The following is a 144,179-nucleotide window of genomic DNA, read 5'->3' on the forward strand; positions in this document are numbered from 1 at the left end:
TGCAATTAGACATTTATTGGCATATACGAGCTGCTCTTGAGGAATTTCTCTGCTCATGGCATTGGAAATCTAGGACAATAAAAGGAGATTGCAGGGCACAATTTCAGGCGCTTTTCTTTTCTTCCCCTGTTTTGGTCATTTGGAATGAGATTAATAGAATCCTTTGTCATAATATTTACTCATCAGTCTGTCTAATGTCATTGCTTGTCCTTGGTGGTATAGGATCTGCAGATGCCTTTCTAGTACATGATTAGATTTGTGTTTTTTCCCTTCCCTTTTCCTTGTACTATGTTTCCTCGAACCTTTTAACTTATATCAAATATCATTATATCCATTTCAAATGACCAATTCGTGTCCTACTGTCAGAGAGAAGAAAAAGGAAAGGCCAAGTCATCTTAACTGAATTTCTCCATAAGTTCTCATCAGTCTTTTATCCCTTTTGAGTCCCATTATTTTCCTTAAGGGGTCATTGGTTGTGCAACAGTAAAAGCTGAGATAAGTGTGAGGACATGTGTATGCACTTAAGAGCAACCATTTGTGCAAAATAATATTATTGTCTGGTCTGTCTCCAATCTTCCCTTGTTATCATCCCATGCAGGGGACCGTCACTGCATAATGGCATTCATCCCAGACTTTTATTTTTCTCTCTGCTACTATCTGACAGTTACTGTTAGAGTGCCCTATCACATTCCATATTTAAAAAATTGCTTTTTTGCATTTTTTGTTTTTTGGGATATTTAGGCTTCCATTGATGAAATTTCTGGAAATGGCATTTGCAAATCTAGGAGAAAGAGGAGGCCATGGGGTATGATTAATGGATTTCTTTCATTTCTTCTTTTCTTGGAATGTGATAGTTGGAAGGAAGTTGGTATGTTTAATTGGCACTGTGTCTTGTGCCACTCTTTGGTAAAGGGTCTCTGTATATGTTTCTCATTGAACATGACTAGATTTTGTTTTTGTTCACCAACCCTACCACCATCTGTAATCTTCTTTGTCGTGTTTGATTAGCCTCTCTCATAATAGATATTGTCCAGTTCTTTAATTAATATTTAATTTGTTTATAAGAAAAGGTGTTCAGGAGGGGCAATTGTTTCGTAAAATGGTAAAAGCTCAAGTTGTCAAATGTGAGAATGTGGGGTTTGAGTTTAAGAGGCAGCCATTTTGTATAAATAACCCTAAGGGCAGATCTCTACACTGTCTACCCCCCCCAGCAATCTGCACTGGCAGTTCTGGGATTGGGGTTTTATTAGAAAAAGTTGCTGAAATATTTCCCAACACACAAGATTTTTAGTACTGCCTCATGGTCTAGCATTGCCAGACTATATTGAGACAAGCAAGTTCCACCTGGACTTCAAATTTGAAACGAAAATTTTGAAAGTAAAATTATATTTGTACCGGGTTATGTGGAAATGATGAATGGAAAAAGTGTGGAAATAGTTTATGTTTTCAAGGGACAAGGAATATCTTGCATTGTTGTATTTCCCCTCAATTTACTGCTTTCTGTTTATTATCAATTTTAACTATGTGACTGTGCCTTTGCATACTCATGGGGATAAGGTTTTCACATATTCAGTTATATTAGCTTTTGATTCAAGCAGCAATTGTATAAAATATGTGTATGTTTGGCTCACTGGCACATTGTCTAATCACTGTCATAATCCATGTTATATGGACTCAGGCATATACGTGTGTGTCTTGAAGCATTTGACTTATCAAATCCCTGAATCCAAATTATTCATTTTTTTCATATTCTTATCGGTTAAATGGTACTTCTATGTAAAATAATGTGTTCAATGTTGCCACTTCAGTCATTGTGAAGCAAAATGCAACAAAAGGGATATATAAATGTGGTTATTAGGTGCATATCCGAGCAAAAATATCTTACTCATATTGCATATCCATATAGAACATGACTTCACGCATTTAGGGAAGTCGGGTCTTAATGTTGCATTGTATAATCATGCACATAGACAATTGTGGACCTCTATTTATTAAAAAATGCATGCTTCTCATGTTTGAAAGTATTTCAAATTTTTGACCAGGTAATTCCTGGATATAGCTGGATTTAATGCAGGTGATGCTGTCATTGAATTCCAGTGGAAGCCTGTTGGGAGCGTTGCTGAGGTATTTGAACACTTCCATATTTAAATTTTGATATCGCCTGAAGTGCTGGACTTCTCTGGTTGACTTGAGGCAATGCATTAGGTTTTGATATAGGGATGGTCCATGGAATTCTAAGGTGATAAAAACATCATTTGATGACTCTGTAATCCTCATGTAAAAACATTCTTAAGGATTGATCAGATCTGCATGGTCTGTCAAGCAAACCTGATTCCAGCCCTTGTCCACTCTATGGTAGAATATTGGATGAATGCAAGACCTTAATCAGAAGCAGTAGTATCCGTGGTATCCATAAATTAAGCTGTTAGGGAGAGCGATTAGTACAAATCTAACCTTTGACATTATACATAACTTGAACCTGCGTCCTTACGATTGGTTGTCTGAACATTCATCCCTGCACCATGCAATGACCCCCTAAATATAATGAGTGGATAGAACTACATAATTAAATTAGAGTTTTGAGTCTGGGAAACCTACATTACCTTCAGTTGTGCTCATCCCTTCATTATTAGCTGACTATGTCTTACGCGATCTTAAAATTTAATTCATTTGTGACAGATCATTGAACTAATGGAGGACCAAGTTGGTAAGTAATAAAGAAGAATTCTTCGGGTGGTTGATCAGAATTTGTCGTAGCCTTTTTCCTTCCTTGCCTAAAGAACTATACTAAGTTTCAGCAGCATATGAATCGACGTACAGTCTGTATTTATCGTCATTAATGTCATGAAAAGATGTCTTCTATTATTGCCAGATCAATGCAAATACTTAAAAGATGGATTTCGTATGGTTAACAAAGATTGATGTTGCTAGGCGAATTTAAGAGGAATATGAGATGGAACAATTGACTTCCATTCTTTTATGCGACTCCCAAAGGGATCTCTTACTGTATTTTAGCTGAAATGTTATCCTGGAGATGAAAAATTCTCCGATCAATCGGAATATTTCTCCATGTTGCAAGGATCGGCAGGATTATTACAAATGCAGCAGCGGTCTTACCGCTGATGTTGCAAAGTTGTACATATATAGGGATCTTTCATATTAGTTGACATGCTCTGGTCCATAGTCGTGCACAAATTGGGTACTTACCTATTGGATTTAGATGTGCAAATGTGGTTTCTCGAGTGCTAAGGACTTCAATTTCTTTGAACGTTGCATGGAACTTGTGTGAATAAGGAAGGACTGCATGACCAAAGCTGCAACAGCTTTCAATCCTATTTGGTGTTGCAGTGTAGTCCCAAGAGACTGTAATCTGTCATGACCTGCCCTGCTATATAGATATTGTCCGCTTTCTACATGAGGGTCAGGTCAGTCCATTGACGACACTGGACCCAAAAAGGGGCTATTGTGACATCCCCCATTGCCTAAGCAAGAGAAGTTGCAAGAGAAGTTGTTGGCGTTAAGATGTGTGGTTGTTGACGCTTTTTAAAAACTATGAGTACAGAGAGTGTCCAAAGTGGACAATATTTACGTAGCGGAATGACCAGTGACAGTATCTAGGACCCATAAGAGCAAGGGTTGTACAGTTTGTTGTTTCTAATGTTTTACTCTCAGTATTTTGTAAAAACATTTGTGTTGTGTGTTTAGGGCTTCTTGATCTTGAGTTTTTTGCTTGTAATATATTCCTCTGATTGCCGTGGCTTGTTAGTTATGGATAAAAACCAAGATTAAAGACATGATCGGTTGAATTAAAACTTAAAACCATTATTAATACAATTTGCTTTTAATTTTCTTAGAACGTTTTTACATTTTTCATTACTGGCATATCATTCTTTAATTATCTACAACAACAACAACAATTAAGTATTTTTGAAGGCTCAATTAAGTATTTTTGCCCAACTCTTTAGGGTGGATTATGTTTTCATTTTGTTTTATTTAACTCTTTCTTTAATATATCTAAACAAGAAAATTTGTTACACTAATTTTATTTTAAATCAAATTAGACAAATATTTTTGTTAAAAAAAAAAAAGAGTGAAAAATAGATGTTACAACAAACAATCTATCTTTTTGTCCATATGTCTTCTTGTTGGATGGAGGAACAAAATATATATATATATATTTTTTGGGTCCTAGCAAAGCAAGGCACTCAATCCTTTACTTTTCACTTTGAAATAAAAATATATATATTACTAAACTACAACTCCATAGGCTTGGCGGTGCTTAGAATCAGAGATTCAACCATCAAAATTCTAACTAAAATTTAACATTCAATTTAACTTTATCCTCACTATAACTAGATTTGACCAAAGTTGTTTATTTCAAGGTAATATGATTTTTGTTTTAATTAATAATATATGTGTAATTTTTTGTGATCAGAAAATATAATATGAACACATATTAGATTTAACCCTTTTTAATACATAGTATACTAATAATTACATTCTTAAGTCATGTCACATTAGAATTGAAATTGGTATTTTTTTTTTTTTTCGACACTTTGTATTGGATAACAGTTGTTCAAGCCTTTTTATTTTCAATTCTTGGAGTAGCACCATTATGATAAAATAAGAAAACAATCTTTTTTACTAAAAAACTTATGGATCAGGCATACTGTTTTTGTATAATTAGTTCATATAATGACGGGTGTGTCTAGCTCATTCTCAATCGTACCATTAATGATATATTAATTACGTGGTGAAGTTGAAACACAAATTTCATGCTCAAACACAGCTTTAAAAAGAGTTTTTTTTTTTTAGTAATAAATTTTCCCCCATTAAAAAGGTACCAATGTCAAAGGCAAGTCAATTTAAGTCACAAGTTGGAAGTTTCAGCAGCATTTGGACACGCGAGAGAGCACTCATGAGTCATGAGACAATTACTAGTAACCACTTCTCTCTTTCCCGCTATTAACCCGGTGTTTGATTCTCGAGAAAATATCGTATGAAAACGAAAGAAAAGTACCGTCGTCAGATTCAAAAAGTTTTGCATTCTTTTTGTTTAGTTGCGATTTCTCAGAATCCAAACACAACGTTAAAAGTCTCAATTCGATTATCATCCTTTTTACATTTTGTTCAATTTGTGAGATTCGATTCTGTGTTTCTTTTGCAGCAAAAGGTTCGAATCTCCAGCACGAATCGTCTCATTCGGATCGTTGCTTTCTCCGCTGCCGCGTCGTGTGTTCTTTACTCGCACCGTCACACAGATTCTAGTGAGTACCGAGTATTCTCAAGATTCTCAACTTTCGGAAAATAAACTGTTTAGTTGCCGAGAAAATTGTGGAAAAGGAAAAAGGAAAATCTATTTTTAAATTTATACGTTCTGTACTGTTTAGCTCTTCAGCAGTAGGTCAAATAACCACACGGAACTTATAATTTGTAGTTCTTTTCAATTTATTAGTTAAGATTTTGTCGCTGCAATGGCCAATTGTGAAAGAGATAATTCGTTCTCCTTCAACACTCACCTCCAATCTTTCGCCATATGGTTCGACATTTCACTGATCTTTCGTTTGAATTATCATTTATGTGGTTATATTGTTTCATATATATATAGATGCATATACATATGCGTGTTATATATACAAATATATATATAAGAGTGTGTGTGTGTGTGTGTAAATGTATAATATTAATTTGCTGTTTTCCTTCAATACACTGTGAAACTGTAGGAAATGTTCAGTTCTTTCTTTCTAGAATTGGCTCTGTTCCCTCGGGAGATGTAAATAAGGATGCTTCGGGGAAGTTTGATAATGGTTTGAGATCTATAGCTATGGTTATTCCTGCGGTTGTCCGTATTTCTGCTCCCAGCACTAGCAGTATGTTTCAAATCTGTGTTATTGCATTTCTGTATATATGTGTGTGTATGTATATGTTGTTTGTGAAATTGGCCAGGTGGATTGTATGTGAGTCTGTTTTTTGTAGGGAATGTGGAGACTTCAGGCTCTGGAACCATAATTGATCCTGATGGTACAATTTTAACGAGTGCTCATGTTTTGGGCAAGACAGTTACATCGGAAGGGAAGGTTAGTGATTGACCTGTTTTAATATCAAGCATTTTCTTAGTATTTTTGGACGTATAAGAGCTTATTACTTTATTAGTGATGAAAGCAGCGTGCATCACTTGTCCATAATTTAGGCAAGTGAGAATTGGGTACTCTTGTTGCCATTCAGTCTTGATTTTAGTTTATGTTTCACAGTAACCGATATGTAATTTGACACTGTTGAAGAACTTATGGTTTGACAATGAGAGTTTCTGAGTTCTTGACTTGAAAGTTTTATTATTTAAGTAATTCAAACTTTCAGTTTGTGGAACAATAATCATTCTGTTTGATAGGATAGGAATGTCATGAATTGTATAAAATGAGACAAATGATTTGGTAAATGTTTTAATGTTATATCTATTGCCTATAAACTCAAAATGGATAGTGAAAGGTTAGGAATCCATGGTTGCTATCTTTGACTTTGTGTGTACTCCCTGGTATGTGTGGTTTGTGTTATGCATTGTGCAATGAGCAAAATTGGTGTGTGGAGATGTACATGATTTGCAACATTGTAATGTATAGTCCATCCCTTGATTACTTGTACCTGAAAATGGTTGACCTTTGTAGGTTGACGTGACTTTGCTAGATGGCCAGACATTTGTTGGTACTGTGGTAAAAGCTGATGTACATTCTGATATTGCTATTGTGAAGATCAGTTCTACACTTCCACTTCCATCAGCAAAACTTGGTTCTTCAAGTAAGCTACGTCCAGGGGATTGGGTGGCAGCTTTGGGCTATCCCCTTTCCCAAAAGTCTATTTCAGCTGGTATTGTCAGGTATACAAAATTAACTGAATTGGTATTAGATTTTTCTGCTTCTTAATTTTGTATATTGAGTTTTAAAAGATTGTCTTGATTTAATTACCAATATTTTAATATGGTTTAAATTATATATCTTTGTTATTAATTGCTTTATAACCATTATTGGATTTGTGTTTGGCATTTATGTATTGCAATTTAGTATGCTTCTTAATCATGGCAGAAATATATTAGAGCATGCTCTATACTTGAGATGAATTGAGGAGAACAGTTAATTAACTATGTTTTTAACTCTATTTTTCTCCCTTTAACTAGTTGTGTTGACCATAAAAGCAATGTAATGGGTCTTGGAGGAATGCTGAGAGACTATGTTCAAACAGATTGCGCAATCATTCCGGTACCATAACATCTTCCTCGGTTTCTCTCCCTCCCTCTCTCTCTCTCTCTCCACATCCTTTTTGTTTGTATTTTGATAGTTTTTGTGATATAGGGAAATTATGGTGGACTCCTTGTTGACCTTGATGGAAAAATCGTAGGTGTTAACACTGTCAAATTATCTAGTGCTGCTGGTTTGAGTTTTGCCGTACCAAGTGACTTGGTTTTCAAGGTTATGACGCATTTTAAAGAAAATGGGTATGTCTTACCATTTATATGCATCTATTTTTAAAATTTTGGATTACATGCTTCGGTATAATCTTGTTTGGAATTGCGTAGTTTGTTTATTCTCTCTCTCTCAAACACAAGTTAATAAAAAGTCGAAATTGCTAAAATATTATGTACATACATATACATATATATTTAAGTTCAGATAGAACTCAGAGATCAATATAGTTGGTTCTTGATTTTAGCTACCATTCTTTCAATGGTTTGCATACAGTTTGAGTTTTTCAACTTTACATTCAATGACTGTACAATGTGCGTTTCAGAAATTAGTGTGTGGCATTAGTTGATTCTAGAGATCAAATTGATCCAGCTGAACTTGAATTTGGTATTATAATGCTATTTATTATTATTATTATTATTATTTACTCCCCGGGTTGCTTGGGGTGAGGGGGAAGGAAACTGGAAGTGCAGTGAATAATTTCCTGTTCAACTGATTAGGTCTTAAGACTTTTCCAATTCTCCATACTAAATCAATGACTCGGTGTTTCCTTACCTTGATATTTCATTTTTAAAACTAAACCACTCCCACAAGAAAAAGATGGGGGTGGGGGATGATGAATCCTTGCACCAGGGATGTTAACTCACATTCAATTGATATTTTTTACATAAATGAAAATTCATTTCTTAATATGGTTGCATCTTTACTAGTTTCTTTTATAGAACTTGTTGTAAGTTCTGATTTTGTACAGGATAGTTGTTCGGCCATGGCTGGGAATGAATATGATTGATCTTAATGAGACGATTATTTCCCAACTTAAAGATAGAGATCCCATGTTTCCTAATATTAACAAAGGTGTTCTTGTATTGATGGTATGTTTTCTATTGATTTCTGTTGTAATTAGTTATTGTTTTTTCTTGGGAGCTAATTACCTTGTTGTATATAAGGAAATAAAGAAATTTATTTTATTGCGATTGTCGGCCTTCAGTTTGCTGTGGTTCAAGTTCTTGAATGTTATTTGTTTGCATGAACTCTGTGCAGCCTATGTCAAACTTAGCCATCTCTACTATACAAGGTTAATTTATTGTTAAAGCTAGGGGGTGGTGGATTTTCACGTTATCCATGATCCTGCCAAAACCCACTATTGAAGGTTATGAACTTATGATCCGTCACTAAATTGGTTGGGTTTGGGTTGGCCTCTTGCAACCCATCCATAACTAGATTGATTCAAGCTTGCCTTAGACACAGCGAGTCATCGTACTTGCATTTTCTAGAAAATAATTTTAATTTTTTCATATTTGTGTTCTGCCAACTATGCATTTTGACATTAATGCATTACCCTAAGTAGTTTTATAGTTTTCTTTGCTTAGTGTTTGCATCTTGCAACCTGTTTAATAAACAGGTCAGATTTGGCTTGAAGTTTTGATGTAATATTGTATGCTCAACCTGACCCTAATCCAAACCCTTTTCACCCCTTAGAACATGGGTTGCCTGCATTTTCCCACAACCTCAATCCTCCATATATATATATATATATTTGCATTTTCTTTAACTTTCTAATCTATACCAGTTTAGTCAGTACTCTCCATTTCAATTGACCAATTTATCTTAAACCTGCCAAAGAAGGACCACATCTTAACTGAATCTTTCTCATATCAATTCACAAATTGGTGCTGCTTTTTACTTCTTCTTCTTTTAAATTTATTTCTCTCGGTCTTTTGATTTTTATTCTGCTACTAATCCAGCCAACTCATTTCTGTTAGAAATTGCTTTTGCAACTAGACATTTATTGGCATATTCAGGCTTTTCCTGAGGAGTTTCTATGCTCATGGCATTGCAAATCTAGGACAATAGAAGGATATTGCAGGGCACGGTTTCTGGCCCTTTTCTTTTCTTCCCCTGTTTTGGTCATTTGGAATGAGATTAATAGAATCCTTTGTCATAATTTTTACTCAACAGGCTGTCTAATGTCACTGCTTGTCCTTGGTGGTATAGGATCTGTAGATGCCTTTCTAGTACTCCCTCCGCCCCATATTAATAGTCCATTATCTCATTTTTTGCTGTCCCATTTTAGTTGTCACATTTCAAAAATCAATACACTACTTTTTATTACATTCCTAATTTACCCCTAAAAGAAAGTGGACCCCATTTTCCATACTACTACTTTTGAAACTCAAAAATAAGTGGACCCCATTAAAAATCAATACTCTACTTTTTAGGGAAGGGCAAACTTGGAAATGCTTTTTTTGCCAACCCAATAAAATATAATAAAAGTTGTTGCGTTAAAAAGTGTGAAATGGGAAATTGGACTATTATTAAGGGACAAAGGTAGTATATCATTAGATTTGTTTTCCTTTCCTTCCCTTGTCGTTCTACTATGTTTTCTTGAATCTTTTAAGTTTTAACGTATATCAAATATCATTATATCCATTTCAAATGACCAAATCGTGTCCCACTGGCAGAAAGAAGAAAAAGGAGAGGCCAAGTCATCTTAACTGAATTTTCCTCGTACATTCTCATCAGTCTGTTTTGCCTTTTGACACCAGTTATTTTCTTCAAGGGGTCATCTCTTGGTGCAACTGTAAAAGCTGAGACAAGTGCAAGGACATGAACTCGCACTTGAGAGCAACCATTTGTGCAAAATAATGTTATAGTCTGGCCTGTTTCCAGTCTTCCCTTCTTATCGCCCCATGTAGAGGGACCATCATTGCATAATGGCATTAATCCCAGAGTCTTTCATTTTTCTTTCTGCTACATATCTGACAGTCATTGTTAGAGTGCCCTATCACATTCCATATTTAAAAAAATTGTTTTCTTGCAATTGTTTGTTTCTTGGTATATTTAGGCTTCCTTAGCTGAAATTTCTGGAAATGGTATTTGCAAATCTTGGAGAAAGAGGAGGCCATGGGGTATGATTAATGGATTTCTTTTCTTGGAATGAAATAGAAGGAATATTTTTATTCATATTCCGTGTTGGTATGTTTAATCGGCACACTGTCTTGTGCCGCTCTTTGGTAAAGGTTCTCTGTATATGTTTCTCATTAACATGACTAGATTTTGTTTTTGTTCACCCACTCCACCACAATATCTCTCATAATAGATATTGTCCAGTTCTTTAATTAATATTTAATTAGTTTATAAGAAAAGGTGTTCCGAAGGGGCAATTGTTTGGTAAAATGGTAAAAGATCAAGCTGTCAAATGTGAGAATGCGTGGTTTGAGTTTAAGGGAAGCCATTTTGTATAAATAACGCTAAGGTCAGATCTCTACACTGTCTAACCCCCCAGCAACCTGCACTGACAGTTTGGGTTGGGCTCTTATTAGAAAAAGTTGCTGAGATATTTCCCAACACAAAAGATTTTTAGTCCTGCAAATGATGGTCTAGTATTGCCGGGCTCTATAATGAGACAAGCAAGTTCCACCTGAAAATTTTGAAACGAAAATTTCGAGTGGCAAATGATGAAGGGAAGTATGTGGAAGAGTTTTATGTTTTTTCAAGGGACGAGAAATATCCTGCATTGTTATATTTCCCCTCAATTTGCTGCTTTCTATTTATTGCCAATTTTAACTCTTTAAGTGTGCCTTTGCATTCTCATGGGAATAAGGTTTTCAAATATTCAGTTATATTAGCTTTTGCTTCAAGCAGCAATTGTATAAAAATATGTGTATGATTGTCTCACTGATACATTGTCTAATCATTGTCGCAATTCATGTTACATGGACTCAGTCATGTGTGTGTCTGTAAGTGTTGGACTTGTCAAATCCCTGAAACCAAAGTATTCATATTTTTCATTTTCTTTTCAGTTTATAGGGTAAAAATGGTACTTTTATGTAACATAAAGTGTTCAAAGTTGCCACTTAAGTCATTTTGAAGCAAAATGCAACAAAAGCAATATATAAATATGGTTATTAGGAGCATATCCAAGCTAAAATGTCAGACTCATATTGCATATCCATGTTGAACGTGACTTCACGCATCTAGAGAAGGCCATGTAACATTGTTCTTAATGATACATTGTGTAATCATGCATAGATACAAATGTGGATCTCTATTTATGAAAAGAAAGTGCATGCTTCTCATGTTTGAAAGTGTTTCAAATTTTTGACCAGGTAACTCCTGGGTCACCTGCTGATAAAGCTGGACTTCATCCGGGTGATGTTGTCACCGAGGCCTGTTGGGAGCGTCGCTGAGGTATTTGAACACTTCCATTTTTTTTTTTTAAATTTTGATATCGCCTGAAGTGCTGGACTATCCTGGTTGGTTTGAGGCAATGAATTAGGTTTTGATATATGAATCTTGCGGTTCATGGAATTCTAAGGTGATAAAAGCATCATGTGATGCCTAACTCGGGAATTCTCATGTAAAAACAATTTTAAGAGTTTATCAGATCTGCATGGTCCGTCAAACAACCTGATTCCGGCATCCACTCTATTGCAGAATAACTGATAAATACTAGACCTTAAGCTGAAGTATCCATGGAATAGAAAATTGATGATAAAGTGGTTGGATGAGGAAACAACTGTTACCTAACCTTTGGCATTATGCGCAACTTGAACCTGCATTCTTACGATTTGTTTTCTGAACATTCATCATTGCACCATGCAATGACCTCCATCATTAGTTGACTATGTCTTACGTGATTATGTACGATAATCTTTAAATTTAATGCGTTTCTGACAGATCACAGAAATATTTGAAGACCAAGTTGGGATGCCCTTAATGGTAGTTGTGGAAAGAGCGAAAGATACTTCAGTGCTTTTGATTGTGGTACCAGTGGAAGAGAACCCTGAGTTGTGATGACGCTGCTTCTTTACCTGTTACTTCTGCCTTTACGTTTATCGCCACATAGAAACCACAAATAACTGTGAATGAAGGGGAAAATGTAGATGTTAGCTGGTTATTGTTGTTCTTTTTCGTTACATTCTTTTCCCTTTGTTCGGGAATCCCACTCTCCAAAAACATAAATGAAAAAAATTGGTAAGAAATGGTAAGAAATAGAGAAGAATTCTTCGGGTGGTTGATCAGAATTTGTGTTTCCTTCCTTGCCTACAGAACTATACAAAGTTTCAGCAGCATGTGAATCGACATATAGGCTGCCTGTATGTCGTGAATGTCATGAAACAGAGATGTCTTCTTTCATTGCCAAATCGATGCAAGTAATTAACAAATGGATTCCGTATGGTTAACAAAGATTGACGTTGCTGGCAAAATTTGGACGAATATGAGATGGGACAATTGAGTAACTTCCACAGGTGATCTCTTACTGTAATTTAGTTGAAAAGTTATCTGGAGATTGAAAAGTTCTCCAAGCAATTGGAACTTTTCTCTAGTTTGCAAGATTTGACAGGATTATTACAAAATTGGTACTTACCTATTGAATTTATATGTGCAAATGTGGTTTCTTGAGTGCTAAGGACTTCATTTTTTTATTTTTTTTAACTCTGCATGGAACTTGTGAATAAGGAAGGACTGCATGACCAAAGCTGCAAAAGCTTTCAATCCTATTTGGTGCTGCAGTGTAGTCCCAACAGACTAATGCAGGTTAGGTATTTGTTACGGTCCATCCCGTTACGTACAGCTTTTTACATGAGGGTCAGTCTAGCAAGTCTAGCGAAGACGCTGGGTCTCAAGGGGGGATGATTGTGACGTCCCATACTTACGTTTGAAAGAGAAGTTGTTGGGACTTGCATGTGTGGATGTCTTCTAATTGTATTCTAATTGTATAAACGCGTTTCATCCATTGGGTTAATACAATTTTTAGGCACTAATCTAATCATTTGACATTTTTGGGCTATGACTTACTAATGGCTAGCCCATCTGAAACATAAGTTTCTTCGATGATTTTTACATTTTCCATTAACAATGTGACAAAAAAAAAAAAAAAAAGGGAAAAAGGTCAAATAAGAAGGTGAGCTGAAAAACTGAACATAAAGATATATTCATCTATCCATGTGCTTTTAAGTTCTTAAATCATTTTTACATATTATCTTTTCGCTTAAATAATAAAATATTGTCTTTTTTCTTCCCTATCCAACTGTCTTCATTTTGGTAAGTTTTTTCACCATTTTTCTCAAATGATATAAATTATGGCATTCATTTATTTAATTATCTAAACACGAAAATATGTTACATTATTCTTTCCCTTGTACTTAGATTAGACAAACATTTTTCCTTATATGTAAATTGGATGTTGCCACAACTCACAAGCTCTATGTTTTTGTCCAAATTGTGCATAACTATCAAGTCATGTTATTGGATAGAGCGACAAGGATTTGAACCATTAAAATTCTCCATAAAAATTAACACCCAAGTCAACCTTATCTTCACTAATGCCAAATTTGATCCAAGTTGTTTTAAGTGAAGCGTAATATGATCACATCGTAAATTTAATTGTTTTCTGATATATTATATGTTAATAATTACATTTTAAAGGAATGTCACATTAAAATTAAAATTGAAAAAAGTTTGAAAAATAAAAAATGAATTTTCAGTTCTAAAATTTACAAAGATTATTGTAACAGGGTCATTTATCCCACAAAGGATCTGGATAGGAAAGTGATTGGGTATAAATGGGTATGCAGTACTACCCAACAGTTTAAGTTTTTTTAGTAAATGGGCAAGTACCCACCGTTACAGTTGGTTTCAGAGTCAAACCCACTCCTTGATCTGGTGTCACGTCAAGCGCCCGGCCCGAAAAGCGTTCGGGTGAGCCACTTGAATTAAGCAGGATAGCCCACGCTCCAACGAAGGCATTGCAAGTTTGGCCCGTTATTACTAGTCTAGATAAGAAAAGTTTTTATTTTTTATTTTTTTATTTATAACAAAAGTTCTAGTAATTAATTTTCACGTGTCTATATATCTATATATATATATATATATATATATATATATGTCAATGGCAAGTCAATTTAAGTCTCAAGTTGGAAGTTGGTTTCAACAGCTGCAATTTGGACGCGCTAGAGATCAGTCATGAGACAATTACTGGTAACCACTTCTCTCTTTCCCGCTATTAACGCTTCTTTGATTCTCGAGAAAAAATCGCATGAAAATGAAAGAAAAGTCTAGATTTCCGTTCTGAGATTCCAAAAGTTCTACATTCTTTTCATTTAGTTCCGATTTCTCAGAATCCAAAAATAATGTAAAGAGTCTCAATTCGATTATCGTCGTCTATTTCACATCTGGATCAATTTGTAAGATTCGATTCTTTGTTTCTTTCACAGCAAAAGGTTCGAAGCTCCAGCACGAATCGTCTTCTTCGGATCGTTGCTCTCTCCACTGCCGGGTCGAGTATTCTGTACTCGAACCGTGACACAGATTCTGTGAGTACTGAACATTCTCAAGAATCTCAACTTTCTTCAAAGAAACTGTTTGGTTGCCTAGAAAATTGTAGAAAAGGGAAAAGGAGATCTAAACTTATTTTTTTACGTTATGCGGGTCGAGTATTCTGTACTCGAACCGTGACACAGATTCTGTGAGTACTGAACATTCTCAAGAATCTCAACTTTCTTCAAAGAAACTGTTTGGTTGCCTAGAAAATTGTAGAAAAGGGAAAAGGAGATCTAAACTTATTTTTTTACGTTATGCACTGTTTAGCTTTTCAACTATTGGTCAAAAAATGGCACAATTCACATCTAATCACACAAAAGCTTATGATGTGTAGTTCTCTTCAATTTCTTAATTAGGATTTTGTGGATGATTTGAATTGCAGAAACAACTCTCTCAGTTTCAGTTCCTGCACCATTACGTGATTCGTTTTTGCTGCAATGGCCAATTGTGAAAGAGCTGATTCGTTCTCCTTCTACACTCACCTCCAATCTTTCGCCTTATGGTTCGATATTTCACTGATCTTTCTTTTGAATTATCATTTATGTCGTTATATTGTTTCCTTAGCTTTTATATATACTAGTATACACTCACACACACACACATATATATACGTGTGTATTTGTGTATGAATTTATATATTAACTTGCTGTTTTCCTTCAATACACTGTGAAATTGTAGGAAATGCTCAGTTATTTCTTTCTAGAATTGGCTCTGTTCCCTCGGAAGATGTAAATAAGGATGCTTCTGGGAAGTTGGGTGATGGTTCGAGATCTATTGCAACTGCTGTTGCTATGGTTATTCCCGCACTTGTCAATATAACTGTTCCCTGCAGCAGTATGTTTCAAAACTGTGATATTGAATTTCTCGCTATATGTGTGTGTATGCATATGTTGTTTGGGAAATTGGCCAAGGTGGATTGTCTGTGAGTTTGTTTTCTGTAGGGAATATGGAGAATATAGGCTCGGGAACCATAATTGATCCCGATGGTACTATTTTAACTTTTGCTCATGTTGTGGTAGATTTTCAAGGCGAGACAGTTACGTTGAAAGGGGAGGTTAGTAATTGACCCCGTTTTAATATCAATATTTTTCTTAGTATTTTCGGACATATAAGAGATTGAGTCATGAAAGCAGTGTGCATAAACTTGTCCATACTTTAGGAAGTGAGAATTGTGTACTCTTGTTGCCATTTTCTCACTATTTAGTTCATGTTTCACAGTATCTGATATGTAATTTGACACTGGTGAAGAACAAATGGTTTCACAAACAGAGTTTTGGAATTTTTGACTTGAAAGTTTTTATTATTCTAGTATAATTCAAACTTTCGATTTGTGGAACAATAAACATGCTGTTTGATGGAATAGGAATGTCATGAATTGTATAAAATGAGAAAAATGATAGAATATATGTTTTAATATTATATCTATGGCCTATAAACTCTAAATGGATAGTGACAGGTTAGGAATCTATGGTTGTTATTGTTGACTATGTATGTGCTCCCTGGTATGTGTGGTTTGTGTTGTTCAATGAACAAAACTGGTGTGGGGAGATGTTTGCAACAGTACAATGTATAGTCCATCCCTTGATTAGTTATATCCTAAAATGGTTGACCATTGTAGGTTGACGTGACTTTGCAAGATGGCCAGACATTTGTTGGTACTGTGGTAAATGCTGATCTACATTCTGATATTGCTATTGTGAAGATCAATTCTATACTACCACTTCCATCAGCGAAACTTGGTTCTTCAAGTAAGCTATGTCCAGGGGAATGGGTGGTAGCTTTGGGCTGTCCCCTTTCCCTTCAAAACTCTATTACAGCTGGTGTTGTCAGGTATACAAAATTAACTGAATGATATGGATTTTTCTGCTTGTTAAAATTGTATATTGAGAATTTAAAGAGTTTGTCTTAATATAACTACAAATATGTAATATAGCTTAAATAATAAATCTTTTTTATTAAATGCTTTATAACCATTATTGGATTTGTGTTTGGGATTTATATATATTGCATTGTAGCGTGTTTCTTTGAGCATGTTCTATACTTGAGATGAATTGAGGAGAATAGTTAACTATGTTTTTAACCCTATTTTCTCCGTTTTAAACTAGTTGTGTTGACTGTAATAGCAATGTAATGGGTCTTGGAGGAATGCCGAGAGAGTATGTCCAAACTGATTGTGCGATCAATCATGTACCATAACTTCTTCCTCGCCTTCTCTCTCTCTCTCTCTTTCTCTCTCTCTCTCCCCCCATATTTCTCCACATCTTTTTTGTTAGTATCTTGATAGCTTTTGTGTTATAGGGACACTCTGGTGGACCCCTTGTTGACGTTGATGGAGAAATCATAGGTGTTAACGTTCTCAAATTAGCTACTGCTGGTTTGAGTTTTGCTGTGCCAAGTGACTCAGTTTTCAAAGTTTTGGAGCACTTTAAGAAAAATGGGTATGTTTTACCATTTATATGCATCTAATTTTTAAAATTTTGGATTACTTACTTGTATATAACCTTGTTTTGAATTGCATACTTTGTTTACTCCCTCTCTCTCTTCCCCCCCATCTCTCTCTCTCTCAAACATAAGTTAATAAAATGTTGAAACTGCTAAAAGATTATGTACAAACACACACATGTATATATTGTATGTTTAGATAGAACTCAGAGATCAATATACTTGGATTCTGATTTTAGCTATCATTCTTTCAATGTGATGCACACAGTTTGAGTTTTTCGACTTTACATTCAATGATTGTATAATATGCGTTTTAGAACTAAATGTGTTGCATAAATTGATTCTAGAGATCATATTGGTCCAGCTGCACTTGAATTTGCTATTATAATTCTTTTTTCTTATTTTTTTTTCCTGTCTGGGATGCTTGGGGTTAGGGGGGAGGAAACTGGTAGTGTAGTGAATGATTTCCTGTTGCAATGATTAGGCCTGCAAAAGTGGAACTTTTCCAGTTCTCCATACTACATTAATGACTCGATGGTATTTCCTTACCTCAATATTTTCATTTTTAAAACTAAACCACCCTGACAAGAAAAAGGAAGGGGGTGGGTATGATGAATCCTTGCAAAAGGGATGTTAACTCGCGTTCAATTGATCTTTGAGCTGTTTGTTCTTCTTCAGGTGTTATGAAATAAAGTTCTTTACGTACATGAAAATTCATTTCTTAATATGGTTGTATCTTTACTAGTTTCTTTTATGGCACTTGTTGTAAGTTCTAATTTTGTACAGGAGAGATTTTCGGCCATGGCTGGGAATGAAAATGCTTGATCTTAATAACACGATTGTTTCCCAGCTTAAAGATGGAGATCCCATGTTTCCTAATGTTAACAAGGGTGTTCTTGTGTACATGGTATGTTTTCTCATTGATTTTTGTTGTATTTAGTCATTGAATTTCTTGGGAGCTAATTACCTTGTTATATATGAGGAAATCAAAGAAATATATTTCCTTGCTTTTGTCGGCCTTCGGGTTTGTTGTGATGCAATTTCTTGAATATCCCCATTTGATCACATGAACTCTGTGAAACCTACTATACAAGGTTTATTTATCGTCAAGGCTAGGGGTTGGCGAATTTTTGCTCAATCATCCCTAAATTGGTTGTGTTTGGGTTAGCCTCTTTCAACCTGTCCATAATTTAATCGACTCAAGCTTACTTTGGACACAGCGAGTCATCCTACTTGCATTTTCTAGAAAATAGATTTAATTTTGTTATATTTGAGTTCTGCCAACTTTGCTTTTTGACATCAGTGCATTACCCGACTGGTTATAGTTTTCTTTTGCCTAGTATTTGTATCTTGCAACCTGTTTATTAAACAGGTTAGATTTGTACTGAAGTTTAGATGTAATTGTATATGCTCAATCCAACCCTACCCAAACCATTTTCACTCCCTTTAAAACATAGGTTGCCTGAGTTTCCCCACAACCTCAACCCACCTCCTTTTCCCTCTTTATAGCGTGTTTTCTTTAACCTTTTAATCTATACCGGTTTCATTAATCTCTATTTCAATTGGCCAATTTATATTCCACATGCCAAAAAGGGACTACATTTTAATTGAATCTCTCTCACATCTTTTCACAAATAGGTGCTGCCTTCTACTTTCTATGAATGTATTCTTCTCAGTATTTTGTCTTCTATTCTGCTACTTCTCCAGCCAACTCATCTCTGTTACATTACCCTATCACATTTTTGCATGGGGAAATTGCGTTTGCAATTGGACATTCCTCTGTTCATGGCATTGCAAATGCCTTTCTAGTACATGATTAGATTTGTATTCTTTACCTCCCCTGGTCCTTGTACTAAGTTTTCTTGAATCTTTTATATCCATTCCAAATGACCGATTTGTGTCCCACAATCAAAGAGAAGAAAAATAAAGGCCAAGTCATCTTAACTGAATTTCTCTCATATGTTCTCATCAGTCTGTTTTGTCTTTTGACTCCCTTTATTTTCTTTAAGGGGTCGTTGCTTGGTGCAACAGTAAAAGCTAGGACATGGATTTGCACTTGAGAGCAGCCATATGTGCAAAATAATATATTGTGTTGACTGTCTCCTTCACATCTAATCACCCCATGCAGTGGGAGCATCACTGCAACGCCATATCTCATATCATATTTGGAAACTGCTTTTTGCAATGGTTTGTTTCTTGGGATATTTAGGCTTCCATTGATGAATTTTTCTGGAAATAGCATTGCAAATATAGGAGAAAGAGGAGGCCGTGGAATATGATTAAATGATTTTTTTTTTCTTGGAATGAGAGGATTGGAAGGAATCTTTTTATTCAAAGTTGTTGGTATGTTTAATCAGCAAACTGTCTTGTGCCACTCCTCGGTAAAGGATCTCTTTATATGTTTCTCATTAAGATGACTAGATTTTGCTTTTGTTCACCCACCCCACCACCATCTATGATCTTCTTTGTCGTGATTGATTAGCCTCTCTCATAATAGATATTGTCCAGTTCTTTAATTAATATTTAATTTGTTTATAAGAAAAGGTGTTAAGAAGGGGCAGTTATTTGGTAAAATGGTAAAAGCTCAAGCTGTCAAATGTGAGAATGCGGGTTTGACTTTAAGGGTAGTCACTTTGTATAAATAGGCGGGTCTCTATACTGTCTACCCCTAGCAACCTGCATTGAGAGTTCTGGGATTGGCTTTTATCAGAAAAAGTTTCTGAGATATTTCACAACATAAGATTTTTAGTACTGCCTGATGGTCTATGTTGTCGAATTCTATATTGAGAGTTGAGACAAGCGAGTTCCGCCTGAAATTCAAATTTGAAACAAAAATTATATTTGTTCTGGGTTATGTGGCAAATGATGAATGAAATTATGTAGAAAGAGTGTGTGTTTTGAAGGGACGAGGAATATCTTGCATTGTTATTTTTCCCCTCAATTTGCTGCTTTCTATTTATTATCAATTTTAACTCTGTAAGTGTGCCTTCGCATCCTCGTGGGAATAAGGTTTTCACATATTCATTTATATTAGCTTTTGATTCAAGCAACAATTGTATAAAATATTCATATGATCGTCCCAACGACACATTCTCTAATCATTGTCTCAATCCATGTTACATGGACTCGGGCATGTGCATTGGGTGCGTGTGTGTTGGATTTGTCAAATCCCTGAACCCAAAGTATTCATATTTTATTTTTCTTCTTGGTTTATAGCGTAAAATTGTAATTCTGTGTATCATAAAGTGTTCGACATTGCCACTTCAGTCATTTGAATAAAAAATGCAACGAAAGGAATACATAAATAAGCTTATTAGGTGCATATCCAAGCAAAAATGTCAGATTTTTATTGCATATCCATCTTGAACGTGACTTCACTCCACGCATTTAGAGAAGGCCATGTGACATGGGTCTTAATGATGCATTGTGTAATCATGCACGGACACAAATGTGGACCTCTTTTTATTAAAAGAAAATGCATGGTTCTCATCTTTGAAAGTGTTACAATTTTTTGACCAGGTAACTCCCAGGTCACCTGCTGATATAGCGGATTTCTTCCGGGTGATGTTATCATTGAATTCCATGGGAAGCCAGTTGGGAGCTTCGGTGAGGTATTTGAACACTTCCATTTTTTTAATTTTGATGTCGCCTTTAAGTGCTGGACTAAAAATTAGGTTTGAGGCAATAAATTAGGTTTTGATATATGGATCATGTGGTTCATGGAACTCTATGGTGATGAAAGCATCATTTGATGCCTAATTCTGGAATCCTCACGTAAAAACATTCTTAAAAGTTAATCAGATATGCTTGGTCCGTCAAGCAACCTGATCCCTGCATCCACTCTATTGCAGAATATCGGATGAATGCTGGACCTTAAGTAGAAGAATCAATGGTATAGAAAATAGACTTGATATAGTGGCTTGACGAGGAAAAGACCATTACCTAGTATGGTATCCATATTAGGAGGAGCGATTGCTACAAATCTAACCTTTGACATTATGCACAACTCGAACCTGCATCATTACGATTGGTTGTCTGAGCATTCATCACTGCACCATGCAATGAGCCCCTATATATAACGGACGGATAGAACTACAATATTAAATTAGAGGTTTGATTGTGCAAAACCCACATAACCCTTCAGTTCTGCTCATCCATCCATTAGTACATTAGTAGCTGGCTTTGTTTTACGTCATTTTTTTAATGCATTTGTGACAGATCATTGAACTAATGGAAGGCCAAGTTGGGATGCCGTTAAATGTAGTTGTGAAAAGAGAGAATGTTCTGCTCATCCATCCATTAGTACATTAGTAGCTGGCTTTGTTTTACGTCATTTTTTTAATGCATTTGTGACAGATCATTGAACTAATGGAAGGCCAAGTTGGGATGCCGTTAAATGTAGTTGTGAAAAGAGAGAATGATACTTCATTTTTGTTGACTGTGGTACCAGAGGATGCAAACCCGGAGTTCTGAAGGCAGTGCTGCTTTTTTTGTTAGTTTTGCCACATAGAAACCACAAATAGCTTCAAAAAGAAGGGACAAAATGTAGATGATTGCAGATGCTGTTGTTGTTGTTGTTGTTCGTTACATTCTTTTCCCTTTGTTCGGGAATCCCACCTTCCAAAAACATGAATGAAAAAAATAGTTAAAAAATAAAGAAGAATTCTTCGGGTTGTTGATTAGAATTTGTCTTGGCCTTTTCCTTCCTTGCCTACAGAACTATGCAAAGTTTGAGCAGCGTGTGAATCGACATACAGGCTGCCTTCATGTGATTAATGTCACAAACAGAATTCTTCTTTCATTGCCAACTGGATGCAAGTAATTAAACAAATGGATTCGTATGGTTAGGAAAGATTGATGTTGCTAGGCAAATTTACAAGAAATATGAGATTGAACAATTGATATCCGTTCTTTTATGGAACTCCCACAGGTGATCTCTTACTGTATTTTAGCTGAAAAGTTGTCTGAACTCTTCTCTAGCATGCAAGGATTGACAGGAGTATTTCAAATGCAGCAGCAGTTTGTCCCTCGTTGAAAAAAGCAAAATATCCAAATTAAATGGGAAAACACCACATCAAGTGGCAGACACAGGATTCTCAACTATTAAACTTTTTTCAGATAATTCATAACAAAAGGGCACAAACTGGTATGTGTAGATACCAAAAACATAACTCAAAAAAAAAAAAATTTAATTAAATAAATAAAAACCTGAAGCTACCAAAAATTGGATAATACAGCTGGTACCAATACTGGTCAACAAAGAGAGGTGGAAAAAAAGCTTCTCTAAGCCAAGCAATCTCCACTACTACATCTCTTTGTTTCTAAAAGATTGCTTCAGATTAGCTGCCTCCATACAGATGGTCATATAAAGTAATAAACATTATACAGTGTGCACAAGAACAAGGTGTTGAAGATGGAAGTGCATAGAACCATTGTTGTTATTTGGACAAATAAACAGGTAGTAAGTAATATACATAAACAGCCCAACGCAGTTACTGCAAGCCTATTATCATCATCATCATCATCATCATCATCATCATTCTTGCCTTATTCCCATATGAATGGGGCCGGCCAACGCGTATCACATTTACATTTGCATTTATATTTACAACCCCTATTAAGTCCCCTAATAAATAACTAAGAAATATATAATACCATAAAGTAAATAACCATTCCACTAAAAAAATATATTCTCACTACTTTGCCTTCAAAAAGTTTCTTCCGGCTTTAGAAAATTGTAATATTCCAGCTGAGTCATCTCTCCACCAGCCTCCGGATCAAACTCGCATCTGTAGAAGCTGCATTTACAATTAAATTGATGGTCATCATTCAGTTACAAATTTTTGCATAGAACTCAAATAGCAATGGATTTGGACAGTTATGAAGCATGCACTTATAATCCCAGTAATCACCATAAGGGGACGCATAAAAAAATTTCATGTTAAATGGGAACGCACAAAAAAATTAAAATAAAATAAAATTCTCCCCCACCCACAACCACCCCCCCCCCCCCCCCCCCCCCCCCCCCCGGGTTAAAAAAAAAACCCCAAAAAAGGAGGATTGGGACGACAAACTATTATATGAAAACATACTAAAAGATTCAAAACACTAATAATTAACTAAATCAGAAAACGGGTCCCATAATAAACAATATTCTGACTCAAATCCAATAGATTCAGAACCTCTGTCTATTAAAGTGTGCAAATTACAACTTTTGATACACCATTAAATATAAGATTTTGATCACACACACTTTATCTATAACATGTTCGAATTATTTTTTAACATAGATGCCATTATATGGAAAGCGAAGAATAAATTCAGTGATAAAACACTCCATGACTTTTTTTAAAAAAAAAACACTCAAATGTATTATATATGATGTCACTTACATATTTAATACATATCTGAATTATCAATAATACAATATATTATGTCACTTACATATTTACTTATTTTCTCAAATTAAATCCAACTATCCTATCAGAGACCCAATTGTCACACTGGACCAAGGTTATGTTGATAATTAGGACGTGACTTAATTTTCTCAGATCATATTGGATTGTCATAATAGATCCAATTGTTACATTGTATCTATGTTATGTGAAACCGTCATATAAGGATAGCGATTTAATGTTTTTGCATCAAAGCAGATCCAGACCATCCCTAATATGATCTATTTTCAATTTGTTTACACCCCTAAGCATGTGCCAGATTTCCCATCAAAGCTAGACAAGAACCTCATCAGTCAAGAAATTCCAATTAACTCATTTCGAATACTTGCATGTTTGAATATTAATGCAATTACAACAGCAACAATAGCAGAATGTACAGCTTTAAGACAACTGACAGTATCATGACAAAAGGACGTATAAACTCTCCATATTGAAAAATAAGTAATGACTAAGCATCAAGATGCAATAATCAGAATGGCTATGAGAATAGGGAAGCAGAAAACTTTACATGCAAGACATAAAATCAGAAATCAAATTGTTTCCACAGAATGATGAGATGATAAATATTCAACATAAAGGTGATGCCAACTTGTACTAAAGACCTATGAAGTATGGACACAAATACTTAATACATGACAAGATATATGGATAAAACAAGATAAAGACTGACAAGATAAACTCTTAAAAAACAGGACATAAATACGGCAAGGAGCCAACAATATTTATGTTTTGTATCTATTTTGTGTATATATGTAAGAAAATAAAAATATATATATGTATCTATGTAAGAATTCAAAGTAAAAATTACATCATGCTATATGCTTTTCCTAATGACTACCACATATTATACTAGAAAAGCTACATTTTGATACACGTGTCCGAAATAAAAAAAATTTACATGTTTTTTGTATCTGCGAGTATCATACATGTGTTCGAAATAAAAAACTTATTATTATTTCAATTTATGGAATTTTTCGAAAGCGTCAAAATAGTATCTGCAAGGATCATTTTTCAGTATATGATACCAATACAAAATACAATGCCTCTCAGTAAACAAGTTGCCTAACCCACATGGAGGTATAGAGTATAGACCTTGTTGGGGGAGGCTTTGCTAGAGAAATATAACTTAGCATAGCACTACATGTATACTGGATTGAAGAGCCTGCGATACCTCAACTCATATATGCTGGTTAATTGTCAGGCCCAAAAAGTTGTTAGTTAGTTTGCCAATAAAGAAAGCGTTCTTTTAATACTTTTTTTTTCCTTCCCTTTTTCAGGTAAGCAAATTTCTTCTAATACAAGCCAGGGAATTAAATTTTTATTTTTTTTTACAATTACAAGCCAGGGAATATATGAAGTTGATATGGTATATATTACCTCCCATCCATTCCGAGAATCACGACTGTGTTCTTTTGGTGACCAAAGGCAACAATGTACTGAGAACCTTCATGCAAGCGAAACTGAGCCACAGACCACTCTGAGCTGAAATATTTCGGCAGCACACCTGCAAGATAAGAACCCCATTGACCTCAGTTAACCATAGATATCTTTATGCAGAGTCCATATTGCCATCCTAACTGATCTCGTAATATCTATACCACTACACCATTACATCGGGTTACAGACGTCACCCTCATTAACACACACTTAGGGAGTCTCCTACATGATTAAGGAGCAGCTTGTCAACATTAAACCTTGGTAGTGTTGAAGGCGTTGAAAACTGAGAAATTGTTTATCAACTGTTCATGGTATTTATACAAGTGGATTGAGTAGGATGCGGAGCCCATCCTAGTTAAGATGGATGAGTTGAGTGACTGAAAAGATAGGGTCACTAAAGTAAGTGTGAGAAAAATTAGGTGTGACACCCATTGGTGAGAAAATTAGAGAGAGTAGACTTAAATGGTTTGGACACTTACATCGGAGACTTAGAGATGCGCCGGTCAAAACAGGACGAAGAGGGCGACCTAAAATAACATGGAATGGGGTTATTAAAATTGATTTTAAAAAGTTATATATAATAGGTGAAATGACATGTAATAAAAAAGATTGTAGAGAGAGAATTCATGTGGCCAACCCCATTCATATGGGATTAAGGCAAGGATGATGATGATGAAGAATTGACTAGGATGTGGAGCCCACTCTATGATGAGCAGGAAAAAAATTGACACATTGGTCAAAGCCATCTTTGGCCAGCCTAATTTATGTTTCTTGAGAAGCCAATTAATACTACATTGGAAACAAGTCTATTTAAAGATTTAAAGAAATTGTAAAGGCATATTACCTTTAATGAAGGAGAGAGAAGACACAGCTTGTGGAGTAGAGACATTTGGTTCAGGTGTACTGCGCTGTCTTTCAATTCCTAGCGATCCAGAATCAACCTTTAAGCTGAAGACATGGACAGTTCCCTTATCACTTGAAACAGCTAGCCACTGGGCAGTAGGAGAGAATGCAAGGCTGTAAATCTCTGCTCTATCTGCACCTCTCCTTACCTTCATTTGATATGCAAAAAAATTAACAAAAGGTGGCATGAATTGTTAATAATTAAATGTCAATAAAAATGATAGGACCAATTCATACAACACATAGACCTCCTCAGCATTCCATGCATATGAGTAATTAACCATTAGTATAAAAAATAAGTACTTGTTCTTCTGAAACAGATCCAGAAGCATACTCAGAAAACAGAGACACAAAATCAGTCACAAATTCAAAACAGAGACAGAAACTAGGCAAGAGGTCATTTCCTTTGGCCCCTCTTATTGCTGTCCTCAGTCCTAATCACATAGCCTGAAAAAGCAGGCATACGAATACGGGTACAACATGATACGGATACGGCAAGGATACATCAAAAAATAATAATATAGTATATTATTATTGTTATAATTATACATAATAACTTTTGCTCATTTTATTCACATTATCATGAATGAAATCCCTAATTTGGAGCTTAGAACTAGATGAGTGCTGTTTTTGTCTTCTAAAACTTTGTATTATTTTATTAATTAACCCATAATCAGTGTTGTTAAAGGTGCGCCAGGCTCATACAAGTGCAAATGTTGTGCCTGTTGTGTGCAGGTGCCTTTGACAACATTTGTGGCTTTAATATGGAATATAAATATGCTTCGCTTCCTCGCCTTGCACCCAGGCTCCAAAGGACCTCTAGCACCATGGGCCTTTGATTGGGCACACTAGGGCGTTAGAGGTCTTTTGGAGCGCAAGGCCCGAGTGAGGCAAGAGTGAAGCGAGGCGCATGAGGACCTTTGGAGCCTATACTATCAAAGCATATTCATATTCCATATAAAAAGGCAAATGTTGTCAAAGGCACACCTGGGCACCCAACAAGTGCGAGGCGCACCGTTAACAGCACCTTTAACAGCACTGCTCGAACCTCGGTCTGTTTACTTCTTCTTTTTTCCCTATAAAAAGTATATTTAACTTTAATTCTCATGCCTGATCGTTAAAATATACACTATAACTTCAAAACACTCAACCAAGGTTTAAATGTTAAGTATTTCAGTTCTGAGAATTTAATATCACCCACCCAATGCACAAGTTCTGAGTTCATACAGCTAAAGGTACCTGAAAGAATCCATACACGTCACAATTCACAACATATAAAATATGTATATGCAAATGCTTGCCTACGTTTTTCAACATCATACCTCCTGAAGCAGTGAACCATCCAATGTATTGAATATCCGAACCAGGGTCCCCTTACTACTCGCTGTAGCTAGCAACCGCCCATCCTGTGTAAGCGCGAAGCACGCAATCCTCGAATCATGAGCCATTATAAACTTGGTCCGCTTCAATGCATAATGCTCAACCCTAACCTGCCCCTTCTGCAACCCTGGGCACACCAACACCATCGATCCCGAAACGTGCGACACCTCACAGAGACCCTTAGGGTTTGATATTGTCTCGATTTGATGCAACAATTTCAAGTCCGCAAAATTATACACAAAGATCTTCTGCACCAAAATCACCACAATTCGGTCCCGTCTGAGCCTCACCGCTTTGACCTCAGAACGGAACGACAGCTCGCCGATGCACCGGCTCTGATGGTCGTCCCAAATCATGACCTTGTTCAACGGGTACTGCGGTTCCGGCCCTCCACCGACCAGCGAGAGAATGTTGCACCGGAACAGCATCTGCACGACGCCGATACCGCCTCCATTGTCGAATTCTCGCCGGAAAATCTCGCGAAATGGGTCGCAATTGTATATGCGGAAGCCGCGATCGGTTCCGGCGGCGAAGCAGCCGGAGTCCTGGTTGAAGGAGAGGTAGAGGAGAGACGGGGCTGGAGGGGAAGGTAGGGATAAATCAGGGTTAGGGTTTTCGGTAAAGGGTGGGACTTCGGCGGAGTTATCGGGGAGAGATTGGCGTTCGTCGTCAGAGTTGAGATCGCCGTATATGGTGGAAGGCGCGTCGCCGAGATCGGAAAAAGATGGATTCTCTTCAAGGGTTTGGTAGTATTGGTCGGAGCAGTCGGAGGAAGAGGAGGGAGGAGCAGGAGAGTTCTGTGCCATGTTGGGTGAGTTTGAAGGATTATTGGCGAGTAAGCAATTAGGGTTAGGGTCAGGGTCAGAATTAGGGCTTGAAATTGAAGGGAGAGACCAGGGAGGAGAAGGGGAAGAGAGGGTTGTGGTGGTGGTTGTCATGGGAGGAAGGAGGATGGAGGATGGAGGATGGAGGATGAATTTTATCGGAGGTGACCGACGGAGAATCTATTATTCATTTTGAGAGAGAGAGAGAGACGATGAAGATAAGTTTATGTACGGAATTTGCGTACTCTCAATGGGAATGAAGGAAATATCCTCGCTCTAGGATTATTGGTTAGAAGTAGAGTTAATATACAAGTCTGCAAGAAACTTAATATAATTATGGTTCTGTAATAAATAAAGAATAGGCACCATCTTTGATTAGAATTTCCATAATTTTGGAAAGAGAAAATATCACTTACCTCATTCGAAATCAGTCCTTATTACAATGGATACCCCTAGCGTTTCAAATTTTAAGATAATAGATGCATCATGTACTACAAAAGAAATAAGATATTAATATTATCTTAAAAAATGTCTAAACAAAATGTTTCTTCATTATTTTTCAAATTTCATAAATGAATAGAATAAGAAAGAAGTGATTACATCATGCACTACAAAAATAACTCCAGAAAAAAACATAAAATTCGAAAGGCAAATAAGCAACAAGTGAAAGAGAAATTTCAAATTTCAAATTTCAAATAGAACAAAGGGAAGAGCTTCATATTTTATGAGAGTAAAAGATACGATGCTGCTACAAAATACAAAGAAAAGAGTAACCAAGATCACTGAGCAAATTTGAACATCTTAAAGCCTGTTTTAGTAATCTGACAATTGATACTAAATTTGATAAGAAGTTGATTGATGAGGATGTGTACATCCAAAGTTTGGTTCAAAATTTGATAAGTTTGAGACAACTAATAAATAAATAAATTTTATTGGTCATTTTTTAAGATGATAAATGCATGATGTACAACAAAGAGAATAAGATATTAATATTGTCTTTAAAAAAATGTCCGAAAACAAAATGATTTCTCATGATTTTTCAAATCTCATAAATAAACAAAATAAGGAAGAAGTGGTTACATCATGCACTACAAAAAAAAAAAAACTACATAAAATTCGAACATAACAAAGTGAAGTGCTCCTACCATTAATAAGAAGTTGTTACACCATGCATTATAAAAATAGTTCCAAAAAAAAAGCACATGCAATTCGAAAAGCAAATAAGGAACAAATGAAATAGAAGCTTGTAATTTCAAACAAAACAAAGCAAAGAGCTCTGCAAAATTTTCAGACATTTTTTATGATAATATTAATATTTTATTCTCATTGTTGTAAAAGAAATTTCCTTTCAAAAAGAAAAAAAAAAATACAACAAAGGAAATAAAAAAAATTTACAACAAAGAGAATAAAATATTAATATTATCATAAAAAATGTCTGAAAACAAAATGTTTTCTCATGATTTTTCAAATCTCATAAATGAAGAGTAGAAGTATGAAGTGGTTACACCATGCACCATGCACTTCAAAAATAACTCCAGAAAAAACACATAGATTTTGAAAGGCAAATAAGCAACAAGCGAAAAGGCAAGCATAAAACTTCAAACATAACAAAATGAAGAGCCATTAATGAGAGTGAAAAAAACACAATGCTACTACAAAATTCAAAGGAAAGTGTAAATATAATCACGGACAAAAAATTTAAAGACAGTGAAGCCTATTTTAGTAATCTAACGGTCTGTATATTTATGGAAGAAGCACTATCAATGTATATAACTTTTACATATATTCTCCATCTTTTTATAATATTCTAATACAATAGCCAACAAAGACAAACACAAAACATTCTTATTGTGAATCACAATATTCACAAAATATTACCAGCAAAAAAATCATTTCCCAAATACGAATCAAAACTGGTTAATTTATATCACATCCAAACAAATCATTGACACTCCGTTTAACGTATCCAATCATAAAATTGATCAAGAGTGAGGGATGAACGAAATTTAGAAATCAAAGTCGGCAAATCATCAAATCAAGCATCACATGAAGCCAATCCAACGTATTAGTTCTTCCAAAACTATAAACTACCTCCTGAATTATTAATTTGTTGTAATTTAGAACAAACTCATTATAAAAAATTATTTTACTCAAAAATCATCAAACCCACCTCCCAATTTCAGCCAAAAATTGTTCTTCTTAGGCTTCTCCAACAACTATGTATATAATTTAGGGTAAAGTATAAAAAAAATATATCTTGAACTATTGTCCTTTTGTAAATAACTCCCTTAAACTACAAACTACCTTCCTAAACTATTACTTTGTTACAATTAAGGATAAACCCAACACAAATATTATTTTACACTATCTCATTAAATTTTTCATTTCTTATTAAATGGAGTTGTAACTACCATTTTTTAAATGATTAACTTATTATTAAAATTTTATTATTTTTATAATAAAACTTATTATACACCGTTTAATTTTTTAATTGTAAAACTACCTTTTTTCATACAATATATTCATGAAAAATTAAAAATTACTTAAATATAAATACCTTCTTTTTCATGCAATATATTCTTGAAAAAATAAGAAATTAATTAAATTGTTTTTTAAAAAATTATACTTAAGATTTTTATTTAAGAAATTAATTTCAAAGATTATAGGTAAATTTATGCAAATTTATGTCATCAAAGTATGAATTTTTTTTTTCATAATTTACTTTAATAAGAAAAATAGATAATTGTAGTGTAATTCAATAAGGAAGGGTATCATTGTCATTTAATAAAAACTAGATAGGACATAGTAGTATTTTGTAATAAAATGTAATGGTTGAGGGAGTATTGTGCATAAAATATATTTTAAGAAATTATTGATAAATTGGGACATTGTTGGAGGATTTTTTTTTTTTTTTTTTCACTTTATCTATATTGATAAAATATATGTATTTACGTTTGTCTCTATTTTTGTCTGTTTGGTGATGATTGAAGAAGTACAAAGATGTGAAGCTATATATTATTACATATATATAAAAGGGTAAAGACGAAATTGGAAAAAGAGCAAGAAGGTTCTAAGTGGGTTCTGCGTGCTTTCTTACAAGAAATAAGAGGGTCACATTTCGTAGAAGCAAGAAACCGTGTAAGACAGCAACACACAAAGCATATACATTAACGAGGGTTGCTTGTATATTCATTCAACCACCAAATGATTTATCTAATGTATTTTCTCAAAATAAATAAATAAATAAATAAAACAAAACAACACTTCGACAAGTGAATCCACGTACTCACCAAAAATTATAATTTTAAAACTCCCGAACATAACATAAAATATATTACCTAATTACATACACTTAAATTTATATGACGGAACTTAACCAAAATTAGTTTGATAATGAATTCTTTTTTTTCTTATATCACTAAATTTATATTTTAAATTATTAAATTTATTTGTATTTAAATTAAAATAATATAATAGCCATTGAGTTTTTACTTTCACAAAGTACAACCAACTAATTTTACAAATTACGCGGATTAACGGTTAGTCCATATCAAATCCGAGATTTTAGTATTCAACTCATGCCAAGCTCAATCTCGAATAACCCATTACATCACAACCCGACCATATTTCAATCTCGAAAAACCCATTACATCACAATCCTGCTATATCACACGAATTTCATAACTATTTTTTTTAATAACTCATTAATAAATAAACATTACAAAAAGTAAAATGTTAAAGTTTGTAACTAGATACCAGTGTAATGAAAGAAAACCACTTATATTATGGCACTGGTAGAGTTTTTTCTTCTTTTTCTGTTGAGATTTTGGGGTACTAAAATTTGTGAGACTTAATAATATTCATTTATATTAGAATTTTGAAACAAAAAAAAATCTTATATTCTTTGTTATTTTATTTCCTTAACTAAAATTAAATTATTTATATATTTTTTTTACTTTTAAGTTTTTAAAATAAGGAAAATTAAGTTAATACCCATGATACTATAATCCATGAACAACGTATAACATTAAAAAATATATATAAAACAATTATTATTATTTTTTTTAATTTCTCGATTTAATATACATTTGTCTAAATCCACCCAAAATAAACTTCAAAGTTTAAATGCAATCCCACTTGTTGGAATTTATATGCCCTGACATAGCAAATTTCCGTTTGGATTAAAGTGATATATATTCCTAAAGTATCTAAAATATTTATGTTTTATACAATTGGTGAATTCAGTATATTATGTTTCGATTTATTATGAAATTGATAATATCCATTTGATTACAAGAGATATTTATATATATGTATGTGATGGCGATTAATACATAAATATATAAATAATAATCATAAATGGTTCATAGTCGGTAATTATGGATGGACTCATAATTAATTAAGACTTGAACTGGATTCGCGTTAGGTTGAGATATATTGCGAGAGTCGTCGTATACAACTGCTCCCTATCACTATCATGGCATTTAACTCTTAAGTATGAGAGAAGTATAGACTCTTTTATTAGTTAATAATTATTTTGATTTGTTCGGCGGATACTTCGGGATCCTTATACCGACACTTTGGGTAGTTATGTAATTAATAGTTAGAGGTTATATTCTCAATATTTGCATCAATGCTACTTCTATTTATTTTGTATTGATTATGGTTGATCACAAATTAAATTCGAAGGCTTTCGTATGTTTTTAGACAAAATGATTTATTATATATTTATTTATTTAAATTATTATTTTTGTCAAATAAATGTTTTATTGTGATCGAGGCAGAAATAATCAAAAGTACCAAAATAAATATATTAATTAAGTAGTCGAATTGATGGCTTTATTTATCCGATAACTAATTATGCATAGAGGGGTCAAAGTGCAACATTGACTTAGAGGTTATTTATTATTTAATTGGAGTTCAATTAATTTCTTTTAGTAGAGTAAAAACTAATTAATAAATTAATTTAATTGGGTTCATGAACAGGGTCGATTATTAATTCATTGTAACCAAGAAAATAATAAGCCCAATAAGATTCTCACTCATAGACCAACTTGATATTGGAATCCTATTAGATTTGAGATATGTGAATTAGAGATGGTGAATGATTTATTATTTCCTTTTCTTATTTTTATGTTGCCTATATAGGTTCGTGTATATTTTAGGGTAGACTTTTGGAAGAAAAGAAAAAGGAATATATTTTTTTTCTTTCTCTAGATTTTAGAGTTTGCTTTCTCATCTAATAGAGGCTCCCACAAGCCTATTTTTTCAAGGTCATTCATGGAGGCTTATGAGTGATTCCTAAAGGCAAGACCATTACCAAGAAGATGGAGATTCAAGGAAAAGACATCTAGCAAAGGGATCTACAATAAGTGAGAACATTCACTTTAGAAAAGAGATCTAAGGTTTACTTAAACCTTGATGTGAGTATTCAATGCCTAAATTGAATGATACGTCATGTTTTATTTTTTTGCATAAAACTTATCTCTATGTGATGAATCAAGATCTATGTATGAAAATCCCTCAGAAAGTTTTTAAAACTTGCACGTTTCCCAACAATGATATTAGAGTATGGTTTGATTCATTACTAGCTCTAGAGATCATGTTTTATCAAAATAGTCATTCATGGATCCAAATTTATATAGGCATAAGTATATATTAATATATGATGATGATATATATATATATTTGTGATTGAATGATGATGATATATGTATGGCCATGGATGAAGCTTATAGGTTAATTGAATGTAATTTTATCTTTGGATGAATGTAATTAAGGCTTTGATTTAGCCATTTAAAAGTTTAATGATGTAATTTAATTTTTTTCATTGTATTTCAAATTGTAAAATTTATTTAAAACCATGTAATTTTCATCAAAGGATGCTATGAAGCTTCAAGAAGGTCCAAGAGGGTTAAATTAGGGTTCAGGAATTTTCTTGAATTTAAAAAAAAAAAATGGAATTTTTCTGGAATTTTTAGGGCCTAAATTTAATTTTTCTGGGATTTTTTATTATTTCCAGCGGTTTTCCAGCAACTTTCCGGCGACCGGAGCGGCACCGGTAGCAACGGCGTCGCCGAAAGTGAAACAGCCCATACAGTGCTTTGCGGTTGTAATACCCCGATAATTTTAAAAGATTTATTAATTAGGATTAATTATTTTATTTTATTTTTCAATGATTTATTTTATTTTATTGAGTGCTAGATTAATTATCTTATTTTAATTAAGTTATATTTCGTGATTATGTATGTTGATTGATTGTTTGTGTGGTTGATTATTGATTGAATTATTGGTGTGTTGATTTTATTGGTATTATATGACTTAGTTGTAAATTCTTGTTTGTTTATGTGCTTCATGTAATTAGTTATTTTAATTTCTGTATTTAATTAATTATCTTATTTATTTAAATTAATTGGATTGGGCTTAAGGAAAGTTGGACCAAAAGATGTGGTCTTGGGCTTGTATGAAACCTTATTGGGTTAATTAATGAAGGTCCGTGGTTATTTAATTATTTAAATGATCACTTTTGTATTAATTATATTTATATATATATATATATATATATATATATATATATTTCAATGATTTATTTTATTTTATTGAGTGCTAGATTAATTATCTTATTTTAATTAAGTTATATTTCGTGATTATGTATGTTGATTGATTGTTTGTGTGGTTGATTATTGATTGAATTATTGGTGTATTGATTTTATTGGTATTATATGACTTAGTTGTAAATTCTTGTTTGTTTATGTGCTTCATGTAATTAGTTATTTTAATTTCTGTATTTAATTAATTATCTCATTTATTTAAATTAATTGGATTGGGCTTAAGGAAAGTTGGACCAAAAGATGTGGTCTTGGGCTTGTATGAAACCTTATTGGGTTAATTAATGAAGGTCCGTGGTTATTTAATTATTTAAATGATCACTTTTGTATCAATTATATTTATATATATATATATATATATATATATAATTATATATAAATATAATTAATTAATAATTGTTATGGAAAGATATATATATAGATATATATTTATTGATATTTATAAGTATATATGATTTAATTAACTAATGAGTTAATTATGGAAGGAATATATATTTATATATATATATATATATGTTTATAGATATAAATTATTTAAAGATTATTATTTTAATTCATAATACTAGTTGGAATAGGATTTGGAATTTAAGGTGTATAAAAATACACATAAGGCTTTAGGGTTAAAGGTTTTACACGTTAGAAAAATAAAACAGACAGAGAGAGAGGAAGAAGAAGGGCTGACAAGGAGGAGGTCGGATCTGAAAAGGAGGACGTCGGAATTGGAAGAGATAATTAAAGCTTAAAGCGTCGGTTTCGTTTCGAAACCTTCAGGCGAGTTTTCTCTAACTTTCCTCTTAGAACTCATAAGGATTTCACCTTGAGTATTAAGGCTTTAATTAAATTTATTTGTTTAAAAATTATGGTTAGATCGGAATAATTAAAAAGTATAAACTATTATATTTGATTTTTAGATTATTGGATTTTAATTGATATATATAGGTGTTATGTATATTTTAAAATCAATCTATAGGTGGATTTGTGACCCAAGAGAGTTAATTATGGTTTCTTTATTTTCTAGAATTGTTCTGTAATTTTCTGGAATTTTTCTGATATTTTTAGAAATTTATTAGGATTTATTTTCCTATTATTTGTTAGGAAAATAATTATATATATATATATATATATACTAGGTAACTGGCGCATGTGGAGCGGCGGCACAATAAAGAATTGATCCAGTGCGGCGCGGTGTAGGATAATAGGGTGTATACGCCAATTAGGGCGATTTGATTAATTAAACTTATGTGAATTGATATGGTGCATCGCGGCGCATAAAACTTTGGTGCGCATGTGAATCTGGACCATGGATTAAGTTTGGTCAACAGAAGATTGATCTGGTGTGGGTGCATACATGTGAGCTCAAGTGAGCTAATCTGGTGTGGGTGCGTTTGTGTGAGCTCAAGTGAGCTAATTAAGTGTGGGCGCGCTCACAGTAGTGTTTGAGCTCAGCCAATTATTTTGCCTGTTTGTGACATAAAATTAAAACGGTCATAACTTAGTCATTTTAAATCGAAACTGGGTCATTCTTGAGCTCAAATTCAAGGATTTTTCGTCTTCTTTTCAATGGTACCAATTTCATTATCAGATTCCCATCCTACTAGGAGATATTTATGTTTTAGTGAGAAAGTGTCGGAAAACTATTTAAACCAATATGGAGTATTTAAAGGAAACTATTTCTGACATATTTAGTTGCACTAATTTGTGTAAATATAATAAATTAATAATTTGTTATGGAAGGAAGTGTATATATATATATATATATATATATATATATATATATAATTATTTATATATGGGTATACATAATTTAATTTGTCTATGAGTTGTATGGAAGGATGAATATATATATATATATATGTATGTATGCATGTATATTGATTTTAAATAATCAAGGATTATTAAATAAGGTGTTAAACACATATATACATTAAATAACATATGTGTAGGTATATATATATATAAATCATTTAAGATGATTAATATTATCATTCTTATTTGGCATATCTTAATAGGCTGGTTGTTAAATTAATGATATGCGTATAATATGCATGTGATGGCTATGTATGATTTAGCGTATTGTTAATTTTAAAGTTAATTCATGGTTAAAGTGTGGGCATGGATGAATTGTCAAATGATTAAATATATTACCTAAATATTTGTATGAATAGAATACATATATGGAAAGTATGGATGAATTGCTAATTAAATGTATGAATAAATATACCTGTGGAGGCATGGTTGAATTGCCAATGTATAAATATACATACACGGAGGCATGGTTGAATTGCCAATGTATAAATAAATATACTTATGGAGGCATGATTGAATTGCCAATATATAAATAAAAATATTTACAATGGCATGGTTGATTTGCCAAAGCATAATTACGTTGTTATGTGTTAGATGATTAAAATATCATCTATGGTTGTTGTATGTATGGATTGGATTAGGGTTAGATATTCTTAAATGAGAATAGTTTAGTACTTACTGGTTAGTGTATTATTTTACATTAATAAAATAATATTGGGGAAGACGTGGATGATTTGTCAAAACTTGGATTTTGGATATGTGATTTAAACAATTTAAATCATTATCGGGTTGGGATTAAATAGAGTATTTCTTTTATTATAATTTGTTGTTTAAATGATTAGACAACTGGCTAGGATGGGATTAAGGTCAAAGGAGTTTTTATAAAATGAAATGGTAGATTGGTCTAGGTATGAATATTATTTTAATAATTATTTAATAGGTATGGAAATTTAATAAACCTATTAATGGATGTGATTAGTATAGTATATATAATTATATATAGACATGTATATCGTGCTTTATTAAAGTTAAAACTTTATTAGGTTTGGTTTTGATCAGAGATGATCTGCTTATTGGTTTTCAGAGGCCTGGTAGAGTGAACTTGCTCGTAGGGTTTAACCCACGATTTATTTTTCAGGTTATTAGAGGTTCCAGTCTCGAGGTTGAGGATCCGCAGCTGGGAGACTGTCATTCGTCTATTCATCTTGTGTACTTTTAAATAGTATTGGATTATTGGATAATGTTTTAAGGGGTCCTTGAGTTATGGGATTTCCGAATTGTAATTGTTGGAGAATCATTAAGTAATATTTATTTATTAGTTTTCTTCAGCGGTTTATTTATTCTTTATTATTCATCTTTGTATTCTGTGCTTGTTAAATACTTAAATTGTTTTGATATCCCTTGATTTTGTGCGCGGACTTGATCAATTCGTGTTCCAAAATTAGGGGGTATCACAGCGGTGCACCAGAATTAGGTGCAACCACATGCACAGTTGAGGATGCCAAAGACGGCTCGGGCCAGATCCAACTCGCATAACAAAGTTTGGGCCCGATAATTGACATGGGCCCAAACTTGACATCCACAAAGCAGACCGGGTGTAGTGGATTGACTAAAAAAGGCCTTCAAAGAGGATTCAGGCACATAACCATTTAACCTTGAGGATAGGCCGAGTGGCGGAAGTTACTTAAGAGTGCTCTAGAATGATGCAAATGGGCTATAAATAGAAAAGAGAAAGGAGGAATGAGGGATCGAAAATTTTGAAGTGTAATGAAATTCTGTCAACTTAGAAAGAGAAAATTCATGCATCTTCAATGGCGCCGTCTGTGGGAATCGATGAGAATTCATTGATGATTCACTCAGATTGATTTGATCTAGTGGTATAGCGCTTCAAGACGAAGCCTGATCATTGAAGGCAGAATTAAGATCGGTGAAATTGTGACCGGAAAAATTGGCGTTCGATCTACGCAGTTCTGATTTGTGCTTGTTTTTGAGAGTTGTGCGGTCAAGAGTCACTAAAATTGCTGAATTTGGCAAGTTCGACGCCGGAGCAATTCAGATCTGGTTAATCACGATCAGAATTCAGTTGCACTAGAATCCAGATCTAGAGCATCAGCATTGGCAAAACTCAGATCTGATCAGAAATTTGCGGTTGATGACTTTGTTACAATCCGGAATGATGATCGGAGAAGAGAGTTCGAATCCAGTGGAGAATAACCAGCAGATGAAGCTTGATGAACTGATGAACATGATCGAGGCATTGAGAAAAGAAAATGCAGAGTTGAGAGCTGGAATGGAACGTCGAGAGGTTCCGGTTGCGCTGCGACCGCTTCCGGTAGGTGAAAGAGGCGTGTGACTTGATGACGCGCATCAAGGTGAGCAAGAAGGAGATAACCACGTCAATCTCCACCGCGAGGAGGTTAGGATGGAGAATTTACCGCCAAACGCTCGCCGAGCTGAGGATCGAGAAGCATCTGTACATCTCGATCCTCATCGTGAGCATATCAGGCGAGATGAAAATACAACTTTTAATCCGCATCAGGAAAGGCATAATCGCGAACAGGATATGGAGTTTGATTGTCACAAGGTTAATTCGTCGTGGTTCACTGAGGAAAGGTCGTTCGATCCACCTTATCGGCCTTCAATGGCCACGTATGATTATAGGGGTTCGGAAAGAAGATCTACAGACCAAAGAGTTGTCACAAAGTTTGAAAGAGAGAATGAAGCCCTCCGTTCGGCAGCACGGACGGTTGATTTGCTGTTTACTGATGAGATCCTAAATACTTCGAGCCAGAGGAACTTTTCCATGCCTGTTTTCATTTTGTTCGATGGAACGACCGATCCAATTGATCATGTCTATCACATTCAGTTGAAAATGGCACTGAACACAGAGAATGATCCTTTGATGTGCAAATGTTTTCCTACGAGCTTAGCTGGACCGGCGCTCAATTGGTTTAAGGACCTGCCGAGGGGCTCAGTGGACAGCTTCCGTAGCTTGTGTGATCGGTTCATATGCCAATACTATGGGAATAAGCGCCCGGCAAAAAATATCTCCAGCTTGTTCACCATGAAACAGCATAACGATGAGCGTCTCCAAGCTTTTCTTACCAGGTTTAACCTAACCAAGAGCATGGTGATCGAGTGCCATCCTTCCACAGCAGTTCAGGCGTTCAAGTTAGCTATGACCTAAGCGACACCGTTCCATACCAGTCTAGTGGTAAACACGCCGAAGACAATGGACAAGCTGAATGAGAGAGCTGATCGTTTCGTACGCCTAGAAGAGGAAGAAGCAGCTAATGCTAGGAAGACCTCTATCATCTCTATGGAAGAGAAGTCCAAAGCGAAAATACAGCAGAAGCAAGTTCCTACGCAACGTCAGACCTCTTGGAAGACAGAGAAGAGGCCGGGGGAGGATGACCTGATTACTCCACTTAAAGTTACACTGGCAAGGCTATACCAAGAGAACAAAGATAAGTTTCGCCCTCCCTTGCCAATTAAACAACCTCTTGAGCAGCGGGATCAATCCAAACATTATGCTTTTCATAGTGATTTTGGTCATCAAACTAATAAATGTAGGAACTTAATGAGACAATTGGAGATGCTGATCGCTAGAGGAGAGTTTGCAGGGTATGTTCAAGGGCCGGCGCAAGAGCAAAATCGTCCAGCTGAGCAGGTCAAGAGAAACCAAAAACCAAACCACCATAACGCTTAGCCCATACGAATTATCAACGCAATCTATGGCCGACCCAAGCACACCGTAGATTCCGAGGAATTGCTCCGAACACACCTCCGCCAAACGCAAATGAAAAGGTGAGTAGGCAGTGTCAACACCCTGCACCAACAGAGCTCGGCCGTGCAGATACGGTTCGATAGGACAGACCTGATGTAAGTTCAAATTCCGCATGAGGATCCCTTGGTTGTCAATTTGATAGTGGCAGAATGCTTGGTACGAAGAGTGCTTGTCGATCCGGGTAGCAGTGCGAATATCATGCTTAGAGTCACTTTCGATCGGCTTAAAATTAAGCCAGAGGAGCTCAAGTCTACTGGAAATCTGTTGTTGGGGTTTGATGGCAAACGAGTCGAACCAATTGGCACAGTGGAATTGGTGGTCCAAGCAGCTGAGAGGGACTTAGTCGAAAGTTTTGTGGTTGTGGAGATCTATCCCTCCTATAATTTGTTGATGGGGAGAGGATGGATCCATAGGGTACAGGGAGTCCCCTCAACCCTACACCAAGTGATGAGGTACCTAAGCCTACATGGGAGTAAGGTGATTGATATCCATGGGGATCAGGTTGCAGCAAAGGAATGCTATTCAATGACTCTGAAGGCCGCAGGAAAGGGAAAGGCTCCCATCCGATCTGTTGATGCGCAATAGCAATTACAGAAACCTCCCCTCGGCATGAGCAGGGAGGAGGAACCCACGATGCTGACCGAAGAGCCTCTGGATGAAGTTTAAATTGATCATTTGAGGCCATACCGAACCACAAAAGTAGATCGCGACTTTCAGATGAGGAAAAATGCCAGTTAATTGATTTCCTTTCTCAAAATGCAGATGTGTTCGCTTGGAGCCATTCGGACATACCAGGGATCGACCCTTCTGTCTCTTGTCACTCCCTTAATGTCGATCCGAACGTCAGGCCTGTGAGGCAGAAGCAGAGGAGGTTCGCCCCAGAACGCAACTAGATCATTGCTGAGGAGGTAAACCGATTGTTGGAAGTTGGGTTCATTCGAGAAGTACAATACCCGAGCTGGTTGTCAAATATGGTTGTAGTACAGACGAAGAATGAAAAATGGAGAGTTTAAATTGACTTCATCAATCTGAATAAGGCCTGCCCAAAGGATAGCTTTCCACTTCCGAAGATTGATCAAATGGTGGACGCTACAACAGGGTATGAGCGGTTAACTTTTCTTGATGCTTATTCAGGCTATAATCAAATTCCTATGGACCCGAATGATGAAGAAAAGACTTCTTTTATCACCGAACGATGGATCTATTGTTACAAGGTCATGCCGTTCGGATTGAAAAATGCTGGAGCTACGTACCAAAGGTTGGTTTAGCAAAATTTTTAAGGATCAAATGGGCAAAACAGTAGAGGCTTACATCGACAATATGGTGATAAAGAGCAAGCAGAAAGGACATCATTTGAAACATTTGCAAGAAGTGTTCAACGTGTTAAGAAGGTATGGAATGAAATTAAATCCGACAAAGTGCTCGTTCGGCGTAGGATCAGGGCAGTTCCTTGGCCACGTGGTCAATAACAGAAGGATTGAGGTCAGCCCAACCCAAGCAGAAGCTCTGCTTAAAAATACAGAACCGTGCACTATTAAGGAAGTTCAGGTTCTTCCCGGGCGCATAGCGGCATTGAGTCGATTTGTTTCCAAGTTATCTGATTGGTGTAAACCATTCTTTGATATAATCAAAAGTCACGGAAAGCAGTGCTGGGGGAATGAACAGAGGTAGGTACTGACCAACCTGAAAGAATATATATGGAACCCACCAGTCTTGAATGCCCCAGAGCCAGGTGAAAAACTTTTCTTATACCTCGGAGTGTCTAGCGTTCCAACCAGCGGTGTTCTGATCTGGTGTGCTGAGGGTAAACAGTTCCCAGTCTTTTATGTAAGCAAAACATTGGCTGAGCCAGAGAGAATATATTCAATGGCCGAACGAGTGATCTTGTCCTTGGTGAACGCAAAAAGGAAGCTCAGGCACTACTTTGAATCCCATCCAATAGTCGTTCTGACCACATTTCCCATAAGGGTGATCCTGCATTAGCCCGATCTGTCCGAACGAATGACAAAGTGGGCAATAGAGTTAAGCTCTTTTGATATCACGTATGAACCCCGAATGGTCATCAAAGGGCAAGCGGTGACTGATTTCTTACTGGAGTGTGATGTGGAAGAGCCAGATGCATGCTTGGAAGAATCCTCATGGAAGCTCTTCGTTAATGGCTCCTCAAATCAAATGGGGGTACGAATCGGGGTCAAACTGCAAACACCAGAGGGCACTGTGCTGAGCCAAACAATTAAGCTTGAGTTTAGGGCAACCAACAATGAAGTAGAGTATGAAGCGCTATTGGCTGGTTTAAGGCTGGCCAAGGAACTAAAAGTCAAAAACTTGGTCGCCTTCAGTGACTCGCAGCTGATCATTCGACAAGTGACTGGGGAGTATGGTACCAAAGATGAAACTATGGAAGCGTACCGTTCAGCCGTTATACACGAGGCCAGCAATTTCGATCGGATCAAGTTCACTCAAGTGCCACGGGAGCACAATAAAGATGCCGACCATTTGGCCTACAGTGCATCGAGCTCGGGTGAGACATTGGCAAGGGTGATTCCAGTTGGTGTGCTATGCCAGCCATCTATCTCGGAGGAGTCGTCAAGCTTGGACCCATGGCAGGTGAACGTCATACCATATGAGCCAAGCTAGATAGATCCAATTATGGCATATATCCGAGATGGTGTTTTGCCCGAACGAAGGGATAAAGCAACGAGGATCAGATCGAATGCTGCGAAATATGCCGTGGTACACGATCAGTTGTACAGGAGGTCTTATTTAGGACCTTATCTAAAATGTGTAACCCCTGCAGAAGCTCAGCAAATATTGCGGACCATTCATGAAGGTGTGTGTGGCAATCATTCAGGGGGGAGATCCCTAGCACACAAAGCAATGACACAAGGGTACTTTTGGCCGAACATGTCACAGGACGCGGAGGAATTTTCGAGAAAATGCGATAAGTGCCAACGATACGGACCCCTGATCCACCAACCACCAGAGGACTCGCACGTAATGGCCAAGCCATGGCCTTTCGCGCAATGGGGGATGGATGTGGTTGGCCCATTACCTACCGCCAGGTCACAAAATAAGTAAGTTCTGCTTATAACAGATTACTTCACCAAATGGGTAGAGGCAGAACCATACCCTAGTGTCACTCAGACTCACGTGAGACGTTTCATTTGGAGTAATATCATTTGTTAGTTTGGTGTACCGAGGTCGATCGTCATGGACAATAAGACTAATCTCGATAGCAAGCAGGTGAGAGAGTTACTAGAAGAATATGGAATCAATCAGAAGTTAGCAGCGGTCAACCATCCACAGGCGAATGGTCAGGCTAAGATCACAAGTAGAACGATCTTTGCTTGCATAAAAAAGAAGCTTGAAGATGAGAAAGGGAAGTGGTTGGATGAATTCCCGAACGTTCTGTAGGCATACAGAACGACACCGAGGCGACCGACCCAGGAGAGCTCGTTCGCTATGGCATATGGTACCGAGGCAGTAATACCGGTGGAGCATCAAGTTCCCACTGTTTGAAGCCTAGCATGGAATCAGGAGCAAAATGATCATATGCTGAGGTTTAACCTCAATTTGTTTGAGGAAAAGAGGAATGCTGCGGCAGTAAGGCTTGCGTCATATCAGCAAACACTTATGAATAACCATAACAGGAAGGTGAGGCATAGGGATTTTGTACTTGGTGATTTAGCTCTAAAAAGAAAAGTTTGAATTATCAAGAAAATGATGTCACCTTGGGAAGGACCGTATAGAATTGCGGAAGTTATAGGAAAGGGGGCATATGTGTTGGAAACTATGGCTGGAAAGCTGGTAAACAAGCCTTGGAAAGCCACATCTTTGAAAAGGTATTATCAATAAAAACAAATTTTTGTTTGAAACAATATTTACTTTTGAGTGTATAATTGCAAATTGACAAAACCTCGGGAAATTGGTAGAAGCATTACCTTCATGAACAGCCAAGTGGCAAGTGGCATTCTAGCCGAGCGCCAGGCACTTATGCAAGGTAAGTGGCAGCTGGCACTACGAGCCGAACGCCAAACACTTGCCAAAAAACAAGAAGCCAAGTGGCAAGTGGCATTCAAGCCGAGCGCCAGGCACTTATGCAAGGTAAGTGGCAGCTGGCACTACGAGCCGAACGCCAAACACTTGCCAAAAAATAAGAAGTCAAGTGGCAAATGGCATTCTAGCCGAGCGCCAGGCACTTATGCAAGGTAAGTGGCAGCTGGTACTATAAGCCGAACGCCAAATACTTGTAAAAAAACAAGAAGCCAAGTGGCAAGTGGCATTCAAGCCGAGCGCCAGGCACTTATGCAAGGTAAGTGGCAGCTGGCACTACGAGCCAAACGCCAAACACTTGCCAAAAAACAAGAAGCCAAGTGGCAAGTGGCATTCAAGCCGAGCGCCAGGCACTTATGTAAGGTAAGAGGCAGCTGGCATTACGAGCCGAACGCCAAGCACTTGACAAAAAACAAGAAGCCAAGTGGCAAGTGGCATTCTAGCCGAGCGCCAGACACTTATGCAAGGTAAGTGGCAGCTGGCACTACGAGCCGAACGCCAAACACTTGCCAAAATATAAGAAGCCAAGTGGCAAGTGGCATTCAAGTCGAGCGCCAGGCACTTGCCAAAAAACAAGAAGCCAAGTGGCAAGTGGTATTCCAGCCGAGCGCCAGGCACTTATGCAAGGTAAGTGGCAGCTGGCACTACGAGCCGGACGCCAAATATTTGCCAATTAGTAATAGACAAATGATGCAAAATAAAGTGGCAATTCATTCATATAAACAGTTATTGACAAGCGATACAAAGTTTGAAATCATGAGTAATAGAAATTATCATTTCCATTTATATAAGGAGCTATGAGAGTTACAAAGAAGATGATATAAAGAAAATATAAGTACAATCAAGCTATGCTCATCTCCTCATTAACCCGCTCAGCCTCATCAACCCGCTCAGCTTCAGCAATCCCCTCAGGGTTGCTGGCATTCCTTTCCTCATCAGTGGCTGCAGTATCACTGTGAAGGAGGGAATCTAGCTGGATCACTGTTTCATTCTGCAGGGTTTCGCCCTCGGCAATGGTTGCAGATGGAACCACGATAGATAGAGGATTCTGCAGGGTTCTGCCCTCGGCAACGGTTGCAGATGGAACCACGACAGACAGAGGAGGAGCGTCCAAAGGTAGAGAATGAGGGGCAGGTATGACCCCGGAAGATGCAATCTCCTAGCATTCATCAAAGATATGCTCGGCAGGAGAGGAGTCTGGGTCAGTATAGATTCCTGGTGGATCAATCTTGAGTTCATTGTCAATGTCATCTGGAGTGGAACCAGTCTGACCCTCAGCAGGAAGACGATCATTATAACCCTTTTTGAACCCCTTCAGCATATCTGAGGGCTTCGATTCTGGAGAAGCGACCATGCAGAGCTGTCACCCCCGCTATAAACCTTGCCAATAACGCCAAGCAAGACATTGCGCTCATCTAGAGCCCTCTTCTCAAAGGCCATACGCTCTATTTGTTCGTCATGAAGCAAGCGCTGAAGGTTGTCCCTTTCAGTCTTAAGCGACTCACATTCGGTCTGCCAGATATTCTTCTTAAGCTGAAGGGCATTCTTTTCATCCTGAAGGGAGTCTATTTCCTTCTTCAGACTATCCCTCTCATTCTCAACCTTGTTCAGTTGCACCATGAGTTCAGCATTTTTGGTGCTAATGATCTGGTTCTCTTTGTGACCTATTTCAACGTCTTTGGCGAACTTTCGTGCCTTAACATTGGCAGCTTCAACATGCTTTTGCATGGCCATCATGCCAAACAGAGTCTACAAAACAATACATGAATACTAATTAAGCAGAACGTGTGTTCAGAGAAATTATAAAATGAAGATACTTTTGAGATAACTAAGACCTGGGTAGGAAATTACTTCCATAGCAGCCAAAGGAAAATGGCTGAACACTTCTTTCTCAGAAAAAGCTTTGGCAACCTCAATATCTTTGGGGGACCACATGTTCTTGTAATAAGCCATGGTGGTAAAGCCATCTTTGAACATGGTGTCGCTCGGTTTAACAACCGATCCATCCGTTCGGACGAATCGAGGAGTCTATGGAGCCTCACCAGAGACAAAAGCAGCGGCCGTGCCAGATCCAGAAGGAGCGACCGGTCTAATCTGGGGGGGTATGGGCACGTTCGGTCCTGAAGTCGGAACCCTCCTCGTCAAGGGAAGGTCATCAGGATTGCCCTCACTGTCAGGTTGGGGCCTTTTTCCTCGCTCTTTGTCTTGAGCGGGTGCAGTGGGGGCAGAGGGGCCCCGAGTCCGAGGAGCGGTGCTCGGATTGACAGAAGGAACGTTGATGATTGGGTTAGTATTCATTGCATTTAGAGTAATGCTGGAGGTAGTAGCAGAGGACATTGCTAAGGCTGGAGAAGAATAAGCTGCAGGAGTCGTCACAGCTCTAGGAGGAGCCTTCTTCCTACTGAAGGAAGGGATCTGGAGTTGACTCATTGTGGAACCGAGGACTGAAATGTCACTAAGGTTTTCAGATGTGAAAAGCTCCGAACAAGAGGGGACGTTGCTCAGCACGTGTTCCGTCAGGTATGTGATCATATCCTTGCAAATGCTGTAATTGAGTTCATTATCCAAAGTGATACCCAGAGAATTGCAAAGAAAAGAACAAAAACGGGGAATGCAAATTTCACAAGGTTAGTCAGCCTTATGAGTCTTGAACTTCTTATAAGAAGAGACAGAACATTCGGGATAGGATATTCATTGGCTGCTGGAGCAAACCAAGCTCCCCGAACCCCAACAATGCCTCTTTTCCACCCTTTTTCAGATTTAAGTTTGTCTGTACAGATGGACATCTTCTCAAACGGATAGAAATGGTAGTAAGCCTCATCCAACCTGATCTTCCTAACTTTGTAACAAAGGAGAAGATCAATTAAATCAAGATCCAAACCTCTGTCACGATTCAGAAGCAACACAACGGATAGAACCTTTAAAAAGTTGGGGTTAACTTGGAGAGGAGAAATTTTCAACCTATTAAATACATAACAAAAGAAAGGATGCAGAAGGAATCTAATAATGTTTAAATGATGGAGGCAAAATAAGGTTTCACTGGGAAGAAGGCCTTCACCAGTTCTGATATTTACATTTACTAGTGTGAAACCCCTCGGATCCGAGACACGGGTTGATCAGGCCCAGGCCCAAACCCGAGGGAATATCAAACAATTAAAGTATTTTAAAACGAACACAGATGACAAAAAGAACAACAAAGATATAATAAAACTAAAAGAAATAACAATAATAAAATCCTCCATGTGTAACTGAAAAGTGAAACTTCAATCCTCCAAAACTTCAAAGTTACAACTTGGGAATCCACTGATGGACCCCTAACTAAAAGTTCAACTGAAACTGAAAACTGAAAATAAATAATACTAGAAACATCGAGGGAAGTCCTACGTAGTCAGATGGATATGAGACTGTCCTCGACAAGCACGATCAAGTTCTAAGGCTGGAACCGTCCTGTACCTGAAAAGAATAATGAAGGAGTGGGTCAGACCCACGAGCAAGTTCTAATCTAACTGCAATCCATACAGTGACCCGATACACAGATACACCGTAGACACCTCACAATATCTATCTAGTCCATACGTATAAATATATCCACACTAAGGGACATTCACTAGTCTATAATAGGGGTCTCAACCTGAATAGAAGGCAACATGCGAATACGCACCCAAGGGTGGGCATGAATACCTAGACCTAACAGGGTACACCTCGACCTATTATAACCAGCTACGCATCCCCTGCATATACGCACCCTAACCAACGAGTCTGAGACTCAAGCTCAACTCCTAGTACCATAAACATATATATAAAGTCTGTCCAAATCCAGGGTAAGCAGTTCAACTATTTATTAAACTGACCTACAATAAACCAACTAGTTAGTCACTCAACTTATTCAGTGGATATGACTTAACTACCATCCGTTAATCCAGGAAGTCATCCAACTTGGTTACAGCTGATCTGACTTAGCCACAATTAGGATTCGATATCTTTCAATCCATTCCATTAATCCATTAGGTTAGGTTTATGCGTTTTGAGCTAAACCGTCCCTAGTATGTCACCGTCCCATACCGGTACATACAATCCTCCATATCCATGTAAATTACAACATATATAACAGTTCAATAATTTACAGTCCAAAAACCACCATCCAATACTTGCAGAAGGAATCTTAACAATCTAGCAAATAAAATCCAGTAATAATCCATGTAATTGCATCGGAGAATAAACTATTCTAACAATTAACATCCAACACATGCATAGTTCAAATTTAATAAAAACAATGACCCTATCATGTATTTAAAATTAGTTCTATAATAATATTATAGTCCAATAAATCGCTAGATTAAACTAAGCGATTTAGTTCCCTCCATCCGGTAACAGAATACTAAGTCATATACTTATACTGTGTTGTAGCCTTTAGCACAGAGCCCCCACTATGCCACAAGTCCAATATATTACTTTAAAAGACTTCATCGTGCGTCAAAAATAAATTTAGAATCATTTTATAGCACCCTAAACCATCAGATTAAAATTAATCAACAAATCTCCTTCCAGCCGTTAACTGTACGCAAAGTTGTCAAATAGCGTACTGTTAATTCCATTTAAACTAAAGGGTAAATTTATACAATTCAAGACCTTAGTTACAAGTTAAAATTATTATTTAACACCCAACTAGAATTTTAAAACCGATTAATAACCCAGATTGCCCAAACAGTGAACATAGTACATAGAAAAACTTTAAAAAAAAATAAAATAAACCAAAAAGAACAAGGGAGCCTGCTCCAAAATTTGGAGCAGGCTCTTTTCCAGCCTAGAGCCGGCTCTAGGACTTCCTAGAGCCGACTCCACTTTGTTGTGGGAGCCGGCTCCCACTTCCATGGAGCCGGCTCTCACCTCCTGTGTGAGCCTTCGTCCCCGGTGCGTATTTCAGCTCTTGTGCTCCTTCTCCGGCTTATTCCTAACCCTCTGTTAGTTTTTAAAACCAAACTTAGGACTCGTAATTTAGTCTAGAAGCTTTCCCCAATATTGTTTACAATAGTTTTGAAAGCAATTACAGAGTTTAATCAGGCCATTTAAACTAGCGTTGTTGAAGAACGGCACTGAAACTAAATTGCAAGATCAGTTTTATCCCAACCCCTCTGTTCTTTCTCCAATCTAAATTTGAAGTCTTAACTTACGTCTAGTATCCAGTCAGACCTTGGTTGATTTCGGTAAGATTCAAAATAAAAATTAGAACAGTGGGACGTTATGCCAAAACAAAGTCAAGAAAACATACGCGCTATAATTGTTTTGTAAATAAATTTCACAGATAAAACGATCAAGTAGAACATATAAACATGCATGGTTCAGTTTAAGGCCAATTAATCTCCTAGAGATGTCCAGGTGCACAGAACACAAATCAAAGGGAAGGAGGAAGATAAGAACTTGCCTGTGATTTCAATTATGAAATCCCTGTGTCGTCTCTAAGTTTTCCTGCAATTCTGAACGCCGCCAAGCTTCCTATAACTCTGTCTCTAATCCTTACTCAATCTCCTTGGTCCTCTCTGTACAAATCCTCTTAAGCCTCACTCTGTTTTCCCACAACTGCTCTCTGTTTCTCTCTCTCTGTATCTCACGGTCTCTGTTGTTTTTACAGAAATTCCGGTTAATTATTCTCAAACCCTAAACCACCGTGACACACATACTTATAGGCTTAGTGATTAAACCCCAATCCATGTAACCTTAAGCCAAAGCCCATCTCGGCCCATAAACCGACCTAAGATAAATACCTACGTCGGCCACCTATGTAATTGCAACCCTAAATTTAACTGTAACTTAAAACAGAATTAAATGAAAAAAACAATTACATAATTAAATCCACTTAACTAATTAATTTCAATTAAAAACCCAATTAAATAATTAAAAACACTTAATTCAATTTAAAACACATGACACATAGGTAAACAACAATTAAATCAAATAATCACATAAACAATTTAAGTCAAAGTTCAAATAACCAATTAAATAAAAATGCGATAAAGATAATAAAATAAAGTTTTAAATATGTTAAAAAAAAATGCTGAGACTATCCTTTTTAAAATTAGGGGTATTACAACTAGGCACTCCCTGACATGAATATTACTGGGAAAATGGAGTTTCATGCGAAGACCAGCTAGATCGATAGGCATGGTGAAAGAGATTATGAGCCGTGGCAAAGAATGTAGAGATTTTAGGAGAAGAGGGGCAACAAGACTAACCTCAAAGGATATTGCAAGGAAACTGAAGATGAAGAATCTTTCACAAGATTCGCCGGAAAAGATGCGATCTGACCAGAAAAGATGCAGTTCGCCTTGAGAAAGTGGACTGAATTGATTGACAGCAGGATGTAAGAGATGCGAAAAGAAAAGTTTTGATCGTGAAAGAAGGGTATTTAAAGGGAAAGTGACATAAGGAAGCTGAAGAGATTCGAATTTCAAAAGGGACATTAATTCCGAGGCCGACCGCTCGGTGCCCCACGCAATCGTCTTGAGCCGTCAAATCATCATAAGCTGTCAAGTCATCATTGAGTCTCTAAATAATCACACCCTAATCAATGAGGGAGTGATTATGGGGGCAGTTGAGGATACCAAAGACGGCTCGGGCCAGATCCAACTCGCATAACAAAGTTTGGGCCCGATAATTGACATGGGCCCAAACTTGACATCCACAAAGCAGATCGGGTGTAGTGGATTGACTAAAAAAGGCCTTCAAAGAGGATTCAGGCCTATAACCATTTAACCTTGAGGATAGGCCCAGTGGCGGAAGTTACTTAAGAGTGCTCTGGAATGATACAAATGGGCTATAAATAGAAAGGGGAAAGGAGGAATGAGGGATCGAAATTTTTGAAGTGTAATGAAATTCTGTCAACTTAGAGAGAGAAAATTCATGCATCTTCAACAGTCATTGGATCACAAGATCAGGAAGGAAGGGATCAGGTGCGGCAGAGAGTATGGTGCACTTAGAGCGCACCCATTCACCAGGCGCGTAAGGACCACGCGCCAAAAGCAGGTCAGCGCCACATAGCGCGTGGAACGCGCTGGCAGTTCTCACACGCGAGTGCTCGAGCGTGGGAGTGCGTGACACGCACTTCAACATCCTCCCAGTGCCTACAGACGCGTGGGAGTGCGTGCAGGCGTGTGGGAGCGCATGACACGCGCTGGAGACTTCCTGAGACGCATTCAGGCGCGTGTAGGACCATTCGGGCGCATCCTGAGCGTCGTTTTGCTTCTCCAGGTCCACACTAGTCTCCTGTGGATGTTTGCAAGCCGATGGAGGACCTTCGTGCAATTATTAGAGTAATTAAATATTAAAAGCTAAATCTATTGGCCATTTAATTTGTTTTATCTGTCATTTACTTGTGTATGTTATGTATGGAATAATTAATTGCTAATTATTATTGTTCATGCATTAGATCCATGATTTTTATCTAAATGACTTGATTTATATTAATTACATTATGAAAATTAATTTGATTTGATTACTAATTAATTAGAGGGCACTTATTGGGAAAGGAAAAATTATTTTTGAAAATTATTTTTAAAGTGTGCCTCAAATTAAATATTAGTGAATCATTTAAAAGTCAAATATTTTCTAAATTTAATTGGATTAAAATTAAGGCGTTTTGCATGTATTAAATCATGAATTAAAAACCCTAATTATGAATGATTCAAAATTGAGTGAGAGCGGGAATTTTTATTCATTACCCCATAGCCTTTGTTTTTATAACCATTATAATTAGATCTTCAAAAATAAGGCCCCACGCATGATTTGAAGAGTCTTAATATTATAAGAATGGTTGTCCCATGAAAATAAAAATATTAAATGTTCATTATAATTAGATCTTTAAAAATAAGGCCTTACGCATGATTTAAAGAGTCTAAATTATAATAACAAGATATTTAATATTTTATTTTTCATTAGAGCATTAATAACGTTATACACTCAATCTAAAATCAATAGTATTAGCTCCCCAACGGAGTGGTCTACACTAGGTGATTTTAGAGAGGCTAAACACAATCGGGAATCATTTCATATGATAAATAAGGCATTGTCATAAGATATATGAAAATGATGGGATTTGTCCGCTAATAGTAATAATGAACTTCGCCAACCGAATAAGTTATTGGCCTATTGGTTATCCGATTTTTCATGCAGCGGTTAAGGGACCCACATATTATTATTTTAATGGAAGTGCTCACCTAATAGCAAAATGAATCCCAACAATAGTAATAATGAACTCCTCCATCAGGATAAGTTATTGACGTATTGATTGTGTGATTTATTATGCTACGGAGTTAAGGGACCCACAATAATTAAAAGGGAAGGTTCACCAATAGTGATAATGAAATCTTATTCTATTGAGATTTATTATACTATGTGGCTGACGAACTCATTTTAATTTTAAGTATGCATGATAGTATTAATACTTCACCTTGCATATTGTATGAATGTATTTATATTCAGATTAATTATGTCTAATCCATTTAATCTGCTTGCTAACATATTCAATGTAATTGGACCTTATTTATATTGACTGGAAAAGGAACTTAGATATTTTATTCACAACGTAAGGGTACAAAATATATTTAATACTCCTATACCTAATTTCTTTACTTTAAGATACCCAATGAGATGTTTTAGTGAGATTAGATAGAGTGTATGCCTAAGTACTATGTCCGACTTGAATACCATCAATATAGCCTAAGGAACTCCAGTATGAGATCGAATTTTGGAAAATGATTGGTTATTATTTAAAAATTAAACTGGAGGTCAATATGGCTGACTTGGGTGGTAAGTTTCAAGTTGACATGATTATTGCCTTGTTACCAAATTGGTTTGACTCTTTTAGAGTGAACTAAATAAGGAGCTAGTTTGAGTTCACGTTCACTGATATTCTTATTGGTAACATATGAAGGGATAATCAAAAGTATGGATGTTCCTATCAATCTAACCTAGTCTATACCATCTTCTTCTAGGCCCAAGTAGAAGGGCAAACGAAAGGAGAATGATGATAATAGGACTAGGCTAGCACAAAACATAGGTATCCAAAAGGTTAAAGGGAATAAGGCAATATATGTTGAGGGCGAAGAAAACTGTTTCTTTTGCCGCTAACTAAGACACTAAAAGACGAACTGTCTAAGCAATGACGTGATATAGAAAAATGTATATTTAATCATTAAGCCATGTTATGTGGTTGTATCTATTAATTCCTGATAGATAGATTCTGGAGCCACTAAATATGTTTGCAATTTGTTGCAAGGATTTCAGGAATCCAGAAGCCTCGATGATATGGATATATATTTGTCTTTTAACCTGATATCAAGGTTGTAGCTAAGTCAGTGGGAGTATTACATCTGAAATAAAAGAGTATGAGGATATTAGTATTAGAAAACTATCTTTATGCATAGATGTTAGACGCAATCTCATTCTTGTGACTGGTTTTATAAAATTGATTAGATGTGTGACTGCTTCTGGTGCATTGAAAGATGGTTAATATACTATAACCACAAGCTCTTAATATTTGCAAGATGTAGAAACTAATGTTGTATCTTCTAGATTGAATGTTAAGAGAAAATTTGTTATTCCTGACTTATTGTATTTTTAGTGTCTATTTATAGGTTATAATCAATCAAAATGAGATTCAAAGAATGTTTATAACCTAGTGAGGCAGGGGAGCCTAAACCAAACTTGTGAATCCTGTTTTGAATGATAAATAACCTTAAGAGCTTTATCAACCAAATGAAATAGACATAAAGAACAATTGGAGTCGGTACATATTGACACGTGTGGTCTTATGAACATCCAAGCAAGATTACTCACGTTTTAGATACATTTACCCGATGCGACATAAGTCTTAAACTTTTGGTATATTCCGAGAGTGTCAAGACTGATGTGGAGCACAGATTAGGTAAACTTATCAAAACACCTCGATCTGATCGTGGATTTGAGTATTTTTTGGGATAGTGTGAAGACTATATGGTTAAATAAGGGTGTTGTGTACAGGTTTTCCGCAATTGACGCTCAATGAATTGAGGTGTCAAAAAGGAATAACAGAATTCTGCTTAACATGGCTAGATCTATAATAAGTTATGCTACATTACCTCTTTCATTTAAGAGTTTAGCGTTAATGATATCGATGCGCATTATGAACTGCATTCCATCTTAGTTTGTCTCAAGGATACTGTTTGAGCTGTATTTTTTACTAAATCTTAGTTTGAATCACATGCACATATGGGGTAGTTTTGCACATGTGCGCTTGATATGGACAAGTAAGTTAGAAGCATATCATAGGCATGCTTGATTTGATGGTTACTCTAAAGGCACTAAGATAGATTATTTTATGATCTCAATGATAAAAGTTGATTGTTTACACTCACTATTTATCTATAGGAGGATCATATTATGAATCACATACCTAGTAGCATAATGTTAGAGAATATGGTTTGAGTACCAGATGTACCACATGTGAACACACTTATTATAGAGATTGAGAATAATATATGAATTCCCTATTGATGCGTCAGCATCATCTAGTTCATAGATTCCTGCATCGGTACATTATTGTAGTGGGAGGATTATCATCCAATTTAACAGAATCATGTTTTTAGGTGAGACCTTTACGGACATCCCTGTTAAAAATGAGTTGGACCCGGTAAGTTACACGGAAGCGTGAACCGATATGGATATAGATCATTTTGGCAAGTTGCTATGAAATCAGAGTTGGAATCTATGTATTCTAATAAAATCTGGGATCTTGTAGAACTTTCTAGTAGGGTGATACCTATGGAAGGCAAGTTAATCTATAAGAGATACCAGAAGATTTCTTAGTGGATGAACCATGTGTAAATAAGGTAATGTCATTATTTTTCTAATTCTATATTGATGACATCTTACTCATTTAGAATGACGTGGAAGTTTAGTCATCAGTAAATAGGTAGTTGCTCAATTATTTTGAAATGAAGGATCTTCAAGATGTAAGTTATATTCTTAGGATTAAGCTTTTGCAAGATCAGGTTAAAAGGAAAATAGGCTTATCTTAATAATCCTACATTAATAAAGTTTTTACCAGATTTGGTATGCAAAAACTCAACGAATACGTTCTTGCATTATTAACATGGATTGCTCTCTCTAATAAGTAGTTTTTCCAAGACTAACAGAGGAGATTGAGCAAATGAGACTGGAACAATATGCTTCTACATATGGAAATCTCATATATGCCATGGTCTATACCAAACAGGACATCCGCTACATTATAGGGATAGTCAGTGGATATCTGTCCAATCCCGGACTTGATAACTGGTCTGTTATGAAAAATATCATAAAGTACCTTAGGAGAACCAATAATCTCATACTCATTTATGGATTTGATGTTGTGGTTCCAGTCAGGTATGATAGTTCTGATTTTAAATCAGTTATATAAGGTCCATGACTTAGTGTATGTTCATTTAATGAAAGGGAAATCAGTTAGTAGATTGTTAATCAAATTTCAACTGCTGACTTAAACCTGAAGGTGGAGTACATTGCAGCCTTAAAGGCAGCAAAGGAAGCCTTTTGGTTTGATCTCGCTGATTTAGAGGTTGTGGAGCATACTAGCCTGCTTATCGAGCTATATTGCGATAATAGTGTAAAAGTAGTCCAAACCAATGACCCAAGGTTCCATAGAGAAATAAGGTACACTGAGAGGAAAGTATCATGTCCTACATGATATTGTCCAGCAAGAAAATGTACTCGTGGCTATATAACATTGCGTTGGAACACAACTTTGTTGATCCATTAACAAAGGTGTTATGATCAATAGTTTTGATCGTCACATGGATAACATTGGAGTTAGATGCAATCCGAATTGGCTATGAGGGCAAGTGGGAGCTGTTGGGATTTATATGCCCTGACATAGCAAATTCCCGTTTGGATTAAAGTGACATATGTTCCTGACGTATCTGAAATATTTATACTTTATACAATTGGTGAATTCAATGTATTATGTTTCGATTCACTATGGAATTGATAGTATCCATTTGATTACAAGAGATATTTATATATATCTATGTGATGGCGATCAATATATGAATATATAAATAGTAATCATAAATGGTTCATAGTCAGTAATTATGGATGGACTCATAATTAATTAAGACTTGAACTGGATCCGCGTTAGGTTGAGATATATTGCGAAAGCCGTCGTATGCAATTGCTCCCTATCACTGTCATGGCATTTGACTCTTAAGCATGAGAAAAGTATAAACTTTTTTATTAGTTAATAATTACTTTGATTTGTTCGGCGAATACTTCGGGATCCTTAGACCGACACTTTGGGTAATTATGTAATTAATAGTTAGAGGGTTATATTCCCAATATTTGCATCAATGCTACTTATATTTATTTTGTATTGATTATGGTTGATCACAAATTAAATTCGAAGACCTTCATATGTTTTTAAACAAAATGATTTAGTATATATTTATTTATTTAAATTGTTATTTTTGTCAAACAAATGTTTATTGTGATCGAGTCAGAAATAATCAAAGGTACCAAAATAAATATATTAATTAAGTAGTCAGATTAATGACTTTATTTATCCGATAACTAATTATGGATAGAGAGGTCAAAGTGCAACATTGACTTAGAGGTTCTTTATTATTTAATTGGAGTTCAATTAATTTCTTTTAGTGGAATAAAAATTAATTAATGAATTAATTTAATTGGGTCCATGAACCGGGCCGATTATTAATTCATTGTAGCCAAGAAAATAATAAGCCCAATAGGATTCTCACTCATAAACCAACTTGATATTTGAATCCTATTAGATTTGAGATATGTGAATTAGAGATGGAGAATGATTTATTGTTTCCTTTTCTTATTTTTATGTTGCCTATATATACATGGATTCATGTATATTTTAAGGCAGACTTTTGGAAGAAAAGAAAAAGGAATATATTTTTTTTCTTTCTCTAGATTTTAGGGTTTGTTTTCTCATCTAATGGATGCTCCCACAAGCCTATTTTTTCAAGATCATTCATGGAGGCTTATGAGTGATTCCTAAAGGTAAGACCATTATCAAGAAGATAGAGATCCAAGGAGAAAGCATCTAGCAAAGAGATCTACAATAAGTGAGAACATTCATTTTAGATGAGAGATCTAAGGTTTACTCAAACCTTGATGTGAGTATTCAATCCCTAAATTGAATGATACATCATGTTTTATTTTTTTTTTGCATAAAACTTGTCTCTATGTGATGAATCAAGATCTATGTATGAAAATCCCTCAGAAAGTTGCACGTTTCCCAACACCACTAACTCCCACCCGTAATTATACCTGCCATTTTTTCTACGCAAATTGTTGTCTTTGATAAAAATATATATATAACATTTAATCGAATATATTACAATGATTCAATTTCTAAAAGTCTCCATCAAAATAACTATATATTTACCTACTCTCTACTATTACGTACTCTATACTATTCTAAAACTTTTTCAGTTTTTTTTTGACAAATAAACACGATATCATTCAACAGGAGGAATAATACAGTCAAAGCGAAGAGCGACTAACAACCACGAAGGCCAGACGCTCCACTCAAAGTCGGAACATTCAGCTACTAAAGTTTTTTTGCTCAACAAATGAGCTACAACATTACTTTGGCGAGGCACCCAAGCCAAGGAAGAACCATTACAGACACAAAGAAGAGAACGGACATCATTAAAAAGAACACTCAGAGCCTCCTCATTGGCGCGAAAACGCATAACAGGCTGACAGTCCCCCTCCACAATAACATTATGATAACCCCAAAGGCGGAGAAGAGATAAGCTTTCCCGAAGAGTTAATCCTTCTGCTATAGATGGGCTCCCAACATTGGAAAAGAAGAGAGATGAAACTTTCAGAGGTTACCCAAAATGGTTGCGCAAAATCAACCCACCACCACAAGATTGTCTGGTTGAGTCAAAAGCGGCATCGAAGTTCAATTTAAGGAAACCCTCAACAGAAGCACACCATCGAGTAGAGGGAGGAATAACAGGAGGACAAGGAAAAGAGAGCAGCCGAGATTGTCTAGAAACCTCTTGAAATTCTTGGAAATCCAATAAAGCCTTGTTAGCTACCTCCAAAGGAGACCATTTCTTTTGATTGAACACTAGGTCATTGCGACTCTTCCAGATAGCCCAACACGTAAACGCAGCAAGATTAAGACAATCTTTTGGATACTCGGACTTAGACCAAGATTCAGTCATCTCAAACCACCGTTTAGGCCAAAAAGAAGGAGCTGTACCATGAAAATCCATCCGTAAGGGACTATGAATCCACACCATACTAGCAAAAGAGCATGAACAAAGGAGATGGTCGACTGATTCCACACAAGATTCACAAAAAGGACAGGAGGACAACACAGAGATCCCTCGAACTGACAGGAGAAAATTCACAGGTAACCGATCATGAAGACTCTGCTAAAGAAACAAAATAAGTTTTCGAGGGACCTGTAACGACCAGACCTTACTCCACATACAGCATCACGCGCCGTCAAAACTACTTCCTTCAACTGTATCCTCACATGGCAGCCGAGAAAGAATGAAGAGAGCCACCTTGTGCGCGCTTTTGACAGAAAATAAACCATCAGAAGACGCCCCCCAAATCTTGTGATCAACAGCGCCCATTGAACTAATAGGAATCTTCAAAATTAAATCACAATCTCTCTTATTAAACCATTGATGAACCAACCTTGTATCCCATGAATGAGTGGGATGGATAATGAGCTGTTCAACCAAGCAAAATGGAGCACCCATAGGAGGAGAAGAAACAGAAAAATGTAAGGGGTCAGGCAACCATTTATCGAACCAACAATTGATCTTCACCCCATCCCCAACCCGTCACTTCAAGCCCTTTTTAATAACGTCCCGATCCGAGAAAATGCCGCGCCATGCCCGTGAAGCTTTGGACTTGCGCATCCACAAAAGCACAATTTTTGAAATATTCCTGTTTGAAAGAACGGTAAAGGATGGAATCGTCCCCAATTTTCATACGCCAAGCCACTTTAGCAAATAAAGCTAAATTAAAAGCTTCGAGATTTTTGAAACCTAAGCCACCTACGGCTTTCGGGAGACAGAGACGCTCCCAGCTGATCCATTTAATTTTATTGGATTTCTCCTCCCCTCTCCACCAAAAATTGAGAAGTTGGCTTGTCAAAGCTATGCAATTCTTTTTAGGAAGCTTCAAGCATTGCATTGCATAACTTGGAAACGCGGACAAAACAACTTTCAGCATCACCTCTCTACCTGCTTTGGAAAGTAACTTGCCTTTGAGCAACTTGACTTTAGAAGAAACCTTTTTCGAAATAAAATTGAGGGAAGCAATCTTGGATTGCCAACTTTCCAATTAACTAGAATCCTCAATATTTATACAAAAGTGCATACCTCTTATTTTTTCTAGTGTTTTATAAGGCTAAAATCATAAAATAATAATAATAATAGATAAATAAATAAATAAATAACCTGTTGCTTAAAAAATTATCAATTAACCCCTCAATTAAAGAAACTATCATTTCACCTTTTAATATTTTAAAAAGTCTATCATATCACCCTTTTTTTTTAATTTTTCGTCTAAAGTCTAAAGCTAACGAGAACAATAATATTTCACTTGATCTGACCAAACTGCCCTTTTAATCACCTAATGACTAAAATGCCCTGCCTCAGTCTAAAAAATCTATCTTCTTCAACAACGGGATCGTTCAAACTCCTTCAGCATGACCAATATGAGCTCCAAACTGGCGATGATATAAAACCCACTTCGACGAAGCCCAAATAAGCTCCACGAACGTGCGCGAACTTTCATCAGTGACCGAACCGAGAAACTCACACCCAGCGACGACACTTCAAATGAGCTCAACCCAGTAGCTTCCACTGATAGCGGCGAGTTCCTTTTTGTCCGGTGCATTCCTTTTCGGCGAGCTTCACAAACCCAACTAGCAAAGACTCTTAGCAGCTAAACTGGCGAGAAAGTTAGAAAAAACAAAGACCCAACAGATTGGTTCGGTCCGGCGACACCTCAAGCCCTCCTTGGCGAAACCCAATTCAGCCCGGCGACATCTCAAGCGACCTTGAACCAACTACAACAACTAATATCCGGTGAGCTTCTAAACAACGACCAAAACGAACGGATTCCCAAATGCATGCACTATCTATAGTGAACAGACATAAAGTTGCAGACGTCCATCGGTCCATGCAAACTCCATGAACGCGGACGATATGTACTGAGCATCCAGCTACAACTAAACTTAACGCGAGCTCCAAGCTGCTACAAAACCCACCTTGACGTTCTCCATCAGCGACCAAAACTGAAAGCTCCGTTAGCAAGAAGACCGGCGAGACCCAGCTTGGAGAGGCTAACCCATTTCGGTCATCATCCAGTGACCTACACTTTCATGCATGCGCATCCGGTGAGCCTTGATACACCTGATATAAAGCTTCTTCAAGAGACCCAACTCTGACGAGCTTCAATCGAGTCCGGCCAAACAGTTCCGTCGGGCCTTTTATATATATTTCCTGTGACAACTCAAAGCATTAGCAACAATTTATTCAACCACTCCATCCTTTCATACATGAGCCGGCTTTTCACTAGTGGTCTATTGTTTTTTTTTTTTTTTTTTTTTTAGTTAAAGGGTAAGCTTAGTGGTCTATTGTTTCACTCACTTTCTCTATCTAAAACTATTTCTTTTTCTCTCTCTATAACACTCAATATATGTGTATGTACAGTCAGTTTGGAATGGAATTGAGAAGGAGTAGAGAGAGAAAGTCTAGTTGAAAAAAGAAAAAAAAGGTTAAAGTCAACCAATAGGCTACTGACACGTGTGTGAGTGTAGAGACATAGAGGGCATAATTGTCATTTAAAATCAACAATTTTAGTTTAATAAAATATTAATATACTATCAATTGCATTATTCTCATTTCACAATAATTTTATGATTCTGTCACAAAAATGGGACAATGTGATAGTTTTTGTTTAGTGCAGGGGGTTTTTAATAGTTGGAACTGGGGCAACGTAATAGTTTTTGTTTAGTTCAGGGAGGTTTTTAATAAATGAGGGGGTTATATATCGTTTTTGTAAACAACACAGGGATTTATGATTTTAACCTTACTTTATATTATTGAAATAACAATATATTAGGCATAAGAAAAACAAAAATAATATGTGTCAAAGTTTAATGGTGAAATTTAAAAAATAAATAAATAAAATTAAAAAAACATGTGTGTGTGTCTTTGCATTTTTCCATTTCATTTTTCATGCCGAAGTATTTTACTAACTATACTTCAAGCACAAACCAACCTGTGATTAAGCATTGATGATTATAAAAACTTAATAATTCAATCAAATCAATAACTTGAAATTAAAATTGCAAATTTTCTCAAATTCCATTTTCAAATCAAACAGTTGGTGCTCCCAAACATATTACTCACTTAGATTCAAAAATTACATTCAAAATTACTTGATCTAACCTATCTTGAGGCTAATTTAAATTTTAAAATATTAAAGTTACTCCATCTTGAGGTTAACTTAAATTTTAAAATATTAAAGTCACTCGTCTTTTTAGTTAAAATAATATAATAATCACCGAGAGCACAAAAAGGACAGTGACCAGATGTTGGTGAGTTGGTGTAGTTTTTTAGTTTTCACTTCATTTCTATCGCAAGAAACAAACAACTAACTCTACTTTTCTTTTCTTTTGTAAATGAATTTTAACATTCCTACGTGTTCAAAAGGGTGAAAATCATCGGATATTCTAAAAATTGACAAATGGCAACTACAACAAATATTTTATATCATGTTTGGCCAAACCAAATCGGTACCTTATATTTGAAATTGAAAAAAATTTAGTATAAATTTTGAATTAAATTTCTTTCAATTCTAAATCTAAAATTTGGTTAAAGAATATAACCCCAACAGCCCATCAAAAATTAAGACTCCGCAAACAAAAATTAACCATAGGTTATCCAATCGATGGTGGCGGTGTAGTGATATATTGAAATTTCTTACTATTAAAATCCATTGCATGAGAAGAAGATGCATCAGGAAAAATACCATTGTTCTTCTTATTAGCAACCACCCATATCAGTGGACATGAATTTTACACGAGGCGTCCCCCTACTACCACCATTACTAGCTGGGACCGTGGCCGTCTCATCACCAGTAGATTTCTTCAGACATGACTTCAGCCGGACCGCTGGCTGTTGTCGAGGCTGATGTGCAGGTGCTGCCTGATCGACTGCATTCTCCTTTGACTGCAGGTCCTCCACAGAAAAGTCTTCTGTTCAGACTTTGCCAGACTCCGACTCAGGTGCTGGATCTTCCCTAAGGTGACATGTTCACATTGCCAAATAAGGAATTATTTCCGCTAAGATGTTTGTATGCTGCCTGCGTATCAAGTTTGCGCAGGAACACAACACGGCACGTTGAGGACTAGTAGAAAATACGAGTTCCTGAATGATCTAACGGCCCAAAACAAGCAAACCTGGCCTTCAGCTCAGAACCAGATGGAAGGTTGGCATGGGGAGGGAACTTCATCACCAGCGTTGTGGGGTTTGCTGCATTGCTGGAGGCACCATTTTCTTAGCAGAATCTGCTTTGACTGGTTTTGTTGGTGTTGGAGCAACTCTCTCTTTTCCAGTACCCTGTGGGGCTTCCTCAGTCTTTTGAGCTCCCTCCTCTGCACCTAATGTTTTTAAACGAACTCTTTGCAGCCATTCCTTCAAGACGATCGGATGGGCTTCGTTTAAACCCACCTTTTGTCAGATCATCAGGCTTGTCAAGAGGTTTTGATGGTTTCAGAGATGGAAGATTGCTAATATTCTTACCATGAGAATCATCAGAAACCCCATTACTAGCTGGGAACTTAACAGCATTAGCTTCATTTGACTGAGTCACAGGAGCTGACAAAGGGGACTGAGCTTTTCTCATAAAAGAGGGTCCGAAATCTCAGAGAATTCACTGTATAAACGCATAATTGTTCTTCTCCACAGCATGGAAGGGGTTGAGAGCAAGAGATTGCAAACCACACAGTAATTGCAGAAGCTCGAGTTCAGAATTGACTGCCCTTGCCATTGGCACCATCCTAGCAGAATCAGGCGACATCGAACTACTGGCCTGATCTCTTGTGAAAGTCCACCTGAGAGTTCTCTATATGAGCCCAACCAACTTGGAGTGATTTTCCTGCTACTTTCCCAACCAGGGTGCCACTTTTTTCAATAGCTACACGTTTCTGCATATTATCAGCGCTCATTTCGGTGTACAACTCTTACTTTCTCTTCTCCCTCCTCTCAACTTCGCCTGATTTTCCTGCTATTTTCCCCACCACTGCCCCACTTTTTTCAGTAGCTGCATGCTTCTGCATAAGATCAGAAGCTCATTTGGGTGTCCAACTCTTTCTTTCTCTTCTTCTTCTTCTTCTTCTTCTTCTTCTTCTTCACCCCTGGGGCAGATTTCTCAGAACTCAATTCCCTAGTAGTATATTTAAGAGCTTTGCCCTTCTTCACCCCCTTGTGACCATCATGAACTTGTTTCTGTCCATACAATTCTTTGGCTGTGGTTGGTAGACTTGGAGATTGCTGATAGCCTTCGTCCAATTTAATATTCTCCGAGTTCTCAGGATCATCTTTAAAGTTGATCGTCCTCTCAACTTCAGGCTCAAAAGTGCGAGACAAATTATCTACCATGCCAGGGAATACAACTTTCCCAGTAATATTAGAAGCACCCACACTTGCAGGACCAGTTGTCAATCCCTTGCGTTCTACCATTTTTACCCTAGTGCCTTTCCCCTTATCAAGAGAAGACTTTGGGTCGAAGAGATAACTGCTGTAGGCTGGAGTATCATTCTCACCAATGGGAAAACTAACAGCATTACTAGCGGAGGACTCCACCTTACTTGCATTTACCTGAGAACCAGTCATGCTAAATTTAACAGCAGAAGATCTTTCCTCTAAAGTTTTAGCGCCTTTGCCAGTTACATCCGTATGCAAAGCTGAAGCACCATCCCTACTGATTGTCCGAGTCTGTTTATGTTTACCTGGAATCTTGGACTTTCTAGAGACCAATGGAACACTCTTTTTGCAACACACAATTTCCAGCTGCTGGAGACCCCTCTGCAATAATGGGCTGGACATAATTCTCAGTAGCAAGTGCTGAAGACCCCTCTCCATTAGTGGGGTGGAAAGAGGAACTTGCTAGCCCAAGGTTGATTTGGTGTGTTTCCAACTCATCTCGTTCATCCCTTCGTTTAAAAAGATAATTGTCTTTCTTTCCTTGGTCCTTGGATTTATTTGGTTTTGCGGATATCCCCACCTTACCTAAAAGCTTCTGCAATCACTTGTAGGCCACTAAGAGGAGCTGGCACATGACCCACTCCACCACATGATATGATATTGTCCGCTTTGACCCTGAGCCCACACTGTTTCGCTATTGGGTTTTACCCCAAAAGGCTTCATACCAATTGAAGATAACACCACCCACATATAAGCACTTCACATTTCCCTTACCTAGGCGATGTGGGATTGTGCACATGTAGCTCATCCAGTGTGATAACCTGCCAGTGCCTCGCACCCTCCCACAAGGTCGCCACAATCACCCCCCTTGGGGCCCAATGTCCCCGTTGGCCATAATTCCGGCTAGGTCAGGCTCTGATACCATTTATAACGACCTACCCCACCACATGGTATAATATTATCCATTTTCCACACGGTTTTGCTCTTGGGCTTTATCTCAAAAAGTCTCGTCCCAATTGGAGATAACACAGCCACATATTACTTCACCTTTCCCTTACCCAGGCGATGTGGGATTGTGCACCTGTAGCTCGCCCAGTGTGGTAGTCTGCCAGTACCTCGCACCAGTCCACTCACACACAAGGTCAGGCTACCACACTGGGCAACCTTGTGGGCTGGTGCGAGGCACTGGCAGGCTACCACACTGGGCGAGTTACAGGTACACAATCCCACATCGCCTGGGTAAGGGAAAGGTGAAGTGCTTATATGTGGTGGTGTTATCTCTAATTGGTACGAGGCCTTTTAGGGTAAAGCTCAAGAGCAAATCCGTGTGGGCTTGGGCCCAAAACGGACAATATCATACCATGTGGTGGAATGGGTAGTTACAAATTGTATCAGAGCTTAACCCAGCCGAAAGTGTGGCCAACGAGGACGTTGACCCCCAAATGGGTGGCGACCTTGTGGGCAAGTGCGAGACACTGGCAGTTACACTAAATAAATCAAGCATAAAATTGGTAATAAAGTAAATAACCAGTTACATCCGAATGCAAAGCAAATAACCATAAAGTAAATAACCATTCCACTAAATAAATATATTCTCACTGCTTTGCCTTCAAAAAGTTTCTTCAGACTTCAGAAAATTGTAATATTCCAGCTGAGTCATCTCTCCACCAACTTCTGGATCAAACTCGCATCTGTAGAAGCTGCATTTACAATTAAATTGATGGTAATCATTCAGTTAAATATTTTTTCATAGAACTCAAATAGCAATGGATTTGGACAGTTAGGAAGCATGTACTTATAATCCCAGTAATCACCATATGGGACATCCCATTTCATGCTAAATGGGAACACATAAAAAAAATCTTGAAAAAAAAAAAAAAAAAAATCCCCCCCTTCTCTCCCTAAAAAGGAGGATTGGCAGGAGAAGGTACAAAGCTTTTACAAACTATTATGCGAAGTATGAAAACATACAAAAAGTTTCCAAACACTAACAATTAACTAAATCAGAAAACGGGTCCATAATTAACAATATATTGACTCAAATCTAATAGATTCAGAACCTCTGTGTATTTAACTATGCAAATTACAACTTTTGATACACCATTAAATATAAGATTTTGACCACACAGACTTGATCTATAACATGTTCGAATTATTTAACATAGATGCCATTATATGGAAAGCAAAGAATAAATTCAGCGATAAAACACTACATGACTTTTTAAAAAAACACACTCAAATGTATTATATATGATGTCACTTACATATTTAATACGTATCTGAATTCATCAATAATACAATATATTATGTCACTTGCATATTTATTTATTTTCTCAAATTAAATCCAATTATCCTATCAGACCCAATTGTCGCACTGGACCAAGGTTATGTTGATAATTAGGACATCACTTAATTTTCTCAAATCATATTGGATTGTCATAATAGATCCAATTGTTACATTGTATCAATGTTATGTCAAACAGTCATATTAGGATAGTGATTTAATGTTTTTGCATCAAAGCAGATCCAGATAGGAGTGGCAATATTTGACACGACGCACTAACACGACACGAGATAAGAAGGTTTGGGTTTGGGCTAATCGTGTTCGTGTCGTAATCATATTGACACGGATTAACCCATTAACTAAACATATTGTGTTCGTGTTGACCCTGCTAACACAATTATGACACGATTAACCCGATTAACTAAACATGTAAGATAAACGTGTCGTATTCGTGTAAAAAATGACTTATTTAGCTAAACGTGTAGAAAGACTTAAACGTGTCTTTTCGTGTCATTTTGTGTCGTGTCAAGTCTTGACCCATTTATTAAACGAGTTACGCGTGTCGTGTCATGTTACACGTATTATATTCGTGTCATGTTCGTGTCAAGGGGTCTTGACACGATTAATAATCGTGTCATGTTCGTGTCGACTCTAATTGTGTTCGTGTCATAATCGTGTTAACATGAACACGACCCGTTAACACGAATTGTCACCCCTAGATCCAGACCATCCCTAATATGATCTATATCCAATTTGTTTACACCACTAAGCATGTGCGAGATTTCCCATCAAAGCTAGACAAGAACCTCATCAGTCAAGAAATTCCAATTAACTCATTTTGAATACTTGCATGTTTAAATATTGATGCAATTACAACAGCAACAATAGCAGAATGTACAGCTTTAAGACAACTGACAGTATCATGACAGAATGAGGTATAAACGCTCCATATTGAAAAATAAGTAATGACTACGCATCAAGATGCAATAATCGGAATGGCTATGAGAATAGGGAAGCAGAAAACTTTACGTGCAAGATATAAAATCAGAAATCAAATTGTTTCCACAGAATGAGATGATAAATAATCAACATGAAGGTGATGCCAACTTGTACTAAAGACCTAAGAAGTATGGACACAAATACTTAATACATGACAAGATATACAGATATATAAAGACACGACAAGATAAACTCTTTAAAAACAGGACATAAATATGGCAAGGAGCCAACAATATTTATGTCTCTATCTATTTTGTGTATATATGTAAGAAAATAAAAAAATATATATATGTATCTATGTAAGAATTCAAAGTAAAAATTACATCATGCTATATGCTTTTTCCTAATGACTATACCACATATTATACTAGAAAAGCTACATTTTGATACACATGTTCGAAATAAAAAATTATACAAGTATATAGTATCTGCGAGTATCATACATGCATTCAAATTAAAAAACAAAACAAATTATTATTATTTCAATTTATGGAATTTTTCAAAAGCGTCAAAATAGTATCTGCAAGAATCATTTTTCAGTATATGATACCAATACAAAAGCCAATGCCTCTCAGTAAACAAGTTGCCTAACCCACATGGAGGTATAGTGTGTAGACCTTGTTGAGGGAGGCTTTGCTGGAGAAATATAACTTAGCATAACACTACATGTATACTGGCTTGAAGAGCCTGTGATACCTCAACACATATAGGCTGGTTCCCAAAAAGTTGTTAGTTAGTTTACAATTAAAGAAAGCTTTCTTTTAATACTTTTTTGTTTTTCCTTCCCTTTTTCAGGTAAGCAACTTTCTTCTAATACAAGCCAGGGAACATTTTTTTTTTTTTTTTACAAGTACAAGCCAGGGAATACATGAAGTTGATATGGTATGTATTACCTCCCATCCATGCCAAGAATAACGACTGTGTTCTTTTGGTGACCAAAGGCAACAATGTACTGAGAACCTTCATGCAAGCGAAACTGAGCCACTGACCACTCTGAGCTGAAATATTTTGGCAGCACACCTGCAAGAAAAGAACCCCATTGACCTGAGTTTACCATAGATATCTTTATGCAGAATCCTTCTTGCCATCCTAACTGATCTTGTAATAGCTATACTACTACACCATTACATCGGGTTTCAGATGGCACCCTCATTAACACACACTTAGGGAGTCTCCTACATGATTAAGGGGCAGCTTGTCAACATTAAACCTTGGTAGTGCTTAAGGCGTTGAAAACTGAGAAGTTGTTTATCAACTGTTCATGGTATTTATACAAGTGAATTGAGTAGGATGCAGAACCCATCCTAGTTAAGATGGATGAGATGAGTGACTGAAAAGATAGGGTCACTAAAGAAAGTGTGAGAGAAAAATTAGGTGTGACACCCATTGGTGAGAAAATTAGAGAGAGTAGACTTAAATGGTTTGGACACTTGCATCAGAGTCCTAGAGATGCGGGACAAAGAGGGCGACCTAAAATAACATGGAATGAGGTTATTAAAAATGACTTTAAAAAGAGTCCCAAAAAGAATGAGGGGACATGTGGGCCGTGTATTGTCCCTTGAAAAGTTACTAACTTGTCCTTATAAGTTTTGAATATCCAAATTTAAAATTTTAAACTCCAAGGACATATATGGAAAGATGTAAAATATATTATTTGAAAAAGGGAAGTGGACCATTATTTTGGGACAACCCAAAAAGGAAAGATGGACATTCTTTTTGGGACAAGGGCCTATATAATAGGTGAAATGACATGTAATAAAAAAAGATTGCAGATAAAGAATTCATGTGGCCAACCCCATTCATATGAGATTAAGGCAAGGATGATGATGATGATGAATTGCCTAGGAAGTGGAGCCCACTCTATGATGAGCAGGAAAAAAATTGACATCTTGGTCAGAGCCATCTTTGACCAGCCTAATTTATGTTTCTTGAGAAGCTAATAATACTAAGTTGGAAACAAGTCTATCCTAAGATTTACCGAAATTGTAAAGGCATGTTACCTTTAATGAAGGAGAGAGAAGACACAGCTTGTGGAGTAGAGACATTTGGTTCAGGTGTACCGCGCTGTCGTTCAATTCCTAGAGATCCAGAATCAACCTTTAAGCTGAAGACATGAACAGTTCCCTTATCACTTGAAACAGCTAGCCACCGGGCAGTTGGAGAGAATGCAAGGCTGTAAATCTCTGCTCTATCTGCACCTCTCCTTACCTTCATTTGTTATGCAAAAAGATTAACAAAAGGTGGCATGGAATTGTTAATAATTAAATGTCGATAAAAATGATAGGACCAAATTCATACAACACATAGAACTCCTCAGCATTCAATGCATATGAGTAATTAACCATTAGTATAAAAAAATAAGTACTTGTTCTTCTGAAATAGATCCAGAAATAGATCCAGAAGCACATTCAGAAAACAGAGACACAAAATCAGTCACAAATTCAAAACAAAGGCAGAAACTAGGCAGGAGGTGGTTTTAACCCCCCTTTGGCCCCTCTTATTGCTGTCCTCCTTCCTAATCATATAGCCTAAAAAAGCACAAATACGTATTCAACATGATATGGATACGGCAAGGATTCGTCAAAAAATAATAATATAGTGTATTATTATTGTTATAATTATACATAATAACTTTTGCTCATTTTATTCACATTATCATGAATGAAATACCTAATTTGGAGCTTAGAACTAGATGAGTGTTGTGTTTGTCTTCTAAAACTTTGTATTATTTTATTAATTAACCCATAATCAGTGTTTTTAAAGGTGAGCCTAGGCTCCAGGCTCATACAGGTGCAAGTGTTGCGCCTGTTGTGTGAAGGAGCCCCTTTGACAACATTTGTGCCATATTACCTTGGACCTTTGATTGGGCGCACTAAGGACGCCCGAGTGAGGCGAGAGTGAAGGCAAGTGAGGACCTTTGGAGCCTATGCAATCAATGCATATTCATATTCCATATAAAAAGGGTAAATGTTGTCAAAGGTGCGCGACATATTCCATATAAAAAGGGCAAATGGCAAGGCCCACCTTTAACAACACTGCCCAAACCTCGGTCTTTTTGGAAAAAAAAGTATATTTAACTTTAATTCTCATCCCTGATCATTAAAATATACACTATAACTTCAAAACACTTTGGCCAAACTGCTTGGCAGTTGCACAACTTTAACATTAAATGATGCTCAACCAAGGTTTAAACGTTAAGCATTTCAGTTCTTATAATTTAATATCACCCAATGCAAAAATTCTGAGTTCATAAAGCTAAAGGTACCTGAAAGAATCTATACACATCACAATTCACAACATATAAAATATGTATATGCAAATGCTTGCCTACGTTTTTCAACATCATACCTCCTGAAGCAGTGAACCATCCAATGTATTGAAAATCCGAACCAGGGTCCCCTTACTACTCGCTGTAGCCAGCAACCGCCCGTCCAGCGTAAGCGCAAAGCATGCAATTCTCGAATCATGAGCCATTATAAACTTGGTCTGCTTCAATGCATGATACTCAACCCTAACCTGCCCCTTCCGCAACCCTGGGCACACCAATACCATAGATCCCGAAACGTGCGACACCTCACAAAGACCCTTATGGTTTGATATTGTCTCTATTCGATGCAACAATTTCATGTCGTCAAAATTATACACAAAGATCTTCTGCACCAAAATCACCACAATTCGGTCCCGTCTGAGCCTCACCGCTTTGACCTCAGACCGGAACGACAGCTCGCCGATGCACCGGCTCTGATGGTCGTGCCAAATCATGACCTTGTTCAACGGGTACTGCGGTTCCGGCCCTCCACCGACCAGCGAGAAAATGGTGTGCCGGAACAGCATCTGCACAAACCCAATACCGCCTCCATTGTCGAATTCTCGCCGGAAAATCTCACGAAACGGGTCGCAATTGTATATGCGGAAGCCGCGATCGGTGCCGGCGGCGAACCAGCCGGAGTCCTGGTTGAAGGAGAGGTAGAGGAGAGAGGGAGCTGGAGTGGAAGATAGGGATAAATTGGGGTTAGGGTTTTCGGTAACGGGTGGGACTTCGGAGGAGTTATCGGGGAGAGATTGTCGTTGCGCGTCGCCGAGATCGGAAAAAGATTGATTCTCTTCTAGGGTTTGGTAGTATTGATTGGAGCAGTCGGAGGAAGAGGAGGGAGGAGCAGGAGAGTTCTGCGCCATGTGGAGTGAATCTGAAGGATTATTGGCGAGTAAGCAATTAGGGCTAGGGATGGAGAATGAATTTTATCGGAAGTGACTGACGGAGAACCTATTATTCATTGAGAGAGAGACGATGAAGATAAGTTTAAGTAGGGAATTTTGTGTACTCGCAATGGGAAAGAATGAAATATTCTCGCCCTAGGATTATTGGTTAGAAGTAGACTTAACATACAAGTCTGAAAGAAACTTAATACGGAGTGTAATTATAGTACGGTAATAAATAAAGAATAGACCATCATTGATTAGAATTTCCATAATTAGAATTTCCATAATTAAGGAAATATATAAATAAATTATATATATATATATTTACAAGGTAAGAAGTATTTACCTATGAAGGCTATGAGGTTCCAAATTTTCAAAAATTCAGATATATCAATGAGACCTGAAAGTTGACCCGGCTCCAAGATATGGAAGCGAAAACAAAGGTCTATGGGGATGTTTGGTATCCCTGAGAATTGTGACTTTTCATGAAATGACGGAACCAAAAGAAAACAAATGCGGAAGTGAAAAGGTGAAAATAGACCGAGGATGCCCCCAAGGGCAAAATGATCATTTTACATTAAAACAGAGTCTCAAAAGATGTACGTCACACAAACATGACTTCCCATGAAGCGAACTTAAAAGAAAATCAAATATGTAAGCGACGTTTTAAAAACGGACAAGTTTAGCCCTAAGAGTAAAATAGTAATTTCGAGAAAGTTATGGTACATCATTGGATAGATAGCAAAAAAAATTAACGAAGGTAGACTCAAGAATCATTTGATTCGGAATCCAAACGGAAGACACAGCCAAAAATAAAAATGGGTGTCGCCCCGGCCAAGAGCACAAGGGCCAAACCCTATGCACGCTTAATATCATTATTAGTCAAATCTCAACATAATTCATAAATTCAAATAATTTTTGTTCCGTTTGAAATCAATTTTCTCATAAATATTCATCCTTATAGAATTCAAATATTTGAATTTAATAACATGAATTCAATTTCTGCTAAATTTCGCTAATACCTCTTAAAGCTCTTTATTTTTTTTTCTTTCATGATTTCTTTGACCCAGCTTTCGGTAACCTCTTATAATCCTAAATTTTGTATTAATAATTTAATTATATTAAAATTATTGTATTAGTAAACTCCTAATAAATTTTGCTCTGTTTGGAATGATAAGATTCTATGAAAATTGGATTTGGAAAGACATTTTAGATGTTTGGAATGGGTAGAATTTTAAAAGGGATGGGATTTCATTAGATTTGATGGGAAATTTTATAGCTTTTATAAATCCGGAAAAAATGTAAGGATTTGAGGAGATTTGGTAACTACCTGCAACTTTGATTTGATTAAATTTTAGGTTAATTTTACTGACAGTCCTTCAGATTTAACCAAATATCAACCTGAATTAACTTTCGAAAATTACTATCACTTATGTTACAAAAATTTGCTCCATATTTCACTCACACCCCGTTAACTCTAGACCTACCAATAAATCTTTAACCTAAATACATAAACTAAAAGACTAAATTGTCCCTAAATATTTTACAAATTTACAATTTTATATATATATACACACACACACATGAGTATATATATATATATATATATATTTACTCGTATATATTTGAGGCTTTACTCCCAGTTTCAGCGGCAACAATAATCTCCAGCACCAGATCTCCGTCGCACACCATTAACCCATCAACGGCGCCCCGATATGTTGAGAACAAGTGCTGTGATTTGTTGTTATTATGGATTGTTGTGTTTGGAGGTGGAATAAATTGTAGTTAGGGAAGAGGTGAAAAGAAAACAGAAAGAAATTGATATCTCATTCTCTTTCTAATTGTTCCATAAAAAATTAAGGTTTGTGAATTCAATCGATGAATGGAGCAAATTAAGGTTTGAACAAATTTGGGTTTGGTTAATAAACTTTGTGGTCGGAAAACTCAAAATTGGCGACGTCGTGTTCTTCATCAGGTGAAGCAATCCAACCGCTTGGTTCAGTTTGAAATTTCTTGAAATTTTCATCAATAAATTGAATACAGGATTATTTATATATATATATATATGATTCTATTCTCTCTCTACTTTCTCACTATTTCTTTGTCACTAATTAGTTGATACCTTCAACAAACATGGAAACTTCTTGCATAGCCTTCCAAGTTTTCTCAAATTTTCATTTTCTTTCCAAATCCTGAAAAGAAAAAGAAACCAAAAGAACTGTTTATGAAAAAAATAGTAATAATTAAAAAAAAATAAAACATTGATGATTAAGAGCAACAACCAGTGAAATAGGTGGTGGGGATGAAAGAAGAGGTATATTAGCAAAAAGGTCAATTCATGTGCGGTGGTGGGAGGAAGTGTGTGAGTGACCCATGAGGGGGATGGGGGTAATTTCGTTCTTATATAATTATGATATTTTAAATTTAAAGGTATTAGAAAATGAGGATACATTTGGGGTGTGAGTGATATGATTTTTCAAACGATATTTCAAGATGATATTTGGCCAAACCTAAGGAATGTCAGTGAAATTAACTCTTAATTTTTTAACTTACCAAAGTTGCCCTCCCTTTTTACATATCTAATACCTAGCTCTATCTTATTTATTGGTCTTTTTGTATCTCACCTATTTAAAAACTACCTTCAACTGATCATTCACCTATTTAAAAACTGTTATTTAGTTCATGTGAATTTCCATTTATTCCAAACATAAAAATGGAATTTCATTTTAATTAAAATCCTTTTTTCTTCTATCCAATTTCAATCCAATAATTAATAGAAAGAGTTTGTGAAATGAGAGAACTCTGTTGATAACATTATTCTATTATTAACATTTATTTATTGAAATAATGAAGGAGAACACTATAACAATGACAATTCTTCAAATTTAAAGGTACATAATTGTTAGGTAAGTGAAATAAAGGAGAGATATAAAAAAAAGGGTTTGAGTGAGACAAGATTCGCATTCAACTTTACTATATTTGAACTCCCATTTAAAGGTTTTGACACTTTCTAATCTTTGACTTTATACATGAATAGTTATTTTCTTTCAAATTACTCCCTCTATCGCACTATTTGTCGATGTTCCTTTTTTTTCTTTTGTCGAATTGGCAACAACTATATTGGAACGGTGGTACTACAAAAAAATGTAGACAATATATACATACATATATATATATATACACACCCAACAATGAAATTTGTGTACTATGATATTTTATTTGAAAGGTGGACAATATATATATATATATATATATATATATATATATATATATATGTATGAGTATATGTGGCCAAATTACATATATTTGAACTCCTTTGCTTTACGGAACAATTATAAAAAATAAAAATAAAAATCATTGAAAAATATTACTATATAAATATACACACGCATTGACTAACAAATACCTTAACCCCGTCCTAAGAGGGGACTGTCCATGAAGCCATGTTTGATACGCGTTGTATTTTTTACATTTTATTTTATATCGAAACAAAACAAGTGTTTTGTTATAGAATAGTACTTGGGTTAAAATTGAAAACAAGTGAATTTCAAAAACAGAAACAACATGTTTAACAACATCTCTCGTTTTAAAAAATTTTAAAATAAAATATGTTTGGGAGAGTTCGACTAAAATTGTTATAATAAAAACAGTAAACATATTTGATATACATTGTTTTTTTTATTTATTTTTGAAAACTTTAAATATATTAATAAATTTTTATTTATATATAATAGTACATGTTTTTATATGGATTGAAAATTACAGATTTGATTTCAAAAGTCCCTTCATCCATCCGTGAATCGCAAATCTGGCTGTCTGAATTTTACACCTTCGAATCATGTGATTGGTTGGTTATTCATAGAAAATAATACTCCTTCCGTCAAAAAGTATTCTTTTTTGGGAATCTTAATTTTTTTAGAGTTTTGTTTTTAATGGTTTTTTTTTTTTTAAGTGGAAAGGAATGAATTTTTAAATATATCCTTTTAGGGTTCGTTTGGTTAGCCGAAAATTAATGATGAAAAGTGAAAGGAAAAGAAAGTGAAGTAAAAGAAAAGAAAATTATGTTTCTATCATTCATTTGGTTAGTATGATTTTTTTGTAAAAAATTTGTGGGAAAATGTTGTTTCATAAGTTTGATTAGCAAGAAAGTGAAAAGAAAATGATTTATATACCAAAATTACCCCCATGAATTCAATACTAAGTAAAATACATCATACAACAAGGATAATAAAAAAATATAAATAATTGTTTTATGAATAAAAATATATGTAAGTATGTATATATATAGTCCTAATTTAAAAAGTCAGAAAATTGTAACTTAATTAGGAGTCTTAATTTAAAGAGTTAAAAAGTTGTAATATAAGTAGAAGTCCTAATTTATCAAAAAGAAGTCACTTTGAGTCTAAAAAGAAGGAAGAGAAATAACTACCGAGGGTATAATTGGAAACGAATATATGATGATACAACTTTCACGCGAAACTAAAATTTTCGCTTGTTTTATAGAGGAAACATTTTAAGGAAAATCAACCAGTTATAGGAATATTACTTTCCTGAAAATGTTTCCTTTCACGCTAACCAAACTACTAAATAATTTGACGCTAACCAAACTAACCCTTAAGGTAAAGTCGATCCACATAAGATCTAATTTCAAACTTTAAATGTGTTTATCACTACAAGGCAAATAGGGTAAATTAAAAATACTAGAAGAGTAATGTACTCTCTCCGATTAAATTGGCCTACTCCTAGTTCAAATTTTACGTGTAATTGTTATGTAATTACTTAAATCGTTCATATTTTATTTGCACCCTAAAGATACCAAAAAGCTAAATAGGTTTTGACGACCTCTCTCTATTTCTCTTATTTCTCCATTCCTCTTATCTTTTGACTCACGGTTCTTTCTTTTCCACTTTGCAAAATTAAAAGAAAAACAAAACATTGAGAAGGGGTCAAGTGCTAAAAACACCCCTCTAGTTTTAAAAATGTGCAAATAACACTCCTGTTGTTCAAACGCCACTCCTCTAATTTTAAAAAGTTACAAATAAGGGTTTTTTGTCAAAAGAGTAGGTAAAAATACGAAAATACCCTCAATATTCTTTATTCAATAATAATAATAATAGTTGAAAAAATTAAAATTACCCAAATAGACATTGACCAAAACTACGTCGTTTTGAGTAACAAAGCACAACACACGCAAAACTATGTCGTTTGGGCTATTGATACACTAAATACCGTAAATAGGGTTAGGATTATACAACCCAACCTTCTCTTCCCTCCTCCGATCTCTATGCAACGAACAACCACCATGGCAGGTCTAACCCTAACAAACCCACCACCGATCCTCCACCACCACCACCGATCTGCCCTTAATTCCCTTACCCACCGTTGCTGCCATAACCACTAAAAAAGCCACGGCCTCTCCCACCAAACCCACCGTTGCTGCCATAACCACCAAAAAAGCCGTCACCTTGAACTGTCTGACCTGGTCGCAGCGTCAAGGTCGTTGTCGAAGACAGAGATGAGACCCATCCCTGTAATTTTTGGATCCTTTATCGATACCATGTCGACGCCGGCGCTGGTTCTAACGGAACTTCACCTTCGGTGCTAGTTCTAACAGAGACAACTTTGCAAAACTCTCTTTTTCTCTCTCTAGTAATTTTTTATTTATTTTTAGCCGTCCACATAGAGAGCTGTTCCTATTGTGATCTTCGGCGTTTGAATCGGTTCGTTACTTCAATCATTTTCGTCGAAACATTTGAAATTGTTTTTGGATAGTTGTTATCAAGTACAGTTGAATGTCCGAAAATTCACATATTTGGGCAAAATCTCTAATTTATTTGTTTGGTTATGTTTCTACAGAGTGAAAAGGATTCCATTAACTTCGATATTGGATTTTACTGTGTTCGCCGGCGATCAATTTACCGTTATTACAGGCGATTTGTTCTGGGTCTTCATCTGAGGATATCAAAGATAGACTGAACCAGACTCGACCCGCAGGTGGAGCACCAGGTTGAGTAGTAGATCCGAGCCCAAGCAAAAAGGGTAGCATAATGAGCCCAACACCCACGAAAGAAGGATCTGACCGAACAGTTGAACTCAGCCCATAATGTAATACTGTGAGTTAGGCCCAACGTCTGAGACTTACATGATGAAGTCAGGCCCAAAAGGAAGAAAGCCCAAGAATGAGAGCCCTATGTAATAAGTTAGTTAGAGCATTTGTAATGGTCTATAAATAGACAGTACGAGTAGAGAGAAGAGAGGTTTTTTGGGGGAGTTTTCATTCTGTTGAAGTGTAAGAATTCTAGAGAGAGAAAGGTAATTGAATTTCTTGCATCTTCAATTGGCGCTGTCTGTGGGAAACACGAAGACAATCAATTCGAGCTTGCTCAATATCATGTTGATTCAAGCAAATTCGTGAACAAAAAGTTTGATTTTTGGAAGTTGAATCCAGATCGGTGAGATTGTAGTTTGTTCAGAAAAAAATTCTTGAGTATTGTTGATTTTGAGGCATTTGCTTCAAAATTACGCAACTGTGATTTGTTCAATTGTAGTTAGATCTGGTGAGTTCAACGCTAGAAAAGCTCAGATCTAGCAAACGGTGACCACGATTCGGTGAAGTTAAGTCCAGATCTGACAGAATTCGCATCGGTGACGCTCAAATCTGATTAGGAATTCGTGATTCATGCCTTTGCTTCGCTCCTGAATCATGATAGGGGGTGAGAACTCCAATACGGTAGAGAATGTCCAGCAGATGAAACTTAATGAGTTGATAAGCATGATCGAAGCTCTCAGGAAAGAGAATGCAGATTTAAGGACTGAAATGCAGCGTCAAGAAGTTTCGGTGATTCCGCGACCGCTCCCGGCAGGAGAAGAAGTTGCATGTACCGATGCGGCACAACATGGCGAAGAGGTAGGGAACAATCAGACTGATCTTCACCGCGATGAGGTCCGGCTAAACGATTTGTCGCCAAATCCTTATCGTGTTAATAATCACGAATGATCAACTCACGTGGATCCACGGCGTGAGCAGATCAAGCGAAACGAAGCCATAACTTTCGATCCACGTCAAGAAACGACCAGCCGAAGAGAAGCAATGGAGTTTGATCATCACAAAGCTATACCACCGTGGCACAAAGAACTTATTGAGGACAGGTCATTCGATCCGACTTATCAGCCTTCCATGGAGATGTTCGACTATCGCAGCTCAGAGAGGAGATCTGTAGATCAGAGAGCGATCGTGAGGTTCCAGAGGGAAAATGAAGCCCTCCATTTAGCAGCTCGAACGGTTGATTCACCGTTAGCCGATGAAATTCTGAATGCCCCAAGTCCGAGGAAATTTTCCATGCCCGTTTTCATTCTGTTCGACGGAACGACTAATCCGATTGATCATGTGTATCACATACAGTTGAAAATGGCTCTGAACACTGAGAATGATTCCTTGATGTGCAAGTGCTTCCCTACAAGTCTAGCTGGACCAGCGCTCAATTGGTTCAAGAACCTGCCGAGAGGCTCAGTGGATAGTTTCCGAAGCTTGTGTGATCGGTTCATAAGCCAATATTATGGAAATAAGCGTCCAGCAAAGGACATTCGAGCTTATTCACAATGAAGCAACATGAGGATGAGCATCTCCAAGCTTTCCTAACCAGGTTTAACATAACTAAGAGTATGGTGATTGAATGTCATCGCGGTTCAAGCGTTTATACTGGCCATGACTCGTGGCACTCCATTCCACACAAGCTTAGTCGTGAATACGCCGAAGACTATGGATGAACTTAACGAAAGAGCTAATGGATTTGTGCGCTTGGAAGAAGAAGAGGCAGCTAACTCTCGGAAGACATCCGTCATATCCACAGAGGAGAAAACCAAAGTAAAGATCAGACAAAAGCAGGTTCAGCCACAGTGTCAGACCTCGTGGAAATCTGAGAAGAGGCCCAGGGAGGAAGAGCTGGTTACTCCGTTGAAAGTCACCTTAGCAAGGCTATACTAAGAAAATAAAGATAAGTTCCGATCTCCTTTACCGATCAGACAACCCCTCGAACAGAGGGATCAGTCTAAGCATTAGACATTTCATTCTGACTTTGGCCATCAGACTAATGAATGCAGGAACTTAAGGAGACAGGTAGAGATGCTGATAGCCAGAGGGGAGTTCACAAGTTATATTCAAGTCCCAGCGGTGGAACAGAACCGACCAATGGAGCACGTGAAGAGGAATCAGAAGTCGAACTCTCACAATACGCAACCAGTTCGAATAATCAATGCAATTCACAGTCGGCTTGAGCCTACTAAGGAGTCAGATGAACTGCTTCGAACACGCCTTCGCCAGGCACGGATGAAGAGGAGGATAGGTAGTGTCAACAATCTGCACTAACAGAACGCATCAACACAAATAAAGTTTGACAGAACAGATCTATTGCGTGTCCAGATCCCTCATAAGGACCCGTTGGTCGTCAGTTTGACAGTAGCCGAATGTTTGGTACGCAGAGTTCTGATTCATCCTGGGAGTAGTGCGAACGTCATGCCAAAAGACACATTTAATCGGCTCGAGATCAAGCCGGACCGGCTCAAGCCCACTGGAAATCCCTTGCTAGGGTTTGATGGAAAACGAGTAGAGCCCATCGGTACGGTGGAGGTAGTAGTACACGCTACAGAGAGAGTTCTGATGGAGACCTTTGTAGTTGTCGAGATTCATCCCTTTTACAACCTTCTGATGGGCAGAGGTTAGATCCACAAAGTTCAAGGTGTTCCATCCACTCTGCATCAAATAATGAGATACCTGGGGCCAGATGGAACCAAGGTGATTGACATTCATGGGGACCAGGTTGCAGCTAAGGAATGTTATTCAGTAACGCTGAAGTATGCTAGAAAAGAAAAAGTTCCCATTTGTTCGGCAAGCTCGAGATAACAATTACAGGAGCCTCCCACCAAGCAGAGTGGGGAGGAGGAGCCAGTGGACTTGACCGAAGAACCCCTGGTTGATGTGCAGATCGATCGGTTCCGACCGGAACGAACAACCAGAGTGGGGGAACGACTCGCCGTGGAGGAGAAACAGGAGTTAGTTAATTTATTGTCTCAAAACACCGATGTATTTGCATGGAGCCACCTAGACATGCCTGGAATCGATCCTTCTGTATCCTGTCACTCCTTAAACGTTAATCCCAATGCAAGACCTGTAAAGCAGAAGCAGAGACGGTTTGCTCCAGAGCGCAACCGGATCATAGCCGAGGAGGTTGACAGGCTGCTTGATGCGGGATTTATAAGAAAAGTGTATTATCCTGACTGGTTGTCAAACGTTGTTGTGGTGTAGAAGAAGAATGGGAAATGGCCAGTGTTCATTGATTTCACCAATCTGAACAAAGCCTGTCTGAAGGATAGCTTTCCGCTGCCGAAAATTGATTAAATGGTGGATGCTACTACTGGGTATGAGCGTTTAACCTTTTTAGATGCTTATTCAGGTTATAATCAGATCCCCATGGATTCTGCTAATGAAGAGAAAACTTCTTTCGTTACCGAACGCGGGACCTATTGCTACAAAGTCATGCCATTCGGACTGAAGAATGCCGGAGCAACTTACCAAAGACTTATTAACAAAATTTTCAAGGGCCAAATAGGGAAGACCGTGGAAGCTTACATTGATGACATGGTGGTAAAAAGTAAGAAGAAATTTGACCATCTGAAACATCTACGAGACGTATTTGATGTGTTGCGACAATATGGAATGAAGCTCAATCCAACCAAGTGCTCATTCGGCGTGAGTTCTGGCCAATTCCTAGGACACGTGGTTAATCTTAGAGGCATAGAGGCAAGCCCTGCCCAAGCAGGAGCTCTGACTAAGAATGTTGAGCCGACGACAGTCAAAGAAGTGCAAACACTTACGGGATGAATCGCTGCATTGAGCCGGTTCATTTCCAAATTGTCAGATCACTGCAAACCATTTTTTGACACAATACGAAGCCATGGAAGACAAGTTTGGGGGGATGAACAGTGCCTAGCATTAACTGCTCTGAAAAAATATATGCAGAACCTTCCGGTCCTGTCAGCTCCAGAACCAGGCGAAAAGCTATTTTTATACCTCGGGGTATCCAGCATCGCGACAAGTGGCGTTTTGATCCGTTGTGCAGAGGGGAAGCAATATTCAGTGTTCTATGTTAGCAAAACGATGACTGAGGCCGAACGACGTTATTCAAAGGCGGAACGGGTGATACTCTCGCTAGTGCATGCAAAAAAAAAAGCTCAGGCATTATTTTGAATCCCATCCTATCATCGTTCTAACCACTTTCCCTATCAGAATAATCCTGCACAAACCAGACCTCTCAGGAAGGATGACGAAGTGGGCCATAGAGTTAAGCTCATTTGATATAATATATGAACCCAGAACGGCAGTCAAAGGGCAAGCGGTGGCAGATTTTTTACTAGAATGTGATTCAGAAGACATGGAGGAAGACCTTCGTGGTTGCTTGTGGAAATTCTTTGTCGATGGATCCTCAAATCAGATGAAGGCAGGCATTGGGATCAAACTGCAGACACCGGAAGGTACGTCCTTAAGTCAAGCGTTCCAGCTTGAATTCAAAGCCACCAACAATGAAGCAGAGTATGAAGCACTGCTGGCAGGACTTAAGCTTGCCAATGAGCTGAAGGTCAGGAATTTGATTGTCTTTAATGACTCGTAGTTAATTGTTCGGTAGGTGAATGGCGAGTATGAAACCAAAGATGAAACGATGGAAGCATATCATTCTGCTGTTATGCAGGAAGCCAAAAACTTTGAAAAAATTGAATTCATCCAAATACCGAGAGAGCATAACGAGGATGCCGATCGGCTAGCATGTAGTGCCTCGGGTTCTGGAGAAACATTGGCAAGAGTGATTCCAGTAGGAATATTAAACCAGCCGTCCATTTTTGAAGAACCTTCGGGCTCAGATCCTTAGTAAGTGAATGTTATTCCATATGAGCCAAGTTGGATTGATTCGATCATAACTTACATCCGGGATGGTATTCTGCCTGAGCAAAGAGATGAGGCTAGGAAAATCAAATCGAATGCTGCAAAGTACGTCATAGTGCATAACCAGTTATACAGAAGATCTTTTTCCGGGCTGTACTTAAAATGTGTCACCCCCACAGAGGCTCGGCAGATACTGCGAGCTATTCATAAAAGTGTATGTGGAAACCATTCAGGAGGAAGGTCTTTAACGCACAAAGCAATGACGCAAGGGTACTTCTGGCCGAACATGTCGCGAGATGCGGAAGAATTATCCAGAAGGTGCGACAGGTGCCAAAAGTTCGGACCATTGATCCACCAACCACCTGAAAACTTACACGTAATGACCACACCATGGCCTTTCGCACAATGGGGGATGGATGTGGTTGGTCCTCTACCAACTGCAAGAGCTCAGAACAAGTATGTGCTGCTGGCTACAGATTACTTTACTAAGTGGGTGGAAGCAGAGCCGTACCTGAGCGTAACTCAAACTCATGTGAGATGGTTCATTTGGAGTAATATTATTTGCCGTTTTGGTGTTCCAAGGTCAATCGTCATGGATAATGGGACCAACCTTGACAGCAAGCAAGTAAGAGAGTTGTTGGAGGAATATGGAATTAATCAAAAGCTGGCGGCAGTTAGTCACCCCCAGGCCAATGGACAAGCAAAAATCATGAATAGAACAATCTTTGCTTGCATCAAGAAGAAGCTTGAAGAGAAAAAAGGAAAATGGTTAGATGAACTGCTGAACGCCTTATGGGCTTATAGAACGACCCCAAGGCGACCGACCGGAGAAAGCCCATTCGCTATGGCGTATGGTTCCGAGGCAGTTATACCAGTCAAACACTTGGTTCCGACTGTTCGAAGCTTGGCATGGAGCCGAGAGCATAACCACAGTATGTTGAGATTTAACCTCGATATGTTGGAGGAAAAGAGAGATGCAGCGGCAGTAAGGCTCGCATCCTACCAGCAGACGCTTATGAATAGCCATAACAAAAAGGTAAAGCACAGAGACTTTACACCAGGTTATCTGGTTCTAAAGAAGAAGGTAGGAATGGTTAAGAAAATGGTGGCACCTTGGGAAGGCCCATATAGAATTGCAGAAGTCATAGGAAAGGGGGCATATACCTTAGAGACCATGGCCGAAAGGCTGGTTAACAAGCCTTGGAATGCTACATCTCTGAAGAGGTATTATCAATAAAAAGTTGAGTTTCAATTTTGAATTCTGTTCATTTTCAATTGAATACAGGCGAGTGTACAAGTTTCTGAGATTTATAAAAGTAATATTCCTCTTCAAGAGATTGATTAAGTAAGAATAGCGAACTAAGTGGCAGCTAGCACTATGAGCCGAACGCCAAGCACTTGCTAAAAATAAAAAGCCAAGTGGCAAGTGGTATTCTAACCGAGCGCCAGGCACTTAAGCAAAGTAAGTGGCAGTTGTCACTATGAGCTGAACGCCAAACACTTGCTAAAAAATAAAAAACTAAGTGGCAAGTGGCATTCTAGCCGAGCGCCAGGCACTTAAGCAAAGTAAGTGGCAGCTGGCACTATGAGCCGAACGCCAAGTACTTGCTAAAAAATAAAAAGCCAAGTGGCAAGTGGCATTCTAGCCGAGCGCCAGGCACTTAAGCAAAGTAAGTGGCAGGTGGCACTATGAGCCAAACGCCAAGCACTTGCTAAAAAATAAAAAGCCAAGTGGCAAGTGGCATTCTAACCGAGCGCCAGGCACTTAAGCAAAATAAGTTGCAGCTGGCACTATGAGCCGAACGCCAAACATTTGCTAAAGATAAATGTGAAGCTGGTTGTTACCACCCATGCACAGATAAAGTCAATGTTTTTGTCATCTCATTCATGATATGTTTTGAGGTTACAAAAGATGAAATATGCAGATGACATAACCACAAAGAAGCAAGAAATAAAAGTATCAGAATAGTCCTAGCTAGCTGCCTCTGTTCTGTCAGCCTCCTGATTGTATTGACTCGTCTCTTCACTTTCATTAGTCGTCCCATCTTCATGAGGAGGGGAGTCGAGATGAATGACTGAGTCATTCTGTTGAGGCCCAACTTCAGTAGCGGTTGAGGAAGGGACCATAGCAGTCAGAGGAAGAGCATCCAGAGGCTGAGCAACAGAGGGAGCTGGAGTGACCCTGGAGGAAGCAATCTCCTGACACTCATCAAAAATGTGTTCAACAGGAGTGGAGTCTGGATCAACATAAACTCCTGGAGGATCAATTTCTAGATCCTTATCAACTTCATCCAGAGTGGAACCGGTCTGGCCTTCGGCAGGAACACGGTCAGAGAAACCCTCTCGGTACCCCTGAGCATACCTGAGAGCCCCAACCCTTGAAAACAAAGTGTGAAGTGCCAACATGCCACCATTCACCTTGCTGATGGTATTGAGCAGAGCATCACGCTCATCTAGGGCCCTCTTCTGGAAGGCCATCCGAGCAGACTGTTCATCGGCCAGAAGGCGCTGGAGTTCTGCTTTCTCATCCTTGAGCGAATCGCGCTCGGTCTACCAAACGCTCTTCTCAAGTTGAAGGGCATCCTTTTCATCCTGAAAGAGTCAGTTTCCTTTTTCAGAGCGTCTCTCTCTTTTTCAACTTTGCCAAGCTGGGCCAACAACTCGATGTTTTTAGTGACAAGGATATTATTTTCTTTATGGGCCACCTCGAGGCTGTCAGATAACTTACGAGCCTTGGCGTTACCTATTTCCACCTGCTTCTGCATGGCCATCATACCGAACAAGGTCTACAAAGATATGCATGAACACTAGTTAAACCGATCGCATGGTCAGAAGAGCTCAAGCATAAAGATTATATGAAGATTTACAAACTGAGAGATAAAAATTACCTCCATGGCAGATAAGGGAAAGCGGCTGAACACTTCCTTCTGAGACAGACCTTTGGCTGCATCAATGTCCTTGGGAGTCCACATGTTCCTGTAATATGCCATAGCAGTCTGACCATCCTTGAACATAGTCTCGTTCGGCTTCACAAATGTCCCATCCGTTCGGACGAATCGAGGAGTCCATAGTGCTGCTGCAGAAGCAACAGCTGTAACAGGCCCAGAGGGGGCAAGAGAACTGACTGGGCAATGCAAGAGTGTGCCCGGCCCAGAGATTCGGATCCTCCTTGTAAGGGATGCATCATCAAGGTTGGCTACACTATCGGGATGAGGCCTTTTGCCTCGCTCTTTATCCTGAGCACCCGCAATAACAGCAGAAGTAGTATTGACCTGAGGAGATGCGTTCGGATTGGTAGGAGGAACGCTAACGGCAGGATCAACAGCCACTGCGTTCGGAATGGTGTCGGAAATAATGGCAGAAGAAGAGGCCGAGGCAGAAGAAGAGGTTGCCGCAGCAGCAACAACAGTAACTCAGGGAGGGTTTTTCCTCCTGCCGAAGGAGGGAATCTGGAGCTGGCTCATTGTGTTGCCGAGGGCTGAAATTGCGAGAAGGTTGTCTGAAGTAAGGAGGTCTGAGCAAGAAGGGATGTCGTTCAGAACGTACTTCTTCAAGTAATTATCCCTATCCCTGCAAACACTATAGCTCAAGTCATCACAAGGAATGCCTAAGGAACGGCACAAGAAAGTACAAAAGCGAGGAACACAAATTTCGCAGGGACAATCGTTCTTATGTGTTTTGAATTTCTTATATGAAGAGACAGAACACTCGCCAAAGGCGCTCGGCATTGGATAATCCTCTGCAGCTGGAGAAGACCAGGCCCCCCTAACCCTTATTACATTGTTTTTCCAACCCTTTTCAGACTTGATTGTGTCTTTACATATGGACATCTTTTCAATTGGGTAGAGGTGGTAGAATGGTTCCTCAAGTCGGATCTTACTAACCTTATAACAGAAAAGAAGATCTATGATATCAAGATCCAGACCTCTGTCACGAGTCAGTAGTAGCAGAATGGATAAGATCCTAAAAAAATTTGGATTTACCTGCAGAGGGGAGATCCCTAGTCTGTTGAAAACATAGTTAAAGAAAGGATGCAAAGGGAACCTAATGATATTCAACTGAAGATGGGTAAACAAGACTTCGCCGGGAAGAAGGCCAGCACCAGTCCTGATATTCACATCTTTATGGCAGTTTCTAATTTCTATATCGACAGGGAGATGAAGTTTCATACGAAGAACATCTAGATCTACAGGCATGGCGAAAATGAATGAGGATTTTAAGGGAGAAAAAGAGATCTTCCAAAAGAAAAAGGCAAACAAAACTAACCTCAGAGGGAGAAAATGTCAAAGAGTACTGCAAGATTGCTGGAAAAAATGAGCATTCGCAGAGGTTCGCCGGAGGAGATTTGATTTGATTTAAAAAAAGCAAGCGAAGATTTGGCAAACAGCGATACAAGATAGCGACAGTAAAAAAAGATTGAGGGAATGTCTCTGATACTTATAAAGACATAGTGGGCCCGAAGGGCGAAGCGTCAGGAAAACGAGGAGTTTCTTTGGAATCTCGAAGCATCGGTTTTAGATCTGATCGTCCATTTTCCCACGAGATCTTCTTGAGCCGTCAACGTCATGATTGGCCACCGATAATAATTACCCCCTTATTTATTAAGGGGTAATTATAGGGGCAATTGAGGATATCAAAGATGGACTGGACCAAACCCGACCCGCGGGTAGAGCACCAGGTTGAGTGGTAGATCTGAGCCCAAGCAAAAAGGGTAGCATAATGAGCCCAACACCCACGAAAGAAGGATCTAACTGAACAGTTGAACTCAGCCCATAATGCAATACTGTGAGTTAGGCCCAACGTCTGAGACTTACATGATGAAGTCAGGCCCAAAAGGAAGAAAGCCCAAGAATGAGAGCCCTATGTAATAAGTTAGTTAGAGCATTTGTAATGGTCTATAAATAGACAGTACGAGTAGAGAGAAGAGAGGTTTTTTGGGGGAGTTTTCATTCTGTTGAAGTGTAAGAATTCTAGAGAGAGAAAGGTAATTGAATTTCTTGCATCTTCATCATCATTGTTCGAGCTCAGAGCTGATTTTAAGTTGTGGGTTTTGTTAATTAGATTGTTTGTTAATCTGGGTTTTGGTAAGAAATTGGTATGTGTGAAGAGAAAAGCAAGATTGACCGAAAATTAGAGAAAACTTTATTAGAATCCTAGAAAGTAGAAATTTAATCTCAATAGTCTCTTCGAATTCTTTAAGAAAACAAATGCCCTAGACTTCGTTCTTTTGGCCACCCAAAAAAAACTCTAGAACAAATTTCATCACCATACCAGTTGACGTAGATAACTTATCCGCCATGAATGATTCCACAGCTTCAGGTGAAGAGAGCGTCTCTTCTTCTGGCTTGTGATGCCATGTCAGCCAAGTGCCGTGTAACCTCCGTTGCTCGTAAAAAAACGTGTTTGAGGTCTGGGTTATCTACTTATATTAAATTAATTAAATTCCAAAGGTGTGCCATCCACGGCTATAGCTAAAGATATTGAGAAAAGCAACCAAAAAGTAACACAAAAAATATTAAAATATTATAGCAAATGGATAGATATTATTCATGCCCAATCCTTCCAGTTTTTTCTTTTGATAACCATTGGGATACAAATTTAAATGAAAATGCCAAGCAACTTAACAAAATATAATGTGTCAAAAACAAAAACAAAAAAAAAATGTAATTACAAATGCAATAATTTATACAAAGTAATTTAGTATTTAGAAATTAATTATTTAGAGAGAGAGCCCTAAGAGAGGAGAAAATAACAAAATTTAAAAATTATGTTCATTATTTACAAAAAAAAACCCCTGTACTTTCAAAAGTGTGCAAATATCACCCTTTGGGCACTTTGGGTAGTGCAAAAGGGTGTTTTTGGTATTACAAGCCAACATTTGCTCACATGCACGGCGCATGTCAAAAATGTTGGTCAGAAACCCTTATTTGCAACTTTTTGAAACTAGAGGGGTCAATTTTGAATAGCAGGAGTGTTATTTGCACATTTTTGAAAATATAGGAGTGTTTTTTGCACTTACCCCCATTGAGAAGTCTCTATTGATTCATAAAATCAAAGGAAAAAATACATATACACTAATAAGATTTAAGGTATGTATTCATGTTTTTTTTTTAAATATATATTTTGGCTTATGTATATTGTATCAGTTTTGGGGATTTGATTAGAAGAAGAAAAAAATAAAAATAAAAAACTTCAAAAGTTCATTACGAAGTGGATGTGAGAGAAAGAATCAAGAAAGCAGCTGAATGAAGAAGAGAAATGGAGAAATCAGAGAGATGAAGAGGGGTCGTTAAAACCTCTTCAACTTCTTTCTATATTTATTTTTTTGTATCTTTAGCGGCCAAACGTGTTCGTTACTCATATTAGAAACATAGTATATTGAGTTTTAAATTGGGACAGCAAAAATTATAAAGGTGGACACCAAACAAAATCTCTTGGTCAAAACTTAAATAATCAAAGAAAAAGTTTTAAGTAGCCTAATTCCTAAATTCAAGTGTTGTAGCTGTCGATTGATGAGTTCACTAAAAATCCACTGGATAGATTGAACAATTCTACCAAAAATCAAACCGAGCAAGCTTTCAAATCAAAATTGGAACCTAACAAGGCTCAAATGGAAAAGAAAAGAAAATCAACGTTAATGTTTAACGTTATTGTTAGTAGGAAAATAAGGTTCCCAATATTCCAAGGTAATTTTCACAAAGAAAAAGTTAATGAATTTGTGAAATCTCGGGTATGTATGCGAAACGACAAAAAAGTGCAAGTTAAGGTGTGTTTCAATTGATACCAAATTTTGGTAAGAAGTTGATTGATGAGATTCTATATGAACCGTATTTGGTTCAAATTTTGAATAGTTTGGGAAAATGAAAAAAGAATATTTAGTTATTTTTGAAGATGATAGATGCATGATATACAAACAAAGGAATAAGATATTAATATTTTCTTCAAAAATATATGAAAACAAAATGATTCCTCCTGATTTTTTAAATCTCACAACGGAAGAGAAAAAGGAAGAAGTGGTTATACTATACACTACAAAAATAACTTTAGAAAAAGCACATGGAATTCGAAAGGCAAATAAGCAACAAGTGAAAGAAGCTTGAAATTTCAAACAGAACAAAGTAAAGAGCTCCTACCATTAATGGGAGTGAAAGAAACAATGTTGTTACAAAACTCAAAAGAAAGAGTAACTATGATCACGGAAGAAATTTGAATATTGTGAAACTTGTTTTAGTAATCTGACAATCGATATCAAATTTGGTAAGAAGTTGATTGATGAAGTTCTTCCAGATTTGGTTCAAATTTTGATTAGTTCTAGACAATTAATGAAAAAAAAAAGGTTATTTAGTCTTTTTTTAAGATGATAGATGCATGATGTACAACAAAGGGGAATAATATATTAATATTATCTTACAAAATGTCTAAAACCAAAATGTTTTCAAATCTAAAAAATGAAGAAAAGAAGGAAGAAGTGATTACACCATGCATTGCAATAGTAATTCCAGAAAAAATACGTGGAATTCGAAAGGTAAATAAGCAACAAGTGAAAGAGAAGCTTGAAATGTCAAACAGAACAAAGTGAAAAGCTTGTACTATTAATGAGAGTGGAAATTTGAAGATGGTGAAGCATGTTTGAGAAATTTGACAATTGACACCCAAGCTTTGTAAAAAGTTAATTGATGAGGTTCTATATTTCCAAGGTTTGGTTCAAATTTTGACTAGTTTGAGACAACTAACGAAAAAAATATTATTTAGTCATTTTAAGATGATAGATGCATGATGTATAACAAAGGGAATAAGATATTAATATTATCTTTAAAAATGTCTGAAAACAAAATGTTTATTCATGATTTTACAAATCTCATAAATGAAGAGAAGAATGAAGAAGGATTACACCGAGCACAACACAAATAACTCCAGAAAAAAGCAAATAAAACTTGGAAGGCAAATAAGCAACAAATGAAAGAGAAATTTTTTTTTTTCCTTAGTTGAAGCTTATTTTAGTAATGATATTAAATTTGGTAAGAAGTCGATTGATGAGGTTCTGAATGTCCAAGTTTGGTTCAAAATTTGATTAGTTCTAAGCAACTAATGATTAAAAAAAATAAAAAAGAAAAAGAAAAAAAGTTTATTTGGTCAAATTTTAAGATGATTGATGCATGATATATAACAAAAGGAATGAGATATTAATATTATCTTCAAAAATATCTGAAAACAAAATGTTCTTATGATTTTTCAAATTTCATAAATCAAGAGAAAAATAAAGAAGTGGTTACAGCCTGCACTACAAAAATAACTCCAGAAAAAACATATAAAATTCGAAAGGCAAATAAGCAACAAGTGAAAGAGAAACTTGAAATTTCAAACAGAACAAAGCGAAGAGCTCATACCATCAATGAGAGTGAAAGATACAAAGCTGCTACAAAATACAAAGGAAAGAGTAACCAAGATCACTGAGGAAATTTGAAGATCTTAAATCCTATTTTAGTAATCTGACAATTGATTCTGAATTTGATAAGAAGTTGATTGATGAGGTTTTGTATGTTATAAGTTTGGTTAGTTTGAGACAACTAATGAAAAAAAAAAAAAAAAATTATTTGGTCAATTTTTTAACAATATGGATGCATCATGTACAACAAAGAGAATAAGATATTAATATTATATTCAAAAATGTCTGAAAACAAAATGTTTCTTCATGGTTTTTCAGATCTCATAAATGAACAGAATAAGTAAGAAGTGGTTACACCATGTACTCCAAAAAAAAAAAAATGCACATAAAATTTGGAAGGCAAATAAACAAGAAGTGAAAAAGAAGCTTGAAATTTGAACAAAGTGAAGTGCTCCTACCATTAATGAGAGGAAGAAACAATGTTGCTACGAAATTCAAAAGAAATAGTAACTAAGATCATTGAGGAAATTTGAAAATAGTGGAGCCTATTTTAGTAATATGACAATTGATACCAAATTTGTTAAAGAATTGATTGATGAGGTTCTGTATATCCCAGGATTGGTTCAAATTTTGATTAGTTTGAGACAACTAATGAAAAAAAAAGTTATTTAGTCATTTTTGAAGATGATAGATGAATGATGATGTACAACAAAGGGAATAACATATTAATATTATTATCTTTAAAAATATCTGAAAACAAAATGTTTTCTCATGATTTTTCAAATCTCACAAATGAAGAGAAGAAAGAAGAAGTGGTCAAGTACACCATGCACTACAGAAATAACTCAAAAAAAAAAGCACATGCAATTCGAAAGGCAAATAAACAACAAATAAAAGAGAAATTTGTAATTTCAAACAAAACAAAACAAAGAGCTCCTACGATTAATGAGAGTGGAAGAAACAATGCTGCTACAAAATTCAAAGGAAAAGAGTAACTATTTTAGTAATTAATCTAACAATTGATACCAAATTTGGTAAGAAGTTGATTGATGAGGTTCTGTATGTTCCAGATTTGGTTTAGAATTTGATTAGTTTGAGATAAATAATGTATTAGATGATAAATGCATGATTTACAACAAAGGAAATAAGATAATACCATCTTCAAAAATGTTTGAAAAACAAAATATTTCCTCATGATTTTTCACATCTGAAAAAATTAAGAGTAAAATAACTCCACAAAAAACACATGAAATTCAAAAGGCAAATAAGCAACAAGTAAAAGACAAGCATAAAAATAAAATAAATAAAATAAAAAAGACAAGCATAAAATTTCAAATATAACAAAATGGAGAGCCATTACCAAAAAAAAAAAAAAAACAATGCTGCTACAAAATTCAAAGGAAAAGGATAAATATAATCACTGAGAAAATTTGAAGACCGTGAAGCCTATTTTAGTAATCTAACGGTCTGTATATTTAAGAAATATCACTATGTAACTTTTACATATATTCTCCATCTTTTCTATTATTTTAATACAATAGCCAACAAAGACTAACAAAAAAAAATTCTTAGTTACAAAATATTACCAGCAAAAAAATCATTTCCCAAATACGAATCAAAACTGGTTAATTTATATAACACCCAAAACAAATCATTGACACTCCCGTTTAACATACCCAATCATAAAATTGATCAATAGAGAAGGATGAACAAAATTGAGAAATCAAAGTTGGCAAAACATCAAATCCAGCATCACACGCAACCAATCTCCAGTATATTAGTTCTCCCAAAAACCCACTTCCCAATTTCAACCAAAAATTGTTCTTAGGCTTCTCCAACATCTATGTATATAATTTAGGGTCAAAAAAAAAAAAAAAAATCACCTTAAGGGAGAGGGTTCGAGTATCGGTGAATGCATGTGTGTGTAAGTACCAACCAAGAAAAAAAAAATAAATAAATAAATAAATAGATAATAAGAAAAATAGATAATTGTAGTATAATAAGTACCAACCAAAAAAAAAATTAATTTCAAAGATTATAAGTAAATTTACGCAAATTTATGTCATCAAAGTATGAATTTTTTTTTCATAATTTACTTTAATAAGAAAAATAGATAATTGTAGTATAATTCAATAAAGAATGGTATTATGGTTATTTAATACAAAATAGTTAGGGCATGGAAGTATTTTGCAATAAAATGTAATAGTATTGTGCATAAAATATATTTTAAGAGGTTATCGGTAAATTGTGACATTGTTGAAGGAGTTTTTTTTTTCTTTTTTCTTTTTTCCTGCACGTTACCTATATTTTATATATGTATTTGTGTTTGTCAGTACTAGGAATCCAATTAGGGCGGGTTTGAGGTATAACTTGAGCTGAACTCACCATATGGAATGTTAAATCAATGCCTAACCCAATCCTATCTTCAATCTTAACTACTCAACCCAAGCCCAACTCATTCTTCTATTTTTAAATTCGAACTTACAACTTGGGCTTAGATTCCATGTTCAAAATTGGGATAAATTTGAGCTACTCATGTAGCTAATCTTCATATCAAAAATTTATATGATCTAAAATTAATTTTAAATTAAATTACTCTTAAAAAAAATTAAAGACATTTTTATAAATTTTGAATAAATTACAAATAAATTTTTAGAAAATTAATCGTCTTAAATGTTAATATAAAATAAGTTAAAATTTAACGAATGAAGTTGAAAAGAAAAAAAAGTAATCCTAATTAAATATATATGAAAATATTATTAGAATTTAGGTTCGGATTTGTTTGGATTGTTAATACGTCAATCCCAATTAAATCTAGATTGAGATTTTTCAAACTGCAGATTCAACCCCTTTGTAAAAATAATTGTCCAAACTTGAAAAAAAAAAATGGGACAAGTTCGAATTGGGTTCGGATTGCCCCAAGGGCCAGACTGTCTGTATTTTCGTCTGTTTGGTAATGATTGATGAAGTACAAAGATGTGAAGCTATATATTATTATATATTATATATAAAGGGAGGTAAAGACGAAACGGAAAAAAAAAACAAGAAGGTTCCAAGTGGGCTCTGCATCCTTTCCTGCAGAAGAAAATGGGTGACATTTGGTATAAGCAAGACACCACACAAAGGATATTTGGATTAATACGGGTTGCTTGTGTATTCATTCAACCACCAAATCATTTAAGAAAATAAATAAATAAAACAAAACAACAAACGAGTGGTTCCGCACATGCCTTCATTTTTTCATTTTAATTCATTCTAACTGAATTAAAATTGTAATTTTTTTATAATTTTAATTCTAAATTAATGTGCTCCCAATTACCTAACTACATACCCTTAAAATGCGGAACTTATATAAGGTTAGTTTAACGAATTCTTTTTTCTTATATCACTAAATTTATATTTTAAACTCACAACATTGTTGCGTAGATTATTGTCTTTGACAAAAATATATATATATATGTAACGTTTAATCCAATATACATGGGAGGAAGTACACCTATATATAGGCATCAACTAAAATGCATTACTTTTAACAAAACAAAAAAAAAAACTAAAATGCATTACAATGATTCAATTTCTAAAACCCTCCATCAAAATATCCACATATTTATGTACTCTCTGGAATCTTTTTCAATTTACCAACTTTTACAAATTTTCAATTAACTAGAATCCTCAATATTTACATAACAGTGCATACTTCCTTATTATTTCTAGTATTTTATATTATTGAAATAAAAATATATTAGGCATAAGAAAAAGAAAAATAATATATGTGGTCAAATTTTTAATGTTGAAATTTTAAACAAAAAATAAAAAAAAAAACACACACACATGTATGTGTATATATATATAATATTCGTATTTGTATTTTTCCATTTTTATTTTTTATGCCGAAAATTTAACGTTTTTTAAAGAAGAAAAGCAAATTATATCCATACTATTTCATCTTAATCAAATCAATAACCTAAAATTAAAATTGCAAATTTTCTCAAATTTCAATTTCAAATCAAACAATTGACCTATCTTGAGGTTAGTTTCTTGTAACAAATTCTTCTCATCCTATTTCACCAAAATTTAAATTTAAATTTAAAATATTAAAGTTACGTCTTTTTAGTTAAAATAATATAATTTTCACCAAGAGTACAAAATTGATAAATGAAAACTACAACGAATATGTCCATATCATGTTTATCGGCAACAAATCGGTACTTTAAATTTGAAATTAGAAAAAATTTAGTACAAATTTTAAACTAAATATTTTTTAATCCTTAATCTAAAACTGATTCGGTACTCTCAACATAAAATTTGGTTAAACAATATAAACTCTAATAACAGCCAGACTCCGCATGCTAAATTTTTTTAAAAAAGAAGCAAGCTACCATGGACCAACTACTATGGACAAAATTATCCATGGACAAAATTATCCATAATTACTATTTTACCATAACACACCAGAGGAGACACGCAACAATGAAAAGCATACTTATTTGTAAAGCAAACTTAAATATAGCCGGTCCCACCAGACAAAAGAGAGTATAAGAAGACGAACCCATAAATAAAGTCCCCATGTCAAATTCTTCTGTTCGTACATGATTGAGAGCGGTTGTTCGTACATGATTGAGAGCGGTACATGATTTGAAGTACAGAATCTGACTTGGGAGAGCATGAGCCATCTATTCATTTCCATTTTATGTTGTCTTCCGGCCTTTGCTTTGCATAATTAACCATTTTCAATCTTGACAAATTTCTCATCAAAGAGGATGGTAAGGGACATAGCCCAAAAAGCCCTTCATGTTGGTCACAACATCATTGCACCTTGTGAGAAGGCTTATCATCTGCGGTGCAATGTCTATGTTGGCTGCAATGGGTGCAGCCAAAGAGGTGGGTGTGTTAAAATTACGAGAAATCCCCGCCACTACTTCAGCATTATGCAAATTGTTTGGGACTAATTGAGAGCTAGAAAGATCAACATGCGGTGACGGTGATGGTGGTGGAATGATGTTTTGAAAATTCTTACTATTAAAATCCATTGCATGAGAAGAAGATGCACCATCAGGAAAAATACCATTGTTGTTCTTATTAGCAACCATCAATTGCTCACCCATATCAGTCAACATGAATTTTACACGAGATGTCCCCCTACTACCACCATTACTAGCTGGGACTGTGGCCGTCTCATCACCAGTAGATTTCTTCAGACATGACTTCAGCTGGACTGCTGGCTGTTGTCGAGGCTGATGTGCAGGTGCTGCCGGCAACCTTTGGTCGACTGCAGTCTCCTTTGACTGCAGGTTCTCCACAGAAGGGTCTTCTGTTCGGACTTTGCCAGATTCCGACTCAGGTGCTGGATCTTCCCTAAGGTGACATCTTATGTTCAAATTGCCAAATAAGGAATTATTTCCGCTAAGATGTTTGTATGCTGCCTGCGCATCAAGTTTGCGCAGGAACACAACACGACACGTTGAGGACTTGTAGAAAATACGAGTTCCTGAATGATCTAACGGCCCAAAACGAGCGAGCCTGGCCTTCAGCTCAGAACCAGATGGAAGGTTGGTATGGGGAGGGAACTTCATCACCAGCGTTGTGGGGTTTGCTGCCATTGCTGGAGGCTCCATTTTCTTAGCAGAATCTGCTTTGACTGGTTTTGTTGGTGTTGGAGCAACTCTCTCTTTTACAGTACCCTGTGGGGCTTCCTCAGTCTTTGGCGCTCCCTTCTTCTCTGCAGCTAATGTTTTTAAATCACTAATTTTCTTCAACCTCTTTGCAGCCATTCCTTCAAGACGGTCGGATGGGCTTCGTTTAAACCCACCTTTTGTCGGATCATCAGGCTTGTCAAGAGGTTTTGATGGTTTCAGAGATGGAAGATTGCTAATATTCTTACCCTGAGAATCATCAGAAACCCCATTACCAGTTGGGAACTTAACAGCATTATCTTCATTTGACTGAGTCACAAGGGCTGACAACGGGACTGAGCTTTTCTTATAAACAAGGGTCCGAAATCTCAGAACAATCTGCTGTATAAACGCATAATTGTTCTTCTCCACAGCATGGAAGGGGTTGAGAGCAAGAGATTGCAAACCACTCAGTAATTGCAGATGCTCGAGTTCAGAATTGACTGCCCTTGCCATTGGCTCCATCCTAGCAGAATCAGGCGACAACGAACTAGTGGCCTGATCAAATTTCTTGTGACAGTCAACCTGAGAGTCATCTACATGAGCCCAACCAACTTGGAGCACTTTTCCTGCTACTTTCCCAACCAGGGCGCCACTTTTTTCAATAGCTGCATGTTTCTGCATATTATCAGAACTCATTTCAGTGTCCAACTCTTTCTTTCTCTTCTTCTTCTTCTCAACTTCTACCGATTTTCCAGCTATTTTCCCCACCACTGCCCCACTTTTTTCAGTAGCTGCATGCTTCTGCATAAGATCAGATCTCATTTGGGTGTCCAACTCTTTCTTTCTCTTCTTCTTCATTTTCTCCCCTGGGGCAGATTTATCTGAACTCAATTCCCTAGTAGTATGTTTAAGAGCTTTGCCCTTCTTCACCCCCTTGTGACCATCATGAACTTGTTTCTGTCCATACAATTCTTTGGCTGTGGTAGGTAGACTTGGAGATTGCTGATAACCTTCGTCCAATTTAATCTTCTCTGAGTTCTCAGGATCATCTTTAAAGTTGATCATCCTCTCAACTTCAGGCTCAAAAGTGCGAGACAAATTATCTACTATGCCAGGGAATACCACTTTCCCAGAAACATTAGAAGCACCCACACTTGCAGGACCAGTTGTCAATCCCTTGCGTTCTACCATTTCTACCCTAGTGCCTTTCCCCTTATCAAGAGAAGACTTTGGGTCGAAGAGATAACTGCTGTAGGCTGGAGTATCATTCTCACCAATGGGAAAACTAGCAGCATTACTGGCAGAGGACTCCACCTTACTTGCATTTACCTGAGAACCAATCATGCTAAATTTAACAGCAGAAGATTTTTCCTCTAAAGTTTTAGTGCCTTGGACAGTTACATCCGTATGCAAAGCTGAAGCACCATCCCTACTGATTGTCCGAGTCTGTTTATGTTTACCTGGAATCTTGGACTTTCTAGAGACCAATGGAACACTCTTTTGCAACACACAATTTCCAGCTGCTGATGTTGAAGACCTCTCTGTAATAATGGGCTGGACGTAATTCTCAGCAGCAAGTGCTGAAGACCCCTCTCCATTAGTGGGGTGGACAGAGGAACTTGCTAGCCCAAGGTTGATTTGGTGTGTTTCCAACTCATCTCGTTCATCCCTTCGTTTAAAAAGATAATTGTCTTTCTTTCCTTGGTCCTTGAATTTTTTTGGTTTTGCGGATCTCTCCACCTTACCTAAAGCTTCTGCAATCACCTGTGGGCCACTAGGAGGAGCTGGCCAGTGACAACAAGACCATAAAATGAGAATGAAGACAGTACAGTGGTAGAAATGAATTGAATATGTCTTCTTATAAAACAAGCAATAAACTTTTAATAGTGAGATTTAAGAGAGAAAATTCCAGCTCAAGTTAAAAATGCATCAAGGACAATTAGAATAAGAGGCATACACACGAAGAAGGGGCTCTATAAGAATACAAGATCAACTCATCAGTATTGGAACCACATACGCAAGAGAAGAAAAATTTTAATCTAATATTTTGGTTCCATGCAAGCAGAAATCAAATGGATGCGAATAGCATAATTAGTTAGAAAAGATGGATCAAATTACAAAAGTAGCAACCAAATTTTAGGGTGCCTATACACACTATAACTTTAGAGTACAGCAACTAGGCTCTTTTACGTGAACTTACTGTTACAAGGTCTCATTTCTCCATTTGTAAATGTAATTGGATGTCAATTAATAGTCATTAGGCATGTAATTAGCCGGAAGTGTAGATTGCCTACTGTGAAGGATTGACATAATATATATTTTAAAACGTCTGAAACCATTTTTTATTCAAAATAGATAGCATAGCACTCTCGGGGAAAAAAAAAACGTATTTCCTTTCTTCTAATATGCTTCCAAAAGCCGGGAAAGGTCCTTTATAATGACAACAGCACTCGCACAATGCCTGTATAGACCAAACAACCCTCTTTCCACATCACTCCATCACTCTACCTCATACAAAAAAAAAAATGGAGCAAGGTTTTACAGGAACTATGTCAAAAAGTTGTCAAAATTGATATTTGCTTGTGGAATAAACCTGTTGTTCCTAAAACATCTTGTGGGCTAATTGGGTCCAATTAGATCTGATCAAGAATAGGAATTTTCGGAGTTTGAAGATTCCTTGCGACTGTTCTTGGAATTGGAGGAAGAATTTGAAGGTAAGAGATAAGTTTAGACTAAAAAAACAAGCATAAAATTGGTAATGGGCAGAGTACTTCCTTATGGAATGATTATTGGTTACTAATGAGGCCTATTGTGTCAAGAATAGGTACTTTAGTTACATATGATTCTGGGTTGGGGATAAATGCTACAGTTGCTGATATTACTGACAACAATCAGTGTGGAAAAGGCCTTTAAAAAAAACCTCAAAGCTCTTGGAACTAAGGGAGTCTATGAATTCTGATCTGGAGGAAGATAAGGTTGTTTGGTTGCCTACTAATAATGAGTTTTCTATTAAATCAACTTGGGATGATATCAGAAATAAAAAATTTAAAGTTTTGTGGCATGATATTGTATGGTTTAAAGCCCTCATTCTTTGTGTGACAGACAGAAGACTGATGAGAGAGAACATCTTTACTTTCAATACAGTTATGCATATAGAATTTGTTCTTATATCAAAGTCAAATGATCGTTAGATTGGCCTAAAGGTGATTGGAGGTGTGTGGTAAATTGGGATATCCTAACTCCCAAAGGTAGATCCCTTGTTTTCTTAACAGGCAAGTCTTTGTGTGGATAGAAAGAAACCTGAGAATATTTAATTCCGAGTGTAATGAAATGCCTTTTCTCTTGAAGGTTTTAAAGAGAATCAGGTTAATAAATGGCTTATTAATAAATGGAATCTGAATGGGTTAGTTGTCTTTGTCTCCTCTTTTTTGTCCTATCTGTGGTATTTGGTGGTGGGACCTCTGTTAAGTATAATCCTTTCAATGGTTTTATTTGGTGTTCAATTTTTGTTCGGCTATGATTGGTATTTTGGGCCCAGCAGATTTCATTCCTACTGTGAGCTTCCCTGCTGTAATTTCTGCAATAGAAAGAGTAGATTATGCTCCTTTCCTGATTTGGTTGTGTGGTGTAGAAAGACTAGATTATGCTCCTTTCTTGATTTGGTTGTGTAATGTATTGGCTAGGGAGTAAAGTTCAGGGGTTTTGCTAGCAGTTTTATTGTTCATAGATCTTTTTTTGGCTGGGTTAGTTATATCTTTCTTTTATGTATTCTCTTTTCTTTTGAGAGGATGGTTCTCTGTTTTTGTTTCATGTAATAGGGGGTATGCATCCTTTCTTCTTGTACATGATGGTTTTGTGCAATGAAAAACCTTACTTTTTAAAATTATTAAAATAAAATAAATAAGGGACTCCCAATGGATGGTTTCTTGACTTGGAATTACTTCACTCACATGAAACATCATTGCTCCAGTGGACCACCATTATACAAAGCAAGTTTGCTCAACTTGTGTGCATACATATTTGTTGCTTCCATTTGATGAGCGAATTACATACAGAAATTAGATTTCATAATGTATTTTTCATTTTTGTAATCATACTTCTGAAAGCCTTATAATTTTGATTTTCTGAACTAATTACAAGCGTCCAATTAGTGCAATAACACAGAAAGTCAGCTAATGATCACAAAAAAAGAAAAAGAAAAAGAAAAAAAATTGAACCAGGAACTAGAAATATGGTTGAAAACCTTTCTGCAATCTAATGCTTCAAACAAAATTCGAGTGATTCACATACACAACAATGGGAGTATTGGGATGTCGAAGATTGGGAGAATAGCTAGGGCAGAACGTAAGAGAAGGTCAGAGGCAGCATACGCATGTGACACACACACTCGTTCCACCAACTCCCTTGTCCGATGTGCTGAAAAACCACCCAATTTATAATCATTTTTTGCACGTGTCAACAGCTGGAGTACTATCCGTCATGCAAGTCTTTTTCCATTCTACCGTAGAGACTCAGAGAGAGAGTGCCACAACCACACCTATGGATTGTGACATTCACCCGTTTACTTACCTCGCTTTGCCTATCCCCTACCCAAGCACCAATGCCTCAACAAACCCGAATTTCCGCATATGACCATATCACACTCTCATTGTGGTCACAACACAGCCGCATGGTTCAAGTGATGTCAACACCATAACACTTTCATCCTTGGTGCATTAACAAGATATAATTGGGATAGTTGATATGTTAAAACAACCTATGCTAAAAAATTTACCATCTATCCTAAAATAGACAATAGCCATGCTTTGTTAGACTGGATTGCAACTATATAGTGATTGAACCAGGATCTTAGACCAGGTCTTAGGGCAACACTAACCTCCCACAAATTTCTTTCCTTGGAAGACATATTACTGCTCAGAACACACTCAGTTGCAATATTTGAAAGCAATGTCTCGAGCCCAATATTTACACTTGACTGAATTTCAGCGATTGTTAGAATGATCTCATTTTCGCCATATTTCTTGGACACGGGAAAAATGCACCACATTGAATATATTGAAGTATAATGATAGAAACTGTGTCAGACTAGTTCTACGTCTAATCATAGCTTTTTAACTTCTGCTCGCTACCTTTTAATTTTCCCTCGTCAAAATTCATCGAAAAAAATCGCGATCTTCCACATTAAATATTACCAAAAGAAATAAAATGATACAAACTGTATACCGTAACCCATATGCTAATTACTCCTTATACTCTACAAAAAATATATATATATTAACATTCAGTTCATATGCCAAACATTTATGGTCTAGAAAATGAGCAACTAAATAAAAACCACATCCACAGAGTTTCATAAGGTTACATGCAAGAGTCTCAAATGACTTCAAAGACAAATGAGAGAAACAAGCACAAGAAGCATAGATGTACTTCCTAAATTAGCTGGAGTGGCTTATTAGCTAAAGTAACAAAATATCCTCTACGGATCTGCTGTATATTTTTCACAATTTGATTGGCCAAACATGTAGACCAAACTAAGCCCATACCTACTGTATGCCAAGAGTTCTTATAACAAAAACCAGGAACAACTTAAACTAATACCAACCATTCATCCTTGAAGAAGCCTTTTATATGTCAATGCTCCTCCCATGATTGTGGCACCAAACCTCCACAAACCAATAGTAAAAACACTAGCGACAATAATGATGATGGAAAAAATAATTATGGTGGTGATGGTGATCATAATGATGATAATTAGAAAAATTGCATTATTACACCTGCATATACAGTATATACAATATATTGCATTTTAACTTAATTTAAAACATTAATTAAAAACAAAAACAACATTTTCTCTCTATCTTTCCTTTAACTTAACATTACTCCATGAAAAAAAGGAGACAAAAATAAAATAAATAATAAAAGAAGCTATTTAAAAGTAACTTATTTCTTCTCAATGATATTCAGGAAACAAATGGAGCCTATTCTCTTCATCATTCCACCAAACCTCAAAGATTGAATTACCTCCATTATACCTCAATTTTGGAACTTAATAAATAAATGTACCCCTAATACCCTACAGTACCTGGTAATAACATAATCTAATATCGAAAAGTAATATCAATAGTTAAAAAAATCAATGAAGAGATATGCAAGAAGCATAATGCACTTAGCACAATCTCATTACTCAGAGTCGTCTTTGTTGCTGTGTGTAAAGGTTCCTCTCAACATCAAGTGAAGAGAAGTCATGTCCTTGAGGATATGACTTATGAGGATATCCCTTTCCCAAACCTGAAGTCGATGATGTTTGATCTATTGGCGTAGAAATATGTAGCAAAAGGAAGGCATAACATTATTCAAAATTTAGCAAGAAGAAGTGTCTATAGCATCAAAAATAAACCAAGCAGCAGAACATTAATTTGATACCTTTATATGGCTCCTTAACAGGCTGTGCTGCCTCTTTCTGTCCATGAGAAGGTCGCACTGGTTGGGCTCCAAACGCCTGGGCATAAGTCTCGTCAAACTCCTCAAACACTGCCTTCCGGTACGAGATAACAGTAGCCTTATTTTTAATATAATCAATACTCAGAGGCTGATCAACTGTAGGCATCAATGCCAAATGCTTTATAAAAGCAAGAATATGTCTGGGCTGAAAACTGTTTCTAGCTTTTTTAATCTGATTTGCTGAGTAAACAGCTCCAGGCTCATAATCAACAACGTCAACAGAAAAGTACCCCTGAATACTTGTGGGCCAAAAATTGTATTTACTCCTGCACCGGCAAGCCAAGCCCAACCCACATCTCCGGCTTGCTTCATCTACTGCCTCTTCCACAGCCTTCACAAAGTTTTTTGAATTTAATTGCCTCGACTTCTCACCAAAATTAGGATCAAATGGGATAACCTCGGCCGGGTCAAACCACCCATAACTACTGTCACCAAAGAAAGCAACCAGTAAATGACCTGCTCTCTTAGTTCGACGAACTGAAGAACATGCAAAGGCTTCATTATATATATGGCCAGGCCACCATGGGTGCGATTTCACCTTTCCCCAAACCATATCACCTATTTCATATCCATACCGTAGCAGGGTTGATGGCCCAGACCTGACGGCTTTACCCTTCCCATTTGCAGCAAATTCATCAAACACTGAAAGCATCGGATCATACTGAGATAAATTTGGTTTCCCCACTTCAACATGTCCCTTTCTAAACCTAGACTCTGAATGCTCCATCTCACCATTCCGGGCATCAAATTTATGGTCAATCACACCAGAATTCACTTCTGTAAGGCCCTTTCCCCAGGAATTAACCCCATCTTCTTTTTTCCAATACTCAGATTGCTCAGACCCACCATCCTGATCACTGGATTGACTAGTACTTCCCCTTGGTGTCAAATTTTTGCTTTTTGTTTCACGAACTCTAGGTTTCATTTCCTCATTAATCCCTTTACAATCGATCACCTTACCCTTACACTTTCCCTTTCCATTTCCCCTAATTTCATCAGATGTTCCATTCTCCACAACGTCAACATCTCCACCCGAAACCCTAACATCAACATCACTCCCCCGATTCCGATCCCCATGCTCCGAGAAAACCCTTATTCCTCCAGACCCATCATCACCACCGTCAGCGACCTTATCGGAGTTATCAAACACAACAACTTGTAAAACCCTAATTTCTTCAGACTCAATTATATCCACACCCACGTTTCTACTAATACCTCCATTGAGGATTTCATCAGAGCTACTATCAACAACATCATCGACCACTGAAACCCTAGGTTCCGATCGATATTCCTGTTCGATTCCATCAGGTACTCGATCTAATCCGAAATCGTTGTTGTTCATCACTGATATCATATCGAGATAAAATTAATACAAAATAGTAGAAATCAAGAGATCGATAGTTCGGATATGGAAAAGACATACCTTTTGCAGAGGCTGGAGTTGATGGAGAACGAACGCGAGACACCTGATGAACTTTTCGCAAATATGCGAGAATCGGGGAGTAGAAACCCCCCAGTATCAGTGGGTGCTTGTGGTGTGTGAAGATAGATACGGAGAGAGAGAAGAGGGGGTTCTGATGAAAATAGGGCGGAGATGGAGAATGGATGCGGTACATGCGAATCTGTGTTCGGGAGCACGTAGTACTCGTACTAAATAACCAGACCCGAAAACAGGTAATCAATACGACACCGTATAAATACATCCGAATCGGTGTTACACGTGGCCGGGGTACCACGCGTAAGTAGCCCCGGTGTTGTATACTTTCACCCAGGGCAACCCATCCATTGGGTACCCGCTCCATTTAAAACGGCTTTAATATTCATTTAAGATAGGTTTCTTAAATCGGAATACTCAGTCTCCGTGTAAAACATTTTCTCAAAATTATTTTTTTAATTTTTTTGGTGTTTGGTAATTTTAAGTTCAAAGAAAATTTTTTATGAAGAAAAATGTAACGACAACATTTTTCTTCATTTCCTTTTTCTTAGATTTTTACATATATTTTTTTTTCGTTAATTTTTTCCTTTCTGAGTTCAGTTTTTTCGTCACTTAGTGTCGTTTCTGGTACTCTAAAATGATTTTCGAGACTCTTTTATTTGGATTGGTAACTTTATTTGAGGGCCGCGTCATTTCTACATTTTCATTTTTTCGACACTATTCATTTTTCGTCATTTTCCCTATTTTGTCTTTTTCCCGTTTGTCATTTTGTTGGCATAACCTCACTTTTGTGTTCGGAGTTGATTTTTGACTTCACGTATCTTCATTTTAAATGGTTTCCACGAAATACATATCTTTACTTTTGTAAAAAAGTACTCTGATTGCTCCGGTGCCCATATGGGCATGGATGCACAGTTCTTTAGAAACTTTTTCTTTTCTTGAGATATTTTTCATAAATATATTTTTGAAGATATTTTATTTCAGAGGTTTTTAAGAAAATATTTTTGGAAAATATTTTCATTCTGGGTCATTAATACAGTTAACCCTTTTTAGATGGGCCATTGTGTAATTAACGAAAGTTATTGCAAAATACCACGTTTTGAGCCTGGATCCTTGTACGGGATTCATTTTCACTTTTCGTCAAGTCTTGTACTCTTAGAATTGCTTTCTGATCGTTTTTCCCCAGTTGCAGGGTTTCCGGCCCTGGTTGTTACTGAACTTGTTCGGGGCATATTTCTTTGCTCGGGACTCGATTTTCGACGCCGTTTCTTCCTTTATTCATCTTTTCTCATTTCGGTTCTTTTTCATTCACGAAGTTTTGCCGTTTGAGCGTGTCTGCGCGAATTCCACTTTTCCAGTCCCAGTGGGGCCCTTTCGGAGCACTTTTTAGGTTTTACTATAAATAGAATGCTTTAAAGTGAAAAATCATTTTTTCACATTCTTCCTCCCTCTCTTGGCCAGATTCCATGGCAGCCCCTTGACTACCACATTCTCTCTCTTCTTTTGAGCTTTTTCCCTTTGTTAAAAAGTCGTAGTGCCCTTGTGTTTTATGTTTATTTTAACTACGCGCATCTTTTCCCTTATTAGAATCCGTTTTTGGCCATTTTTTTAGTTCGGGTTTGAGGTCAAGTTAGGATTTTGGTATGTCCTCTTTGGATTTTATCGTTCACCATGTTGTCCCCGACAAAATCCCGAAGTTTCGTCGGATTCGGAGCGGTTTCATTTTGGTGGCATTTGAGATTTTCATCTCAAATTGAGGTAGAGGATGTTATAGTTTATATTTTTGTTATCTTGCATGCTATTGATACTTATACAACTTTTATGCATACTTTTGTTCACAATCTATAATTTAATTTAATTATTTTCTATGTTTAAGATTTAATTCTCATAATGATATTCAACTTAGAATTAAATTGTGGCATGATAGAAATTTAGGCCTTGGTATAGTTGTTGACATATATTAAATTTGGATTATTTGAATAAGAATAGCAACTTTTATTTAATATTTTTCTTTTGGGAAAGATTAATTCATATAATTGTATCAAGCATGAAATTAACTTGTAATGTGATATTAAAGTAGGCCTAGGTGAGTTCTTTAACATATGTTAAATTGAGAGTATTTGGAGTTATTTAAAAATCTAGAGAAAATTAATTAATTAGTTAATTAAATTTATTCTAAGTGTTTTAATCACTTAATTGGTTATTTGATGTGATATATGTGATAACTATGTTATGTCCTTCAACATATATTAATTTGAGATTATTTGGAATTGATTTGGAATCTAGAGAATTTAATTATTTTTTATTTAATTAAATTCTATCTAATTGCTCCATAGATTTAATTATGTTTTGGAAGTTGTTTCTATGTTTAAATCATAGACTTTGACTTGTTGTACATTTACTTGGTTACATTTTGAGTATTGGATAACATTGTTGTTATATTTAGATTCATGAGTTTATGTTTTCAATATTGAGTAGCATTGTTATAGCGTGTAACAAATCGCACACTGAAGATTCGACATTTGTCATACCATAGTGGACTTAGAGCATGTATTGTATGTGTTTCCGAATTTGGTTGTGCGTGGTAGATAATTGATTATCTTGTATATACATGCTGATATATACATTGTTGCACAACTTGTTAAATTTTGAAACTTGGGGATATCGTTATTTGACTACGGCTAAGACATGATTCTAGTACGGGGGACTATCCCTCTATAGCCTAGTGCGCACATAAGGAGATTACCCGTGGGCTAGTAACCCTAAAGTAACTATAGTGTTGGTCTAATCCGGCGTGATGCCCAAGTATTCACCTTGTTTGATTTCACATTTCATTTCAAGTTGATAACTAGATGCTATCATAACTTCTTGTTCCTTATTTGATTTCCCATTTTGAGTTTCAAGATGTTAACTTTGAGAAATCATACTTTATGCGTTGTATTGGAAGTTCCAATGTTGGTTAAATTACATTGATATTGTGATTTAGGTTGTATTGTTCTAATGTGGCCTAGGATGATTCCTTAGACTCATTTGGGACATAAACGTTACGTAGCATGAACCATTTTAGTTGATTTCACATTTTAAATTTCAAGTTTATAACTTTGAGAATCTATATCTGGTTGTTTCGTATAACAAGCTTCTATGTTGTTGAATTGCATGAATGAGGTGATTTTTGCTAGAAACGATCTTGTAATGTTTCCAATTTTTGTCATTTTCTCATTTTTGGAATTTTCTGACTTTTCGAGGGCATTTTAGTCTTTTTACCTTTTTCGTACCGGACACTGTGGAGTGTGCCAGTTGTGATCGAGAATTGTTTGGGGCATTTCATTGAGTTCAGGACTCTTTGAAATGCATGGGTGATTATTTTTGTATTTTTTTATTTTTCGGGCCGGACGGACCAATGTGGGACCCACTACCAGAATTTTGATTTTAGTCGGGTCCATTTGCATCATATTTATTTTATTGTGTATTATGTGGATGCAAGTTAATATGTGTATATATGTATATGTGGTATAAAATGTGAATAAAAGAAAAAGAAAAATAAAATAAGAAATTGGTGGGACCCACCTTGGCCTTTAAAGTGAATTAGAGACCACATTTTGGTCTCATTTCTCACCATTTTCCCCTCACTCCACTCTTTCTCAAGCTTCCATTTTTCCTATTTTTTTTATTTCAAACTTCAAATCTTGATTCATCCCTCATCACTTGAAATTTTTGGAAGCCGTTTGCGACTATTCGAAGAGCACGACGAGGTCTACAATTTGGTCGGAGCCAATCTCCATTTGGCCACTAATTTGGGGGATCTATAAATCCTAGGGTTTGAGGTGAAATTAGAGATTTTTGCTTTATTGAAGGTAGGAGTTCCTAATTCATGAAATTATTGCTCCTTGTGAATATTTCTTTGTTAATTATAGCTAAGCATGCTTAATTTGAAAGGATTGCCTTTAAAATGATTTAGTTGTTGTATATGAAGCTCGTGATTATGTGTATAAGTTGATTTGTGTGAAATGCATGCTTAATTGTGATTAACTCTTGAATGATTTGTATATCTATGTGAAATTCTATGTGTAGAGGATATATGTGTAAGTGGTTTGTGGAATTGTTGTGAGAAGCATGCTTATGTGGATTTGTTTTCATATATTTTGTGCTTAACATGCTAAAATTTGTATTTGCTTGGAAGCATAATACATTGTTTGTGTTATTATAAAGCATATTAGGTGGTTAAGCTAAAATTAAAAGTATGATAATGAATATTGATATGGCATGAGATGGCATGATACATTTATGCATAAACATTGAGAAAAAATGGGAAAAGGATTTGAAAAGGAAAGAAAAAACGATTTTTTTGGTAAATGTTTTGAAAAGTGTTTGCGAAAACCCGGACGCCTAGGAGACGCCTAGTGGTCTGTGGTGTTAATGTAGTCTAGAAGGGAGTATGGTTGAGCTAACTAAGCTGAATGCGACGCTTTGGAGGTGCCTTGTAGTCGTGGATAGTTAGCTAACCCTCCATTCGTGACGCCTTAGAGGTGCTTTGGGTCGGATTACACTGACGGTTTGGATGTTGAAACGGAAATGTTTCAAAAAATGGGGAACGACATGAGTATGGCATTGCACTTCATTGGCATACATAGCGTGATTGTGACTTGGATTGTTTGTTGTTGATATTATGGTTATCTTTCTCCTCTGAGTTGTATGATCCCGTTCTCTTTACTCCATTCATTGTTTAGAATTCACGGAGTCACAAGTGGTATGTCTTAGGCGCCTCCTACTGAGCTTTATGCTCATTCCTTTATTATTAACATTTTTCAGGGCATGGCAAAGGAGTGGCGGACGACAATCCACCACCTGTTTAGTCGTGTTAACGGACTTGGGTTTTTGTACTCGATGTGTATTTTACTCCTATTTGTTGTATATTATATTGAGGAACATTTTGTATCACCTACATGGTTGGAAATGGTCTTAAGACCATCCATTTGTATTTTGTGGTTTCACCAGGATTTTAATATCCATGTAAGGCCTTAAGGCCACATTTTCGATGTATGACACTCTCGTTTAATTTTAATGATGTAACGGATTCATGTATAGCCTTATTGGATTTTTAATTATATATAGTTGTGTTGGTATCATCATGAAATGAAGATTTGGGATAGGTTTGGGCTTTGAGAAATGTCACTAAGGGACCAAAGGAGTGCCTAAGTACACAAAATCAATTTTAGGCATTTTCTGGGCTGATTTTAAGGTTCTAGACATCTTGAACCGGTTCAGCTTCATTGAACCGGTTCAAGGGGTGCATTTGGTTCACGTATGGGCTTACTGTCCATCTTGAACCGGTTCAAGTCCCCCAGTGTGTGCATTTTGGTTGACAGTTTGGCAGCTTTGAACACCAAACTTCGGACGGTCGTAACTTCTTAGTTCCGGACCCAAATAAGGTCATTCTTGAGACCATTTTCAAGGATTTTGAGTTAATTTTCCAATTAGACTAACCTCATCCTAAAATTCCATCCATGTTGAGAGTTATGGTCATTTTAGTGGGACAGTGTCAGAATTCCCCTTGAACCGGTAAGGGCATTTTTGGGAATTCATATCCGGTGACCGTAGAACCTCACCGAACAACATGGAATGACTAGGATAGTTGTTTTAAACCTCATTTGACTAGTTTAAGGATGGGTTATCCTTTAATATTGTAAAAAGACCATTTTACCCCTAGTATGTCCTCGGGTTCAGGTAAGGACCCGGTTAGCGATCCGGATCCCCAGTTTGGGTCGTTACAAATCTAAGGTAGCTTAGAATGCTTCCTAAGTCTCACTTATGACATAGACGTTAGGTGGCATGACCCCTTTCGAATTGTTTCAGGTTAAGGTAATAACTTTGTAAAATGTTAGGTCTTTGCATGTTCATTTCCTATGAGTAGCTTTATGTTACTTATCCCGAAATTACTGGGGGTATTTTTCAGGTACAGGAATCAAGGTTCGAGATTCTCATCATGCTTGGATGATTTGTAGACTCGGAAGTTTCAATTCTTGTAAAGGTTGGCTTGAAAAGCCACTTGTAGCCTTATATGTCGAAATGTGTATATTTGATTCTAAACATGTAATGATAAGGCCATAAGCCAATGACATCAAATTTGTATTCTATGCATTTTCACTTTCAAGGTTTATTATGAAAATATTGAAAAATGCCAAGTCATTACTTCACCATGTTTGCATCGAGTGTGGGAATTCAAATTTTTTTTTTCTTTTATAGGATCTCATTAATCATGTATGAAGTGTGGCCAAGGGTCAAACGGTAATTTGAAATCATATGTTAATTTTGGTTTTCAAAATTTTCATTTCTAGTTCATTTTAGTCATTTTTGGTCGTCGGGGGGTCGTATTTTGTATCGGCCATTTTCGGGAGCCGCAGACCATTCCCGCGTGCTTAAAATCACTATTCGCGTGCATGATCGTTTTCAAGTTTAGAGTCATATTCTACTAAATGAGTACTCTAATGATTTGTTTTGACACTTTTCTGCACATTCTTATTTGAAGGGCATTTTGGAGATTTCTTTTTTAAAAATAAATTTCGGACTTAACATGGTCTCTTAGAAAACGTGATTTTAGGGGGTGTTTCTTATTTGTATTTTTCCAGAAAATGTCGTCTTGGTCCCGGAAATCTCACGTAACGTTCATTTTTCTGGTTTATGCAGTTTTCTTTAAAACTTGAGATTTTAGTACTTGGTGCTATTCATCGATTTTTTTTTAAAAAATGTGCCGACCGATCCGAGACTTCCAGGGGTCTTGTGGGTGTATTTTAAGATTACATTTTCAATTTAGGCAATTTAAAAACCTCCCGACGCCCCATTTCTTTTCCTATGGCAGCAACTCGGAAAGATTTTGATTCGCTTGACCTGATTTATCTAGGGGCATTCTGGGCATTTTACAGCACTTTTTTTTTTTTTTTTTTTTGTGTTTCTGTCTGCTTAGTCGGGTAGAAAACTTGATTTTGGGGGGGTTTCTTTTTCGTATTTTTGCAAAAAAGTCCGTTTCGATACCCGTTTTTGCTCTCAGTTGCAGCACCAGTGGGCTGACAGCAACAGTAGCTGTCATGGCCTTCATCGGGCCGCCGCGACATCGATTTTGTTTTTGACCTTTCTCCTTCGTCCGGATTCCAATTCGAGTGAAATTTTTTTTTAACTTGACTAATTTTTCGTTGTCTATCAAACCGTGTGCTCGGTTGCACTCAGATATTTCTGAATAATTACCAGTTTACCCTTTTAGCTTTATTGTTCATTTTTCTTATTTCGTCGTTCTTTCTTCGTCCGGATTCCGAATCATGCGATTCTTGAGTTTATCTTGATTTGTTTTTTTCTGTCTTTTCATTGGTGTGCCCGGTGGCACCCGAATTTATATTTTTAGAAAACTACCATTTTGCCCCTAAGGGCTTATTTGTCATATTTTCGATCTTTTGCTTCCGCGTCAGTTCTTATTGAGTTTCATAACCTCATGGAAGGTCACTTTGACTTCTTAGAGTCTTGTTTTCTGTCTTTGCTTCCGCATTCGGATCCGTTATCGTGTCAATCATCAGTTCATCACAGGACTCACTGTCTTGAACAACCAGGGCTGTTACAAAAAATAATTTTTTAAAACTTAACCAAAATAACTTACCAATTAATCCTCCGAAAGTTATTTTTTGAGTTTATCAATTTCACTCTCCATTTCCTCAACAAAAGTATATGACATTGAAAACTTCAATCAAGTATATGAAAGACTTACATAGTAGCCAAAAACCAATCTAGAGAGAGAGTTTAGAGGGAGAAAGATGGTGTTTAGAAAGAGAGAAAAATGAGCCATTTAATTAGAGATAAAAAGAGATGAGCCATTTTAAATGTGTTATAATGATCATAAACAAAACAACTGTTAAGAAAATAGAGAATAAGCACAATACCTATTGTGGGCACAATAAGCACAAGGCCAATCTCTTCTTTAACAACAATTATACCATTTCCTATTATTTGGGTTCTTCAATTTACTTTTATTATTATATGTTTTTTTGTCTTCGTTATTGGCTTAGTATTATTTTCTAAAACCTTAAAAAGTGATACGTAAAATGGAGAAAAAAAAAATAATTTGTTGCATTCCAAGATAGAGAGACTTGTTTCGGTTTCCTTATCATTTTTTTTAAAAAATCAATTGATTGATTTTTTATATTTCTTGTCAAAATATTATTATTGTTGATATAAAAATAATTGGACCAATTAAGAGTAAGAGAAAAATTGAATAATCAATGACTCAGATAAAAAATTTAATTTTAATTTTAATTCAAAAATACTTTTAAAAGCCACACACCAAAAATATTTTCCAAACATTTGCCTTGAAAACATTTTATAAGAAAAATATTTTACGCTCAAACAAACGGAGCCTAGATTGAAAATTTAAGACGTGGTTGGTTTGTAATTCTAAAATCAATTCCCAAAAACTCAAAAAATAGAAAATTATTTTTAGATAAACTATAATAATAATAATTCTGAAAGCATACCTTTTTATAACTAAGTGTTCATAAAAGTATTTTAAAAAACTAAACCAAGCTATGTTTTTGTACATTTTTTTGATTTTCAATCAAACTAAACATACCCTTATTATCTTATCCTTAATCTGTATATTTATATTTATAAAGGAATAATAATTTCTGAATAAATTCAATTTATGTGAATATGGTGGTGGATCACACTGTATGATGTCATCATGACCTCATGTGATGGAACTAATCACCCCTCTCACATAAAATTAATTCAGTAGCTACCGAATAAGGTCCTTAAATCACTACTCTTTATAAAATTGTATTGATTTAAATTATTCAATAAGATATGATTCTATTTTTCTTTTTGTGTAATTTTTCGTATACATCTTTTATCCTTTTTGGTGTGTGTCTGTTTGTACATTTTTTTATTCATTTCAAAAGTCATATGCATCTTGAGTTATCCACGAAATATTCTCGATAATCTTTTGACTTACCAATTGAATATAATAGTGATACTATGCTCTCTCGTTTATTCAGTTTTATGAATTTACATGACTTTGGAATGATTTTTTTTTTAAATATATATATTTTTTATTTTGATTTGTGAAAACATTATTCATACATGATTTAGTGTCCAATTTTACGTTTTAAATTTTTTTTTTTCCCAATTTAACCAGTTGTGTTGCATGTGCTGTCTACAGGCAATAATAAAAGTTTTATAAATTTGTAACTAAAATTAAATAATTAAATAGGATAGACTTTTAAATTTCCCAAACCACTTTTATTAAATGTATTTATCTCTCAACAATTACAATTAAGTTGCTCTAATAAGTTTATGTGAACATTCAATGGTTATAATTAAGATAGTCTATTAAATTGGTGTTATTTTGTCATTTTAATTTACCTCTCATGATTAATATATTTAATAAACAACAATAAGCAGGTGCAGTACCAACAGGCCTGTGACCTAGCGGTACAAGACTCCTACCTCTCAAAGGGAGGTCAGGGGTTCGAATCTCAGTGGAGGCAGTGTGTGTGAGTCCCAACTAGGAAAAAAACAAAAATAATAAGAAACTGTGTTGCTAACCCAGCGGTAGGTAGGCCTGTCAATGGATTAGATTCGGATCGGATCGATCAAATCTATATCCAATTTGTTAAGTAAACGGATTATCGAATTCAGATCATTAACGGGTTCTCGGACTGAATATCCTAATACATATCCTATTTAACTCTGACTTTGATCGAATCGGATTCGAATTCGGATTAAAATCATAATTACTAACATATATAATTATAAAGTTAGAGGAAGTGGATAATTGCTAATATACAGAATGCTATATTATATAACTATGCAACCAAATGAATATAATGATAAATAATTCATATATATAAATTTAGTAATATATAACTAATATATATAATATTGATGAGAACACCACACTATTAATATATATATTAAGAGATTTATTAGCTTGTGGATGAGAACACCACACTATTGTATCTATAACATTATGATTTTTTATTTTTTTTTTGGATTTTTGGGTTACCTCTAATACAATTCTAATAGGAGTATTGATATAAATATGTAAAATTATTGATAAATAATTATATATATATATATATATATATATATATAATTATTTTTATATATAATTTTAATCGGATTGGGTCGGATTTTTATCGGATCGGATCAGCATAATCTATATCTGATTTGTTAAACTAACGGATTATCGAATTTTTTGTTCAATTCATACCCGATTAATTGGATCAGATCCGGATTAGGATCCGCTCCATTAACTGATCTAGCAATAGGGCGTGTATTGTTTGGGGCTTTGGCTCTTGTTCAAAACCCACCAACATCATTTCCCTACCCCTTTAACCTTTAACTCCCTATCCCCACTAACCATTCCCAACTCAAAAAAATATATAATAAATAAAAATAAAATTTAATAAATTTGCAAATAAAATTTACAAAATAGGATGGACTTTCGAAAAACAACTTAAGTTGATGTATAATAATACACATCAAAACACTCATTATAATTAGTGAGTTGGTGAGTTATGGCTATTTTATATTTTTAATTAATTTCTTATAACTAACATTTTAAAAATAATAATAATATAAGTTTAATAAAATTATAATTAATATTAAACAACAAAAATAAAATAACATTTTCAAGACAAGTCAAAACACATTCATTATATGCATTTATGTAAAATACAGTGAATACACTCAAGATTACAATTAAGTCATTAGAATTTGGTTATTCAAATTGTTTAATTTTATAATGAAAATCATTTTTAAAAATTTAACCATGTGCATTGCATGTGCAATCTACTACTAATTATAAATGATTAATAATTTAAAATTAAAATTAAATGATAAAATTCTGTGAATTTTTAATTTGAGGCAAAACACTTTCGTTAGATGTATTAATGTCAAATTCGTGTGAACACACTCATTGATTAGAATTAAGTCTCACTAATTAAAATTAGCCAGTCAAATAAGTTAGTGTTATTTTTGTCATTTTAATTAACTTCTCATGGGTAACATAATTTCATAAATAATAATAAATGTTAATAAATTTACAATTAAGAGTTAAACGACAAAATATGATGAACTTTCTAATATCAACTCAAATCAATTTTATTAAATGCATTCACAACTACACATGAATCAAAAGTTACAAAGATAATTAATAGGTTGATGAAGAGTCCGCATGAAATCACTCAGGTCCTAATTAGTGAGTTGGTGAGTTGAGTGTTATTTTGTCATTTTTAATTAACTTTTTATGACTAGCAAATTTTTTTTAAGAATAATAATAATAGTTTAATAGATTTGTAAGTAAAATGGGCTTCCTAAAATGACTCAAAACACGTTGATTGTGTGGGCTTTATGTGGAAGTTGGTGAATACATTCGATGATTACAATTAAGTAAGTGGAATTCAGTGATTCAAATTGTCTTTACATTGAAAATTATTTTTTAAAATTTAACCACATGCGGTCTACTAATAAAAATAAAAGTTTAATAAATTTGAAATTGAAATTAAATAACAAAATGTTATGTGTTTATTAATTTGACCTAAATCATTTTAATTAGATGTATTTATGTCAAATCATTTGAACACCATCAACGATTACAATTAAGTATCTCTTGAAAGTTAACGTGAACACTGTTAACACAATGATAAGTTGGTATTATTTTGTTAACTTCTCATTACTAACATATTTTAATAAAAAATAATAAAATTTAATAAATTTACAATTAAAGTTAAACAACAAAATAAGAGGGACTTCAGAATATGAACTCAAATTAGTTTCAATAAACTGATTTGCATGTAGTTCACGAGAATTACAATTGAGTAAATAAGTTGATATAGAATATATATAAAAACACTCGAGGTTAAATTTAGTTAATTGGTGGGTTGGTGTTATTTTGTCTTTTAAATTAATTCTTATGATTATGATTTTAAAAAAATAAAAAAAATACAAGTTTAATAAATCTGTAATTAAAATTAAATGATAAAACAAAATGAACTTTTTGAAACGACTCAAAACACATTCATTATATGCAATTATGTGCAATCTTGTAAATATATTCGATGGTTACAATTACATTAATAGAATTTGGTAATTTAAATTATTTAATTTAACGTTCAATATTATTTTTAAAAATTTAACGAGGTGCATTGCACATGCAATCTAATATTAATAATAAATTTTTAACATATTCGAAATTAAAATATTAAATGATAAAAATTATGAATTTCATAATTTTACTCATACTTTAATTAGATGTATTTATGTCAAATTCATGTTAACAGACTCAACAGTTATAATTGGGTCTCTATGATAAGTTAACGTGAACACTTAATTGTTACAAATAAGACAATCTGATAAGTTGGTGTTATTTTGTCGTTTTAATTAATTTCTCACGACTTACAAATTTTCATAAACAATATTAAAAGTTAATAAATTTGAAATTAAAGTTAAACGACAAAATATGATAGACTTTCTAAAATTAATTGATACAAATTACATTAAATACATTTACGTGTACTTTATGTGAATCAAAAGTTAAAATTAAGTCAATAACTTAATTGTATAGTACATATGAAAACATTCGAGGTTATAATTAATGAGTTGGTGTTATTTTGTCGTTTTTAATTAATTTCTTAGGAGTAACAATTTTTAAGAATAATAAAAATATAAGTTTAATAAATTTATAACTAAAAGCGATATCCGCACTTCACTTTTTAACAGTTGCACTATAATCTTGAATGAAATAATAATTTTAACTTTAACTTTACAAGTAAATAATTATTACTTTTAAAATGACATAGTTGCACTTTTATATTTTCTCTCCTTATCTCTAATCTTTAATATTTTAAGTATCTTTTGACAACACAAATAAAATAAAATTAAATTAAATTAAATTTTTTTTTAAAGGGTCCAAAAATAAAATAAAATATTGTCGCGTTAAATAAATTGCCTCTTTTGATCGGATCAAAAAAATAAAAAAGTAACCATTTAAAAAATTAACTTTTTTGACATGAAAAAAATAATCCCCAAAAATATATATTTATTAAAGAAATTATCTCAGTTATCAAGATCTGCAAAAAACTAATACTAAAAAGTTAATTTTATTAAACAAATATCTCTTTCAATTGTATATAAAAAAAAGGTCACTATGGAATAAATTATCCTTTTTGACCGCAAAAAATAAAATTATTAATATGGAATAAATTATTTTATTTAAAAAGTCCTCTAGAAAAAAACAAAAAAAAAAGAAGAAAAAAAATAGTAAAAAAAGTAAATAAGGTAAAAATAAAAAATTAAAGTTGTATAAAGGTTAATTATGACATTACAAATTAAAGAATTGTGCATTAATGAATTTAAGAACTTTCTTGTCATTTCCTTTATAAAAAAAAAATGATAAATGAAGTGCAATTAGAGAAAAGTAAAGTATAAATATCATCTCCCAAATAAAATGGACTTATAACACATTCATTATATGCATTTATATGAAATTTGGTGAATATATTGAACAATTACAATTAAATCCAGTCAAATTTGATGATTCAAATTGTCTAATTTTGAATTGAAAATTATTTTTAAAAAATTAACCTCGTACATTGCACGTGCAGTTAACTAGTAATAATATAAGTTTAGTAAATATAAAACTAAAATTAATGATAAAATATTACGGACTTATAAATTTGACTCAAACCACTTTCATTAGATATATTTATATCAAATTTGTGTGAAAGCACTAAGGATATATTTACTAACAAGAACTAATTCATACTTTCTACTGTCAACTCTAAAAAAGTAAAAATTAGAGTAAAACAACGTTTATAATAAATTACTTTTACTTTTCAAATTTTAAGAAGTAATTTATACTTTTGTGAAGAGAAAGGAAAGTAAGAAATTCTCACTTTCTCTACTTCCCATACTGTAATAAGGAATTACTTCCTTCCATTGTAGCGCTACTTAAAAAAAAAAAAAAAAAAATCATGATACTCAATTGATTCGTTTATATCATGACTCGCAACCCAAAACTTTTTCATTCGTATTATAGCCATTACCATAAAACTTCAGCATAGTTCTCCTTCCTTTATCAGATTATCTTTGTTGCACAATTGGAATGTGTTACCGTTGACCAATAACGGAGACAAAACTCAAGGCGACCGAGAACATCGTCTATAAGTTCTATTTCTCTTTTATCATATTCTCTCTCTCCTCATATATGAAGTTTTGCCTTAGAAATATGTATTTTCTTTGTCCTAAAATAGTTGGGTACTTTGGGAACTGTGCAATTCCCAAAGTACCCAACTATTTTGGGATAGATGGAGTAATTTATCTCTCTTTCTTGTACTCCCTCCATCCCAAAATTATTGGGGTGTTTGGGGAATCCAACTTTTTATCATAATAGTATATGTTTGGGGAATAGACTTACTATGCTCGGTTTTTGAATTGATGAAGTAGATGAAATATATCGTGATCAAAACCTAGGTTCTTTAGTTTCTTTGTTAAGAACGTGAGATCATGATTGCCATCGAAACTTAAGGTTAGGGTTTGTGGTCTCTTTCTTTTAAGAACGCGAGGTGGATGACTCGTGAAATGATGGAATGTGATATAGACTTGTAGTCGTGTAAATGGGTGTGCAAAACGATGATATCACTGTTTATTGTCATTTTTACAAAATTTTGTATTTTTATATATTTTATAAAATTGTGGACTAAGGGTACTTTAGTCAAGTTTGGTTTTAAATATGCCAGTGGGACTTGATTGCATCAAATTAAAACTTGAAAGTGTTTTTTACACATGAGGGGTGTATATCGGGGTATTACAAATATACACCGTAAGCATATTTGATGGGTGTTTTTTTGCACTTGATGTTGGAAACGGAGACATTAAAAATATAAACTTTGGATGAGAATTGGAATAGATTCCGCTAAGAATTTTTTGCGGATCTATAAACCAGCGCGTTCCTCTTCGCAAGGAGATGAATGTGGTATATTTATTTTCTCAAATCCATTTTCGGGTGAATGAGAAATTAGATCCAAAGTGAGGTGTTTGAAAAGCCTAAATGGAAAAAATATTGAAACCAATTGAAGTTTAAATAAGTAAAGCTTGGGCTTGGATTTGGGCTTGGGCTTGGGCCTAATTATAAAGTCCGGATTATTCCTTTTATTAAATAAAATTTTGGATTGGGCCTATTTTTGAGTTGGGCTTCTTTAAATGGGTTTCACAAATGGGTGTTTTGGGTGGTTGGTTTTTTGAATTAAAAAAACTACTTTTTAGTTTTTCTAAAAAGTTACACCTTTTAAATAAATAAACCATATTTTAGTTTTTCTAAAGGGTTACACCTTTTAAATTAAAAAACCACTTTTTAGTTTTTTCAAAGGGTTACACCTTTTTCCGAACCATCATAACCATGGTTGCACCCACCCGAAAAGGCACCTGGCTACCTATAAATACCCCCCTTTGGATCATTTGCAAAATACACCAAAATTTAGAGAATTCTTCTCTTCTTCTGAATTTTCTTCTTCCTCTTTCTCTCTTTAGTCTATGGGTTCAAACTTTAGTATTTGGATTCGAACCTTAGTCAGTCACTCCGAGTCAGAGTTCAAGTCAGAGAGTACTACACCGAGCCGGTTCGCCTATTCCTTTGGTTTGCAGTGCTACTACCGAAGGAAGACAAGTCGTTGTATCCTGGGAGATAGACGTCACTGAGTCCGTTAGCACCATAGCGGGGCGAATCTGTCTTAAGGACATAGAATCAAATTCTAACCTCGACTTTTAATCAGGTTCTTTTATTTTATAGGTTTTATTTTATTATATTAAACTATATATTATAACAAATTATATATATATATATATTATAACAAATTATATATATATATATATATATTATAATAATTATATATATATATATACACACATTATATTTTCAGATAATATTTAAATAAATAATACTATAGTATAGAGTATACTTAGACCATATTTTGGACAACATTTGATCCATTAAAATTGGATACCATTATGATTATGTCAAGCCCGCAATCTGCACGTGAGCTTGGAAAGGTCAAAGTCCTGGACAATTAGCTCAATAAGTTAAGAGCTCTGTAGTATTGTAATGAAATATCATTCAGTGTAACTTTTCTCATATCACAATGGGTGAAAGTAATATTGGAATTAAAAGAGAAATCTCGTGAAATTATGCCATAATTTGAAATTTAGATTGGAATTTAGATTACAAGGATGTATGACTAATTAAAAGGGAACTCTCGTGAAATTATATTAAAATTTAGATTTGTTAGGTTTGACATAATTTCACGAGAGTTCTCTTTTAATTCCAATATTACTTTCACCCCCTTGTGATATGAGAAAAGTTACACTGAATGGCATCATTACAACACTACAGAGCTCCATACTTATTAAGCTAATTGCTATGAACTTGGACATTTCTAAGCTCACGTGCAGATTGCGAGTGTGACATGATAATGCCAAATTTTAATGAGTTAAGTGCGAAAAACACCCCTCAACATAGTTGCCAGCCTGTCACCTATAAAGGCATAAAGCGACTGTCTTTGCATAAGCGTGTGCCTTTATAACAAAGGCGAAAGGCTACAGGCGCATCAAAGGCATACCTGCTTGAACCATGCCTTTTATTTATTATTTTGTTATTACTTTTTGTTTGGCATTTGTTTATCATTACTTTTTTGAGAACTTTACAAAACAAAAAAAAATAAAAGAAAAGCAAAAAGAAAGTTAAAATTGGTTTGAAGCAAAAGGAAAGCAACAGAGGGCTAGGGCATGCGAATGCAAAGCAAAGAAGATCTGCCGAGTGCCGGATCTCTCGAATCCGCCGATTTCTCTTACGGTAAGTCTTCTTCTCTTTTCTCTTTCTTCTTCTTCTCTCTTCTCTGGGTAGAATTCCATTTTTTTTCTCTCTTTGTTTTTTTTTTTTTTTTTTTGTTCTTCTCTCGGCAGAATTCTTTTCATTTCTCTCTCATTCTCTCTTCTTCTCCTTCTCTCTTCTTTGGTAGAACTTATGTGAGTTTGGCATTTAAAATTTATTTTTCCAAAATCCAACTTACATAAAAACATACATATATATATATATATATATATATATATATATATATATATATATAAGTTATGTTTCTATGAAATATGTGTTGTCCTTGTGAAAGTATAAATAGATTAGCTTATGGGGTCATCATGGTCATGTAATTAGATGAAATAATATTCTGATTTTTGCATTATACTCCCTACATGAATGTTTTGTAGTGAACGAAAAAGTCAACATGGACAGATAGGATGATTCCATAGAGAAAATGACCACTCACATCGTTCTCTTTGATCCTCAAAATCAGCCTTCTTATATATGTGTGTGTGTGTGCGCGTGTGTGTGTTCTTTTTTTGTTTTTGTTTTCGGGATATAAAATACTTTCTAATATATAAACTTCTCTGATTTAAATTTGCAACCTGACATATCCTTGAGCCATTTCAAATCAATAAAATTACTTGAATTTGGCAACTATTTAAACATGGAATTTCCTAATTTTCTTTAGAACATCCACAGAGTAAGGAATTTGTTCCAAACATTTTTTATGAAATCTGTTTTTTTTTTTTTTATATGAAATTTATGTCTTTTTATTTATTTATTTATTTATGAATTCCATGTCTTCTTTTCAAAGCTCTATATTTTTATTTTAAATTAAAATGTTAATATTGCTTTGAACTGGTTTATTTTGTTACAACACCAATAATTGACATGAATTTATTTTGTTATCTTGAATTTGAATGTAGTTTGTACTTTAAAAGATGCCTAGTGATGGTTTAAGAAGGATTCGGCATGGAATTACTCATATTTGGCTAATTCGAAAGATACAAATGCTGTCACTTGTAACTTTTGTGCAAAAGTTACAAAATGATGTATTTATCGGGCTAAACAACACTTAGCTGGAGGGTATAGGAATGTGAGTGCATACCTAAGATACCCATCTAGTGTTAGAGAAGAAATGAAAGAGTACATGAGTAAGAAAAAGGAAGAAAAAGATCAAATGAATTTGTTACCAAATGATGACAATAATTTTGTTGATGGAGAGGAGGAGGATGACGTTGAGGAAGTTAACAATCGGGGAAAAAGGATAGCTAATGCAGTTGTGCTAGTGTCAATTCCTCAAAAAGGCAAAAGCAAAAGGGACTGATTGATTTATATTTCACTCCTAGATCGAAATTTATGGTACAAAAAAGAAAGGAAGGGGGAAAACAGACAACCGTTAATGATGCATGCAAGAAAGAGTTGAGAGGAAGAACGTGTGTTGCTTTTGCAAGGTGGATGTATGATGCAGGAATTACATTCAATCTTGTTAAGTATGATAGCTTTGCTGGGGTTGTTGAAGCATTTGGACAATATGGTCCTGGCATGAAACCACCTACTTATCATCAGGTGAGAGTTCCTTTGCTTAGGAAGGAATTGGATAATACCAACGTTTCGATGAATGACCATAGAGAGAACTGATTAAAATTTGGATGCTCATTAATGGCAGATAGGTGGACATACAAAAGAGGGAGAACATTACTTAATTTCCTAGTTAATAGTCAAGGGGAACCAAATTTATTGAATCGATAGATACTTCTTCTTTTTCAAATAATGGTGAAAAGATGTTTGACTTACTTAATAAATTTGTGAAGCGCATTGGAGTAACAAATGTTGTCTAAGTCATCACAGATAGTAAATCAAGCAATAAGTATACCGGTAAAAATGTTCTATGTTTTATATACTTTTAGAGTTTAAATTCTTTACAAATATATAATTTAAATCAATTTTGATTTACTCATTCTCTTTATATCATTTTTTTTTTCCCGTTTGGTTTCAAATAGGGAGGATGTTAGAGAAAGAACATCTACATTTTTATTGGACACCATGTGCTGCTCATTGCTTAGACTTGATGTTGGAAGAGATTGGGAAAATACTGTCCATCTCTAGAACAATGAAGAGGGCAGTGGAGTTGAATAGTTATATTTATATGTGTCCAAAGTTGTCGAACATTATGAGGCGCTTTACTCACAAAAAGGAGTTGCTTAGGCCCGCTAAGACTCGATTTGCTACTTCTTTCATCACATTATCAAGTATTCACAAGCAAAAGAATAACTTGAGAAAGATCTTTACTTTGGAAGAATGGAGTCATAGTAAATAGGCGAAAGAACAAGCCGGTAAAAGAGTTGCTTCTTATGTTTTGATGCTTGCCTTTTGGAACACCATTGTCTTTAGCTTTAAGGTTTTCGGTCTTCTTATTCCGGTTTTGAGATTAGTTGATGGCGAGAGAAAGCCTCCCATGTGATACATTTATATGGCTATGGATAGGGCTAAAGAAGCCATTGCAAAATCATTTAGGAAAGTAAAAGAGAAATACAAGGAAAATTTTGAAATAATTGATAAGAGGTGGAATGTTCAACTTCATCGGCCTTTGCACGCAGCAGGTTATTATTTAAACCCAGAGTTCTTTTATTCAAATCTGAAAATTGAAGAAGATGAAGACATTGCAAAGGGTTTGTATGAATGCATTGCAAGGTTAGTCCCGGACATCAAAGAACAAAACAAAATTACTGAGGAGCTGTCCTTATATTTTAAAGTTGAGGGCTTATTTGGTAATGCCTTTGCTATTAAATAGAGACGTACACGAGGACCAAATAAAGTGGTAAAGTATATTAAGTTAGTATAGCTAAGTTTTAAAATTATTTTGACAACAGAGACGATATAAAGATGAAGCTGAAGTTGCTAAACATAATTTAATTTTGTTTAATTGCTAATTGGTGGGAAACTTATGTCAAGTCAACAAAACATCTCCAAAAGTTTGCTATAAAGGTTTTAAGCCTTACTTGCAGTTCTTCTGGTTGTGAATGAAATTGGAGCATGTTTGAGCGTGTAAGTATATACTATCTAGTATCTACTAACTAGGTTTGTAATTTAATTGTTGAAATTAAAATTTTAATTTTTTATACTTACTAGTTAAAGTTGAATTTATTGTAGCTTCATAACAAGAAAAGAAATAGGCTCACTCAAACAACTTTGAATGATTTAGTGTTCATCAAATATAGTAGGGCATTGAGGCGTTGATATAATATGCGTGACACTCTTGATCCCATTTTACTCGATGACATTGATGAGAACAACGAGTGGTTGACGGGGAGGATGGATAATTCTGATGCAGAAGATGATCTAATCTTTGAAGATGATTCCTTGACATGGGGTGATGTTACTAGTGGTGTTGGTATTGGAGAGGATAGCAGGCCACGCCGGTCTAGATCAAAAGCTAGTTTTAGTTCACAGTTACCAACAAAAGGAGTAGGAAGTTTTTTGTTCGACTTGTGGATGAGGATGAGAATGAGGAAAAGACAGATTCATATGAGATAGAAGAGGATCCTGAGAACTATGAATCATTTAGTGACGATCAAGATAATGTTATGCTTATTGATGACGAGGATGATTTTTAGATTCGTTGGTGTTGTCTTCTTAGGAAGAAATGATGTTTATGTTTGTTTTAGTTTTATCTCATAATTCTCCTTAGTTAACTTTTGCATCTTTATATTAATATGTTTGATTATTCACTGTTGAACTCAAGTAATTGATTTAGTTGGCTTTGGCATCTTTATGTCGATTATTGAACTTAAGTAATTGATTTAGTTGACTTTTGCATCTTTATATATACTATTGCATTTTTATTGGGTGGGTTTTTTTTTTTTTTTTTTTGCCAACGTGTGCCTTGCTTCAGTCGGGCGCGTGCCTCGCCTTGCGCCTCAGGCTCCAGGAGGCCTTTGTGCTTTTGTGTGCCTTGAGCCTTTAACAATTATGCCCCTCAAGTATGCTTGCATTACATATCACATACCTCCCGTGTAAAAAAACACCCCTCAAGTTTCAATTTGGGGCAATCAAAGTCCCTCTGGCACATTTAAAACCAAAAAGGACAATAAACATTGACGTCGTCATTTTGCACACCCATTTACATGACTACAAGTCTATACCACATTCCATTATTTCACAAGTCGTCCATAATCTGCCTCGCGTTCTTGAGAGAAAGATACCACAAACCCTAGCCTTAGGTTTCGATCGCGATCGCGATCTAACTTTTTTAACAGAGAGACCAAAGACCTTAGGTTTTGATCGCGATATATTTCATCCATTTTGTGAGTCACAGTTTCCAAAGTACTCAACTATTTTGGGACAGAGGGAATACAAATTTCTAGGGCAAAACTTCATATATGAGGGGAGAGAGAATATGAGAAGAGAGAAATATAACTTACAGACGGTGTTGTCGATTGCCGTTGAGTATTGTTTTCTTTGTTAGTCGACAGTAGCATATTCCAACGGTACAACAAAGACGATCTGATAAAGGAATGAGAGCTCTGGTTAAAGTTTGTGGAAATGGCTATGATACGAATGAAAAAGTTTTAGGTTGTGACTCATGATATAAACAAATCGGATGAGTATTATGATTTCAATAAAGAAAGTGAAAATTTCTTGCTTTCTTTTCTCCACAAAAGTATAAATTATTTTCTAAAATTTGAAAAGTAAAAGTAATTTATTAAACGTTATTTTATTCTTATTGGTGTGTGCCGTACCGATGCACTAAATTGTTTGCAAAGATGTTGCAGTAAGAGTGTGAATGTGCAACGTGGCCAAGTTTTAAATTTGTAAAAACCACTACTACCTCTAACTAAAAATATAGTTAGGGTGAGTAGGGATCGTCCCAAGGGATTATGGGTGCCTTTGCAATGGAAAAAATATATAGGGTTAGTAGGTCGACTGATCAAAGATTGGTTGGATTGATTGATTAAGTTATTATGTAAATGAAATTAAAGTAAACAAAATTCAATGATTAGTAAAGTAGAGAAAGATATAGAGGAGAGGACTTGGGGTACTAGAGTTCACCACTAAGCTTAATTTCACTAGACACTAGCGATTGTATATTAATGGGAAGATTGACTTGTAACTTGTGTGTGTGTGTGACATGAATTGAAACTAGGCATGGATGGCAAATAAGCATAGATTGTCAAGCTAAATCAAATGGAAAGCACAACCTATCAAATGAGGCCAAAATCCATTCAATGAAACCACAATTTATGCACACACAACTATCTAGAAACATACACCTGATGCATTCATAAGTATGGAACACCAAAGAACAAGAGTAGATTGTCCACCTATCTATGAATTTAAAGCAACTACACTACATCTACACTAAAGACATGAAATTAAATTAAGGGTGTGGTACAATCCATCAAGAAATAAGTGTGAACCATTAAATAAATTGCAAGAGTGTTCAATTAAACTCTATGTTTTGATCATCTCTAGATTAACTCCATCCATACACATAGACATGCATAAACTCCACTAAATCTAGAGAAAAGCACATGAATCATCCATTCTAGCATACATAGACATATGGTTAGAAGTAGATAATCAATTGAAAACATTAATCTATACACATCAAGTAGAAACCACAAAATATATATATAAATCCAAGATCAAAACATTGTTACAAATAAATTCCCAAAAAAAATACACAAAGAACTAAGTATAGGAAGCAAACTTAGGGGCTACTCTAGCCCCAAGTAGATGTCTAGCCACTCGTTGAAGTAGTCATCCAACCCTCAAGGGCTATCTCCATGGTAGGAACGATCTCATTCTTAATGGAAACCTTAGAAGAATGGAAGAACTCCCAAAATGTGTAAAAGCTCTCTATAATCTCTAGCCTCTTCTCCAAGATAAGAAAAATACAAGTTATGTTGAATGTTACAAGTTATGAATAACAACTATGCTCTAAAAGTGGCTCTTAATCCTTATATAGGTAGGTCAAGTGTCATACCCAATGGTCTGGGCTCGTACACCAAGGTCCCTCTAATGATTGTACCATGAGCCAACTTTTAATGAGCTGAAATCTATTTTTTTTCGGACTTGAGGAGGTTCGATTGATTGAACTTGGCTGAGATCCATCAAATGCTGCAGAGATCGATCATCCTTGGCGGCGCCTTTTTGAATAAAGACAAATCTCTGAGATATTTTGGGATATTTTTGGGAAGAAGACAAAAGTGGTAAGTGGGTGGTAGTTGTGGATAAGATCGAATCATTTCGATCAATCTAAAAAATGTTGGATCGATCGAACTTATTGGATTCTTTTAGATAAGGGCAAAGGCTTGGATCCATCTTGAATTGTTTAGATCAATGAACTTTCGATCGATCGAAGAAATGCTGAGATCGATCGAACACGCTGAATTTTCACACTTTGCTTCATTTAGCTTCCACTTTGCTCCTTACTTCCATTAAGCTTAAGTTAACTTCTTTAATGCTCTTATTTGACTGAATTGACTTATTTTTTGGATAAGCACTTGAAAAGGGCAATAACACGAAATTAGAATAAAACGAGGAAATAAGATAGATAAAGGCTCTAGAATACACAAACTTAAGGAGTTTAAATGCACACTTTTCAGCGCTCATCACATATTTCGACTTTTTTAGAGTCGACAATAGAAAGTATGAATTAATTCTTATTAGTGAACATGTCCCTTAGTGCTTTCACATAAATTTGACATAAATATATCTAATGAAAGTGGTTTGAGTCAAATTTATAAGTCCATAATATTTTATCATTAATTTTAGTTTTATATTTATTAAACTATAGTATTACTAGTCAACTGCATGTGCAATGCATGAGGTTAAATTTTAAAAAATAATTTTCAATGCAAAATTTGACAATTTGAATTATCAAATTCCACTGGATTTAATTCTAATTGTTGAATATATTGACCAAATTTCATATAAATGCATATAGTAAATGTGTTATAAGTCATTTTAGAAAGTCCATTTTATTTTATCACTTAATTTTAGTATAAATTTATTAAACTTATATTATTATTCTTAAAAATTGCTAATCCTAAGAAATGAATTAAAAATGACAAAATAACACCAACTCGCTAATTATAAGCTCGAATGTTTTCATATGTACTATATATACATTAAGTTATTGACTTAATTTTAACTTTTGATTCACATGACCTATACGTAAATGTATTTATTGTAATTTGTTTCAATTGATTTTAGAAAGTCTATCATATTTTTTCACTTAACTTTAATTTCAAATTTATTAAATTTTAATTTTGTTTATGAAAATATGTTAGTCATGAGAAATTAATTAAAACGACAAAATAACACCAACTTATCAGACTGTCTTATTTTTAACAATTAAGTGCAAAGACCCAATTATAATTGTTGAGTCTGTTAACATAAATCACATAAATATATCTAATTAAAGTATGAGTAAACTTAAGAAATTCATAATTTTTATTATTTAATATTTTAATTTTGAATATATTAAAATTTTATTATTAATAGTAGACTGCATGTGCAATGTACACTCGTTAAATTTTTAAAAATAATTTTGAATGTTAAATTAGATAATTTAAATCACCAAATTCTATTAAAGTAATTGTAATCATCGAGTATATTTACAAGATTGCACATAAATGCATATAATGAATGCGTTTTGAGTCGTTTCAAAAAGTGCATTTTGTTTTATCATTTAATTTTAATTATAGATTTATTAAACTTGTATTTTTATTATTTTTTTAAAATCATAATCATAAGAAATTAATTTAAAAGACAAAATAACACCAACCCACCAATTAACTAAATTTAACCTTGAGTGTTTTTATATATATTCTACATCAACTTATTGACTCAATTGTAATTCTCGTGAATTACACGCAAATTAGTTTATTGAAATTGATTTGAGTTCATATTATGAAGTCCCTCCTATTTTGTTGTTTAACTTTAATTGTAAATTTATTATTTTTTATGAAAATAAGTTAATCATGAGAAGTTAACTAAAACGACAAAATAACACCAACTTATCACTTTCTTAATAGTATTCACGTTAACTTACAAGAGATTCTAATTGTAATCGTTGATAATGTTCAAACGAATTTGACATAAATACATCTAATGAAAATTGTTTAGGTAATTAATAAATACATAATATTTTGATATTTAATTTTAATTTCAAATTTATTAAACTTTTATTTTTATTAGTAGACTGCACGTGGTTAAATTTAAAAAAAAAAATTTCAATGTAAAGACAGTTTGAATCACTGGATTTCACTTACTTAATTGTAATCGTCGAATGTGTTCACCAGCTTCCACATAAAGCCATACAATGAACGTATTTTGAATCATTTTAGGAAGCCCATTTTATTTTGTCATTTAATTTTAATTACAAATCTATTAAACTATTATTATTATTCTTAAAAAAAATTACTAGTCATAAGATGTTAATTAAAAATGACAAAATAACACACTCAACTCACCAACTCACTAATGAGGACCTTAAGTGATTTCATGCGTACTCTTCATCAACTTATTAACTACCTTTATAACTTTTGATTCATGTGAACTACACGCGAATGTGTTTAATGAAATTGATTTGACTTGATATTAGAAAGTTCATCATATTTTGTCGTTTAACTTTAATTGTAAATTTATTAAATTTTATTATTATTTATGAAATTATGTTAGTCATGAGAAGTTAATTAAAATGACAAAAATAACACTAACTTATTTGACCGGCTAATTTTAATTAGTGAGAATCTTATCATTTAATTTTAGTTTTAAATTTTAACCCTTTATTATTAGTAGTAGATTGCATGCACATGCGATGCGCATTGTTAAATTAAAAATATAATTTTCAATATAAAATTAAACAATTTGAATAACCAAATTCTAATGACTTAATTGTAATCGTTTAGTGTATTCACCGTATTTTACATAAATGCATAAAATGAATGTGTTTTGAGTTGTTTTGAAATTTTATTTTATTTTTGTTGTTCAATATTAATTACAAATTTATTAAACTTGTATTATTATTATTTTTAAAATGTTAGTTATAAGAAATTAATTAAAAAATATAAAATAGCCATAACTCACCAACTCACTAATTATAACGTTGAGTGTTTTCATGTTTATTATACATCAACTTAAGTTGTTTTTCGAAAGTCCATCATATTTTGTAAATTTTATTTGCAAATTTATTAAATTTTATTTTTATTTATTATATATATTTTTTGAGTTGGCAATGGTTAGTGAGGCTATGGAGTTAGAGGTTAAAGGGGGAGGGGAAATGATACTGGTTGATTTCAAACATGGGCCAAATCCCCAAACAATTCACACCCTACCACTGGGTTAGCACCGCACCTTATTGTTGTTTATTAAATATGTTAATTATGAAAGGTTAATTAAAACGACAAAATAACACCAATTTAATAGACTATCTTAATTATAATCATTGAATGTTCGCATAAACTTATTAGAGCAACTTAATTGTAATCGTTGAGACATAAATACATTTAATGAAAGTGGTTTGGTCAAATTTAGAAGTCCATTCTATTATTATTATTTAATTTTAGTTACAAATTTATAAAACTTTTATTATTGCTTGTAGCAGCACATGCAACACAACTGGTTAAATTAGGAAAAAAAATTTAAACTTAAAACTGGACACTAAATCATGTATGAATAATGTTTTCACAAATCAAAATAAAAAATATATATAGTTAAAAAAAATAATTCCAAAGTCATCTAAATTCATAAAACTGAATGAACGAGAGATGATAATATCACTATTATATTTAATGGGTAAGTCAAGAGATTATCAATAATATTTCGTGGATAACTCAAGATGTTAATGACTTTTGAAATAAATAAAAAATGTACAAATAGATACACACCAAAAAGGATAAAAGATGTATATAAAAAAATAAAAAATAGAATCATATCTTATTGAATAATTTAAATCAATATAATTTTATAAAGAGTAGTGATTGGAGGATCTTATTCAACAACTACTCAATTAAATTTATACGAGAGAGGTGATGTGTTCAATCACATGAGATCATGATGACATCATACAGTGGGATCCACCACCATACTCAAAAAAATTGAATTCATTCATAAATTATTATTCCTTTATAAATATAAATATATAGATTAAGGAAAAGATAATAATGGTATGTTTAGTTTGATTGAAAATTGAAAAAATTCTACAAAAACATAGTTTGATTTAGTTTTTTTAAAATACTTTTACGAACATTTGGTTATAAAAAGGTCTGCTTTCATTATTATTATTATTATTATTATTATTATTATTATTATAGTTTATCTCAAAATAATTTCTTATTTTTTGAGTTGTTGAGAATTGTTTTCAGAATTACAAACCAACCAGGTCTTAAATTTTCAATACAGGCTCTGTTTGTTTGAGTGTAAAATATTTTCCTTATAAAATGTTTTCTATGCAACACTTTTTCATGTATAATGTTTTCTTTATTTTTTATTTTCTGATGTTTGGCAAATGTTTTGAAAGTATTTTTGGCGTCTACCTTTTAAAAGTATTTTTGAATTAAAATTAAAATTTTTATCTGAGTCATTGATTATTCAATTTTTCTCTTATTCTCAATTGGTTCAATTATTTTTATACCAGCAATAATAATAATTTGACAAGAAATATAAAAAGTTAATCAATTTATTTTTTTAAAAATGATGAGGAAACCGAAACAAGTCTCTCTAATTAAAGGGCTCCTTTATTTCTCTCTCTAGACACCCTCTCTCTCCCTTTAAACTTTATCTAGACTGGCTTTTGGCCACTATGTAACTCTTTCATGTACTTAATTGATGTTTTCGATGTCATATGCTTTTGTTGAGGAGATAGAGAGTGAAATTGATAAGCTTGAAAATTAACTTTTGGAGTATGAATTGATAAGTTTTGAAATTTTTTTTTTTTTTTATAAAAAAATTTTCTTTGAATTTGAAATTACCAAACACCACAAAATTTACAAAACAATTTTGAAAATTTGTTTTACACGGAGTATTCCGTTTTAAGAAACATATCTTAAAGGCCCGTTTACTAACGCTTTCACTTTCTTACTTTTATTTTTTTCAAAAATAAAATCATGTTTTTGATTTCTTAAACTAAAATAGAAAGTGAAATAATGTTCAATAATTTCTTTTACTTTCAATATTTTGAGAGCAATAAATTAGAAAGTTAGTTTAATAATTTTAATTTTGCTTTCCTGATCTTGTGGATAAAAGATGGAAAGTCCCATAGGCTTCTCGAGTATGATATCAATATACACACAAACACAAATGATTACAAACACACACACACAAACATATATATATATAGACACACACACACACACAATCTCCGTATATAGGTGTGATTCTGGTTGAATTCACCTCTGTATCTCCATTGGTCTGCAGAAAAAGCATAGTGAGAGATTGACGAGGTTGATATTCAGCCCTATAGACCATTTCCAAACCAAAAATCCATCCAACAACCAAATCAAAATCCATTAGTTCCTGTTAGCGAATCATCTCTCTATTCCGATGCCGGATCGTGGACCTCAGCCTCGTCAATCTCTCTCTATATACTGTGTGCCGATGTCGGAATCCATGGAAACTAGAGCCTCAAATTTGGGTCTCCCTCTTGGATGCCGGAATTCATGGACAAACTAACTGGGAATAAAACTTTGGAGCATGAATTGCTTGTGGATGCAAATTTGGGTCTCCCTCTCCGATGCCCAATTGTCGGATTCCTTACTCACATCATCATAGCCTCATCGCCGTTCGGTCCATCGATAAGTTTAGTCCGGCCTCAGCTTGGAGACACTATTCGCCGCCGCCGTTCATCTACTTTCAGCTAAGTGGGCTTAGGTTAAACCAGTAGAGAGAGAAACTAGAGAGAGAAAGTGTTTATGTCTTCTCTCTCCTCTCATCGGATGTGACTCGAACTCCATCGTTGGTGGCAGCGGCATTTGAGACCACCAGGGTCTCTGATTCGGCAGAGAATTATGTTAATTTTAACTTCTTTAAGGAGGAATTTCATATGCAACTTTCTCTTTCAAAACGATGAAGGGTTTCAGTTTTCAATGGCTGATCAATGGTGGGGAGGAGGTGGGTGGAGGAGATGGGAGATACGGTTGACGATGCCCTGTTAAGAAATTTTTTTCTTTCTTTATTTTTTAAATAATGTTACAGTACAAAAAGTAATTCATATGAATAGTATAAAAAATGGAGAAAGTGAGGATTTTTTATTTTCTCTTTTTTCACAAAATTAGAAAGTATTTTTTTAAAATAAAAAAGTGAAAGTATTTTATTAAATATGATTTTTACTTTTGTTTTTCAATTTTAAGAATTGATAATAGAAATAAGGGATAATTCTTGTTACTAAATAGAATATTAAAATCGTTTAAAGGAGCGGGTACCCAATGGATGGGTTGCCCTGGAGTGGGGTGAAAGTATACAGCACTGGGGTTACTTACACGTGGTACTCGGCCACGTGTAATACAGATTCAGATGTATTTATACGGTGCCGTATTGATAACCTGTTTTTGGGTCTGTTATTTAATAGTACTACGTACTCCCGGAACATTCGCATGTACCACATCCATTCTCCATCTCCTCTCTCTCACTGTGTGAAAAAAGCCCCTATTTTACCTTCCGAAAAAAAGAAAAGCCCCTATTTTCATTAGAACCCCCCCTTCTCTCTCTCCGTATCTATCTTCACACACCACAAGCACACACTGATACTGGGGGTTTCTACTCCCCAATTCTTGCATATTTACGAAAAATTCATCAGGTGTCTCGCGTTCGTTCTCCATCAACTCCTGCCTCTGTAAAAGGTACGTCTTTTCCATATCCGAACTATCGATCTCTTGATTTCTACTATTTTGTATTAATTTTATCTCATATCGAACAACAACGATTTCGGATTAGATCGAGTACCTGATGGAATCGAACAGGAATATCGATCGGAACCTAGGGTTTCAGTGGTCGATGATGTTGTTGATAGTAGCTCTGATGAAATCCTCAATGGAGGTATTAGTAGAAGTTGCATCTAGAATTCTTACAGGATATATATATATGTATATATGTATGTATGTATGTATATATATATATATATGTATGTATGTATGTATATATATATATGTATGTATGTATAATATATGTTATATTATTTGAAAATAAATTGATACTTCTCTTATATTATATAGCTATATATAAGGAATTCTATATTGTGGGTGATTTTTTCATCCAAAAGGATTAATCTTGATTCAAGATGGATTAGGAGTATGCATTAAGAAATGCTTTACTAAGAACAACATTACATTTTCCTTAGCACCAGATAGAAGAAGAAGCCAGAGTTGTATCTTCTTTCCGAATTTGTAGTGTAGTTTGTTGTTTTGTATTCCCTTCAGCTACCGAACAGGACCTGATATGCTCCCTTACCCCCTCCTCCTCCTCCTCCTCCTCCTCTCTCTCTGGGTCAGTTTGGTGCAATGGAAAAGGGAAGAAAGGTGATGTAGGGTGATTAAAAATTTATGTTTGGCATAAATGGTTGGAAGGGAAGGAAAGGGAAGGGAAGGTTTTGGAAGGATATCACCAGCTTTGAACAGTAATTTTCTTATCCTCCCAAAAATGGGAGGAAATGGAAGGAAAGGGAAGGCTAGGTTGATGAATTATTTCTGATGCCAAATTTACCCTTACACAAATCTTGATTTTAGGATTTAGTTTGCAAAACAAGAATTACAAACCTTGATTAGTTGATTTAGAAAAAAAATTAAAACAAAACCCATATATACAAGTTAGTAGTTGCAGAGAGAGAGAGGGGGCAAGCTTGAGAGTTGAGAGACAGCGGTTGAGGAGGACCCGAACTGGAACAGCGGTGACGGAAACTGAAAGATTTGGGTTTTGATTTTTGGAACAATCTGAAATGATATGCCAATATGGGTTTTGATATAGGTAATAGGATTTGAACTTTTGATTCTTGCAGATAGATAGATAAACTGAAATATATTGGTTTTGAACTTCTGATTCTTGTAGATTTTGTAGTTTGCAGTTGCAGAGGGAGAGAGAGAGAGGGGGGGGAGGTCAGAGTTGAGAACGAGAATAGAGATGGAGGCGATTGGGGGGGCTGAAATTATTTGCCCTAAAAGGTGGCCCATCATACATGGACCTATAATTTTTGAGGCCCATAAATTTATCTTTTAAAATATAAAAGGGTATAATAGTAAACTTACTAAAATACTTTCTTTTCCCAAATATGATCATTATCATTTCCTTTCTTTTCCTTCATTAATCAACTAAACACGATAGGGGGTTAGTATTATCCTTCCCTTCCCTTTCCCTTTCCCTCATAACTAATGTTATCCTTTCTTTTCGTTCCCACCGTACCAAACATAGCCTTAATGTGTCTGCGTGCCCACGTGTCTGTGTGTTACCCCGGAAAACTAGATACCGTTTTATGGGTTTTTACTATCTGATTTATTACTCATGTGTTTAGTTGAGTTATATTGATTGTTATGGCTTATAATATATTTGGATTTCTGTATTTGCAGGTTGATCTTGGCATATTTTTGTTCTTACTGTTAATTTTCATTTGTACATAATTATGATGGATAATCCACGGTCGACCTCTGGGACTGGTGAGGATAATGTTGGGATTCCTGATGATTTGCGATGTAAAAGGTCTGATGGGAAACAGTGGAGATGCACTGCAATGTCTATGCCAGATAAAACAGTATGTGAAAAGCACTACATCCAGGCGAAGAAGAGGGCTGCAAATTCTGCAATGAGAGCTAGTTTAAAGAAAGCCAAGAGAAAATCTCTAGGTGAAAGTGACATCTACTTGGAGAGTAAGAGTGATGACATGGATTCACCACTTCTTACTAGTAAAGTCGGGGATTACCCTGTTTCAGTCTCGGGGAAGAAGTACAAGGCTAAGGTACCAAAAAACCAGGTTCGTTATTCACCTGAAACACCTTCAATGAGGAATATGTCTACGCGCAATCATCTGAAGGCAAATGATGATCTACAAAGAGATGTTGCACAATATGAAGATAATCGGAGGTCTTACAAGACACCTCCCCCTTCCACTGTGGAGTCATCCAAGAGCAGATCACAGAAGGTCTTCAATTCTGGTCCTATGTCAGTAAGTGGAAATTTAACATCTCTGGCATACACTTCTACTAATATAGATATTTTTGTCATTTTCACCATCACCGCCATAACAAATGAGATTTTTCACAAGTGGAGAAGTTCTGAACTAATCACAAAGCAAGTGTGCACTTCACGAAAATTGTACCTTGCTTCTGGATTTTTTAGCAAAAGAGGATCTGTCCCTTAACCCCTTTTAGGAAGTTCTACTATTTCCTTTTATTCTTGGATTATTTTTGTTGCTACTAGCTATCCCTGTAATCAATTAGAGATAATACATATCCCCTTCGATGGCTCAGGTGATCCTCCAAGGATCCCTTGTCATCTGCCATTGGCATGTAATTATAACAGGCCTCCAATTGTAATCCATTAATTTGTTAAACTTATTTATGTCAAGATAACAAAAAGAAACTCTGGATTCATCGCTCTTACAGTTTTGCTAAATCAATAGGCCCTAGGAATTGGATGTGCGTTAGAAATAGTGGTAATTTCCCTACCTTGGTCTCTGATTAGAAATACAGGTAGTCAAGTCTAAAGCTTTCTATGTTGTAATTCTATGCGAGCTATGATCAAAAGATCATGAAACTTGTATTTTTTTTTTTTCCTTTTTTTTTTTGAAACTTGCAGATCCCCTCCCCCACCCCTCGAATAATGAAGTTTTGGAGATTTGATGATTATGGTTATCATATTGTGTTTCATGTAGCTTTGTCAGACTCTGATAGGGTATTATTCTTCCCCATTTGTTTTTCTGCCTTTCTGAAGCACTTTTTTAACAGGAATCCTCTGATGGAAGCTCAGATTCTTCTGATAATACTGGTGGGCAGACCTGCCATCAGTGCTTGCGGGATGATAGAGACAAAGTTATTTGGTGCCTCAAATGTGACAGGAGAGGATATTGTGATAGCTGCATCTCAGCTTGGTGAGATTTCTTATTCAGTCGAAAAGGCTTATTTCACTCTACTTAGCAGGTTATTGATTACAACTGGGTTGTTTAGGTATTCTGACATCCCATTGGAAGAGATCGAGAGGCTTTGTCCTGCATGTCGTGGTACTTGTAATTGCAAGGCATGCTTAAAGGGAGATAATCTAATAAAGGTATTAGTATATTCACCAAAGAGGCTTGTATCAAATGCATTATTAACTCTCTTGAATATGCGAAAGATATATTTCTAATTTTGTTTTATAGGTTATCTGAATTGTTTGAAGAATCATTGTGCTTGTTCTGAATTACAGGTAAGGATACGAAAAATACCTGTCCAAGACAAGTTGCAATATCTTCATTGCCTTTTATCTTCGGTGCTACCCGTAGTTAAACAGATACACCGTGAACAGTGCTCTGAAGTGGAACTGGAAAAAAGGCTTCGAGGTTGGATGGTTTTGATGTTCTAATTACAAGTTGGGAGTTTCAAAATGACATTTACCATAGTTTGACCATCTTGTATGTTTTCTCCAGGAAATGAAATAGATCTTGCCAGAATAAAACTGAATGCAGATGAGCAGATGTGCTGGTACAACTCCTAATATTTATGCGCTATTTGCATTTACTTAAGTGGGTTCGTACATGATCTGAAACAAAGATCAATATTTTAGAATTTCCTATCCTTCAAAAACAACCCGCGTGTCGGTCTTACACTCTTACCAGTGAAATCTTGTTTGTCATTATATCAATTTGAGCTTATAATTTGGAACTTTACTCTTCTTAGTGATGGGAAAATCTGAAATGAAACATATAATTATATACACACATTCCCTTATCAGGTTGATCTCTGATATCTATTTCCTTGGCAGGGCTATTTGATTAAAGATATAGAAGTGTCATTTGTGCTTACAAAATATTTATTTTAATGTGTTTTCTTGCAGCAATTTTTGTAGGATACCTATTATTGATTATCATCGGCACTGTGCAAATTGCTCGTATGATCTGTGTCTTAGCTGCTGCCAAGATCTTAGAGAGGCATCCACGTTTGGTGTAAAAGGAGAGGTGGAAAATCTGGTTGTTAGAAGAAGTGACGACAAAGAAACTGTGTCAAAGCAAGCAAAACCATCCAATCTCAGACTAAGTTTTGCAGAGAAGTTCTCTGATTGGAAAGCCAACAGTGATGGCAGTATTCTATGCCCGCCAAAGGAGTATGACGGCTGTGGTTGCTCATCATTAATACTAAAACGCATATTCAAGATGAATTGGGTTGCAAAACTGGTTAAAAACGTTGAAGAAATGGTTAGTGGCTGTAAGGTATATGATGTTGATGGTCCACAGAATTCTGGGTTTAACTCCAGGCTTTGCCAAGCTGCACATAGAGAGAATGGCAATGATAATTTCTTGTTCTTTCCATCTTCCGAAGATATTAAAATTGAAGGGATTGGAGATTTTAGAAAACACTGGATCAGGGGTGAACCTGTTATTGTTAAGGATGTTTGTGATATATCATCAATATCAAGCTGGGATCCCATGGTCATATGGAGAGGAATTCGGGAGACGACAGAAGAGAAAATGAAAGATGATAACAGAACCGTGAAGGCAGTGGATTGCTTAGACTGGACCGAGGTAGGTTTCAACAAACACAAAGTTCAATTATAGAATAGATAACACTGACCTGATATTGTTTATATTCTTGTATTATTTTATCTATTTTCTCTCATGGCCCATGAAATGTGTGCATTTCTTATGTTATTGCGTTGAAAATCCATTTTATCCTGTGTTAAATGTCCTGATATTTTGACACTCGTGGTTTGATGTGATGACAGGTTGACATTGAACTTGGCCAGTTCATTAAAGGATACTCAGAAGGTCGAATCCATGAAAATGGTTGGCCAGAAATGTTAAAGTTGAAGGATTGGCCTTCTCCTAGTGCTTCCGAAGAGTTTTTATTGTACCAGAGACCTGAATTTATCCGTAAACTGCCTTTACTTGAATACATTCATTCCAAGTGGGGTCTTCTAAATGTTGCCGCAAAACTTCCTCATTACTCCTTGCAGAATGATGCGGGTCCGAAGATATTTATATCTTATGGGTCATATGAGGAACTTGGTAGAGGTGATTCGGTGAACAATCTCCATTTCAATATGCGTGACATGGTGAGTCCTTGTTTTCCTTTCTCTGTGAATCATCTCATAAGAACTGTCTTCTCTTGATCCCACGTCTGATATAATGTAATGAGAAGCTTTATGAAATTCTCCATAATTTATGCTTCACTCCATTATGTTTATCTATTTTCCTTGAAAATTTGAAAGTGAATTGAAGGATAGTTATCTTCTTTTCTAAGCAATTGGAATTTTATTTTTTCTTAACAACAACAAGCTTTTTCCCAACAAGTATTTTTCCAAATACTTAGGGTTAGCTACATGAATCCTATGTTTCCGTTCTGCTCTATCTAAGGCCATAGCTTCAGTCAAACCACAAGCTATTTTATTTTTACTTACCAGTTACCAAAAAATAAGATTTCTCCATTGTGACCTGGAGGTCACATGTTTGAAACAAGGAAATAGTCTCTTTGCATGCAGAAGTAAGGCTGGGTACACCTGACCCTCCCCAGACCCTATAATGGCGGGAGCCTCGTGCAATGGTTTTGCCCTTTTTACGAGTTACCTAAAAAAAATAAAAAATTTAGATACATGTTTGAGCTGTAAGTTAAGAGTGTTATTTCTAATTTAATTTGCAAAATAGTTGGAATAGAACCACTTGACAATGTATGTACCCCAGTGCTCATGAAGGATATGTTTGTTTGCTTTTTTCTCTGTGGATTCCGCTTTAAGTGATGGTGTTATTTGTATTACCATTTGCTGCAATATTAGGTTTACCTATTGGTGCATACATGTGAAGTGAAGCTGAAAGGATGGCAGAGAACAAAGATTGAGAAGATACAAAAAGCTTTTGAGGAATCTGAGGCAAAAGAATTGCCAGGAGATCTGCAACCTAAACTATCAATTGGTGAACAGGATAGACATAATGAATATGAAGCTAAGTTAGACACGAATGATGAGATAATGGAGGACCAAGTGACTGAAACTGCTGATACTGTAGAAGAGAAAACCATTAATTGTGAGGACTTGAATAGCACTAGTGGAGACGCTTTTGAAAAGACCAGTCCAGGAGTCCTTTGGGATGTTTTCCGCCGACAGGATGTTCCAAAGCTTATTGATTATCTGAGAGTCAATTGGAAGGAATTTGGGAAGCTTAACAGTGTTATGAATGATTCTGTAAGTTTGTTTGCTCGTTTTGATAATTCCGGAATTCTTCTGAACTAACATTATTGATTTGTATTTGACACACATTGCTGATTAATTCTTTGGATCTCAGGTGACACATCCTCTTTATGATGCATTGATGTACCTGAACAAGCATCACAAAAGAAAATTGAAGGATGAATTTGGTAAGGCCAACTATCAATTATTATTATTTCTAATTTAGTTTTGAGGAAACCTTAGACCCGAACCTCATATAATGCTTCCGCTTGAAGGGACTGACACCATAAGTACTAGATTTTGATAAAGGAATGGGGTGTGGTTTACGCTCACAGTTAACTCATGCTGCGGATTCAGAAAGCAGAGCTTCTTTTTGACTTTCCTTTCTCACGATATTAATGTTTATGTGTAGTGAGCTTGGTGTTGTATCCTTAATATACTTGAAATTCACTAAATGCTTGTTAACAATCAAAGTTTTGTTCTTCCCCAGGAGTGGTGCCATGGTCATTTGAACAGCATCTAGGGCAAGCTGTATTCATCCCAGCTGGATGTCCTTTTCAAGTGAGGAATCTTCAGGTGAGCTCAGTGTAATAAATAACTATTGTGATCGGAAAACTTAATCTTGTCAAAAGGAATCTTTAGCTGTTTTTGGGGTTGCTTTCTCGACTCTAGCTGGTAGGATATCGAATAATTTTCTTGGATGGATATTCTCTAATGTTATCATGTTAAGACTTAGAAGCACATTTGCCAAGTACCATTGATTATGTGCCTCAAAAGAGTCAAGAGTGTCACTCTTTCCTTAGAAATTTCTTCTTCTTAGTTTTAATGGTATTAGTTGGAAGTATGCTACTTGAATTGCTTGAATGCTAGCAATGCTGGTTGTGTTGCCAAATTGCCACAGATGTTAGGTGCTTTGCATTTTCACCTCACTTCATGTAAAAGATATGTATTATTTCACCGAGCGTTTTTCTATGTAGAGCTTCAAGTATATTTTATTTTATGTTATTTTATTTTTATGTTTCAAAGCATCTTTTTAAGGAATTCGTTTGGTATTTGGCTTTGCCAAAGTTAGTGTGTGGTTGATACAACCTGAACCTGTAACCACCAGTGAAACTGATGTTCTGAGAAGCATATTGAAATAAAAACTCTTTAGTGATTGCCAACATTTTTTATATTCAAGCTATTACCCTTTCAACTTCTCGTAGGTGTTATCCATACATACATATATATATTATAAGTCGGTGGTGTTATCCATATTAAGCATTCCTTCTGGAAATGTCACCAGCTACTTATTTACTTTCAGGCATCTTTCTGTACCACTAGGACTTTTGGTGCTCCAAAACTCTTTGTAACAAAATAGGAAATCTTATGTTAGGAGTCTAAGAAGATACTGAAGCAGCCTCTTTGTCTCATAGCCTATTTTATGGTAAAGAATGGGAGGGTGCCTTCCTAAGTCGCACAGCGTGGGAACGAGAATTGAAGCCAGAGGCTATAGCGAGAGCGCAAGAGTGTCAAATATTTAATTTTTTTGAGAGCTGGAGCGTAGTTAGAGCATTTATATGTTGCACATATACATTTTTATCCAACGTTACAAATTATCATATTAATTCATTACATTGTTTTTGTCTACTTTTTTTTTTTTTTTCCTAGTTGGGAACTCACACACACTGCCTCCACTGAGGTTCGAACTCCTGACCTTCCTTTGGGAAGTAGGAACCTTGTACCACTAAGCCACAGGCGTGTTGGTAGTTTTTGTCTACTTTTCCTTAATTAATCTGCTGTGTTCTTATAAATATATATGCAAATTTATTTTGTTTTATCGTTGGGACAATATAATTGAATATTGTTATAAATAGATAATTGGGAACACTTGAACCAAAAAAAAAAAAGGAAAAATAAATAAAAGAAGCGGTTGAACAGCAGATGGACAGTGTTCCATCCATTAAGTCGTGGGTGGTTCGAGTATTTGCATGTCAATATGTTATATTACAGAAATAGCTGAACACAGATGGTCCGCACTCGTGCACAAAACTCCAAGGGTCCCAGGCAACAAATACACGCATGAAAGTCAAAACAATCAGACATGTATCACGAAACATGTGGAATCTGCAAACTGAGCTAAAATATACGTAACTGAAAAAAATGGATCCGTGAATTTGAGGCGTATCCACGCTAAAATCGTGGATTTGCTTGTGGTCTGCTAGAGCTGACCTCCTGTTAGGCAAATCACATGATTAAATAATCAAATCACCACATACAAAAATACACATTTGGTCCATATAGATTTCTTTTAATATGCAATGATTGGAATCCCATTTGAAGTGTCATATGAGAAGTCATTTGATATGCATTCCCATTTGAAGTTATTGCATGAAAGATGTTTCTTTAAGAATAGCTCTTTCGTGGTATGGAAACTGTGCTAGACTTCCGTAAGGTGTGGCTTTTATGGAGATTTTTAACTAAAAAACTATAAAAAGGAACAAAAATCATAATCCAATCTTCTTCTTTTGCTAAGAAAATCAACTTCTAATCTGGTGATATGTATCTGTCCTAAAATGGTTATTATTGTGATTTTGTTTTTTCAATCCACACACCCATTTACCCCTATGGGGACTTGAACCCTTACCTCACTTTGAGAGATTGAGGAGATACCACCAGGCTACGGCCCTTGGTGGTTTCTTGTGAAATTCAGTTTATTGCATTTGTGTTAACAATTTTTCCTTCATAATTTACAGTCCACGGTTCAATTGGGCCTTGATTTTTTATCTCCTGAAAGCCTGGGGTCAGCTGTGAAATTGGCTGAAGAAATCCGTGGTCTTCCAAATGACCATGACGCGAAGCTTCAAATGTTGGAGGTCAGGCGTGGGAAATTTTGCTTAGAAGTATTATGTCCCTTCTTGTCCTCTTTGTCCTTGATATTAGAGAATGCTCTCTTTCCCCACCTTGTTCCCCTATTCCCACTCAGGTTGTTCTGTGCTCTGTTTATGTCAATAAGTTTCTCAGTTTATACTCGGTTTTGTTGCAGGTAGGAAAAATCTCACTTTATGCAGCAAGTTCAGCCATTAAAGAAGTTCAGAAGTTGGTGCTGGATCCAAAGTAAGCTATTTGATCTTTTCTGAGTTAGTGTTTTATGCTTGCGTTTTAAGCTTTGAGGCTTCCAAACTTGGTCTTTTTAGCTGGAAAAGGAATCATGTGAAATTATCATTTGATTAGTGGTCCTGTGGCCTACTAGTATCAGCTGCCTCCTTTGTATGCATTGAGGATGGTTTGAAGTCTTCATAAAACCGGGCCGGGGGGGGGGGGGGCGGGGGTTGGGGGGGGTAGCTTGCGGCAAGGGTTTGGGGTTAATTGAAAAATTTAAACTCGAT

The 144,179-nt window shown here is 35.5% G+C and overlaps 4 protein-coding genes and 2 pseudogenes across 6 annotated transcripts in view; 3 read left to right on the forward strand and 3 right to left on the reverse strand.

Annotated features, from left to right (window-relative positions):
* The first annotated feature begins 2,047 nt into the window (after nucleotides 1-2,047).
* LOC132294609 (putative protease Do-like 14) lies at nucleotides 2,048-21,907 on the forward strand (annotated as a pseudogene).
* On the forward strand, nucleotides 5,298-14,773 carry LOC132294607 (putative protease Do-like 14; annotated as a pseudogene).
* Nucleotides 21,908-22,627: 720 nt separating the features above from the next.
* LOC132294606 (autophagy-related protein 18a-like) lies at nucleotides 22,628-28,520 on the reverse strand. Of its 2 annotated transcripts, XM_059792519.1 has the most exons (5): nucleotides 27,340-28,520; nucleotides 25,959-26,166; nucleotides 25,594-25,641; nucleotides 25,055-25,181; nucleotides 22,628-23,020 (listed from the first exon to the last, which is right to left on the reverse strand). In XM_059792519.1, the coding sequence occupies exons 1-5, from the start codon at nucleotides 28,333-28,335 to the stop codon at nucleotides 22,930-22,932; spliced, it is 1,470 nt and encodes a 489-aa protein (XP_059648502.1). In that variant the 5' UTR covers nucleotides 28,336-28,520; the 3' UTR covers nucleotides 22,628-22,929. The 2 variants fall into 2 exon arrangements, with proteins under 2 accessions (XP_059648502.1, XP_059648503.1); XM_059792520.1 differs by lacking the exon at nucleotides 25,594-25,641 and having other exon boundaries at nucleotides 27,340-28,519.
* A 32,576-nt stretch (nucleotides 28,521-61,096) lies between these two features.
* Nucleotides 61,097-71,880, reverse strand: LOC132294610 (autophagy-related protein 18a-like). The gene is made up of 4 exons (XM_059792521.1): nucleotides 70,855-71,880; nucleotides 69,507-69,714; nucleotides 68,400-68,526; nucleotides 61,097-65,923 (listed from the first exon to the last, which is right to left on the reverse strand). Exons 1-4 carry the CDS (start codon nucleotides 71,680-71,682, stop codon nucleotides 65,833-65,835), a joined length of 1,254 nt encoding a protein of 417 aa, XP_059648504.1. The 5' UTR covers nucleotides 71,683-71,880; the 3' UTR covers nucleotides 61,097-65,832.
* Nucleotides 71,881-95,483: 23,603 nt separating this feature from the next.
* Nucleotides 95,484-104,787, reverse strand: LOC132294611 (PWWP domain-containing protein 1-like). Its single transcript, XM_059792522.1, has 3 exons — nucleotides 104,565-104,787; nucleotides 103,064-104,485; nucleotides 95,484-98,424 (listed from the first exon to the last, which is right to left on the reverse strand). Exons 1-3 carry the CDS (start codon nucleotides 104,755-104,757, stop codon nucleotides 95,777-95,779), a joined length of 4,263 nt encoding a protein of 1,420 aa, XP_059648505.1. The 5' UTR covers nucleotides 104,758-104,787; the 3' UTR covers nucleotides 95,484-95,776.
* Nucleotides 104,788-134,046: 29,259 nt separating this feature from the next.
* Nucleotides 134,047-144,179, forward strand: part of LOC132294613 (E3 ubiquitin-protein ligase JMJ24) — a 10,573-nt gene continuing 440 nt past the window's right edge. Inside the window, exons 1-13 of one of the 2 annotated variants that reach the window (XM_059792523.1) lie at nucleotides 134,047-134,315; nucleotides 136,032-136,624; nucleotides 137,406-137,548; nucleotides 137,625-137,724; nucleotides 137,863-137,995; nucleotides 138,083-138,137; nucleotides 138,490-139,174; nucleotides 139,375-139,704; nucleotides 140,422-140,826; nucleotides 140,927-140,999; nucleotides 141,302-141,387; nucleotides 143,547-143,693; nucleotides 143,837-143,907. In XM_059792523.1, the coding sequence (XP_059648506.1) occupies nucleotides 136,085-136,624; nucleotides 137,406-137,548; nucleotides 137,625-137,724; nucleotides 137,863-137,995; nucleotides 138,083-138,137; nucleotides 138,490-139,174; nucleotides 139,375-139,704; nucleotides 140,422-140,826; nucleotides 140,927-140,999; nucleotides 141,302-141,387; nucleotides 143,547-143,693; nucleotides 143,837-143,907 (2,768 nt within the window). In that variant the 5' untranslated portion in view covers nucleotides 134,047-134,315; nucleotides 136,032-136,084. The remainder of the gene's footprint in view (nucleotides 134,316-136,031; nucleotides 136,625-137,405; nucleotides 137,549-137,624; nucleotides 137,725-137,862; nucleotides 137,996-138,082; nucleotides 138,138-138,489; nucleotides 139,175-139,374; nucleotides 139,705-140,421; nucleotides 140,827-140,926; nucleotides 141,000-141,301; nucleotides 141,388-143,546; nucleotides 143,694-143,836; nucleotides 143,908-144,179) is intronic. The other variant, XM_059792524.1, reaches the window with a different exon arrangement.

This window comes from Cornus florida, unplaced genomic scaffold (genome assembly GCF_030987335.1).
Source record: "Cornus florida cultivar Cherokee Brave unplaced genomic scaffold, ASM3098733v1 CherokeeBrave_3.0.0_Hap2_Chr02, whole genome shotgun sequence".
Taxonomy (NCBI): domain Eukaryota; kingdom Viridiplantae; phylum Streptophyta; class Magnoliopsida; order Cornales; family Cornaceae; genus Cornus; species Cornus florida.

Bases quoted from the DNA above. Each gene is read 5' to 3' on its own strand.
- LOC132294611 (XM_059792522.1), bottom strand. From the start codon at position 104,757: ATGTACCGCATCCATTCTCCATCTCCGCCCTATTTTCATCAGAACCCC. The intron at 104,486-104,564 runs GTATGTCTTTTC...ATATGATATCAG, and splicing joins AACTCCAGCCTCTGCAAAAG to TGATGAACAACAACGATTTC. The intron at 98,425-103,063 runs GTATCAAATTAA...GTCACTGGCCAG, and splicing joins TGTTAAGGAGCCATATAAAG to CTCCTCCTAGTGGCCCACAG.
- LOC132294606 (XM_059792519.1), bottom strand. From the start codon at position 28,335: ATGACAACCACCACCACAACCCTCTCTTCCCCTTCTCCTCCCTGGTCT. The intron at 25,642-25,958 runs GTAATATGCCTT...ATGTTATTTTAG, and splicing joins TTCTCTCTCCTTCATTAAAG to GTCGCCCTCTTCGTCCTGTT. The intron at 25,182-25,593 runs GTAAGTGTCCAA...CTTATCTTGCAG, and splicing joins CGCATCTCTAAGTCTCCGAT to GTGTGCTGCCGAAATATTTC.
- LOC132294610 (XM_059792521.1), bottom strand. From the start codon at position 71,682: ATGGCGCAGAACTCTCCTGCTCCTCCCTCCTCTTCCTCCGACTGCTCC. The intron at 69,715-70,854 runs GTATGATGTTGA...TAACAAATGAAG, and splicing joins ATGGTTCACTGCTTCAGGAG to GTAAGGAGAGGTGCAGATAG. The intron at 68,527-69,506 runs GTAACATGCCTT...CTTTTCTTGCAG, and splicing joins TTCTCTCTCCTTCATTAAAG to GTGTGCTGCCAAAATATTTC.